At 37.4% G+C, this 132144-nt stretch overlaps 3 protein-coding genes and 1 long non-coding RNA gene across 15 annotated transcripts; 1 reads left to right on the top strand and 3 right to left on the bottom strand.

Annotated features, from left to right (window-relative positions):
• Positions 1 to 19412: 19412 nt before the first annotated feature.
• Positions 19413 to 27267, bottom strand: ATMAP65-6 (Microtubule associated protein (MAP65/ASE1) family protein). Of its 3 annotated transcripts, none has more exons than XM_088984344.1 (11): positions 26395 to 27267; positions 25531 to 25734; positions 22692 to 22958; positions 21667 to 21882; positions 21439 to 21594; positions 21199 to 21358; positions 20972 to 21123; positions 20591 to 20752; positions 20434 to 20508; positions 19993 to 20342; positions 19413 to 19798 (listed from the first exon to the last, which is right to left on the bottom strand). In XM_088984344.1, the coding sequence occupies exons 1-10, from the start codon at positions 26464 to 26466 to the stop codon at positions 20010 to 20012; spliced, it is 1797 nt and encodes a 598-aa protein (XP_088840470.1). In that variant the 5' UTR covers positions 26467 to 27267; the 3' UTR covers positions 19413 to 19798; positions 19993 to 20009. The 3 variants fall into 3 exon arrangements, with proteins under 3 accessions (XP_088840470.1, XP_088840471.1, XP_088840472.1); XM_088984345.1 differs by having other exon boundaries at positions 22692 to 22952; positions 26395 to 27216; XM_088984346.1 differs by lacking the exon at positions 26395 to 27267 and adding an exon at positions 25907 to 26194.
• A 7595-nt stretch (positions 27268 to 34862) lies between these two features.
• Positions 34863 to 46570, bottom strand: CYCJ18 (cyclin J18). Of its 6 annotated transcripts, XM_088982734.1 has the most exons (9): positions 46212 to 46568; positions 46007 to 46083; positions 43517 to 43625; positions 43339 to 43437; positions 43232 to 43249; positions 43095 to 43165; positions 42883 to 43009; positions 42706 to 42766; positions 34863 to 35446 (listed from the first exon to the last, which is right to left on the bottom strand). In XM_088982734.1, the coding sequence occupies exons 1-9, from the start codon at positions 46269 to 46271 to the stop codon at positions 35328 to 35330; spliced, it is 741 nt and encodes a 246-aa protein (XP_088838860.1). In that variant the 5' UTR covers positions 46272 to 46568; the 3' UTR covers positions 34863 to 35327. The 6 variants fall into 6 exon arrangements, 5 of the variants coding, with proteins under 5 accessions (XP_088838860.1, XP_088838859.1, XP_088838863.1 ...); XR_016112434.1 differs by having other exon boundaries at positions 42866 to 43009; positions 43095 to 43249; positions 46212 to 46570; XM_088982733.1 differs by having other exon boundaries at positions 43095 to 43249; positions 46212 to 46569.
• A 3899-nt stretch (positions 46571 to 50469) lies between these two features.
• On the top strand, positions 50470 to 52197 carry LOC148855358 (uncharacterized). 2 transcript variants are annotated; one of them, XR_016094803.1, is made up of 3 exons: positions 50470 to 50715; positions 51654 to 51726; positions 51867 to 52197. It is a non-coding gene; the product is annotated as an uncharacterized LOC148855358 (long non-coding RNA). The 2 variants fall into 2 exon arrangements; XR_016094804.1 differs by having other exon boundaries at positions 50490 to 50715; positions 51889 to 52197.
• A 6818-nt stretch (positions 52198 to 59015) lies between these two features.
• Positions 59016 to 114012, bottom strand: LOC148855357 (putative 3,4-dihydroxy-2-butanone kinase). 4 transcript variants are annotated; one of them, XM_088941360.1, is made up of 21 exons: positions 113655 to 113973; positions 113325 to 113398; positions 113123 to 113186; positions 112898 to 113002; positions 97456 to 97568; positions 97306 to 97353; positions 96995 to 97066; positions 96802 to 96891; positions 89410 to 89583; positions 89110 to 89193; positions 87475 to 87530; positions 86431 to 86561; positions 86269 to 86361; positions 85961 to 86025; positions 80135 to 80278; positions 80000 to 80043; positions 60819 to 60902; positions 60636 to 60709; positions 60455 to 60567; positions 60274 to 60372; positions 59016 to 59536 (listed from the first exon to the last, which is right to left on the bottom strand). In XM_088941360.1, exons 5-21 carry the CDS (start codon positions 97516 to 97518, stop codon positions 59411 to 59413), a joined length of 1560 nt encoding a protein of 519 aa, XP_088797486.1. In that variant the 5' UTR covers positions 97519 to 97568; positions 112898 to 113002; positions 113123 to 113186; positions 113325 to 113398; positions 113655 to 113973; the 3' UTR covers positions 59016 to 59410. The 4 variants fall into 4 exon arrangements, with proteins under 4 accessions (XP_088797486.1, XP_088797487.1, XP_088797485.1 ...); XM_088941361.1 differs by having other exon boundaries at positions 60274 to 60369; positions 113655 to 113930; XM_088941359.1 differs by lacking the exon at positions 112898 to 113002 and having other exon boundaries at positions 60274 to 60369; positions 113655 to 114012.
• Between the last annotated feature and the right edge of the window lie 18132 nt (positions 114013 to 132144).

Genomic DNA, 132144 nt, shown 5'->3' with positions numbered 1-132144 from the left:
ACTTGTTGGGGTTCAACTTCATGCTAAACTGACGCAGGATTTGGAAAACAGAATCTAAGTGTTGTATTAATTCTTGTGAAAACTGAGTCTTGACGACCATGTCGTCTACATAGCACTCTATCTTCGTACAAATCAGGGGCCGAAATGGCTTATTTACAAGTCTTTGGAAAGTCGCCCCGGCATTTTTTAGTCCGAAGGGCATGACTTTGTAGCAATACAGGCCGAACTCGGTTATGAAGCTGGTTTTTTCCTCATCGGATGGGTCCATCCTAACTTGGTTGTAGCCCGAGTAGGCGTCCAGGAAGCTTAGCAACTCGTTTCTCGAGGTCGCGTCCACTAGGCGGTCAATTCTGGGGAGGGGGAAGCAATCTTTCGGGCAATCTCAGTTCAGGTCGGTATAGTCGACGCACATGCCCCACTTGCCGCTTGCCTTTTTTACCAACACCAGGTTGGCCACCCAGCTCGGGTAATGGACTTCCCTTATGAAGTTTGCTGTGAGGAGCTTCTTGACCTCCTCGTCGACCGCTCTCCAGCGTTCTGGGGCTAAGTTGCGTTTCTTCTGTCTAACGGGTCTGACTACAGGGTCAGTATTAAGTTTGTGAGTTATCAGTCCGGGGCTAATGCCGGGCATGTCGGCCGCGGACTAGGCAAAAATATCTAAATTTTGAAGTAAAAAACTCACCAGTTCGGCTCGTAGGGGGTCTTCGATGGGAGCTCCGATGCTTAATGTGCGACCTGGGTCCGTAGCTGAAGTCGGGGTTGCGACAGTTTCCTCCGTGGGCGAAACTCGCTCCTCACCTTGCTCTGCAGGCCACTCCAGTTCGATGTCGTCGGTTGCCTTGGTTTTTCCCTTCAGGGCGGCAACGTAGCACTTGCGGGACTCGAGCTGGTCGCCCCGCGCTACCCCTATACCGAAGTCCGTAGGGAACTTCATGGCCAAATAGTAGGTGGAGACCGCCGCCCGTAGGATATGCGTGATCGGCCGCCCTATAATGGCATTGTATGGGGAGGGGGTCGCGACTACCAGGAAATCATGGTTGAGTCTAACAGCACAAGGCCATGTGCCGACTTCCACAGGGACAATTACTTTTCCGAGGGGCCTGACTTCCTCTCCGCTGAAACCTACTAGGGGAGTGTTCGCGGGCTTCAGCTCGCTCCTCTGTAACTGCAGCTGGTCAAATGCTGATTTGAAGAGGATGTCCACTGAGCTGCCCGAATCTACGAGTACGCGCCTGACCTCAAAGTCGTTGATCCTTAGTTTAATGACAAGCGCGTCATCATGGGGTTGTGGACTCCTCGCGCGTCGTCCTCCGTGAAAAAGATTGGTTCTTCGGTCTTTGGTCTCTTTGGGGGGTTCCGTTCTTCGAGGGCCGCTTCGCGAACTGAAGTCTGGGCTGCTGCCGAGGTACACCCCGCTACCACCGAACCTCCCACTATTACATGGATGGTTCCCCGAACTGGCCTTTCTTTCGGAGGCTGCTTCTGCAACGGTTCGGCAGGTCTATTGCTAGACTCGGGGGCATCCTTTTCGTGCTCCCCTTGCCGACCTGCTTTATTGTTATTGTTGTGATGTACAAAGCTTCTCAAGTATCCGCGACGGATGAGCCCCTCTATCTCGTCCCGGAGGTTATTACACTGTTCGGTGCTATGACCATGGTCTCTATGGAAACTACAATACAAATTCTTATTTCTCTCGTTCGGATTTCCCTTTAGGCGAGGTGGCCACTTAACGTACGGGGCGTCTTTGATCGTCATTAAGATCTCCGTCCGCCTCGTGTTTAATGGTGTGTAATCCGTCCGAACTGTTAGGGGGGCCCGGAACGACTGGTTCGGCTTCGGCTCCCGAGTCAGGTTTTTTCTATTCACCGGGTTGGAGAGCTCGCCTTCTCTCTTTCTTTTTTCGTTCCCGCCTTCGGTTCGTTGGTTGATTACTTCCTCTGTCCTCATGAACTTATCCACGAGTTTGAGGAATTCGGCCACCATGTGCCATTTGAATTCTTTGTGCGTCACCCCTCTTTTGGCCACCGCGAGCTGCACTACGGGGTCCAATCGCGGTATCTGCAAGCATGCTTCGTTGAATCGCTTGATGTAGCCCCGAATAGATTCTCCTTCTCTTTGGACTACTCCGAAGATGCTTTCCTCCGTTCTGGGGCACCGTTGGCTGGTGATGAAGTGTGTGGTGAAGACTTGCACGAACTGGGCCCAACACTTTATCGACCCGGGGGCCAGGTTCCTGTACCAAGTGCGGGCTACCCCCCTGAGGGTGGTGGTAAAGGCCACGCACATGCACAATTCGCTGGCCCTGGCGAGGTGCATTTGCGACTGAAAGGCGTCAACGTGGTCATTGGGGTCGAAGGACCCGTCGTACTTGTCCAGAGGTGGGAGTTTGAAGTCTCTAGGTAAGGGGACCGCCAGGAGTTCCGATGCGAGGGGGGAAGGAACCGAGAGAACCAGGGCAGCCCCTACCTCGTCCGAGCTCGTGTCTTTGCCACTGAATTCCGACAAGGCACAGGTGGCGGTTCGGTGACTTCGCCGGCGCCTTCGCCGTTGAGCGGGCCTTGTACTGGCGCTGCTGGCCTCCGTGTTACCGAGCTCGATGGGCCCGGAAAGCTGGTAGTCCACCGCCAGTGCGCTGAATCGGTTTTCGGTGAGCGGGAGCTCGGGCTTGGAGCGCCAGGGTGCCGACCTTGCGGGTGAGGTTCCCAACCCGCCCGCAGGTTGCGAGGCGGGGATGACACTTTTCTCTCTTCGACTTGGGGACGAGGCCTGGCTGTTAGGGTGGTTCTGGGGCCGGGAGGCCTTCGCCTGGTGGGGGCGTCCATCCTGCGGGGAGGCCTTGACTGGCCTCGGAGCGGGGTGGTGAGGTGGAAGTAGTGGTTGGTTCAGTGGCAGTTGGGGGAACTGCTGTTGATAGTGATACTGGGAGATGTTGTGCAGCACTTGGTGCTGGTGAAGCTGGTGTTGTTGGAACTGTTGCATTTGGGCTTGCATTGCCCGCATGCACTGCATCAGGTCCTCCAACCGGTTTTGGCTAGCTGCCAGGGGGACGACAGTTGGTTCAGTGAAGGTTGTCTCAATGGGGGGAGGAAAGGGGATGCTTGTGGTAGGAGGGTTTACGGGTGCCGCTGCTTGTGGCGCGTTCAAGATGGGGATCCCATCCGCCGAAAGGGGGATGATGAACTGTCCAACACACACTACGGGGACTTGAAGTTTCTCCCCGGTGGCGTTTGTCTCCGTGCCACGTCCGGTGTTGCTGGAGGAGGCCATGAGTGTTGGGTTTTTTGAAGAAAAGGGGTTATCGAAGTTTGGAGGGAGGCTTTTTGAAGCGGATTCCCACAGATGGCGCCAATTGATGGGGCGCGATCCGGCCGGTCTTAGCTGTCCGCTGCCTTGCTTCCGAACGGGGTAGCAGGGAACCTGAAACGGAGGAGATGGAGAAGCTCCGGGGGGAACCCGGTGTAGAGGCTCCGAAGCTCAAGTTAGAATCCTTCAAAAGCAAGGTAATACCAGATAGCGCAAAGTTTGCATACCTCCGTTGTCGGGGGGCAGGTGGCTCTTATAGTCACTTCGTGCACTCGTCCTGGGGCCCTTGTCAGGTCAAGTATGATTACCCTTGTGCTTGTCAATTCGGCCGTCGTCCTTTCTGCTGAGACAGAACCGTCACTGCCTAACCGTCATCTAACTGGAGATGGCGGTGTCAGTGGCGGTGGCAGGTGGCCGTTTAGGGTGCTACCGCCAAACGTCAGATCCCAAGTCAGTCAGGCACGACGCCCTTGGGCACGAACTTCCTTAGTGTCAGGCGTGGTACGACTTGTTTGGTTTCGGTGCCAAGTGATGCGAAGTGCTGGCGAGGCGGTCTTGAGCTCGGAGGTATCTATAGGGCAGGTCAGTTCGGTGAAGTGTATCCCGAGCTGTTACAAAGTGGGTCAGTTCGGCGAATTGTATCCCAAGCTGTTACAAGGTGTTTGGCAAGTATAACCCGAGTTGTTACAAGGTGGGTCAGTTCGGCGGAGTGTATCCCGAGCTGTTACAAGGGTCAGTTCGGCGAAGTGTGTCCCGAGCTGTTACAAGGGTCAGTTCGGCGAAGTGTGTCACCTTTTTCCCGCCTAGGCTTGGCCCCTTTTGTCGAGCTGTTGTTTCTGCCACGTGTCACATAATAGAGAGGTCGGGGCAAATCTTCCTTCATTAGGACCTTACCGTTCGAGTCAGTGTTAAGGAGGGGAAAGATTCTTAATTCATGGGGAGATATTGTATACATCTCGGGAATTAATAAATAAATTCTAAGGTAAAACGGACTATAAAAAGGCCAAAAATGTATGTGTAGAATTGATAATTGAAACTTGACATTTTAGGTAAAAACAACAATTTGTGTATTGATCAACCCAAAAAGTTTCAGAAAAAATATCTTTCTCACAAATTTGTATTTAACAATCCAAAATGTTTCAATTAGGAACAACAATGGTATCAAAATCAACCCTACTTAGAAGAAACCGGTACCATGCATGCACCCATTGTTAAAAGATGCCCATGTTCTAGAAAGTTAACCATGCAATGCATAGGGTTGAATAGAAATTTGGTTAGGTTTGGGCTGGTAAATTTGGGTTTTGACATCAAGTGTGGGTCCAAGCCAAGTTATGCCTAGGGTTAGTACTTTGGTTAACTCTTTTTTTTTTTCTTACAATAAGGGAAAATATAGAGGGACTATACAAGCATGGGAATACGTAGCCCTTCCCCAGTAATCACAAAAAATGAATATATCCAAACATCCAATCAGATTTAATGAAATCAGTGATCTAGTTCCAACAAGCAATACTAGCTCTTAACTTGACCCAAACCATTTAATTTATATTTTATGCCATGTTCTTTTTTCGGAAACATATTTACCTGGGTAAATGTATTAGGTAATTAATGTTTGCAATATTTCTTGGGTAAGTGCATTAATTACTAGAAAACACTTACCTGGATAAATGCATTAATTACCTGGTAATTAATGTTTGTAACATTTTCTCTCCCCATGTAACACTTATCTTGTGGGGGCAATATTGAGATTTCCTATTTTTATCTGTCTACCTTTCACTCAGGAAATCAACTTACCCGAGTCTCTCAAGGGTATCATTTACCCGGGGAAGTGATACTTGGGTAAATCAAACTTACCATGGGTCTCACAAAATTTTGAAATCCAAACACAGGTAAATTGGTCAATGGGATTCCATTGACCAAACTTCCCCTCCTTCATTTCACGGAAAACGAACATGACCTTAAGAGGAAAAAGAAAATGGGGAGAGCAAATGTTACAAACATTAATTATTGAGGGGGAAAGAGAGTTTTAAGAATGATCTTTTGTTTTTTTTTTTTTTTTGTTTTTTTGGGTGAAATAGATAAGAATGATCTTATGAAAGAGTAAATTTTGTATTTTGTTAGAGTAATTAAAGACATAAAAGGGTTTTGTTGTGACTTATGTTTTTTTTTTGATAATTTAATTTAAAAATAGATAACCACATGTGTAAAAAAGGAGAGGAGAATGTCTATGTGAGTTTTATGGTGAGAGAACCCTTACGCTTTGTTTATATAAAATTTATTTTTTCTAATTATATGAATATCTACATGTATAAAATATGCTTATACACATTAATAAAATTTATATATACTTTCAATCAATTAAAATCTTAAATTGGGTCATAAAGTCTAATAAAAGATGTTTACATAAAAATATATACACTAATTCTTTCAAATACAACTAACCGACTAAGCCCAGTCAGGGTTAATTTTATCATAAATAAACATTAATGGAATAATAATGCATGTGAACCACTTTTGTCATTCATGACCATAATCATAACGGTGACTTAAAAGGAAGATATCGAAAATTCAGTTAAGTTTAAGAGACATCTAAATAAAGTGGGGAGAGATTCCGATAAAAATACCATTATAAAAAATTGTCCAATTTTTCAAATGTTTTAAGAAAAGCACCTCCAAACTTTCCTCTAAGATTGACATTTGTTGTGTTTATGGTCCGGTTTGGTTTAGAGAAGAGTTCAGACTAAATCAGTAAATTTAGATTTGAGGATTCTTCAAATCAAACCAAACCATTTTAATATAGAAATCAAACCAGATCAAACCTTTCTATTAATGTTTGGTCTGTTTTTTAATACACTTTAGGCCATTCTGTTAGGCTTAACCCAATTAGAAAGCCCAAATAACATGTATACCTACATAAAGAACAACTATAATTCAAATGTCAAACTGAAATGTTAACATCTTCCACCTATTAGGCTATTACTATCATATAAATTAGATTCACACTTGCTCCAACATAGACAAATCCTGTGCATTAAATTATAAGTTAAAAATTGAATAACAAGAATGCTATTTGTGTGTTTGTGTATATGTGTCTGTATTATCTATACTATTATAAAAAGTACGAATAAGAGTGTGGATTAAACTATTTTATACATACATATGTGTTATCTAAAATCCTGAAGGTAGAAAGTGTAATTTAAAGTACTTTATACCTCATCAAGATATTAATTCCCATTCTCTCTATTCAATCCTATATTTAAGCTATTTTTTCCCCATTAGTAAATTCTACCATTTGTTATTTTGCTTCAAATGAATCCTGTCAATTAGATCTACATCCGATACTTTTAGTAATATAAAATCCATATTTAAAGCCAACCCAAAAATGACAGCACTTTTCTATTGTGGGTAAGTTATTCAATCATCCATGTCAAATGGGTAAGCCCTTGATGTCATAGTTAAATAAAAGAACTTTTAAACTGGAAATAAATATAAAAAATAAAAATTGACAAAAAAACCAGACACATCTTTGATATTTTATATTAATCATATTAAAAGTATGTATGCTAAACAATAATCATTTTTATTGATGTTGAAAATGAAACACATCATTTAAAATCGGTCATAAAATGAAATTATTTTACTATTTGGTGGTAGGTTAACAGCTCAACTTTTTGGGTTAAATGTGTTAATTGTCAACCATTGTGTCAGAATGAAATAATAAAAATTAAATAAAAGATAAAAACACAAAATCTAAAAAATATAGAAACTTACAAATATTTTATATTAATCATATTAAATAAGAATAGTGTGATTAACGAGAATTGCTTTTACTCATGATGGAAATGGAATACAGAATATAAAACTAATACAAAAATTAAAATTTTAATCATATTAAAAGTATGTATGCTAAACAATAATTATTTTTATTGATGTAGAAAATGAAACACAACATTTAAAACTGGTCATAAAGTGAAATTATTTTACTATTTGGTGTTAGGTTAACAGCTAAGCCTGTTGGGTCAAATGTGTCAATTGTCAACCCTTGTGTCAGAATTAAATAATAAAAATTAAATAAAAGATAAAAACACAAAAAATAAAAAATACAGAAATTTACTAATATTTTATATTAATCATATTAAATAAGAAAAGTGTGATTAAAGAGATTTAATTTTACTAATGATGGAAGAATATAAAGCCAACACAAAAATTAATTATTTTCCTTTTTGGTAGGGGTAAACAATTTAATCTTTTGGGATAAATGTACTAAACCTTAATATCACAATTAAATAATAAAAATAGAAAAATAGAAAAATATGAAAAAAATATAATTTTTTGTAGTTTGGGCATATTTCTAATATTTTATTATATATTAAAGATATAAAAAAGAATTATTTTATTGATGGTGGGAATGAAATATAAAATTCAAAATTAACCCAAAAGTAAAGTTGCTCCCATGTTTTGTGGTAGGTCAATAGTTCAACCTTTTAGGTCAAATATGCTGACCCTTAATGCCATAACTAAATAATAAAAATAAAAAACACAAAAAGCTAAGAAAATTAATAAATTTTGTAGATATCATCATTTGAACAAATCTCTAATATCATATATTCATCATTTTAAACAAAAAATAATTTTAATAAAATTTCTTTTTGTTCACAAAATATAAAAAATGTTAAAAATTTTGGAAACATATTATTACTATAATCATCATTATCTACAATTGTCACATTCGAAGCACATGTATACTTACTAGTATATAATAATAATAATAATAATAATAATAATAATAATAATAATAATAATAATAATAATAATAATAATAATAATAATAATAATAATCCGATTTACAGTTTGTTCTAGTTTCTAAAATTTAGAAAACAAGATCAAAGTAGGAAATTATGGTTTGAGGAATTCTTGAACCAAATCAAATCATTTTAAAGACAAGCCAAACCACTACTCCCTGAAAAGGTTTGGCGATCTAGACCTTATAATGAACACCCCTACTCCCTTCTTCCCTAGATCTCTTTGTTCTTCTCCCAACCCAAACCTTCTTCGCCCCTTTTCTCTCTCCTCACCCAAGGGCTACAACTTGGGTCAGGTTAGCACAAACTCTACTTGAGTTGGGATAAATTTGAGGCCTTGACCAACCCAAGCCCAACCTAACATCATAATGTACAAAAGCTATATAAACATTTAATTATATATATTGTCATGCGACATCCACATGTCATTGACTTATATTCAAATACCATTTGTGGCATGGCATGCACACGTATACAACATTTTATTGTATCCAAACACATCATTTACTTTTATTTTGAAAATTTTTCATTGAAACAATTTTTTAAGTAAAAGTATGAAAATAAAAGTATTCCACATATTTTATACTTTGGTAAGTATAAAGTACAAAGTACAACCACCACTTATTCTCATTCAAAATTAAACTTTCCTGGTTAACCAAAAAAAAAAAAAAAAGAAATATTACCTAAAAACTCACCATAAATTTTTTGGAGTTCTCTTAAACAGAGCCCCTTTTCAATGATCTATAATCAAAAAGATAAATGGTTTTTTATTGTAGTTGGAACAAGGGACTCGTTTGAAACCGTGGAATTCATATATGCCAATATGTATTCAAGTATTTGTAGTCATTTTTTTTTTTGTGAATATCATTTTCTTACTATTGACAAAATTGGAACCAAGAGAATTGAGGTGGTGGAGGTCAAATTGAAGAGCTACACCATCCATGGATCGTGAAGGAGATTTGGTGACATTGAAAAGAATGTGTTTATGGATGGGAAGAGAAGTAGAGGATCTATAAAAGGAAAACAAAGTGATGAAGGAGAGCTCAGAGGATATGATGAGAACTAGAGCTCAAGTGAGAAATCGTCAAGAAAGCAATAGTGTTGGAATGAAGAAATCGTCACCATTATCTGATGAGAATTCCAATGAATTTGAGTGGTGGTGGAACAAGTAGAATGGCGAAGGGGGTGATAATGGTTGGAGAGAAATGAAGAAATCTATGGTGCTCCTGAAAACCAGATAACAACCAATAATGTCAGAGGAATTAAAGAGAGCTATCAAGGCTTGCTTCATCATAATTAAGTGTTAGTTGGGTTTGTTTGAACTCTATCAACATTTTCAGTTGCATTGATTTTGACATCTTTTGTTTGAAGTTATCATGATTTTTCCTTTGCTATTCATTCCTATTCTTTTTTCTTAAACCTTGCATATAGTTACATGTAATTACGTTATAAGTTAACTAAAATAACTTATAGTAGTAAGCTATGTTTCACATATGCTTCACATGGTGGCAATTCAGATATTACACAAATAAACCTGCTTACATATTTCTTATAGTTTCTTTTCGATTGATCACTTTTAAGAAGATCAGACTAAGAAAACTCTAATTATGGACACAGCGGGATGGGGTGGCAATGCGTTGTTTCGATTACAACGTACCGCTTAAAGCTGAAGATTTTTTTTTTTTTTTTTTTTTTTTGTCTTTTGAAGGGCTACACAATGGGAGTAGCCCATTCCCCAATTCAGATGCAAGCGGAATTTGATCCCATGTCTCTACTATAACCAACAGAAAACCTTATCAATTTATTAATTGGCACCAATTTATTGATCCGGTTTTTAGCCTATTTACTTCTTATCAGCTATTAAGTGAGACTGATTCCTTGGTCAGCTTTTGGGGAATCTCCATTAATAGCAAATGTTGTAGTTCCACGATCAGGTTTTGGTGCCTCCTCCTGAAGTTTTGAGGCATCTTTGTCTACTTTCTCTTGTGAAAATGAAGGGTTGGTTTGGAGAAAATGGAGGCTTATAACACCTTTGGACGAGAGGTACAAATCAGGTTAGGGTATCTCTATGTTTTTATTATATAATTTCTTCCTCACAATAACTTCTTAAAATTTCTAATCATAAAAACATAGTTTCTGTCACAACTTATAAAGGACCTAGAATTTGTTATAATATTAATATGTTTCTATTTACTTTTGATATATAAGACTTGGATTTACAACAAGTTAAGGATGAGTAGACAATTATTGTATGAACTTATGAATAATTATTAGAAACTCTATTGTTGCTAGAAATTTGCTCAGGCTTTAGCTAGAGCTTGGATCCAAACTAGAGGGCCACTTCTAAACAAATAGACTCTTTTACACCTCACTTAGCCAGTTAATGGGCCACACTATTACAATTTTTGTTTACATAATCAAAGGTAACATTGAACGTAGAGGCAACAACAATGTCCTTGCACGAAAAGACTTGTACCCCCACTAGAATCTTAACTGAAGCTTTTTCAGTGCAATGCACACACTTTTAGGGAGTAAGAAACATGTCATGGTGTAGGTAGGGTAGCACTAGCCACTACCTTTGGCAGAACTTCCTTTCCTGCCTAAGTTAGCAGAAAGCCTTACCATTTAGAAAGAAATTTCCCCACTCTTTCAATTAGGAATTTAAATAGAGTTTTTCTTTTTTCTTTTTAACTTCCAATGCTTGTTGGAAGCCCCAAATAAATAGAAGGAATATCTACCTTTTTCATTTTGAAAAATCTAGTCATCATTCTTTGTAGCTTAGGTTGCAAGTTTGTACTAAAGAAAATCTTAGATTTTGAGAAATTAACCTGTTGACTAGAGGCCTCTTCGTAGAGCTAGAGAATATTCAAAAGGGTCTTTCCCTCTCCAAGATCTACTTTAGAGAACTAGTGATTTTTAGGCCAAATATCTTTTTTCAATTCACTAGCTCTAAGAGTTTGGTAGAAAGAGCTTCTAAGCAAAACAAGAAAAGGCAAGGGGATAGGGGGTCCCTTGTTTCAGTCCCCTTTCAGGGTAGAATTTGTTACTTGGGCAACCATTAATTAGGACTTTGTAAGAAACAGGTGTGACACATTGCATTACCCACTTAACCCACTTGTTACCAAAACCCAATTTTTTCAAAACTATTTCTAAAAAACCTCATTCTACCCTATCATAGGTAGGCTTTACTCATGTCTAACTTTAGGGCCATCCACAAAACCTTACCCTTTGTTTGCCTCAGTTTCTTCTTTCCAAAACAGAGCCAAACCACCATTCATTCCCCTTACATCCCCTCTCCAACAATTCCAATGTTTAAAAAGTTTTAATTTATTTCTACAATTTATGAGGGTATTTTTTTGTTTTCATAAGGAACACACAATCAGTCCCAACCTTACTTTAGGCTATTTGGGGTAAAGAAGGACCGAAAACGATTAACAAAAATTTTCGTTTATCAACAATGAATAATAGTGAAAGGGCTTCGTTTTTTTCGAAAAAGACATATTCAGATGGGAATGTAAGAAACATGATGCGATCTTTTATTACCCATTTTGGCAATAAAGAAATTTTCCCATATCCCCATGAATCGGACAATACTATGCTAGTGCCTCTGCTTGTATTGGTTTTTTTTACCTTGTTCGTTGGATTCATAGGAATTCCTTTCGATCAAGGAGGAATGGATTTTGATATATTATCGAAATGGTTAACTCCGTCGATAAACCTTTTACATCCAAATTTGAACAATTCCGTGGATTGGTATGCATTTGTGACAAATGCGATTTTTTCAGTCAGTATAGCCTATTTCGGACATCTTCAAGGCTTGAATTGTTAGGGATAAACTCAATCACTAACAATTCTAACTTAAGAGCTTCATTTCCCACCTGGGGCTTGTTCCAGGACAAGGACCCTAAACTCATTTATTGATATTTTTTGCAAAGGCAACAACCCTTTAAGCAAAACGGCACATAATGATTAAAAGAATTATTCTTTATAAATTCTTCTATTTCAAAATTTCCTTTTCCCCTTGGGTTTTCTTTATCCTTCAAGTTCTTTTTCAAGGAAGATAGGGAGGACCAAGACTAGCCCTTCCTTTTTAATACTACTTCATCATGTTTTTCTTTTTTTTTTTTCTTTCTTTTAACAAAAAGGATATCTTCTTTTCATTTTTCTCCAAAGCCAAAGTTCTTCCTCAATTTGTGTTGTTAAAGATTCGAGTCTAGCAACAAGCTTAATTAATAAGGTACTTTCAAATAACAAAGAAGAAAGAAAATTATACATAAAAGCATTATGGATTACCTCATCTAATCTGTGTTTTGTTGGACTGTTCAAACACACAACATTTGTCCCTTCAATCTCCATACCAGCCGCACCTTCTATAGTTTCCTCATTCTCTATCAATAGTTCATCAATGTCAAAATCATCATCTCCAACCAAGTTTTCCCCTATTGACTAGGCCTGTTCTGACCCGACCCAATTGACTCCTCCATTCGGATTTAGTCTAGCCTTTTTAACCCTACTATTTTCTTGCTCTAGATAGTCCCTACCCAATTCTTCGAAGTCTGAAATGACCACTCCTTCATTCTTCCTCTTTCTTTGTGTTCTATGAAAATACACATCATCCACTTGGTTTGTCTCTACCATAGGTTCTTTGCCTTTCAAAAGTCTTTTTTTCATACATGACCACTTGGTTTGGATCTTTTTTACCGACTTCCATTCCTCTTCTCTCCTCAACAGCCCTAGTCCACTCCGTTTGATTTTGAAATAAAAAACTCCCAATCTAATTTGACCCCATCATCATGACTTCCATCCTCAAGCTCCCTCCACATGCTACTATCACCTCTTGACCCATGTTGTCGTCTCCCTCTACCTCATCCAGGAAGAGACTTCTAATTCCAACATTAAAACTTGGCACGTCCTAGAAAAGCATCCATCTACATGACTCTACCACTCTTGGAAGAGCTTCCTTCTACATGACTCTACCACTCTTGGAAGAGCTGTCTGCTCAACAACATGTAGAGGAGATCCACTTCCAACTACCCTGTCCTCTACTAGTTCCATGTTTTTATAAGCTTCCTTCCCAGTGGTTAATTCTAGATGTTGTTCTTCTCTCATCCCACTCGATCTTGACTAGGACTGGTTCCCACTCATCTTCTTACCTGGGTCAGGTTCAACCATCTATATATTTATAAATTTGAATTCATCTTTCTTAAGAACTACTCTCAACCCTGGTCCATAATATAGGCACCCTCCTTCTAAATCAAAACTTTGAGCATCCATTAGGTTTGATAGGTCTTCCATCACTTGGGAGTTTGACACCCTCTTGCAGTTCACTTCCTCATGGCTGATAAGGCCACATCAGAAGCAAAACATTGGGATTCTTTCGTATTGAAAGCTATACCACACCTTATCTCCATTCTTGTTCACATCAAAGCTACCAACCGCCAGGGGTTTGCTCACTTTTAGCTTAACCCTGATCTTGAAAAAACGGTCCCACTACAACCCCTCTTCTTCCATTTCATCATCGTCATCCTCCTCTGACTTTTCCTCTTTGATTGCTTCCCCCGCTAGCACCACCATATTTTCCCCCCACTCCTAGAATCTCTTGTCAACTGGAACCTTAGTATTCTTATCATGATGTAGAGCTCATCAAACATCAAACTATCTAAAGGAATCGTGGGTGTCCATTTCTATAACAGTAATGAATACCCATTCACAATCCACGGTTCTTGCTCTAGGAACATTTTTTGGTCTTTATCCTTCTTGAAGACAATCCATGCATAGAGTTTCATTCTCTATCCATTTGACTTCATATTTGGAGTCTAGACAAAAGTTACACACTTGCTGTATCACCCCATGGGCATTCATTTTCTTGTTGGCCAAAACTCTCCCATACAGAGCTTTCTTACACTTGTTTTGTAGAGTTTTCATTGAATGGCCAAAACTCTCCCATTCAATGATTTTCCTCACTCTTCAAAATAGAAAACCTTTTCAGCAACTTGTTTAAGTGAACTCTATGTCCACAAAAAAGGCTATCTAGAACTATCAAGAGCTTCAGAGTGGAACGAAGACTATTGCTCACTAAACCTATATAACAAGATTTAAAGGAATGCAATACTTTCCAAGTTTTGGGGTTTGTAAATAGTCAATGCATATGCTAATTACTTTTGATGCCTATTTGATAATCAGTTTGAACATATGGGTAATACTTGGCACACCTCTTGATTTTTAGATTTTCAAATTTAAACCCTAAAGCCTAAATTACTAAACCCTTAAACCCTAAAGCCTAAATCCCTAAACCCCTAAGCCTTAAATCTGTTATATAAAATGCCTTTGGTAGGATGCATGTCCTCCGATGGGGTAGGAGCCATGTATTTTCCTAGATTTGTAGCTGATGATACTTAGAAAATTTGTATGGCAATCTCTATTCTTTTGTAACAATGATTAAACTTTTAACTTGTTAATACTTCCCTACGCAGGTCATGCTTTTTATAGTCATTAGTCATTTGAGCTTGGTGTTATTGATAAAATTTTGGATTTATGGGAATTTCTTTGATATATTCATGCATGCATGTGTGTTTTCTACTATATTCATATGTTTCATATGCATATCATCTCTCTTGAAAATGCATTTTTTATATAACTAGTGGGGTTCCATTGCATTGCAAGGTAGATAAGAATACAAGTATACATTAAATAGGCAATTTTATTCATCTAGGCAGATTTAAAGTTAGCTAGTTGGGTAAATGAAGCAAATTAATTTAGTATAATTTAATTAGTTAATTTAAATTAGTTGATTAAATATGGTAAATTAGTTAATTAATAATTTAATTCATCTAATTAAATACTTAAATTACATTAATTGCTCAAATTTTAAAACAATTAATTTTACAATTACAATTAATAATTTTAAAGTAATTAATAAAGTCTTAAAAAATACATTTAAGAGAAATTAAGTAACTTAACATATGATATGCACTAAGACATTTTACCAAGTGTATATACTCTTAGAGGGGTTGGGGGAAGGGATGAGAGGGAGTGGTCGAATTCTTGGAGAGAAAAAGAGAGTGAGAGGAGAGATAATGTTTTAAAATATTATTTTGCTTTTGTTCCATTAGATTGAGATGTTAAAGAGGTGTAGATAAAAAGGCCCAACTTGGCCCAAAAATTCTAGGCTTGGTCCCAAGTTTTGTGTTTAAACTTGGTTTGGGCCTGGCCCTACAAATTTTTAGCTCAAGCTTTGGCCCAATATTTTAGTCCATCTCGAGCTCACATTAGGCTCACAAATTTTCAAGTCAGCTTGGGCCTAACCAACCTAAGCCTGACCTAACTCAAAAATTCAAGGCTTGGGCCTAGGTATTTTGTTCAAGCCTGGCCCCGATCTTGAGTGCACATTAGGCCCACAAGTTTCCAGGTTAGGTTTGTTTCCAATATTTCAATCCCAACCCGGGGCTTGCCTAAATGAAATATAATTAGAATACTTAATTAATTGATTAATTGAAAAATATATTAAAAATTTTATTATCTTGTAAATAATATTAAAAGTTCATGGAGAGAATAGTTGAAGCTAAATGAAATTTGAAAATAAAGATAAATGAAAAATGAGAAATAGTGTAATAGTGGGAGTAGAGAGAGAGAGAGGGCTATCACAGGTTGGGTCCAGGTAGAACCAGAACCAACTTGACAATAATTACTAAGGACCCGGAACCGAACCGAACCCAATAAGGTCTATAATTTTAGACCTAGAATTGAACTTATCAGTTTTCAGGACAATAGGGTATGACCCAATTATAATAAACCCATTAAAAGTATTATATATAATCTTAACCAATCCAATCGGTTCAGGCCCATTGGGTCCAACCCGACCCATTGATAGTAAGGGGTTAAGTAAAAAATCAAGGTTATACATAAAAAATATTAATTATTATTTTTTATGGCACTCTTGTAATTACATGAAAACTCAATGTCATATAGGCAATGATTGCTTTCCAATTGCACTCTTATAATTAATAAAAAACTCAAGGTGACAAATAATGAACTCTTATAATTAGATGAAATTCAATGTCATATGCACAACTAAAAAAGAGGCAATTATTGCTTTCAATGGCACTTCTGTAATTACTAAATACTCATGAACATCCACATGCCCTACTGGTGCTAAAACAATAGAATATGTCACACACTCATCCTTTGCATGCTGAGATTCCATTTAAAGCAAAATGGGTGCTTTGATTGTACCTATTTTGCTTTTAGTATATATATGATACTTTGATCATATGGGCGGTTGCCATGACTTTTTCCCCTCTTGCACCGCTGTGTGTAATTTTCCCTCTCAAATTTTTGAATGTAAGTTTCACTCTTACATCATCGTATGTAGGAATGACAACGGGGCAAGTTTGGGGGCCCCCAATTCTGACATTAACCCCCATTCCCATCCCAGATCCCCACTGGGGATAAAATTTGTCCTCTAGACCCGAATCCCTGAAATTTATTTAGATAATAGTATTTTTTTTAAATTAAATTTACTTAAAATAAATATAAATTAGAAATTAGAAATAATGTTTTAAATATATTTTGATATATATGATATAAATAGTATAATAATATATATTTAATACAAATATAATTTAATATATATATATATATAATCATGGTCGGGGCGGGGACCTCAATCCCCATTCCTGACCCCAACCCTGATCAGGGATTCCTATTAATCCCTATCCTAGTCCTCGCTTCGCCAAAACAATCCCCATCCCCAACCCCATTAGGTCGGGGAAGTCGGGCTCCCGTCAGGGATGGGGAAAGTTGACATTCCTAGTTGTATGTAAGCTTTTTTTTTTTTCATTGCCCTTGGTGTCTATTGGAAAAGTTTTTGAGGAGTTTGTGGAAGTGAGAAACTCCCTCTACATTGATGATGCATATGTATGTTCAAAGAGTTTTTTCTTTGATATAGTTTATGATCCAACAACAAATTGGTAGTAGTCTGGGATTATGGGATTTTTAACAAGGACCGGATCTCTTGGACGATGGAAATTTTGTAGGTGGTGTGGAAACTATTTTCATTCATTGCTTGACAACCTTTGTATATGTTTGGCATTGATGCCACAGATGCAGCACCGTTTTCTCAAAAAACGGTGTTGCTGATGTGTGGGTATCTTTTTTTTGTTTGGAATTGTTACTGCTAGGTCGGACATTTCCTGGAGCAACAACAACTTTTTTTGTTTGGTACCAATGCTCCAGGAAACGTTTTCAACACTGGTACCCATTATCCAGTGCCACATCACTGCCACCTCACATCCCTGTTGGCAGCAACGAACTACAGCTCCAGGAAATGCCAAATTCGGTGTTGCTCCAAGCCATGCCTTCCTGATTTTCAAGGCGTGGCTTGGAGCACTGTTTTTTATGGAAAAATGCTTCTAAACAAATGCCCGTTTCTTGGAACACCGTTTTTTCTGACTTGGCGCTGATGTGGTGCCATTTTCTGGAGCAACAACAATGATGCCAAACAGACACTTTCTTTGTGGTTCTACCACTTGCATTCAGTGGCAGTTATATTCCAATTTGGCTATGCAACAAATGTGATCTACATCTACTTGGAGTGAGCAACGATTGGTATTCCGCTTTGGACGGTACGGTAGTTCAAATTTGTATGCATCAATTTGGACCTAAGATTGTGTTTGGTTGCAATGCGAATTTATTTGCACTGATGCAAAACCATGGTAGTGCAAATGATTTTGGTGCAAATTATAATTTATTTTTATTTTAAAATTTACCTTTTTTTTGTTTGATTGCAATAAAAATGAAGTAAAATAAGACTTGAAACAGAATACAGTAAAGCCCAAAATAAAATTAAGCCAAAATTTGCATTCTTTTCATTTGCACTCCCATGCATTTGTACTGGTCCAAATAAAATTGCATTGCAACCAAACACAGCCTAAGGCTCAGTTTGGAAAGAGTACAAATACAAATATATACAAAATACAAGGTTTTGCACTATACAAATTTATATTCGTACTCCTTTGAAACTGAGCCTAAAAATTAGTTTCGTTAGTTTATTTGTGGAACTTGGACCTTCAAGATTATCCAGTCTACCCTTCGAAAACCACTCCAAATAGATGGGAGAACATTGGGTCTCTTTTTTTTATACTTTAACCTTGGCATGGAGAATGGTTCAAAATCTTGATACGTGCAATACACAGAATACAAAGGGGTGATATTCATGATTTGGAATTACTTTCAGGTTTTAAGATTTGAACCAGAGATGGCCTAAAAAGGGCATTAACAAGTGAAAATGGCCTTTCTCCTAAATCTTAATATTTGATATTTCAGTGGATTCAAAAACCCAACCATATCAGATACAAACTGATTGATGCATTGTAATATTTTGAACCTTGGGCCGTAGAATCGTAGATATTGGCAAGCTCCCCCTCAGGATGGAGGAGCTAGACGGCCGGAGAGAAAAATGAGAAACCAAGTTATGCCACGAACTACGAAGCAATAAGTAGCCATTGGCCCATCAGTGATTCAGTGCAAATGTGCAATCAATGCATTTCAAAACAATCGGCATCATGTCTAGCTGCTGCAAATTATGCCGCAATAGTGAATAACAAACAAGACAGTCCAGATTTCTAGAACCAACACAGGCAAGCACCCTAATTAGTTTCCCTATCAGAGTGCAAGAAAACGCCACACAATCTGAATCTCCAAGGAAAAATCACAACGATTTGATCTAGCCCACACAAGCAATGACTAACCTAAACCAAAATGAGTTCAATCTGCTGCGAAACGGTTGCAACACTCCCTTACTTTTTACATGGTTAGAATGAAAAATACCCACAGGTCCAACTCATGAAAAGTAAAGCAAAGAGGCCGATTTAGTACGCTACACAGCCTACAGGAATCACCAGCAGAAACCATCGAGATCCCGTAAACAACACAAAAATGGCTGACGGGCCAGAAAGATAGTCATCACATGTTTTGATGACCATGGATCTTGTACCTCATGAACCAGCTTAAGCTTCATGTGCTTGACATCTCTCAGAGATACTGAAGAGTGAAGAATTCAAGACATGTCAGCTGGATGATTTGCTTATCTCTGACTCATGAGTGAGTAGCATGTAATCCTGCCTACACATGTAATGGCGATTGGGGTGAGACTCCGATGTCAGCCGGAAGGAATCCCATTGATGTTCCTTTTACAGGGTCAATAAGCAGATGATCCAACCAAGATCTTGCAGATGCCCAAGCTCCTACAACTCCAGAGACCCAGCTGCATGGGAGCATATACATGGCAGTTGTATGGAGACCCAGAAGCAATGACGAAATAGTACAAATTCCATTTGGCAGATATCCCCCTCTATGGGAGGTTGTATTACAAATGCCCTACTTCAATGGTCACCTAGAGTCGAATACATATATATATATATACATGTACAAAGTGAAAAACAAACAAAACCCACAGGATACAAATGTTAGTACTATAACAGACTTCAGAGTCAACCAGCAATTCCAAACTACAAGCTATTGTGTTTTGCTCATCAAAGCTGATAACACCCCCACGTTTGGGTCCTTGAATGTCAACTACCGGCAACCTGGCACATCTGACAAATCACAATCAAACTAATGTACAACAATCCTTTTTATTCACAAGGATTCCGCTGCTTCAATCCAGTGCAGAACAACCTGTATAGAGTAGCTCATTCCTGCAAAAGCAAGCAGTACCGAGAATTGAAACTCTACCCAACCAATCAGTTTCTACGATAATGCATATCCGGGTTATATTTACGGTTAAGTTCGATTAAGTGATGATACTAGTTAAAAACCTCACAAACCACGATAGTACAAAAGTACAAGAAACATGCACTAAAGAGGAAAATCACTAGAAGGAAATCCATACCAATTTAGGTTCAAGGTTTAACCATGAGGAGACCCCAGATCAGAACCACAAACCGATGCGTATGACATTGTATCCTCTTTAGATATGGCTACAAAATTCAGTGGTGCAGTTGACAGTCTTCTTGTTTCTTTGAAATATCCATTTTGACGCCCTGAGTAGGACCGAGGTGTAAGCAGCTCAGGAGTTGCACTCCCAAGTGAGAGTCGCCGAGGTGTGGGTGTCATTGATCCATTCCCATTTGCCCGATACCCATTTGGCTTCTTAAAGCTGTTGCTTCTTTTTGGGCTTGGTTTAGAGCCATACATGGCTTCTTTCTCAGTAAGTAGAAGATCTTGCAACTTCTTCTGATCCTGTGAAATGAGAGGGTGGAAAAATTTATCTACTATTTACAAGGAAAGAAGTCTGAAATTTTCCAAGGGTAATTATGGAATCAAGTTATACCCTGTATCGCTTCTTTTCTTCTTCTTTTAGTCGCCTGGTTAATTTATAGTCTTCCAAAATTGATATCAACCGAACCTGCAATTTATTGAAAATCAGCAATTTGCTTGGCAATACCGTTTAACAACTAATACCCAAAACTGTGAGTAGAGCCACTCACCCCATCATAAAGAAATAGCATCTTTTTGCTGTCTTCCCATGCCAATGTTCTATTTATCAAATTTTCAACCATAGCTGGAATCTTGGTTACAGACACTCTAGCTTTTTCTGCACGTTTTAGGTTTATGTGGACACCTCTGCCAGCAGTATAACGGTTCTCATCCTGAAATCCAGCAAAAGCACTTAGAACAGAACCCCAAAGGATTTCCTAAGACAACTCTGACTTCATGAGTAGCATTTGGCTTGCAAAATCCAGAGATGCGTTAGGACTGAGGGTGAGACATATAAGTTACTCAATTTCCAAATATCAGTTCCATGCATTTAAACATTAACATTTTTTAATCAATATTATGATATCATTACAGCTAATTCTCCAGCTTACTTGATTATAATCTTCAAGCCAATTTTCCTCTTCACAGGCAGCTAGCCATCTGTCTATTCTATCCATAATTTCTTTCCGGCTCATAGCCTCATCTTTTGCCTTTGTTATCTGAACTTCAATGTTCGCCAGAAGTTCAGAAGGATCCACAAGACCTGCACAAGTGTATCGTTCAGAACCACACCTTAATAATTAGATTTAACTTGCAGCAAGTGAATTGGATTGCATACCAGAGTCAATCAATGCATTAGCTTTTTCTGCTGCCGTGCTCGTGTCAGGCTCAATATGTGCTTTTCTGCATATTTCCTCCAACTCTGACCTTTTTTTCATGACTAGTTCTTTCATTCTGCTGGCTTTCAGCTTAGTCAGTCTCTCAACCTCTGATGCTGCCTGAAAAGAGATTAAGAAAAGAAAAACTTGAGAGCAGCTCTTTAAATATTTAACATAAAGTGGACCGCAGTAGAACAGACCTTATCAATAATCTCTAGTGAGAGCAAACCCGATTCCGCTATCTCTGGTTCTGGTGATTCAAGGATGAAAGTAACTTTTCTAAACAGATTCCTCTCTTCTTGAGGTGAGTCCATCAAATTCCATAGCTCAAACAGCGATGCCACAATATCTTTCAACTACATTTCAAAACAGACATTTACTTCCTAGCTGAGAGCAAAAGGATGCATAACTACTGAGTTTGGTATTACCTTTTGGATGCGAGATTTTCTTTCTGCTTTTAACTTAAGTATGGCCTTATCTAGACCTTCCAATGTACTGTTGCTGATGTTGGTGGATTGTTCATAACCTGTATCATGCAAGCTTGGATGTACTTCACTCACTGTCTTCTCAAAATCCACTCCAAGCACACCACATAAAGAATGAACCTCATTTACATATTCCAGAACTTTATGAAGGCGGCCAGACTGCAAGAAGAGAAGAATATGGTGAAGGATCAAAAACACAACTTTAACCACAAAACCAGTCAATAGAGAAAAAAAAATAAGCAAGTGTTCCAAAATATTTAAGTTCTTCAAATATAATATGCCATGCAAGAATTCAATGGCATAACATGTTTCAATACTTAAGTGATTGATTGAGAACTAGCACATTTTTTTATTAGAACTTGGAAGATTCAGAGGTAAGAACATTGGTGGTTGTTCTTCATGTATGAAATTGATATGCTAAACAAGCTGGTAAAACAAATCTAATTTTTATACTAATTACACTATTTTTCTTTGGGCTTAACCCATAGTTCAAAGTATTGATACTCTTGATATGTAAAATTCATGTATTGAGACTTCCATTCTAGTATAACTTTTTTTTTCCAATTTTCTTTGGTACAGTAATATGTTGGTGGATATATCACATCACCTACTAACATTTAAAAGGGTTGAAATCACCGAATTCTTAGTATTTAGAGTATCAGTGACCCTGAAAACTGGTACGTATTGTATGATACGCACTGATACATTGTGATACTTTGAACCTTGCTTACCCCTTGCATTTCCTACTATTTTGGGGCAATCTAAGTGCTACCTTTTGTGAGAAAGTAAACTTACATGTATGGAATTATTATAGATTCTTGAGTTGCTTGTGCCTCGTGCTTATCTCTGGTCATTAATACTGAATTTTAATATCATATGAATTTCTATGTCCAATGACATAATGATAGTTGCAATCATTCACTCTTTCACTGGTCTAAATTAGTCATTTCAATGATAAAATTACTGACCTTCTCTTTTTGCAGGTTGTGGAGATGTGTCTGATATTCTGTAAGTTTTCTTAGTGATAAGTCTTGTTCTTCTGCATTTAAGGTTCTGGTAACAACACCATTTAGATGAGTGAAACCTGAAATCTCTCCAGTGATCTTCTCAATCTGTGCTTTTATATCTGCAAATTGTTTCATGCGTTCCTCTTTCTTCATTCTTAGATCTTCTACCAATGGTGTAATTGATGCAAGTTGCTCTTTCAAAGATGATGACTTCTTATCTATCTGTATCTGCAATATTCACAAATTAATGAACTGCCAAGAGATTTTGTAGTTCATGTTATAACACATGGAATGACCTAGACAAGCATTTTGAACATCAGAGTTCAGCTCAATTTGCAAAAGAGATATTTGTGTGGGACATTAAAGAAGATGTAATACGATAGAAACACATCTTTATCTGTGACAATGAAAGTAAAGAAAGGCTTTTCTACATTATAATTAAAAATGAGCAATAAGGACTGAGAAGAGGCCCAAAGAATAGACAGCCAAACCACAAAAGTGTCATTTTTTAACATCGTAGGGCTGTTCCATCCTTTTGAAAGGTTGCTAAGGTGAATGGTCTCAGCAAATCACAAAAGCTTTAATGTCATTACTGATACACTAAAGTACTACACTATTTATGGTTGCAAGATACTTATATGCACAACATACTTCTGTCTAAACTTTTCGGAAAATACTACAACACTTCAGTTGATACCAATGACTTCCAGCTTCCAGCTTCAAGATAATGAAACACTACAAATTTTTCCCCTGATTGATGATGAAACATTACAAACAATTCCCATAAAATTTGTTTATTACTTTTATGAGGTTTTGCGGTTTCAGTAACTACTCTTAACATCAATGTAAAGAGACAGAAACTACCAAAAAATTCTTTGACAAATCAAATGAAATAGTATGAGGTAGAATAGAATATTTGCAGTCGAAGCAGTAGCCAATGACGTCACAGAACAATGGGACGTATTAACCCCTCCCACCAAATTCTTTCAATCAACATTGTAACTCTACTACCATGGTTAAATAACATTAAATTGGAACACCCTGCACCTTGAGTGGCTAGAATCACAAGCCAAAAAAATAAGAGGCATGCAGCACAATGATTCAATACACAGGCAATGATATAACATCTTGGCCATATGCCACCAATTGCACAAAAAAATTAGTTTGACATTACCAAAACTGTCTCAATCTAGTTCTATGCTTTTACTCAATAGTTATAGATTTTGTTATACCTTTTTTCTATCAATAACAAGACCAAAGGAATTCATTAATATAGCACAATAAAGGTGGGAACTTTGGCGAAGCCTAGGCAACAAGGTCTTCTTTTGTGATTGACTTGTGCCTAATTTTGCATGGACGTTGAAAAGGAAAGAGCAACCACAACTTGTCAATGTGTTTTTTTATCAGGAAAGCTGAAAAATAAGGATTTATGAACACATTTTATGTGCATATTGGTAATTATAAATTTTGACTAATAGATGGATAGAATAACATTTACTTGTTTGGGCCCATATATATTTTCTGTTTATTGTGTTTCTAATTGGCATGCAAGGCCCAACTTTCAGCCCACAACGCTTGCTACTAGTGCAAAAGAAAGCCCATGGGCAATGTAAGGGTTGTAACCATTTTTGTACTCTGCAGCTGCAGTTCCCTCCCTCTCTCATTCAGCAGTTAAATGTGTCAACATCATGAGTATGATTGTAAATCTATTAGATTCATATGGAAGCTGAGTCTGACAAGGGATCTGCCAAGTCTGTCATTAGTTGAGTCATGGGCATGTGACAACTTTGGAATCCCTACCTAAACTAAAGTGTCCCTGCAATACTGTATGTGCCTCACTTTGATGTGTCTATATGGTAGGTTTAATAAATTTTAGGTGTAATGCAGCTAAATATACCATATTGTGTAAGGTAAAATGCTGAAAAGAGCATCATATCGGGGAAAAAAACAATTTTGAACTTAAAGAGCCATAAATGGGTTAATCCCCTTTTTTTGTTCTTCTTTTTAAATCTTTTATATTCACTCTTTTTTGATCTTCCTGATTACAGCCACAATAAAGGCTCTGCTCCCTCATTTCTTTCTTTTTCTCTGCAATACACCTGCATATTCTCTTATCTATACCTTTTATTTTTGTCTTTCTTTGATGGATATATGCCTTTTACTTTATTTGCAGAGTATAGGCAGAATATACATCCTCCCATTGCATCATTTAGTGAGGATCGTTCCCATGTTTCTAATAACACTGACATTGATTTGTTACTTCTACTTCTCAAGTCCTGGCAGAGTGTTTTGCTGAGATAAATTCTTTTGGATCCACTAAACATTCTTCTTTTGTAGGAACTCAAAAGTCCTATTGATTAATTTATAAACTTCTAATTGTGGGCATTTTTGGAATACTGCAGTTGCAAATTGAACTTATACTCTAGGAAGATGGGTTTATCATAATTTTGATAATTCTTCATTACAGTTCCTACTAGATGTCACTAGCTATCCTAATATCCTGGAGACTTGGGATGAAAAAACTTCTTCTAGAATAAATATACTGAACGGTAAAAAGAACATTGCAGCACTATTAATCATTAAACCAGAGAGAGTCGATTAACAAAATGCACGTCCAGATGACTCAACAGTAAAAACTAATAAATAGATATTCTGAATAGAAGAAAATTTGGATGGCAAACAAAAGGAAGAAAGAAAGCAACAGTATGGAAACACACAATTAATTCATGAATGCAACATGGTAATAAAACGGAGAAAAGACCATAGAGAATTGGCAGGGTTCATGAAACATGACAAGTACTTGAGAATGAAGATTAAGCTCCCCAAGTGCAGCCATAAGCGTGGCAAGTTCAGCTTCCTTGGCAGCAACAGACTGATGAAGGCGCGCCTTGGTGTTACTTGCCTCGTCAACCTTCCTCCGGTACACTTGTAAGCACTCCCTCTCAATCTCCAACAACATGCGTTCTTTGTCAGCTTCACTCTCACCAATTTCATCCCATATGTGCTGTTCTCAGAGAAGAAGACCGAAATTAGAATAACTGAACCAAACTGTACGTGTGTGCTTGAGAGAGAGACAGAGAGAAAGAAAGAGAGTAAAAGTTACAAAATTAAGTTTCAGATCCGAGAAATGTAATAAAAATCCACTAGATGAAGAAAAGAGGACGACTCAAAAATACCTTTATTTTCTAGTTAATAGATCACCCCTAATTTTCTAACTTCTTCTCCAAACCATTAAAAAACAAGAAAGAAAGAAAGCACAAGGGAACAATACCAAACTGCAATCTCAACTATTTTCCCTTTTTTCCCTCTTCTTAAACAATTCTCAATCATACCCATTTGTCTTCTTTTCCAGTAAATACATAAATTTGCTTCAAAAGTTCGGGAAAAAAAATGAGAGGGAGGCGTGCAGAAAAAAACAGAGGACATCACAGCTTTTGTTTCCTGTGAAAAGCCGATCATGGAAAGCAGGAAAGAGGAACAGATGTCCATCTTAAATCAAATGAATACAGAAGCTCGATTACAAAAATTTTAAGAATCAAAAGGTGGCCAATGAAAATAAAACAATTTTCCAGGAAAAGCGGAGATTGGAAACAAAAAGAAGAAAAATAAGATAATTAATTGCAAAAGGAGAGAGAGAGAGAGAGAGAGAGAGAGAGAGAGAGACCTGAAGTTCTCTGAGTAAAGAACCACAGCTAATGTCTATACGGACACTGGTAGGGCTTCCAAGCACCTGCATTCGTACGAATTCAAGCTCAGCTTCCTCTTTCTTGAGATTCAAGCTTCAAATACCTTTCCACAGGCAAGATAGAAAGCCAGAAAAGAAGCTAGAAAAGGTGAAACCCTATTTTCTCCACCACCACCTCACCCGGAGATATAGAAATAAAGGAAGAGAAGAAAACGGTGTTCAAGGGTGGAAAGTAGAGTATAGAGAAGCAGCAAAAATTGAAGGAGAGAGAAACATGATAGTTTTAAGTCAAAAAGGCCAAGAGAGCAAGCCACATTAATGCCTCGGTCGGTTGAGACACCAACGGCTTCGTCAGATCTGATGCTCTGCATCAACAAAACGCCATTAAAGAACTCATACGACAAGACACCTTCAAAATTCAACAAACAACCAACAAAGTGGAACACTTTAAATATCTCTAGGGTTTTCTGACACCGGAAAACGGAACGGGTAGACCAAATTCTGAGGCAAGCTCCACTACAGAAAACAACCGCCAGTCAAGAGCTTAAACAAAAGCTGAACAGGAAAAGAAAAAGGAAAGAAAGTTAGGGCTTGACGAGGGAGCTAAAATGCGCTCCTGTTTCGGGTAGGAGCGAGTGAAAATGATGAAAACGGAAATGCGCACGTTAGCGGAGATATCTAGGTTTGTTTCGAAATTGCTGCTCGGAAAAGCTATCGAAATTATAAAAAAATCGACGAAGGAAAACAGAGCAAGCTTTCTTGAGAGAGTTTACAGAGAAGAAGAGCTGGAAGAGTAGTAGCAGTAGAAGCGTCACTGTCGGAAGAACATATTATTACGTTGAAGAAGAAAGTGAAAAAAAACAGAAAATAGTTAATAATTTATTTATTTAGTTAATTTTGTTTAATTAGTGATAATTAAATGGACGGTTGAGATCTCTTCATCTGAGTGTTGCTTTTTCTTTGGCAATCCTTATTTGCTACGACAGCATCGCAGCCCCGCGCTGAAACAACTGAATCAAAAGCCTTTAATTCGTTGCCATGCCCCACCTTGAATTAGATGAACTTCTTGTGGGCCACTACAGTACATCTAAGGCTATGATTTTCTATTTTATCTGCCCTACGACAACTTTAAGTAAAAGTGAAAAACGTTTCTATTTGAATAAACGTTTCTATTTGAAAAACGTTTCTATTTGAATAAAATAGAGAAATGCAATAACTACAATCGTTGATAATTAGGCACCACCAAGTTCTACAAATGGTGTCATGTACAAAAATTAAAATTGACTTTTTTTATCATGAACAATAGTAAGAGAGAGAAAATGCTGAAGTGGCACCTAAGTGGCACCTATGTGGCATCGTTTCCTTTTTATAGAATTGAGATCTTCTACCAACAAAACATGTTCCAACCCTCTACCAATCTTATCTAACATTGTATATCTCATTATGATATTTGAAAAATGAGACCTACTATGCATGAGATATGCAGTGTGAGATAATATTGATAGAGCTTTAAGGGTGTTTACATTAAATGTTAAACCGATTAAGCTAATCAAATCGGCCCAACCCAACCCAAGTTGGTCAATTTTGGTTTATATGAAAAATAAACCGATAATTCAGTTTAGTTTTGATTTTCATATATGAAAACCGAAATCAAATCGAATCAATCCTATATTTTTAAGTAATTATTAATTAGTCCCTATCCTATATGTTAAATGTTGATATATTTTATTTGTGTTTTGTTTGAAATTTAAAAAATTGATTATTTATGATAAAAACTAAAAACATAAAACCAATACAAATATAATATAAAGGTACAATATTTAATTCAGTTTTATATAAATTTAAATATATATTAACAAAAAAAATCAAATTTACATAAAAATTTAATCAATTTAAATATATATTTTAATTTTATATAAAAATTAAAAAGAAATAAACTTAAATATAAATATATATTTAGATAAAGATATTTTAATTTAAAATATATATAAAAACTGACTAAATTAATAAACTGACCCTTTATGTTTGGATTGATTTTGGTTAAGGGTCAGTCGATTATAACTTAGTCAATAAATAAATCGACTAGTCAAATCAATTGAAAAAAATTGACTAAACACAATCCAATCCGACCCGTAAACACTCCTATAGAGGGTTGGAACGTGTTTTCTGGGCAGGTGATCCGGACTCTGCCTGTGCTCATACACGCGGTTCGGTGTATTAAACTATCGATGCCAGATATAACGGTTGAATTGGAATCATTTCTTTTGATTTTAGGGATATTTGTAAGAGTTTGAGTTTTTGAATGGGGGGCTGCAACTTTCAACTTGCAAGCTCCAGAATCTGCCACCTGTCTATAACTTGACCCGCCATAGAATAATTTGCCACGTGTCTTATGAGAGGCCATGGATGGGGTGATGAGAGGAAGAAGCATGAGGTGTGATGCAGCTTAGAAGTTGATAAAACCTGTTAAGGAATGAACCAATAGGTGGGAGTGGGGCCCAATTGTTGAAGCCCATGCCCATCACTCTTTCTCCCAATCTCTGTTCACAACTTTGACCCACCACCGAATCACTTGCCACATGTCCGATGTAGGGCCAGGTTCTGGATTTTGGCAATCTCATCCAAACAAAAACAAAACCCGTAAGGAATGAACCAAGAGGTTGAAGTGGGACCCAATTGGTGAAGGTGAAGTGCAAGTCCTCATTCCTTCGAGGCCGGCCGGCCTTCATCAACACTGTATTTGGGTTGAAAATTTAAAATACAAAATTGTGAAACTGTGGAAGTAGTAAATGAAAGGTATTGGGTATTGGAGGGTGGTGGAGTGGGGCCCACAGAAACATTTTGGCCGTTGGCTAGGATGTGACCCTCCACCCGTCCTCTGGTTTCTACCAACCTTTGCTTGCTTCCTCTCCTTTTTTCTTTTTTTTTTTTGTTTTTCTACAAGAAAGGCAAACTAGAAGAGTAGAGTAAAGATCAGTGGAAAAGGGGAAGGAAAGCACAAGTAATTTCTGTTTCTTTGCTTGAAATCAAAAGGGCAGTTGTGCAATGAGTGTGCCCTCATGGTAATGCACATAGATGACCTCCCTCCCCTTTCCAAGTGGGGGCCCGGCCCACCATTCAGTGGCCCACTTCTTTAGGGGGATTGCCTATACAAGAAGGTAACTTAATCATCCCATGTCAAGTGTAAATCATTTTGGAGCTTTGATGGCACATTTAAAGGTAGTTAGGATCACTCTTGATGTAAGTAGTATCTTAGGTGGGTGGAACCAATTACCCATTCAATAGTGTGAGGGTGGATTACCTGAGAATCACATGGTAGGCTTGAATAGAGCAACTGAAGGGTCCTGTTTATGGTAAGGTATCCTCACTTCAGTGTTGGTTTGTTCAAAATACTAGTCATTTATTAAAATTTTAGTGAAATTTTTGTAAATTTTGGTTTCACTTATGTTGAATGTTCAAAGTATAATACGATACGTCTGGTATCAAGTGTATTGTAATGTATTTTTGGGTTTCTGATACACCAGGTGTTTTCAGGAAACCAATATTTTTATTGATTAAACAATATAAAAATGTGTAAAAATGAAAGTTGAAAAAAAAAAACTAAAAAAAGTGTGGGTTAAAAATCCTTGAAACAGCCCTGCCGATACATCTGGGTGTATCAATACTTTAAACCTTGGGTAAAAAGTCTGAAATTTTGATTGTTTTTAACCAATAAAATTAAGGAACATGAATGCAGAAATAATCAATTATAAAATATATTAATAAGATAAAATAAAATTTGAGTTTTCATTGATCTTGGGTCGGAAAGTGACCCTAGTCTCCGAAATTTAAAACCCTAATGTAGCATGAAGAAGCAAATGGAGTTGAGAGTTGAAAATTGAAACCCTTCTTTATCACATTTGCCACATGGTAGCTCAGGGGGCAATTCAAAATGGGTTCATGTGTTTCTTTCTGATGTCATTTGGATATATAGGTTGAAGTTTCATACCATTTCTATTACATGGGTTAAGTAAGGAATTGCGTGGGCTGTTGTTTATAGGGGAAGAGTGCAGCAGAGTGATTATTGTACATTTGTACTTAATGTTTGAAGTTGATAAGGACACAAAAACTAGATACATGTCTAATCCAATGAGTTTCTGCTCTTTCAAACCTGCATTGTCACCCCTCCACATTAGTAAGAAACCCTTCAAAAACAAAGCTTCAGATTTCGTGATCTATGTGTAATTAGGTCCGAAGGGACCAAAGTTGATCAAAACCAACCAATTAACTAAATGAATTCATGTTCTGCTCAGGCTCCTATCTATCAGACTGTTAAATTGATCCAAGGATGATTTCTTGTTTTGGATCAAACACTGGAAGCCTTTCACATACATTGGAATATATGTCCTTTAACCGTCGATCGCACGGCCGCCCGGTGGGTTTGGCCATATTGTTAATTCTTTAAATTAACAAGGAAAATTCAACACCGTAAACTCCAAGGTTCTTTGTGATCCTTCTTACTTCCATGGTTCAAGAACTTACTGTATGTTAGTACAAAGGGGATGAATGTCTGTCTCCTCTCCTGAAACTCAGGCGATTGTGACATTCTTTATTCAGGCTTGTTAAATATATGCAACTGTGTACCAATGCATTTAGGTCAAAAACAGGTGACCACCATAACTGTTTATTTCGTACACATTCCCCTTAACCCCCCCCCCCTTCAATCAATCTATTTCTTTTTTCTTGTTTTTGTTCTAGACTAACACCCAGTTCAAGGTTAAAACAACTTCTGAGACTCCAAGTCTCCAATCTGCAACCCTTGATCTGAGGGTGTCCTTGGTTGTCTCAACCTTGATTAGAATAAGTTTAGTAATTATAAAAGTTGTTTTAACCTTGTGAGCTCAGAAGTAAGAACCAATCAAAAGGTGCTAATTTGACAGACAGAAGATTGGGGTGCTTTTGATTTTGCCCCTGTAAATTGCTTTGGTTGGGGCCAAAAATGTTCCATGGTTGCACATTTACACAGTAAATTGGCCAGAATGATTTTTCCTAAACCAAACATAAAGACCATCATGGGTCTCTAACTTGGAGCACTAATTGGATGGTGGATTAGGTTTCTAGATTTGATTATGTAACAGAGAAAAAAAATAAGCAATAATGCATGGGCAATGATAGAGATTGAATGGTTTAGGATCCTATTTTGCAACTACCATGGTTAGGACTGAGGACTTTGAAGAGAACACACAAGACAAAAAACCCTAGCTGGCAGGGGAGGATCAACCCAGTTGACCCACGTTGTTCTATTGTCAATCATAACAATCATAGAGGAAAGATGATAACAAGATTAAAAAACCAAGATAGTGTTCTTAATGGGCCCGCGATTTTCTTTTTTTCAAAGCACCTAATGCCTTGGATACTATTTTTTTGGACCCATTCATTACAGCCGTCAAAACCAATCAGGGCCCATTAAACCAGTAAATGCCCATTCACCCTTAGTTGGATTTGCCCAAAAAGCTGACTGTCCTTGTTGGTTGGGCCCAGCTTGTAAATTGACTCAAACAACAAGTGTATTTTGTGGTAAGTTGTTGGCTCAACTCGGCTTGATATTTCAGACAAGTCCCATCCGGTTTAGCACCTGGACCGGATTTGATAATTGCATCAATAAGGTTAATTGATCCATTATAAAGTAGCTTTCAAAATTAAGGAGTGGAGACGTGGAAAAGGACCTAATCATCCATAACTTCTCTTGGTAATAAGACGTTTTGCCTACCATATTCCATACAAATCAAACTTAAGCCTAAGTTAGGAATTTGGATAGAATTACAACCTTTCTGGGATAATGTTGTTTTGAGAGCTTCCACCTGTGTGTGTGTGTGTAGGAGTTCATCTAGGGTCTCTTTAATGCTAATTTTGAACTTTTCCTTTTCCTTTTCCTTTCAATTTCCAATTGTTCAATTTGGTATTAAATGTAGGCAAGACAACATATAAATGATCATTTTGTTCTAAGAAAGGCTTATACCAATTGTATGATCAGATATATTCAAGGTTTAAAGTATCAATATGTGTGATATACAATTTTTGCATATCACGTGATTTAAATAGTGATATATTTCATTTAAAAATTAATTAAGTTTCAAGAGTTGAGCCAAGACATCTAAAACTGATATGTAATTGTCACTAGACGTCGATACATTACGATATTTTGAACCTTGGGTATATTTTATAATTTTTCCCTTTTAATTTTCAGAAAACTAAAAGTTCAATTTGGTATAACTATAACATGTGGACAATACATGTAAATGATCATTTTATTCTAAGAAAGGCCACTGACAAAGCTTATACCAACTGTTTGATCAGGTATATACTTTTATCACAGACCAACCCAAGTGGCTGATTTTAAGTTGCTAAAAATGTGAGATGATGATTCAGTAAATAAAGAAGCCTACCTTTTGAACTTGTAGTCGTTCTTGGATCTTTCCTTGCTCAAATTAAGTTGATGGAGACTTGGATTATTTTTCAGGGATTGGGGCCTAAGGGACCATTATCTAGCAATATCCCAAAAGATAAAGGAGAATAAAAAAAGCAAGCAAGGGGGCGCTTAAGCGAATATTGATCAACATCACCAACTAATGAAAAGAAAAGAAAAGCAAATTAACTAGTGGTCCCCACTTAAAACAAAGCAATTAGCACCAATTGGGTTTGGGCTAGTACTATTACTTGCCGACAATTAAATGTAATCCAACCATGTTATGAAAGAAGGAATAAGAATATGAAAAGTTTCAATGACAATGATGGTGGTCTTGGCTAAACTCAGCCTTCAATTAAGAACTTGGTTCTAATGTAAGATTGATGACTCTGAGGGCGAAAAAGACACCACATGCTTGTGAACTAATAAACTAAAATTGAAGCCACAAATTAAGGGATTGAAATCCCAAGCATAATCCAAACTGTTCACCCATTAGTTAGAGCTCCTGTAGGTAAAATTTGAGTTAAATGTTATGTGGTTGGTTGTTATTATTATTATTATTATTAAGAAAATTTATGTGCATAGAAGACCATTGACAGCACTCGTAGAAAGAAACGATCTGTTGTAATTTAACAATGAATATGATATTAAACATTACAGTGAAACAAAAATCATGTAGTCAATGCCATTTGGTTGAGATAAGACTTGAATGATAATGATGATGTCAAAGGAAAATTGACGATTTTCCCTTGGCTTCTTCAACTGACAGATATGGCCTTGATCTAAAGGAACAAGAATATTTATGGTGCCTACCACTTTATCCTGAATAATTTATTTAAACCATGATTATTGTTCCATTTAATATACTTAAAGCTAGAACTAGAAATTTTATTGTGGGCGGTTGGCTCGCTTCCACAAGCGTCACTAGAATAAAAAGCGATTATTTTAAGTTGAAACTTGAGATTCATTTGCATCTAAAATGTATTTAATTTGTATATATATGAAAGTGATCTGGGCAAATACCTTTTTCACAAAGGGTGCAAAACCTAAAGATATATATTTAAAAGATAAAAGAACCTCCTAAGAATTAAAATTTATCATTACAAAAAGGACCTTACTTGCATTTCCACTAGGGATGTGCCCGGTTTATCAAAAATAGGATCTGCCCAAATTAATTCCCTTTATATAAATAATGGGTTGTTGGAAAAAAACTTTTCTAGCTAAAGCGAATCTTTCTATTTTATTTTTTCTCCAAAATGGGAGAGGGGTGGTTGGAGGAAAGTCAAGCTGGGGTAGGCAGATGCCAACATTTAAAAACATTTTTGTATACAAAATTGCAAATCAATATGGATAATACGTACAACCCTAATATCTGCATCAGTGATTTACATGAGCTCTAAAAGAATTGGGTGATAAATAAAAACATATCTGTGAGTATGTACAAACTACAAAGAAGTGATTTTATCTTCTGCAACTCTAATGGCTTCTCTTCACGCATGGAAGAATAAAAAATAATTAAAATAGGGAACGAGATTCTATTCAGTCCCAAGACAGCTAATAACACCTAATGTGATATTAAGATACCCAAATATGAGAGAAAGGTTGCGTTGAAGAGCTCAAAGCCGTTGGTAGGTAAAGTAACAAAGCCAAATAATAACATTTTTAGGGTACATTTGGTTTGCGAGAATAAGGTTTGGAATCGAAATCCCATTTCTATTTTTCGTGAAATGGCATTCTCCCATTTGAAAGAATGGCCATTCCCTCACCTCTCTTAAAAATAAAATTCTATTTCAGCTGATTTCAACTCCAATTCTGATTCCATTTCAGTTATAGGAATAGATCATTCCAATTTCAGTTTTAAGGGACTCCCAATCTGGTTTCAATTCCGATTCCAACTGCAAACCAAATGAACCCTTAGGCCTTTAGTGATTATAGAACCTAAGAAGTGTTGGACTTGTTGTACATATACAGGATCCCCCCCCCCCCCTCTTGAGAGCCCAAATGCCGAAACTTTCAATCAATCATTGTATGAGTTTGTCCAGAGTTCCTCCAACCAAAAACAATGGCAGCTACCTTAAACACCCAAAAGCAGAACATACACACACAAAAAGAGAGAGGAGGGGGGAGGGGACCGAGTAGAAATCCATAGCTTTTTGTCAAGGCATCAAATGGTGTGTGTGGTGGAGCCCAGAAACATGGAGAAACCCAGTAGAAGTCCATGACTTTGTAAAGGCATCAAGTGGCCGTATGGTGGAGTCCACCATCTTAAAGTGTTGGACAGTCCTAAAGTGCATTTATTAAAATGTCTCAGGGTGACTGTAATCACACGCTCTTCATTTCATTATATAGAGGATCTAACCCTACTTCCATCCCTTATAAAGTGGTTCATGCCCAATTCATCAATCATGTCATGTCTCAACTCTCATGTCTCCTCTTGATTTGATCTGATCCCTATTGAACAAAGTTATCATACCTTTTCCTCCAAAACTGATTTCTTCTCCAAGAGATGATCCTTCAATACATGCTCAAGAATGGTTCTAACCAGTTTTTCAATGCTTTCTTCCTTGTACGAAGTCACAAACTTCACTGCAAGAACAAAAACCCCACAAGAATTAATAACACCCCACATCTATTTTGATCTCATAGAATACATATATGACCTTAAACACAAAAGGGCCCACAGATTCGGACATTTGTTATCTCTCATGGAAATGGGACCCCCTATTCAAGCATGCAGATACAATCCACAGAGTCACAGACCATTTCTTTTTTCTTAGAAAGTAAAGGATTCATAGATCAACTCTGTGGTTCATAAGTCTGTCCAATAAATGTGTTTTCTAATGCAAACAAACATGGCCTAAGGTTTGAAGAACAGCTAGTTAGGCAATTTCAACTTTCAAGCTTCATTAATTGAAATGGAAAAAAGAAATGTGTGAGTTGTGTGATCTGCAAACTTTGTTTGGTGATTTAAGGGTTAGAAGATGCAAGAGTCAAGCCTATGGTGGGTGGATCACTTCACTTGGAAGGTGAGATTAGATGTAAGGGATGGTGGGTCAAAATGGAGCCCACCATATCGTCACCATTATCATCATCAACTCATCTTCACCCATCAATGACCCAAATATACATGGATAAGGACAGACAAGCAAAAAAGCTCAAGGCTGGGAGAATCCTTCCCCTTCCCTACTGGACTTTTTCACACGTGTGGGTTGACCGTGTATACAACCACTGCTTTTTGAATCTTGACGACAGAAGTGAAGTGGGGCTTGTATCATGCCCTACAATACGCACAGTGCGCAGGATGTGCAAATGAGGCTGGCCTGGAACATCCAACTGCAAGTCTGTAAGTCCCTTCTAAAGCCTCCCATGTAATCAAAGAAGAAAAAAAAAAGGCGGAACCCATCACACTAAAGACACAGATATATAAGAAAATATAATATAATAAATAAAAAAGAAAAGGTGAGAGATTATGGGTCTTCATGTACCATGTATAGTTGCACATAAAGAGGGACCCACCACCTCCATCTAGTGCACAGAGGATACTTCCAAGTGGGCCCAACCAGCGATCCTGTTGAAATTGGGGAGATATGAGGGCCCACACTCTCTTTGGAGCTTATCGACGGGGACCAGCACAAAAGTGGGTAGAGGAGAAAGATCATAACTGGTCGTCGGGTCACTAGAGATTGTTGATGACTCTTAATTTGATCTGGATTGAGCTTGAATTGTCTCTATTTATTTGTACACGGACCACATTTATCATCCTCTTGGTGGACTAGGACCACCGTAGAATCTGGTGGGTCGCTTGGCCGGTGGGTCAATGGTCAGCAATCACTGCCATTGAAAATGGGGAAATTCTCATCCAAAGAAGGAAAGAAGCTCTACTGCTCTTGCCATTGATGTGGCATATGGTGGTGATTGTGAAGGGTAGAGAACTGACCATTTCCATTTGATTGGACCAACATGTGTGAGACCTGCCTAGGGGCTAGGGTGGCATATGGGCCGGCCCATGTTGCTACTAAGCCCAGCCCAGAGTTGATGGCTTAATCAACTTGGGCCAAGTTCTTTAGAATGATAACGGCCCAACCCAATTGGCCTGAGAACATAGACGCTAAGGCTCAGTTTGGAAAGAGTAGTACAGTGCAAATATATACAAAATATTTGTATTTATACATACAAACTAAGCCTAAAGAAGTGAGGGCCTACACAGCTTGGCATCAAATGGATGCAGGGACAAAGGAATACAGTGGCGGGACTCAGGAGTGAGAAGACAGCAGTTGGCAGTACAAACTAGCACCTTCGGCGAAGCAAACTGGCTCGCTCTGGCAGGGCCCATCCTGGCAAGAAGCACCATGACAGACATCGCCATGTTTGAGGGGAAAAGAAAGAGAGTACTTTCATGGTGATTATCACTTTAGAGGACAAGGAACAATTCTAGGGCTGTGAATGGATTGTATTGAATTGAATCTACAGCCTACAGGATCAAAATTTAATGCGTTGATTTTTGCATTTGGATTGAATCTTATCCATTGGATTCAGATTGGATCCGAATTGACTTCGGATATTGAATATTATTAATATAATGAGATAAAACAACTTTACTATTGCATATAATGAATGAAATGACAATTCAAACTAACAGGAGATCTTCTCTTATCAGTTACTAAGAAGGGCGTATCTCCTTTATTCAAGTGGGACCGTGGCCTGTGGAGGGCTGACAGATACAAATACTAGAGACTAGAGAGAGTTGGAGGCAATGTCATATTGTCATGGGTCATGTGGGGACTGTAGTAAACTCATTCCCTCATTCGTCAGTTTCCACGTTGGGCAAATAGCCACGGAGCCATAAATACTAAAACTCATATTCATAGAGGAAGGTGTGGAATTTGTCAGAATTTGAATGAGCTTTTCTTTGCCATTCTGCAATATATATCTCTCTCTCTATGATGATGCATGAGAACACTCTGATTCTGACCAATAGAGTCGTAGCAAATGGTACATGGTTGTCTTATTATCATCAATTCATCATCATCATCTCAGCCTTTATCTTAATTATATGGGTTGGCTATAGAGATGCTCTAATCATTCTACCCCTTCAACTTATAATAGATAACTTGTTCTGATGGATGCTATAGATGATCTTCTATGTACATGATCAAATCACATCAATCTATTTACTCTTAATTTTATCAACTCTTGTAACTACTCCTAGATTGGTTCATTGGTATGACTTTGGGCTCGTTTGGCATATTTTTCTGTGCGATATTTTGACTGTTTATAAACCGGGAAAATTGATTTTCGGTCTATTTCTGTTTGACTTGCAGAAGATTTAACTGCCAAAACACGAAGCACCGAAAAGACACGAGAAGTTCATTTTGAGCTGATTTCAAGAAGTTTCAAATGAAGCTTTCTGCATCTTTCACGTTTTATTCTCATGTGGAAAGACACGGAAAAATGCATAGAAAGACGTACATCTGCCAAATGTGCTTTGGGCTGCTTAGATCTTCATGCAAAAGCTCAATACATCTTTTGCATGTCAAAACTATCAGAAGATCTTCCCAAAAAAACACGCCAAACGGGCCCTTCATTTCTGACCCTATTGACAGTCTTAGCCCACCAAAATTGCCCATCCTCTAATTTTAAACATTTTCATAAGCTCTTCAATGTCACATGATCTCCAAATCTTTAACTCAAAAAGTTGAGACCAGCCCAATTTACATGATGAATTTTCTGGTTAAAATCATAACAGTAATTCAGGGTCTTGTTATTGGGTTTCATCGGACTACCACCAAGGCACCACAATATGGTTTCTCTAATCAACGTTTAAAGTATCAAATCAGCTGCGCATATAGATCATCTATTGTACTTCACTAGTTACTCTAGTCAAGAAACCACAACTCACACCTCAGCATTGCAGGAGTACCCCAAAACTAATTGGCGCTAAAATGGAGAAGAGGTGGGCATTTGCTACTTGCTTTATCAGAACTTGCTCTATCACTTCCCATCGTTATAGAAATTTATAGGTAACCAAACAATGCATGAGTGCCACCTAGAAAAAGAGCATCTAGTAACCATTATCAAAATTACAATTGCTCTTTGATTTTTTTTGCTTGGATTTTTGGGCAAAGTCACTAGGCTACCTTCCTAGGGATCCAAAAAGTCTTCTGAATTTCAGGAAAATCAAGAATGTCACAGAGAATAGTACAAAGTTACCGTTTTAGTAAACAAAGTTGTTATTTATAACAAGGATTATACTTGGTATAAGGTATAAATAGTAAAATCCCGTAAGTACTATTTATAATATAATCGTGAATTAATGTGTACAGTTGATATAATATATGATAACAAGAATCCCAAGAGAAAACTGAGATCATGAGGAGATCGAACTAACTAGATGGCAGAAATCCCAAAACACCAAAAAAATTAAGCTAAATGAAAGATGAGTAAGAACAGTGAACAAAAACTGTAGCAGATAATAAATATAATCAAGACACTGAAAAAGGATTCAGTTTATAGATTTGAATATATCAACATATTCATGATCTTCCTCAAAGTCTCGTTATTGAGACTATGTTGTCATGGGGGAAAAGGAGATAAAAGAGAAGGGGATAGTAGACACCGTTTTGGTCTAACTAACAACACTATACACTAAATCTCTCTTTGGGAATATTCATCAAAAGTGTGAGTGATAGTATGGAACTTGATGAGGGAAGATTTGGCCCTCCACTGACATCATGACACGTAGCATCTCAAAAATAGTTGGATAATACTCCGGTACCATGTAGGTGATGACTTGCCTTAGCCGAAATGATGGAGACCTACCTTCAAAGACCTACTAGAGACCTATTGGAGACCTGGAGACCTACCACCAGAGACCTACTAGAGACTTGGAGACCTACATCCAAAGGCCTATTGGAGATTTGGAGACTTACCTCCAGAGACCTACTAGAGACCCGGAGACCTACCCCTAGAGACTTACTGGAGACCTAAAAACCTACATCCAAGAGATCTAATGGAGACCTGGAGACCTACCTCTACCGACCTGGCGACCTACCTCTAGAGACCTACTAGAGACCTAGAAACCTACCTTCGCCGACCTAGCGACTTACCTTCGGAGACCTACTAGAGACCTGACGACCTACCTTCGAAGACCTATTGGAGACATGGCAATCTACCTCCGTCAACCTGGTGACCTAACTTCGAGACACATGGCATCCGAGTGACGCCTCGACATTGAGTAATGAAATCACCCCAACAAGTCGGCTAGTAGCACCTCGCCTATGGCTGGACCTAAAGGACCTCTACTTGAGGAGCGACCTCCTTTGGAGATCGGCCGAGCTAAGTAGGGTATAAGTGATGACCTACAAGGCGTGCTCGCCGACCTATTACATAGATTTGTTTTCAAAACCAAACTCACCAAAGTAATAACACTCGATCGTTAGGCCGACCTACCCGTGCCATAGTTATTTGGGTAAGTCGTAACGCCCACGCAGATCACAACCGACATAATAACTCAACTAACTATGCGGAAACAGCTCCGTGAGAAGATGAGACCCATTGTAAGGAGTCTCAAACCTTTAACACCTATATAAGGTGCTTATTTCTACCTATGAAGGTACGCATGAATATACACTCTCAAGCTCTCTCAATTTCTTAGAGAACTCTCAAACACTCTCTGACTTAAGCATTGGAGTGCCCTCCTCGGGTAAAGATAACCTGGGCACTCTAATCTTCCTTCTTGCAGAATATATCAGCTCGGACATCTCTAGCTTGGCCCAGATAGGAAACCACTTGAATCAGCACGACATCAGAACTTTTGTTTGACTAAAATATCTTACTTTCTAAATCTGGTCCCTCTCTAATTATAAGGAGAGAAATGGAATTTGAACAACCACTTTTCTCCTCATTCAAATCCTCTCATTAAGTCTTATGTTTAAGATATGAATTCCCATTAACATTCACTGAATCCTATTCTTGAGTAAAATACCCATATTTTTGAATTTGGTCCCTCTCTAATTGTGAGGGCGCAAAAAGTAATTTGAACTATTACATTTCTCATCATTTAATTACCTCTCATTAAGTCTTATATTTAGGGTATTAACTCCCATTCTTTCACTGAATCCTATATTAATTAGCAATATTAAAGAAGAATAAGCATGACAAGGAATTATTGTTTTTAGTAATAATAGAAATAAACTATAAGTTTAAAACCAACAAAAAAATGAATTACTTTCCAGTTCGGTGATGAGTCAACACAATTCATCCTTTTAGGTCAAATGTGTCAACCCTAGATGCCATAATTAAATACTAATAAAAGTTAAAAAATGAAAACACATAAAAGTATACAAAAATACCAAAAAAATGTAAAAAACATTTGGGCACATCTCTAAAACCATCATATTAAACAAAATAAGGGTGCCAAATAAAAATAATTTTATAGACATGGAAGATAAAAAAAATGTAAAAATTTGAAAACATATTATTTACTTTCATCATCATCATAAAAAATTGTCATGTGCAAAGCATGTGCACACTTACTAGTAATAATAATCCTAATGGATCTGATATTATATCATAGTATCATACAAATCAACTTCAACAATTACAAACTAATGCATTGGGCCTGACCTACATTATGTGCGGATGTAATGTTGGCCTAGGCCAGGGTGGGTTGGATTATAAAGTTGTGCCCAGGCTTGGGCAGATTTGATCATCACTAGATTTACATAAATAATCTAAATTTAGTAACAGAAAGCAGACTATAATTTGATTTGCTAAGAGTATGAATATGATACGTATACTTAATCATGATTCAAAAGTAACAATACATATTGTACCGCATCATATGATTACATAAACCCTATTTACTGACTTAGGACCTTTTAATAGGTTCAAATGTTAACATCCTGTGTAATATATTTATTTGTAAATATATCAAATTGAAAACTCTAGATGCACAATTTTTGCAAATTCAGAATATCAATACTTGAACATGATTTGAATTATTAAACTTAGAGATCATGCATAAGGTTCTTTGATCATTTTGCCTGGTTTTTATAACCATGCAGATGCAGAAACTATGATTTAATTTAACTCAGAGGAATACCGGGATGCATATGATACATTTTTTTGTACTTTTGGCTTCATGAAGCTACTCAACCGGGGGGAGGGGGGTAGCCCATCACCCATACCCATGGCCCGCCCAACCCGGGTGAAGGCAGGAATCAATCCCAAGTCTCCATTACTATCAACCAGAGACCTTACCAACTGATCCAGTTGGCACCTTAGGATGTATACAATACTTCAATTACAATCTCTTGCTTACTACAATAAAAGAGACTCCTCAGGAACATGCCAGGTTTGGGAATTGCAGTTTGGACAGAAAATTAACATATTATTAGTTCATCATTAATGGTTTCATGAGAGGTATGCTACAGCATACCAAATGTAAATCCCACCTTGAAACTATGAGTGAAAAAGGAAAAAAAAAAAAAAGATCAACCAATGAATGAACATGAAACGTTGGCTGAAGTGAAACAGTTATTGGTGTGATATAATCTCTTCTAAAGGAACGGCTGTAGCAGGTGCTTCATAATTTGTGGCTCAAATTTAAAACATTTCTGATTAGTCAGTGCAGGCACAATTAGAACAACAATTCAAATGTATAAACAGACAGCATGAGACCAAGAACAATATCCACTACAGTTTGCTTGCACTAATAAAAATGTAGAAAAGGAAAAAACTATACCGTCTCATACCAACATCACAAATAACATTGCTAATAGAATTCACATGATGAAAAAAACATCATAAAAGGCATCAGCAGAGGTTTTTCATTGGAAACTTACCCCATGGAAGAAGTGGAAACTCCCACTGCTGCTTAGGTACTGTTATAACATATGAGGCCACCTGCAAATAGTTCACTAATCTTACCCAAGAATTTTTTTTGGGTGGAGGGGAATAAGATGCAATAGTTCTGAATTACTGTAAGCAGTATATCCACAATACTATGTTAAGAAGCATGCCAAGATAGATGCTGCAAGAGAACAAGGAGATGCATAAAGTGATGATGTCTCCTCTGTTTCGTAAAGAAGATCCATGATATTCATGCATGTTTCAAAGTTCACTAGTTCCCCAACTCTTGCTAGCTCTCTGAATTCCAAAATGAAAAGACAAAACAGATGGAGTAAGCAAATGCGGACATTAAAGAGAAAGGAACAGGTGTTGTAAAATTCACCTGAACTGAATTAAAAGATCTTCCAGGAATAAAAAAGCAATATTTGAAACACCAATCTCAAAGTCCAACACCTGAAAGGGACTCTGATGAACCTGGATGGTATAAAAGAAAAAGCTCTTTATCTCAACAAGATTTACCTGCATAAAGACCACCTCCTGCAGTAGAAGGTAAACCACATAAATGGCTATAAAAGATGAAATACAGGAAAAATCCTTCCCAGGTAACAATTAAAATATTAACTTACTGATTCCAAGAAATCGCGTATGGTAAAATGTTGTTCCCCAATAATCTCATCTCCCAAAGACTTCAAACTTTTAACAGACAGAGGACAAGATTCATGAATCTATACAAAGTAAAAGTCAGAAGATGCATGACAATAATAACAAGGAAAAGGATGCATATTGTGAAGTTAAGGACTCTGCCTTGCTTGAGATCCATAAAGAAATGAGGGCAAAAAGTTGCATATTGCTCTCCCTGAAAGGTCGCAAAAGCCAATTTCTTTTGCTGTTGTCCCGCATAAACCTAGCTTTCCTAGAACCACAACCTTTACTAATTTAACAAAATTAACACAAGAACATCGTACAATAACAAAATTAAGGAACATGAACAAAAGGAATTTCAAAATTCCATTTAACAAGAAAACAAAAAAGGCATCACCCAAACATATGATTTGCTAAAGAATCTTGTAAGCTTTTCCCAAGTTATTTCTATGGCATCTGTGATCATGTTAAAATCATTTGTATGCCATGCAGATCCTACCAGGTTCAGGATTTCGCTTAGACATGGAGGAGAATTATATCCAACCAGACCAGGCATAAACTAGGTATATACTTCCTCGTGGAAACTGAAACATTCTCTAAAGGAAAAGTTTCTTCCTTTGAATTATTCTGGGGTAATGTACAATCAGCTGTGAGATCTACTACAAGAAAACCTGCCTATAAGAAATGTCCATGTTTGCTATATGGTATCTTATAGATAATCTGAGCCAAGTGACAAGCTTGTTACTGATATCTCCAAGGATTGTTTCCAGAAATACATTATGACCATGATTAAATGGATATGAGATTTCAGGAAGAGGGCAGTAAATATCATATGCCCATGCTGTGGAACAGAAATTGAGATATAATCATGACTTCTATAAGGAAAAGGTTGTTCCTATTGCTGTATTTTTACCAGAAGCTAGCAACCATGTTCCTCCATGATGATTTAGAAAGGAAGCTACTTACTTTACCTGTGTATAGAAAGGATATCTGGCTCTTGTATATCCTAAGCAGTAAGCACCGAAACCTTCTTCATGTCACTGCTGATGAGGAGGAGATACAAATGATTGATGATCTATATAAACCATTTTCCCTTATGGATCTCGGGGCTCCCATAGGAAAACTAAAATTGGTTCACTACCATTCATCTTGAGATAGTGGTAGTTTGAATTTAATTTTTCATGCAGTTTGAGAGTTGTGTTCTATGGGGAAAAGACATGAGGATGTATGAGTTTGACTTTGCGGAGACTGGAAAAGCTCCGTTTAACAACAACCTACGATCTGGTCATATAAGAATACAATGGCACTGCTACATATATTTGATATGAATACTTGTCATATCATCTCTAGGCTGCATAAAAAAAAATCTAGAAACCTTGATGTAGGACTGGAATGGGCCAAGGATGAGTCTAGGTGGGTGATGATAGGTTATGAAGGGTATAGAGATGATTTTAGAATTAAAGGGAAAGGTTAAGATGGATTAGAAAGGTTCTAGGTCAAATTGCTAAGAGTTGTAGATTCTTCATGTGATGTTTGAAAAATAGAAAATTCAAAAACTAAATGCAGAAGTGGTATTTTTATTACAACTTTGTAGGCATATTTAAAGTGATAGATTGTATGGTGTTATTTAATTTGACAGCATGATGACTAGGCTTTCCACCACTATCTTCATCATCATCGTTGACATCATCATCATCGTCAACGTCATCATCATCACCGTCACCATCATTGTCATCATCACCTAAACATTGTCCCAACCATATGGGGTTGGTTACGTTAATCCTATTTTGCCATTCCATCCGGTTCAGTACCATATCTATTGTAAAATTGTGGTCTCTTAAATCAGTTGTTACTATTTCAAGCCTTGATCTTTTTGGCCTGCCCCTAGCTCTTTTGTCCCCTTCAACTTATAATAGATCGCCTTTCTTATGGACTATGTAACATAAGCTTTAACCTCTATAGTTGGTACAATACAAGAGGCAGAAGTTCTTCTCTATTGCCCATTTGCCAGGTGATCTATGATGTCTTGGTTTGTGACTACTCTCCACTTAACTTTGTGAATCCTAGTACTTAATTATGAGAATCTAAAGGCTTACAACTACTGTGCCATAACCATTAATTTTGATAACAGGGGCAAGGTTCTCCATTGCCCATTTGCCAGGTGGGTTATGGGTTCCTTGGTTTTTGACTGCTTTCTTATTTACTTTGTGAGTCCTCGAAGTAAATTCTAAGAATCCAAGGGGAAGATTTAGTTCTATGATAAATGGTATGCAAGTTGAGATATTACAAATTATAACTTTTCTAAAGCTCTACATTCTAATTTTCGATAGCATTTTGGGGGATATTCATCATCTAAACTCAATTACCAAAAACAACACCTATACACTCATAACTTGAATAGCTAAATAATATAAACCTGCTGGATTTTTAAGATGACTAACTAAAAATATGTTTAACGATTCTATAGTAGACTGCATTCAACCAAAGTTGCTAAAAGTTAAAATTGAAATTAATTGACAGAAATCAAACTTAATCCAATCATCCAGACATTCACTACAGACCCAGAAGTCACTAGTTTCTAAAATTATCGAAATGCACAAAGAGCTCTTTACCAATCTCCTCCGACTTATAAAAGGGAAGAAGAAGGATTACTTGTTAAGAGAAGGGTAGAACCGCTCAGCATACAAGGATAACGCCGTGTACTTTACAATTGGACGAACACCAAGTTGCTTTTGTTCGAAAAATTGAAAAGGAAAAAAGAAAATCAGAAACGAACTTGGCATCAGTAACCATTAAAAACGATCACTTCGAATTTTCATTAAGAAAAAGAACAAAAGACTAGATAAGAAGTACTGACAGCAGAGGAGAAGAGCAGGAACTGTATCATTTGTTGGCGCACCATCGAAGAATCCTCCATTACTCGAAACTGAACTCACTCTCTTTCCCTCTCCGTGATTGGCCGGCTGCATATGTTTTCATAAACAAACTGGGATTCGTGTCTGATGATCGATTCTGATCAGGAAAAGACAGAGAAGCAGTAAAGGCATTGCTCGATGAACCGGCATTTACGTGTGTAGTTGGATTCTGAGATTTTTGGCGCGTAGTTCAGACTCTGAATCTCTGATGAGGATGTTATTGATATGTGGAGGTTTATTTGAACCTCGCAAACGAGCCGCTGCTTATAACGGGCTACTTAACCAAATCAATAGTGAACACGGTACACGGACTCGGTCGTGAATATATGATACCTAAACAGCTTTGACAAAATAAAACCGCGTGAATGAATAACACCTGGATGGTTGAATGGTTATTTTTTAGGGAAAATTTTCAGCATTTCACTTACACGTTGAACCGACTAACGGGTGTTAATATATTATCGTTTTAACTTTTATAGAAAAATATAAATATATACAAAATAAATTAACGGGTGTTAATATATTACTATTTTGATATTTAGACATGAAAAAAGGAAATTGTTCAAAAAAACATTTTAAAATATAAAATACATAAAAACATAGAAATTATAAAAAATATAAAAAATTATAGAAATTGCAAAAAAAAAAAATTATAGAAACTATAGAAATTGAAAAACAAAATCCTAAAATAAAAATTGTAGAAAAAACACCAAAAATTATAGAAAAACACAGAAATTGTAAATAAATAACAAAAATACAGGAAAATTTATAGATTGTAGAAGATAGAAAAATGTAAAAAAAAAACAGAAATTATAAAAAATATTGGAAATTATAACAAAACATTAAAAATGCAAAAAAAAACAAGAAAAATGAAAACTGAAAAAGACCATTTTTCCTCTAACTCACTATTCAAGGGTAATTTGGTCATGAAATTTGTTATTTATGCTGACATGGACATCTTTGTTAAGAAACATTAACAGTGCACTAATGGAAGGTGAGTTTTGGAAAATAAAAACTTTCTAACATGGTGAGCTTAAGAGAAATGTTGAAAACTCATGGTGAATTTTAGACTATTTCCCTACTTTTTATAATACTAGCGGGCCCCGTGCAATGCACGGAATGCACTCCTCCCTGTCCCTCACTCGGTAGTCAAAACACTCTACCCCGTGCAATCCCCAAATTTTTTCACCACGAGGCAACCACCTAAAAATAATCTAATTTGTGGATATTTTACAAATAAGATTATGGGAATTTGGGGGTACTTTAGGAATTGGATTATGATAATTTGCGATTATTTTATAAATGGAATTGTGGAATCCTAGGATTACTAATTTACCATCGTGTTTGGGGAATTATATGCAAACCCCATCCCTGATTTGGAGCAAAAAATATTTTCCTCATCCCCACCCTGTCTCTTCCTCTTCCCCATCCCTATTTAAAATTCAAGAAAACTTCCCTCATTCGGGATGGGGCAGGGTAGGGTCCTAGTTTTACAGGGAAAATTGTCATCCCTACAATTCTAATAATTTTCCATAACTAATTAACTAATAGTAAATTAAATAACAATAAATTACAATATTTTATGATAGTTTCCAAAAATTTTGAAATTATTGTTAATTGGAAAAATGTGTAGTAAATTAGTTATTCACAATAACAATAAATTAATGTAAATTATTTACTTTTTAAGCCTAAATTATTTACTATTAACCAAAGTGGTGTAATTATAGTAAATCCATATAATTATGGTAAATTACATTAATTTTAATTAAAAGTAAATCATCTGTTGTTAATTAATATAAAAACAAGTATGGTTGAAGTCAACCAAGTGGTCTAGACCTGCGTGGATAGATTTAATAATTTTCCTAAATTATTTCATAATTATTTATTAAAATAATAATAATAGGTTGTTATTTTAATAAATATGAAACAATTTCTGATAGATTAATTTCCTAATTTATTTTTCTTGAAATTTTTAATAATTATTTAGTTGAATAATAATAATAATGGAGTATTATTTAAATAGTTTTGGAGAAAATTTGTTTCATAGATAAATTTCCTAATTTTTTAATTATTATTTATTTAAAAAGTATGGATTGTTAGTTAAAAAGTTTTCCTCAATTATTTGATAATTGTTAACTATAATTATTGATTTTATAGAAATTATGCTAATTAGTAATATCTTTTATGAATAAATAATTATTGTAAAAGTTTAATGAAATTTTATTAAATTACAATGAAAAGTGTAAATTAAGCTAAACATTAAAAATTTGAACATTTATTAATTAACCAATGGTCATTTTTCACTAATGGTTGGTTAGTTTCGAGTGACCAACTCCCTAATCCAACCAGATTAGTTTGGCTAGCCAAACAATCTCCAATCGAACTGAATTGCCTAGTGAACACTCCTAATTTCAGCTAAATTAATAGTCTAATCTTTAATAGATAACAATAGTTTAATCTCCAATAATTATTGAAAATTTATAGAAAAAATACACAGTTACTGAAAATATATTTATAACAAAAAGCTTCAATACCTCTAATAAAAGGACAATAAATAACTAATAAAAAGCTTCAATACCTCTAAGTTATTTAATCTACTTCCACTATTTCAATAATATTTAATTTTTCATTTACTTATATTTTATATTCTTATTAAAGTTGCTACAAAATTTTGTTATTAAATCTATTTTTTGTTTTTTAAATAATGTTTAAAATATGGTTTAGCATTTAATTTTTATATTGAAAACATTTAAAATTTATTTAGAAATAGTATATAAAACATAAATAATACCTTATCCCACCCCAAATGGGGCAAATTTTCTCGAATCTTAAATAGGGATGGGGAAGAGACAAGGCGAGGATGGGGAAAATATTTTTGCTCCAAATCAATGATGGAGAAGGGATGGGGTTTGCAAATAATTCTCCAAACCTGATGGTAAATTAGTAAAATATTAGTAGATTTAATATTTACTTTCAAAATATCTCTAAGTTTTTCCTCATATTCTTATAATCCTAGGATATATCCCATAACTCCATTTATAAAGTACCCTCAAATTGTCATAATCAAATTCCTAAAGTACCCCAAATTTCCATAATCCTATTTGTAAAATATTCACAAAATAGATTATTTTTAGGTTTTTGCCTCGGGGTGGGAAAAGTATGGGGAGATGGGGAATAGGTGTCTCGCCTCAAACCTACCCCGCCACTAGAGATAGGGTAGAGTGTCTTGACTACGGGGGTGAGGGACAAGGAGGGGTGCCACATCTAGTGCATTGCATGGGGCCCCTCTAGTTATAATTACTTTTGTGCTTTTGATAGCTTTTTAAAGTTATAAGATAATTTTATTATTTAATTTATTTTTTGTTTTTGAAATAATATATAAGATATGAATTAGTTATTAATACTTTGATATTTAAAGTATTTAAAAAATAGTTATTCATAACATTATTTAATTATTTAAATAATACCATTATTTAAAATTTTTAAATATTAAGTATTTATTAAATTTAATAATCCATGAAATTATAATTTATACTATTATTATATAATTTCGTTATTAATTCTGTAAAATATAAAATTATTATTAATTAAAAAGTTATGAAATCTATTATAATTATTATACTACTCTTAATAATTTTTTTTGAAAATTTATTACATAATTTTGTTATTTTAACTATTTAAAATTTAGTTATGTTTATGTTTCATTATTTAAATATTTAAATATTTAAATAATGTTAAAATGTTTAATCTTATTTTATTTAATTTTTCCTTAAAGCTATTATGTAATTTTAAATATATTGTTACATCATTATTTAGCTATTTTTAATATTTTGTTATTTAAATAATTTCTTATTTATGTTTTTAAAATATTATTTAGTTATTAAATTGAATAATGCATAAAATTAAAATTTATATTGTTATTACATAATTTCCTCATGAATTTCATAAAAATATAAAATTATTAATAATATGAATATTATTAAACCTATTATAAATATTTTTTGTGTTTTTAATAAATATTTTAAAGTTATTACATAATTGCATTATAATATTTAAATAATTGTTAAATGTTTTAACTGAAACTTTCTTTAGATAGATATAGATGAAAAGTGGGGGAGAGGATAAATAGGAATTATGGAGAGATATAGATAATTTAGGAAAAAGTGGGGGATAGTTAGTTTAGTTTCTCAATAAAAAAGAGAGGGAAAAGGAGATAAGCCATGTTAAGTGGCAAGGGTAATGGAGCAAGGAGATGACTGTTGAGAGATGTGTGGCTGCAATTCAGGGCGGGTAGAGAGTGGGTAGGAAAAGTGAGTAGGAAATCTGGGCTCTGCCAAGCTCTAGATGGCCAGACGACATTAACAAGAGATTTGCAGGAACAAATCATTCTTCAGTAAAGGGGTGGAGATAATTTTGCAAGAGAAGGGGTTTTTTCTTTACTAATTGGTATTCTTCTTCTTTCAGCACTGTTAATTAATGATTTCTAGACTTCTTTTTCTTCAAATTTCAATCAAGGGTGGAAGTCATTTTCAATAAAATTGTTTCATTTCATCAGCATGTGTTCTTTTTCTTTTTCAAATTTCAATCAAGGGTGAAAGCCATTTTTAATAAATGGTTTGATTTCATCAGGGTTATTCTTCTTCTTTTTCTCACTTGAGGATCCTGATTTTTTATAAGTGAAGCTACAACAAGAGTATTCTACAACATCAAGATGCATTTTGTAGAGAGTTAAGCAACGGACTAGAATGGGTAGATGGAAACCACATCTAAACCACCCATGTGCTTATGTGAATTAGATTCGATAATGACTCCTTAAAAGAGTTAGATTTATAAAATTTCAGGTGCCTTTTTGTTAGTAATGATGATTTTGAGATAAATATTTCTTGGGTTCTATATTGTAAATGTATTTGAAATTTTGAATGCCAAGAAATTTCATGAACAAAAATTTAATTGAATTCTACCCCTTGGCTGAAGAATATAGTCTATTCCTACAAATCATTTGTTAATGGTGTATGCTCATGATTGAAGTTTTTCTGGTAATAATGATTCTCAGAAAAATGTCTCTTATGTTTCGTCAACACTGAATCCAAAAGATTGCAACGATTCCTTCCTTGGTTTTGCTTCTCTACTCTTCTTTGGTCACGGAGAATAGTTATTGCTGAAAAATGACACTTGAGAAAGGTTGGGGACAACATAATATTTAGTGTTTGCAAGTATTGACATTGTATGAAGCTATATAAATATTAGGGTAAAAGACTTAAACATGATCTAAGTTTTCCTAAATTGACTTAAACATACCCTAAGTTAAAAAATATATATATATATTTTTGTTATTTGGTGCCATGCACCATTAATAACGTCTCCCTGATCCCTTTTTCCCACAGTGCTGGTTGCGAGATTTGATTCCGCATCAATATTGGAACAAACTTAACACACCAACGAACCAGCCCTCGGTTGGTAAGTTTTAAAAATACTTAAAGATACCTTGTGACACTTTTACCAATCATTTTCTTTTAAATTTTCAAAATCCAGCTTGAATTTTTCAAACTCATATTGAAGATGGATTTATTGTCTCTCTCTCTCTCTCGTATCAGCAGCTGATGTAGCTTTTGATGGCAGCTATCCTTTCTCAACGTCTCCAACCTCAAGGTATAAGAACTTTGAAAATGTTGCAGAACTTCACAATCTCTCCTGCACTACAATGAATCTTTGACTTCTGTTATACATGATTTTTTTTTTCATGTGCTCGGTTGAGGTAAAACAAATGTTATCTGATAGCTTTTTGGTTTCCATCCATTTTCCAGTTCGATGAAGTATCTTTTTGCTCTTCCTTTATATTTGCAAGTTTTTCTATTTCTTCTGTACCTTCATTCTATCATACGTACTTTGGAAATGGCCTAACTTTCTTCTTCTTCTTCTTCCACCTCACCAAGGTTCTAAATATCTAATTGGTGCTTTTTTTATGTTTTATTTATTTATTTTTCAAAATCGGTTCAGAGGGATTGGTTTAAGTCCCCGCTACCCTCTGAACCATGACATGACTCGATACACTCCTTATAGGGGCATATCGGAAAAGCCCCGAAACCATACATATCGGCCGATACAGACCAATACGTAACGATATTTTGAACCTTGCACATCACTTCTCTTTCTTCTCTTTCCTGCCTACAAGGTAAACACTAGGACTTTAAAATTTTTAAATGAGGTGTTTCATTGGTGGAGGATATGTTTAAGTCCAATGGGATCGACTCACAATGTATATTTAAGTCTATTTGGAAAACTCAAGACGTTTAAATCAATTTATAAAAATTGAGTATATGTTTAAGTCTTTTAACCAAAAACATTATAATTTTACTTTTATGTATTAAAGGTGAAGCAGAGTAAGTGTCACAAATATTATAGTTTTTCTTTTATATCTAATTTATACATTATTTTATTACATTGTAAATTCTTTCTTAATATATAAATTGTTTTTATTAAGGTATTTTACTATATTTTTTTTCACCAATAAATTCTGCTAATTAGATCTAAATTCAATACTTCTAATGATATAAACTCATGTTTTTTAAAACCAACCTAGGGGCAAAATTATTCTTCCATCCAAGTGGTAGGTAAAAAATTCAATCCTTCTAGTAAAATGAGTCAACCCATGATGTTATAGTTAAATAATAATAAATAAATAAATAAAAGTAGATACAAAAATTAAAATATCAGATGCATCTCTAGTATTTTCTATTAACCAATAAAAGAAAAATAAGAATGATAAATAAAAATTGTTTTGTTGATGATGGGAATAAAATGCAAATTTTAAAATTGACCCAAAAATGGAATTATATTCCTATTAGATGATGTGTCAACAGATGGGCCTTTCAAGTAAAATATGTTAAAAATTGATGCCATAATTAAATAAAAACAGAAAAGATAAAAACAGAAATATATAAAAAATACATAAAATTTATAGAAAATATGTAGCAACATCTCTAATATTTTATATTAATCATATTAATACATATAAGTATGATAAACACTAATTTTTTATGTAAAGCATTTGCACATTTTCTAGTAATCAAAAGAGGTAGGTCCTAAGCAAGGGATATTTCCAAAATGTCCAAAGTCCAGCATAACACTATAGTTTAATTAATCCCCATCAGAGTTGAATTCAGACTTCCATTCAAACTGATTAAATTTTATATTATGTAATTATATAAAATGGGTTGGAGTATGTTATGAGAACAACTTGTATCCAATCAATCCATATCACAAAAGCAGTAACTAATAAGGTGGTATTTATCAAAATTCACAAGGGATTTTTGATTGGTCCATTATAGTATCATGTCTTTCCAGCAGCATATTATCATGGATTTCCCGATATCATCCCTTGTGCTTCACTATATTAACTAAAATACCCCTTGTAGTTTGCATATTACTAGGACACCCCTTATAGCTTGCACCCGATTTACTTATTGCTCTTCACCTTTAAGGGAAGTGCACTTTGACAACTTTTAACCTTGACCTATGTTTCACCAAAAGAAAATGAAAACCTAAAATGTCTTTTTTGCCCCCTTTTTGAATGAAGGAGAGTTCAAGCAAAGACCAACCCATTCTCTTGTACAAAGCATGACCATCAGGCTAGGTGGCGGTAAACCTATTCATGGGCCAGGCTCAGGCTTGGCTTTTGCCCAAATTCTAATGGTCCTAACCCAAAGCCTGACCCGTGAATAGGGTCTAGGTGGCAGTCCCTCAAAACTCTTGATTGAAGAGGAAGATGGCTGATACTTGAAACCCTTGATTGAACATAAAGAAGATGATAGCATCTATATATCTATATCTATATCTATCTATACTATCTATAAAAGTGTGAATAGGTGTCATTGGCTTCTGAAATTTTCATTGGACAACAAATGCTCCTTCAGTAAAGTTTGAATCGAAAAACAAATAAAGGCAAAATTGTTATTTTACATCTTCATTTAGTGCTTATTTGATAAAAAGACATAAATTACTTATTTAAACTATTATTTAAAATGTGAATAGTGGTGTGGAACTTTTGTTTGACTAAATTACCCCAATTCTTGAAATTGGTTCATCTCTAATTGTGAAGGTACAAAATATAATTTGAACTATTACATTGCTCCTCATTCAATTCCCTCTCATTAAGTCTTATCTTAGAGTATTAACTCCCATTATTTTATTGAATCCTATATTTAACTTATTATTTTCACAAAATAAAAACAATTAAATTATATAAATTAAATCTACATCCAATACTTTTAATGATATAAAATACATGTTTTTTAAGTTTACTAAAAAATGGAACCATTTTTCCATCATGGTGGTAAGCAATTCAACCATCAAGGTCAAGTGGGTCGATCCATGATGCCATAATTAAATAAAAACATTTAAAATATAAATATATAACATATATAGGAAATTTGGGCACATCTCTAATGTTATATATATATTAATAATATTAAACAAAAATAAGTGTGATAAATAATAATTATTCTTATTGATGTTGGAATGAAATATAAATTTAAAATCAATCCAAAAATATAAATTATCTTTGTGGTGGTGGGTCAACAATTAAACTTTTGAGTCAAATGTGTCAACCCTTGATATCACAATTAAATAAAAATTGAAAAATATAAAGACATACAAAAACATTATTTAATAATAAAAAAATTGTGAATAACTCTTAGGCACCTATCTAATATTTTATATTAATCATATTAAATAAAAATAAATGTGATAAATAATAGTTGTTTTATTGATGTTGGAAATAAAATATAAAATTTAAAACCAACCTAATGAAATTGTTTTCATAGTGGCGGGTCAATAGTTCAACTTTTTGGGTCACAATTAATCAACCATTGATTTCATAATCAAATAATAAGAATTAAGAAGATAAAAATACAAAATATATGAAAAAGATAGATTTTGACACATCTCTAATATTTTATACTAACCATATTAAAAATTAGACATGATATAAATAAAATACAAAATTTAAAACTAACCAAAAGTGAAATACAAAATTTAAAATACAAGATTTGCTTTTAACTTTTTATTGATGATATAAATAAAATACAAAATATAAAACTAACCAAAAGTGAAATTGCTTTCTTGCTTGATGGTAGATCAGTTCAACATTTTCAAGTCAAATGTGTAAACTTATGAAGTTATAATTGAACAATAAAATTTTAAAAAAAATAAAATCACAAAAATATACAAAAAATATATAAATTATGTTGAAAACATCTGGACATATCTCTATATTAATGAACAATAATATGTGTAACAAATAAGAATAATTTTTATAACAAATAAATATAAAAAATGTAGAAAATGAACAATAATAAGTGGATCGGTTCCCCTTCTTCCATTAATTTGGTTAATTTATATTTAATACCAAATCTCTCTCATTAATGTCATTTGTTACTCCTATATTTATGTCTAACTTCTCCTTCATTAATTAGTTAATTAGTCGTATGTTTAAGACAAATTTAAATTCAAATTTGAATTTTAGCGCCTAATTCCAATTCTTTCATTAATTCAATTAATTAATAACCCTCTCTCTCATTAATTTGGTTTCGTTAGTATAAAAAACTACAAATGTTAACAATAGCAAGACTTGAACCTTAGTCACTAAATTTTAACACCCATAACTTCACCACTAAGCCACTCCAATTTGCTTGTTATAATTATATACATTTTTAGTTTTAAGTAAAATTTATCTTTTCTTAGTAGTGATTATTAATAAATGCTGAAATTAATTATTAAAATATATATATATATATACTAATAGATATTAAGATAAGTTATATTGGTTATTTGAAAATTGATGTATATATATATATATATATATATACTCACATTTTTTGTTTTTTTTTTTTTTGCTTTTTTCACATTTTAGTTATTCCATTATTTTTGAATGGTTACTAATTATATCTTGATATGTCACATTTTATATAAACATTAAAATATGTTTTTTACATTTAAATGACTTATTTACAATCATATAAAACTTGTAAGTGTTATTACTAATATATTTTTTACAATTTATTTGAATTTTCTATCTATTTATGTGTATTTTGATTTTTCGTTCGTATCTATGCGTATCTGAAATGTATCCCGATACGTTTCTTAAAATTGTATTTCCGATACTCCTTGCGTTTCCGATACTTTGAACCTTTCTTCTCTCTCTCTCTCTCTCTCTCTCTCTCACACACACACACACACACACCCCTTAATAGTCAATGTTTGTAACATCTCGCCTCTCCATTAAATCCCTCTTTCCTCTTAAATCTCTTTTGGCTCTACCTAATAAAATAAAGGTGCTAATTAGATGGATTGGGCTAGGTTAAGGGCCAACATAAATATGAACCCTAGCTTTGACCCAAACTAATGTCAAAACCCAAATTTGCCCACCAATACACGGGGTGAACCAATTTTCTTAACCCCCAACGTTGGTGGCAATGGGATTTGATTCAGGTCTTTACTACGAGTCTATGATAATTGACAACTAGCCAAAGAATCCATCAACTATAGCTACCATCAAGTTAGTTTGAAGCTCAATAACTGAAAAGGAAAAGAAAATTTATTATTTTTCTACTATTTATTATGTAAAGAACTAGAAACATATAAAAACTTTGGTGAATCACTACCACTTCATTTTTTCCTCACAGTTAAGATGTTATCCTCTATTGTCGATGCAACATCATAACAAAGATTGGGATGGGGTGGTAGATGCACCCCTGATGTTGCCATCAGCCATCAGCCATCATCAAGAGTTTGTTGTGAGACAAATAAAACCAGAACAAGTCAGGTTTGACTTGGTTTCAATCTTGGAGAAAGGGGCAAAAATGTTGAGCATTGAGAAACAATGAAGTGAACAAGCGAAGAATTATGGGAAGAAGTGAGCATACTTGGAGTACCATTTGTTTGGATATGTCAGTGAGCAAATATAGTGAAGTTTGAAACTGCGAATGACGCCCAACCAAGCCCCCTACATTTGGGTGATTGATGATTGTGGAATGAAAGTTCTGGGTTGATTGTGAGTGAACTAACCTCCTAAACAACATCTATAATGGAATCTATAAAGAAACCTAAGAGGAGAAAAAAAAGGAAGTGTCGAAGAAGGAGATGACCAATGATGAGTTGGTTCACCCTTGTTTTGGCTGCAAGAAAGAGAAAGCAGAGAACAAAAAGGTATAAGAAAACAAAGGTAGAGAGAAAAGAGAGAAATACTAGGGAGGAGGGCGACTAACTAGTTTGTTTCTTGTCCAAGGATGGGGGAGAGAGAGATGGGTAGACTTGGGGAATTTTTGGATTGAAAATCTATGGGCCCTTTCCCTTTCAATATTTTAATAGTCAAGTGACCTTTTTCAAATGAACAAAGAAATGGTTGTTGATAGAAAACCAAATGCAAACCAAGGGGATTCTTAATAATACGAATAGGCAAACAACAGGGGTGTTTTTGTTAATATGGTATGGGGTGTCTTACTAAATGGCCCTAATCAAGGTTTTAAATATTGATACCAGCGTATCGGCCTGTATCACTGCTTTATTATGCTTTATTTAATTTTTTCAAAACCGATTCGGAGGGGTCGGTTTAAGTCCCGACTACCCTCTGAAACATGGTCTGACCCAATACACCCCTATAGAGGCATTATCAGGAAGGCCCCGATATGATACATATTGTCCGACACGGGCCCTAATAATTACAATTAAGGGTGAAATTAAACCAAGTCAAGCCAAACTTTTCCATATCTTTGGCTTGATTTGACTAAAATACCACTTAGTTCAAACTTGAGTTCAAGTTCGTTTTAAACTTTATTTTTCGATTCAAGCTCAATTTGATTGAATATTCAATGAACTTGAGTTTAGCTTGACAGTTCAAAAATGAATGTATTTTTATAGTATATAATATGTTCTTATATTATATTATATTATATATATATATATATATAATATTTTGACCCAAACTTTTTATTAGTCAAACTCAAATTTGAATAACTAATCGAACTTACCTTGATATTCAAACTTGATTTGAACTCAATTAGAATCAAATTGAACCAAGCCTAATGAAACTCGACCCGGAACTATTCAATTAGAACTCAATTCCATTGCATCCCTAAATACAATCCAAATTGAAGCCGACCTGATTGCTGCCAATATATATATATATATGGTAGGAGGTTTTTTGTTTTCTTGGCAACGAAAGAACCCGCTGCAGTGGGTATACAACACTTGGTAATCAGCAAAGAGGAAAGGTCTGCACGCCTTGTTCTCACTATTAATTAATAATTGGGTTTACTCTAGATCATCACAATCTTTAGACTCTAGGATATAGCTCAACACTCCTGATCTGCTACCCACCAAGATTCAAAATATCGATATGGGCGTATCAGGCGAATCGATACAGTTTTTTTTTTTTCAGTTTTTATTTATTTTTTTCTGAAACTGGTTCAGAGGGGCCGGTTTAAGTCTCCTCTACCCCCTGAACCGGTCAAACCCCCGATACACCCAATATAAGATCGCATCGAATGGGTCCCAAAACTATACTTATAAGCTGATACGAGACAATACGCCACTCCCTGAATGATGAAAAGGGAGATATTCCCAATGCACACTGTTATGTCCTGTGGGAACAAGTAGTGGGTAACAGAACCGAGCCATGGGCTCGGGACTGGTTCACATATCAGACCCACTGACAGCAAAACGCGTTTGTACCAGCATTATTCAAATCATGATTGGAAAACCATCATTATTCAATTTTATGGCAATAGATAAAACACTCCCGTAAACCTTGTAAGAGTCAATTGTCCCCAGCTTCAAGATTTGGCCTATAACAAATGGAAGCTACTAAACAACGGCCCAAATCACGAGGATGGGTTGATGTGATCGGTTTTTTCTTTTTTTCTTTTTAATAACCAACCTAATAAATTCTTTCTAGGCATTTCATGGTAACGTAATGTAGAAAAGAAGAAACTCGCTCTCTCAGCTTTATGCAGAACTGCATATGCGGAAAGCCTATGAGTAAAAGACGGTCACGTAAAAATTTGTGCAAAATTTCTTTGGTTTACTTGGTGGCAGCAGCAGAGTAGGTAGTATATGGCAGGAAGATATACAGCAGCTACACTGCTCATGAAGCTTGTAACTTCTGCTTGACGGCTAAGGCTGCTGCTCTATACCAGGCCGCGGCAGCCATGGCTCCTGGGTCTGGAACTGATGCAAGAATCTCTACAGGGACATAGGAGGAACGACCAGCCTACAGAAATGCATCATTCAGATTTCCGAACATATACAATTGATCTATACAGACATAAAAGAAATGCACATATATTGTTTTTGAAACAATTTACTCAAAGAATGGAGGGACTAAAACGGCTAGGGAAGAACCAAAATCATTTTAAGTGTCAATAATTTAACAATGGATATGGCATTAAACAGAGTGGAATGGTGAAACAGGATTTCATCTAGTTGGATAAGGCTTGGATAATGATGATGATCATCATATACAAATAACAAAGGTCGAGAGACAACAGAACATGTGGTACAAGCCTAAGAAGAACCTTGTAACACGGTGATAGATAACAAGGAATATTAGTCCTACCACCCCAAGTAGAACCAAAGATGTGGTCTCACCACAACCTTTTGTTAATATTACCAAACCACGTTGATATATAAAGGCAACACTCTTGTGATGGATACATGAAAAGCAACTTGTAAGAGTACAATCGAAGTTCAAAATTTCACGATATGCCTATTTAAACGGGTTTTGGCAGCCACTATTTCTTTTAATAAAAAATATGGTTAAAAATATGCCTAAAAACCAAATTTTGAATAAAAAAACTAAAATATATATATAAAAACATGTTATTTTAAGTACTGATATGCCCCTGCCGATACACAGGGGCGTATCGATATTTTGAACCTTGAGTACAATTAGCATCCTTCTATATATAAGACAACCAAAGAAAGAAAAGGTTCTCAGTGGAGACTGACCTGTGCCTGCATGTGAATGGTAGACTCTGCACCATTTTGTGCTGCTTCCGATGAGAGAACAAAAGCAGTGATAGAATCATCTCCAGCATTTAATCTCTGCTGGCGAAGAAAGATTATTGGTATAAACTATAAACTCAATAATGGATCAGACAGATAAGCAAAGGCAAGAACCACTGGTTACCTCTTGCAGAACTTTTGATGCTGGAATAAGGGCATCCAACAATGTTCGATAACCTGCACTAGCTCCTCCATATTTACTGACAGCAGCAATGGATGCTTCCAGTGCATCAGCCCCTGGAGAAGGAGAGATGTTAAGTATTTCATAATCAGTGACAGTAACTACATCAAAAGCATCTTCTCACATTGTTTGACTGTCATCAATGATGAACTGCTTTCTTTCAACTTCGTATATGCTGCTTTACAGAATATATCATATCTGTACATAGAGCAAATGATGGAGAAATTAAAACCAACTAAAATTGATGAACCTAACATCTAGCAAATAGATATTGAAGCTAAATTATGGGTTAAGGCAAATCGAGTACATGATCCCACTTGTCCCTCCCATTACTTTTCTCATAGAAGATCCAATTTCATTGACTGTTTCTGCAGCATCGTTCAAAGGATAACTGTAAAGTAGAAAAACATGATTGAAATTAATCTTTAGATGGCAATGTCTATACTAGGAACACAGACATCCTAGACTAATGAACACTGCTTTCATATTACATATCTAAAATAGAAAGATCCGTTAGTTGCAACTGCATGCAAAACCAAACAGGTTTGATTGAGGGGTAAAACAAGACCAGGATATTTATGAACCTCAATTTCCCTTTGGGCCAAGAAAGCAAATCCATAACACCCTGTAACATCAAATATTGTCTCCTAACCAAGGCAATATTCATATGATATTCCTCTTCATTTACTCCTTTGGAGATAAAAGTTCAGATATATTTCACTTCCTCATATCAGAGACAAGTTCTGGAGAGAAAAAGAATTTGAAAGGGTGTGTCTAATGTCTTACACGCCCAAGCAAGTTGTTATTATATACTAATGAGATACAAAAGATGAGAAAGGGATATTATGCCCTTCTCAAGTACAAGAAAGATTAAAAGAACAAATAGAACAATGTACAATGATACAATACATAGGATACATGATAAAAAGATACTTCCAAACAAGAGATCAGCCCTTATAATCTCTGCATCCCCCCTCACACTGATGCCGAGGAAGAAGCATCTGTTTGTCAGTTAAAAAGTTGTGGAAAGGACGAATTATAGTAGCCTTTGTAAAGACCAGAGGAGATGTGAGGAAGAGAGATATGGCCTGCTAGGAACTGATCTTGAGTGAAGTGGCAATCAACCTCAATATGCTTTGTATGTTCATGAAACATATGAGTTGAGGTTATCTTAATTGCACTTGCATTATCAGCATGGATGGGAACACAATTAGATGTTGGAATATGTAAATCATGAAGAAGAACCTATATAGTGGTTGGGGAGATTAGCAATTGCTATGGCTGATATGTTAGCCAAGTAAGGGGTAAATAAGAAAGAATTGTTTTGGGCTCAACTGTGATTTCTGTAATTTATTTTACTGTTCTTGACTATCGCCAATTCTAGGGCTGCAGTTAGTTTCAGCCTTGCACTCTCATCCCTGCACTCTAAGTTGTACTTGGAAGGTTATCCTTTTTGGGTAGATTACCGACCTAGAAGGATAAAGTAGGTTCGGCTGATAGCAAATTCTGGGTGTAATTACCCAGTCTCAGTGATACAAAAGGCATTTGTTAATCTTTTCTTGACAAAGAATGGAGTTTAAGAGTCAAGGGGAAAACTATTTAGGGGCTGGTGGCGCTGGTAGCATACCTGAGAACAGTTTTCAGATTACCACTGTAAAATTTAATGGGTCAAACTACCTAGAGTGGGCCCAATCAACCATGATGGCTATTGGGGGTAGAGGAAAGCTAAGTTATTTACTGGGAGATGTCAATGAACCAACCAAGGAGGACCAAATATATACCAAATGGGTTCAGGAGAACTATTTGGTTATGACATGGCTGTGTAAACCACATATCAGCCGAAATTATTTATGGGCAAAAACAGCTAAAGAAATTTGGGGTATCATGAAAAAAACCTACTCCCAACCCCTCAATGTTGCTAGGGCCTATGAGCTAAAATGTAAGGTGAATAACCTTAAGCAGGGAGAGAAGCCAGTCTTGGTTTATTTTTCCACCTTGAAATCCTTGTGGCATGAGATTGATCACTTAGAAACAATTGAGTGGGAAAGCCAAAAGGATGCACAGATCTACAGAAAGCAGGTTGAAACCAATAGGGTATTTGAGTTTCTAGCTGGTCTGAATTCTGAGTATGACATTCTGAGACAACAGCTTCTAACAAGAGACAGTGTGACTCTGTCACAAGCTTACTCTCTAGTGCACAGTGAAGAAAGTAGAAGGAAAGTTATATTATAGCATTCGCCACTTCAATCAGCCTTGGCAACAACTAAACCCAAGTTTGGGGGTGATAAGGAGAGAGATATGAAGAAGAAAGACAAGGACCTAATATGTGAACATTGCAAGAAACCTAAGCATACCAAAGAAACCTGTTGGAAGCTACATCCTCATCTAGTTCTCGCAATACTCAAGAACAAAAAGGTGAATGCTAATACAGTTGTTACTACTGATTGTGCAACCTCATCAGGCACAAGAGTAGCACCACTAGACACTCTAGCTACTGTACGAGTTGCCTTGACTCAGTTGGAAAATGAGGTTGATAATTCAACATCATCATCTCAGCCAGTCACAACATCAGCTCCTCCCACCTCAGCATTTGCTCATTCAGGCACACGGGCCTCAGCTTATCATGCTTCAGCTCCAGGTAACACTGAACATTATTGACTAATAGACTTGGGTGCATCTGATCATATGACTGGTTTGCCTTCACTATTTACTACCTATCACTTATCTTCTGGTAAAGACAAGGTGTTTATTGTTGATGGATCACTTGTTCCCATTTCTGGCAAGAGAGACATCAAGTTGTCTAATGCCATTTCCCTGTCATTTGTTCTGCATGTTCCTAAACTTAGCACCAATCTACTTTCAGTTAGCAGCATTACTAAAAACCAGAATTGCCCAATAACCTTTTTTCCTGATCGATGTGTTTTTTAGGACTTGGAGACAAAGAAGGTGATTGGGATTGGCCGTGAGACAAATGGAATCTATCTGCTTGGAGGAAGTTCATAGTGGGACGATAGTGAAGCTAGAGGTTCTTTTGTTTCTCAGTCCATTGGTCAAGTCATGCTTTGGCATAACTGATTGGGTAATTTATCATGTAGGTCTTTGGAAAGCTTGTTTCCTAGTTTATTTGAATCTATCCAGATGTCCATTTTAAAGTGTGAAAGTTGTGAGCTTGCAAAGCATTGTAGAATAACCTATTCATTAAGTAATACGAGAAGTAGTGTTCTTTTTGACATTGTGCATACCGATGTTTGGGGAACATATCACATCACTGCCATGGGGGGGTACAGATACTTCTTGCTATTTGTTGATGACTACACCCTGTTTTCTTGGGTCTACTTGATGCGTTCTCAAGATGAGGTCCCTACCCTAACCCAGACCTTTCATCAGATGATTTTAACCCAGTTTGGGGTAAAAATCAAAATTTTCAGATCCGATAATGCGAGAGAATACTTTAAAACATCACTAGCCTCTTATTTTCTTGACCATGGGATTATCCATCATAGTACTTGCCCTCATACCCCTCAGCAGAATGGGGTGGCTGAGAGAAAGAATAGGCACATAGTGGAAGTAGCTAGAAGTATCATATTCAACTCCAATGTGCCTATACATTTCTGGGGAGATTCCATTCTCACAGCTGTGTATCTCATCAACCGAATTCCTTCACAGGTTCTTGACATGAAACCCCCATTCACTCTTTTATATCCTAATAAAGAGTTGTTTTCTATCCCTCTTAAAACCTTTGGTTGTACCTGCTTCGTGCAAGCTCTTGGCCCTCACTGGTCCAAATTTGACCCTAAAGCCTCAAAATTAATTTTCCTTGGTTATGCACAAACTCAAAAGGGATACTACTGCTACAAACCTGCTTCAGGAAAGAGATTTGTATCTATGGATGTTACTTTCTTTAAGGATGTACCTTATTACTCTAGGGTTTCTTCTCGGGGGGAGAGTAATACGGTTGGGGTTAACACATTAGAAGTCCCTTTACCTGTTCCATTAAATGAAGAGGGGTGTAATGGGGAGGGTTGTCAAAAATGTCGGGGTTTGAGAGTTTATCACAGACGATGGAGGCAGATTGATTTCGGTCATCAACAGTACAGGCTAGCCCCAATTCCTTCTAAAGATCCAGATCTAGGTACTACATCTCTTCCAACTCCCATTATAGATAAGCCTTCTGCTGTTGAGACTTCTCCATCTTCTGAGCCCTCACTTCCATTGAATGACCTTGACCTTCCCATTGCAGTCCGTAAAGGCAAACACCATTGCACCTCATCCATAGCCCACTGTATCTCACAATTCTTGTCCTATGATCACCTGTCTCCCTATTACAAGTCCTTTATTACATCCATTGTTGATATTCCCATTCCCAGAACAGTACAGGAAGCCCTGACCATTCCTGAGTGGAAAGATGCAATGAAAGTAGAAATGGATGCCCTTTTGAGAAACAATACTTAGGAGATAGTTGATCAACCCAAAGGGAAGAAACCAGTTGGATGTAGATGGGTGTTTACTGTGAAATATAATGTTGATGGTTCCATTGAAAGGTATAAGGCCTAGTTAGTTGCAAAGGGATTTACTCAAACTTATGGTATAGATTACTTGGAGACTTTTGCACCAGTAGCAAAAATGACTACTATCAGAGTGTTATTATCTCTTGCAGCCAGTTACTCTTGGCCCTTGTTCCAAATGAATGTTAAAAATGCCTTCCTCAATGGAAACTTGCAACAAGAAGTGTACATGCAGTTACCTCCTGTTTTTATAGTACAGAGACAGGTAAGAAGGTTTGTCGATTGAATAAAGCTTTGTATGGACTAAAACAGTCCCCTAGAGCTTGGTTTGACAAGCCCTTGAAAAGTTTGGCTATGTGCAGGCTCAATCAGATCACACTTTGTTTATTAAGAAAGTGGATATTTCCTTGACTCTACTTACTGTATATGTGGATGGCATTGTAGTAACATGGAGTGATAACAGCGAAATTGAGTCTCTTAAGAAACTTCTCCATCAAGAATTTGAGTAAGGACCTGGGAGAGCTATGATATTTCTTGCGTATTGAGGTAGCTCGGTCCAAACATGGAATCTTTGTTTCTCAAAGGAAGTATGTCCTTGATTTGTTAGAAGAAACAAGAAAGTTGGGTGTTAAGCCAACTGATACACCTATTGAATAGAATCACAAGATTAGTGCAGAAGGTGGAGAGCCTCTTGAAGATAAAGCTATTTTCCAAAGATTAGTTGGTAAACTACTATATTTTTGTTTTACACGACCAGACATCAGCTATGCAGTCAATGCTATTAATCAGTATATGCACTCTCCCAGAACTACCCACCTACTTGATGTTGAGAGGATATTGGCATATTTAAAGAGGTGTCCAGGCAGAGGTGTACTATTTAAGGATAATAATCACATGAAGATAGAAGTTTACACAAATGTAGATTGGGCCGGTTGTGTTGATAATAGAAGGTCTACCTCTGGATATTGTGCCTTTGTAGGAGGTAACCTTGTTTCTTGGAGGAGTAAGAAACAAAATGTTGTTTCTCGTTCCAGTGCTGAAGCTGAATATCGGTCCATGGCAAATGGTGTGGTTGAAATACTGTGGTTGAAATCACTGTTTGATGAATTGGGTATTACCTATGAGAAACCTCTAATGTTGTACTGTGATAATCAGGCTGCTATTAATATAGCTCATAACCCAGTACAACATGACAGAATCAAGCACATTGAAGTCGATCGACATTTTATTAGGGAAAGAGTTGCATCTCAAGAAGTCTGCCTTCCATATATCAGCTCCAACATGTAGCTTGCTGATCTTCTCACCAAGGCAGTTTCAAAGAAGAAGTTAGAAGCAGATCTATGCAAGTTGGGAATGACAAACATCTATTCCCAACTTGAGGGGGAGTGTAGAAACCACTGATGTGGTCCCCACCTCTTTCTATTGTACTCGTATACAACTACTAGTTATTTAAGTGTCAGCCCACAATTAGTTGTTGCCTTTTATTAGGACTTTAATTGTTGTCTTTTATTAGGATTTTAATTTTGCCAAGTAAGCAATCTTATCCTTACTTCAGAATTCATATAAATAGAAAGAGGGGGCGACAGATTAAGCATCATCTTCTTTTCTGAAATCCTTCTTTCGAAATCTTCTTCTCTTCTTTTCTCTTTCTCCTCTCATTCTCTCCTCTCATCCCCTTAATTTCCTATTGATTATACACCACAGCTTGGGCTGTTAGTAGTCTCATACGACTACAGACTTCTCTACCCCGTAAACCTCTTCGAAAAATTCTGCTTTCATCAAATCACCTTGTTCAATTGGGCCTGAAAATAAAGCAAAAATAGTGCCTCCCTCATCCCTAACAACCCCTCCAATACCTGAGGGACCCAAGTTACACATACTACCACCATCAAAGGTTGGCCTTTTTTTATCAACAAGAAGAAGAATTTTATTAACAAATGAGGAAATAGGTTACAGAATTACAGAAAAGCACAGGTAGACAACCTTTGCCCAACAAAATATTACAATACAACCCAAGAAAGTTGTTGCCTGTAGACCCCCTGTTTAGCTAACGAGTCAGCCATCCCATTGGCAGTCCTAATCCATGTAAAAGAGGCATTGACCTCCTTTGCCAAGCTTCCAATCACCCTTGGAGAGTGTCTACAAAAGACCCCTGTTGGCAATCCAAGAGATCACCAGTTGTGAGTCCCCTTCAACTTCCAGGTTTTTTCAATCTGCTTGCTTAGCAAGTTTTAGACCTTGTAGCAGTGCTAACAACAGCCTTTTGAGAGTTACCTACCCCAAAAGAAAAGGTGATGGAATGGAAGCCCCTAGGTAAAAACAAAATCAAGCTGAATTTTGATGGAAGCTCTATAGGTAACCCGGGTTTGGCAAGCATTGGTGGTGTGCCACTTCATTCCATGCCCTTGCTATATTAGTCATTGAGAAATTTTGGAAGAGCTCAAGTGTTTTTACCTAGTTTTCTACTCTTATTTTTATAATTTCCACAATTTCTTCCTTTGATCTATACCCTCATTAAAGATCCTTGCATTCCTTTCCTCCCAAATGGTCTACGCCACCACCACCCTAACTGATTTCCACATAGTCCGTCTTCTTTTCATTGGCTGCCTTAAGAAATTTAGGATGAAGAGATTCACTAATACTAAGGAGAGGTCCACCTGCAACCAAAGATAGAACAAAAAGATTCCCAACATAGAGCACAAAAGAGCAATAGATCAGTACATGAGGGGAGTGGCCTCAATACAAGCTTGATTGAGAGAATGTAACAAAGTTTGACGTAGGTTGAGACTTATAGTCAGACACTGAATTAAGTTTAAGGAATAGGGAATAGAAAAGAGTTTCACCCAACCAAAGATCTTCCCAAAAGAGAACCCTAGACCCACATCCCACATCAAATCTGATGAGATTAATAAAGGTTGGATATACCTCTTGTATTGCTTTTCAAGGACTCAAGGTTGAAAAAGAAGCTACCTTTGCATACTAGCCATTATTCATCTGCCCATGAATGCTTTCTATGACCTTATACCATTACCACTATTACAGGCCCGTGAATAGGATCTCGTCACGGGTCAGTCCACAGGGAAAACCTCCTGTTTTCCCTTGTTCCTCCCTTTTCTTGAAGAACCTATCTTGCCGCCCTAAAGGTGATTTGTTCAAGAGATTACCAACTCTCCTTTGTTCTCTTTCTTGACTGAAATTTTTGATACCTTTATTGAATAATATCAGCTCCTTAAATAGGAGACTACAAGAGGAAGAATCCTACTTTTAGGAGGACTCCTTGCTAATCTACTACTCTATCCTATTAAACTGATAAGATAAGATAAGACTTCCTTAATCTATCCTACTGAACTGATAAGATAAGATAAGATAAGACTTCCTTAATCTATCCTACTAAACTGATAAGATAAGATAAGATAAGACTCCCTTAATCTATCTTACTGAACTAATAAGATAAGATAAGACTCCCTACTAATCCATACTACGAACTGATAAGATAAGAACACTGAATAGATAAGACTCCTACTAATCCCTACTACTGAAAGCAAATAGGGTAAGAATACTGAATAGATAAGATAGGATGAGAACACTAAATTTCTGCTGCTGAGAACACTAAACTACTGCTCCTGCTGTCGGCGCCCACATCATTACTCCCCTCCTGGACTACGAGCTTGTCCTCAAGCTCGAATTCAGGATGGGTGTCTTGAAACACAATCAAAGGAATCCCGAATAGGTGAAATGATTTTGCCCTCCTGGATCGGGATCCAATGAAGAGGGTTCATCCTTAGACAACTATAGTGAGATACCAAGATTTGACCATGCGTAGCTGCATTCTTTGCCGCGGCCAACTGCAACCTTAAGGTACTTCTGAGATGTCTTGAACTATAGAGTACAAAGATTGTGAAGGCCAAGCTGGTGCCATTGAACCACATCATCTGGATCCTCTTCTATTGCCTGCTTTAGTGTGTACAGAGCTCGCTCTTCCACTTCCGTCAAATCATTATGTCCAGTTCCAAATGTTGCTGCAATTTCATGCTGAGCCTTGTGAACCATGGCAAGTCCTACCCATGCTATCTGAAGCTCAATTGTTGCAGAGTCCCCTTCTCTGAGTATTGAAGCCATTTCATTCACAGCCCATGAAAGTTGTTCAGTGGGATCTTGAGACCTCTCTGCATCCTTGATACGATGAAGCGCAACAGCAAATTGAGTTGACATGCAATTAGGTTCCAGTTTTGCTGCCTTCTCCAGGCACCTTCCAGCACTTCTATGATCACCAGCCAAATAGTATGCATTAGCAAGATTCACCCAGATATGTGCAGCCCTAGGATCTGATCTGACTACAGCTAACAAACACTTTTTTGCAACATTTGCAGCCACAACATGAGGCATACAAGCTCCTTCACCAGCACTTGCCCCAACACCTGCAACAACTTGAAGATATGCAATCCAAAGATTCTGCGACACCTCGACGACACCGGATTCCTGCTTAATCGGGACATTCTGGGTATTGCTAACCTGCGCTAGGGCAACGACCTACTGCTCGCCCGACGATTCTGCCACGTCTGGTCGGTGGTCGGTTGTGGTTGCAGCCCCTTCCGAGTTCCTTTCCTTGTTGGAAAAGTACAACTCCATCAAGCGCCTTAATTCTCAGACGTCGTCCTTGATCTTGCACACCTCCGTGCTTTTTCCACGATCTTGAGCTTCAGATCTTGAACCCTAGTCTTCAACTGCTCAAGGTCACCCATGACGCCTTGCTCTAATACCAAATTGTTACAAGCCCGCGAATAGGATCTCGTCACGGGTCGGTCCACGGGAAAAACTTCATGTTTTCCCTTGTTCCTCCCTTTTCTTGAAGAACCTATCTTGCCGCCCTAAAAGTGATTTGTTCAAGAGATCACCAACTCTCCTTTGTTCTCTTTCTTGACTGAATTTTTTTATACCTTAATTGAATAATATCAGCTCCTTAAATAGGAGATTACAAGAAGTAGAATCCTACTTTTAGGAGGACTCCTTGCTAATCTACTACTCTATCCTATTAAACTGATAAGATAAGATAAGGCTTCCTTAATCTATCCTACTGAACTGATTAGATAAGATAAGGCTTCCTTAATCTATCCTACTGAACTGATAAGATAAGATAAGATAAGACTCCCTTAATCTATCCTACTGAACTGATAAGATAAGACTCCCTACTAATCCATACTATTGAACTGATAAGATAAGAACACTGAATAGATAAGACTCCCACTAATCCCTGCTACTGAAAGCAGACAAGGTAAGAATACTGAATAGATAAGATAGGATGAGAACACTAAATTGCTGCTACTGAGAACACTAAATTACTGCTGCTGCTGCCGGCACCCACATCAGCCACTTTCCTAACTTGTTCCTATGGATCAGGTTCCCTATTCCTAGACCTCCTTTCTCCTTTATTTTGCTAACTTGTTCCCATTTTAGTAGGTGGTCCCTTTTTACATCCCTAGGCTCCCAAAGGAAATCCCTTGTAAATTTCTCTAGCTGGCCTACTATCTTAGTTGGAATTCTGAAGGTGGAAAGGAAATAGATTGGTAGGTTGGCTAAAGTAGCCCTAATCAGGATTATTCTCGCACCTAGGGACAAGTAGTTCCTCTTCCAGAAGGCCAACTTCTTTGTGAACCTCTTCTCCACTGGTTTCGAAAAAATCTCCAATCTTGGGTTCCCTCCCAATGGTAGACCTAAGTACTCTAATGGACAGTGTTTAACCTAACATCCTAGAAAGCTAGAATCTCAGCTAGCACTCTCATGTTTTCTTCTTCCAGATTGATCCTAGCTATACAACTCTTTCCTCAATTTATCTTCAAGTTGGAGGAAAATTCAAAGGAACTGATATGCTCTTAGATTTCTTATATTTTCTTGATTGCCCTCACTCACAGAATAAAATGATGTCATTTGCAAACTGCAAATGTGCGACTGCCAACTCAATTCTTACTCTCCTTCATCCTCTTAAGCAAATTACTCTAGTCAACCTTCAAGACCAACCTACTTAGAACATCAACAATTATGTGAAAAGGAAGGGAGATAGAGGATCCCCTTATCTCTAACCTCTTCTTGCTGGAAAGAAATCTCTAGCTACACCATTAACCAATATAGAATAATGCACTGAGCTTAAACAACTCTTAATTCACATCCTCGACCTACCCCTCAACCAATTTTCTCTATTATTTATAGAAGAAAAGACCAACCCACAAAATCATATGCCTTTTCTAAATCCAATTTGCACTTCTCTTCTCTGCTACACATTCATTTGCCACCAAAATTTGATCAATAATTTATCTCCCTTCCACAAAGGCACATTGAAGTTGTGAGATTACTAGTGGTAAAATCTTCTTTAACCTCCCAACCAAAACTTAAGCTATGATTTAATAGAGGCTTCCCACTAGGCTTATTGGTCTAAAATCCTTTGGTACTTTTGCCTCCTCCTTGGGGATTAGGGAAACAATGGTTGAGTTTATTCCTTGAGATATTACCCTTCGAAATAGAATTCATTAAAGACTTCTAGCAAATCTCCTTCGATAAAATCTGAATACTGTTGATAGAAGGCCAAGGAAAATCCATCCGACCCTGGGGCTTTACAACTTTCCGTCGAGAAGACAACCTCTCTAATTTTTTTAAGGGTAAAGAGACTCTCCAAAGTTGTTGCCAAGGCTTCAGGCAGTCTATCCCACTAAAAGTCCAGGAAGATAGGGCTTCTCTTGCCTAGGCTCAAGAAGACACCCTTGAAGTGATCTACAAAAATCTTACTATTTCCTCTTCCCTAGTTACCTTGTGGCCTTCCACTCCTAGCCTAGCAATTAGGTTCTTCATCATTCTACTATTGGTTAAAGAATGGTAGAATTTTGTATTGCCATCCCCTTCCAAGAGCCATTTACATCTAGATTTTTGTCTCCATGAAGTAATTCTTCCAACCCACACTTTAGCCTCCACCTTTCCTTTTTATCTTCTCTACTAGTGTTTCTAAGAGCTTCTTTCTTGTCCAACTCCTTAATACTTGAAATGATTCTTTCTTTAAGCTCCTCCACTTTACCAAAGAGATCCTTATTCCAAGCTCTTATTTTCTCCTTTAGTCTCTTTAGTCTCCTCAAGCAAGTAACCCCTTTCTTTAAGCCTCGCCCACCTAATTTTTACCACCAATCTTTGACCTTTTTCACAAAGGTGGGATTTTCCAACCACATGTTTTCAAACCTAAATAAAGATGGACCACCAATCAAAGTTCCTTATGTTGGGCAAATAGGTTAGTGATCTGGGGTAACTCTAGTCAAAGCTCGAGATGTTAAATCCTCTCACATAACTTCCCAATCCACTGAAAAGAGAAACCTGCCCAATTTAGAGCAAATCAAGGAATCTTGAAAATCGACCAAGTAAAGTTAGCATGTAACTGTGGGAGCTCTTTTAGTTCAAAAGAATCCACAAACTCATTAAACTTATGCTTCTAGTGATTCTTTGGCTTGTTTGTTTGTCTCTGTCATAAATTGTATTACATTGAGATCACCACCCAAACACTAGGGTCCCTCCCACAAGCCCCTAATTGCACTCAACTCTTCCCAGAATTAAACCCTATATCTATAAGAATTTGGACCATAAACATTTTTCAATGCCAATTCTTCACCACTGGTTAAATTTATAAATTTAGTTGGGACTGAAAATTTCTCTATTAACTCCTCTAGACCCTCCAATTCCTCATTCTTCCAAATAGTGAGAACACCTCCAAAGGCTCCCCAAGATGGAGCAAAGATCCAACTTAAACCGTTTACACCTCAAATGCTCCTAATCCATCTCCTATCAAACTCCTGAAGTTTTGTTTCTTGTAGTAGCACCACATCTGACTTCTCCTTTCTAAGGGTTTCTCTTATCAGTCTTCTCTTCTTCACACTCCCTAAACCTCTCACGTTCCAACTTAAAATCTTCACACTAGCACTAATCTTTGGGTCCAAACTTTGGAACCTTATCTAACAACCTTCCTCTATCATACCCCTCCCCTTGATCTCTTCCCTATCATAGCCCATTTCATTAACTTTTCCACTTCACTTTTATTCCTTTTCCCGCCTTTATCCTTGCCTTTTTCCTTTCTTTGGTACACCTTTACTCCTAAAGGTTTCTCAAGAGTGGCTTTTTAGGCAAGTCCTTAAGTCCCCCTAGGCTTTCTTTGACATCTAATTCACCCTCCTCACTTCTAGTGTAAGAAAACTCTTGCTTGGCTTCCTGTATCAACCATCTCCCTCTCTTTTCCTTGTCGCTCCAAAAATATTAGGCTCTTTGTTCCTAGTACTAGGATCCTCTCTTCCTCCCCTATCTTCCCCTCTCCTTAATTACAGAACACCTTCAAGCTTTGTGGCACAAGGAATTTCAGCAACTGCAGGCTTTTGAAATGAGGCTGGTCCTACAAGCATAGAGGACACACTGACATCAATACTAGAATTAACTTATAAAGGATCAAGAAAGCCATTAACAGAGAAAGGAATCACAAAAGGAAAGAAAATTCCCTATTAAAAACTTTCACAAGCCCCACCCTTAACAAGCTCAAGCTGGTCAGAATCCTACAAGAGCGAGAATTGGACACCTCATGGACCAAGGTCCTGTGCTTCTTTGCTCTACTGCATGTTGCACCTGGAACCCTTGGAGTTACGATCCACCCTTTGTCTCGAAGCAAGGTTGCTCAAATTTTCTCCTTCAGCCATAGGCAAGACCACCTTGCATTCTAGGGAAGCCTCACTAGACCCAAATTCTTCCAACAGGCAAGCCCATCTTTAACGGGGAAGGGCCTAGCCATGCATGTTCTCAAAATTTAATATGGTTTCCACTACAAAGATCATACTATACCAAAGGAAGGAAAAAAGGTAATATGCCACTGGTGGCCTTCCAAGGCGAAGCTAAGTTGCCCAATTCAGTGCTCCAACGTCCCAGCCATTGGCTGAGAGCTCATGTATACTCAAAACCACCCATGTCCATAACTTATCTCTTTCTTAAGGCAATCTCCAAAGCCACTTCCCTAACAAACCTAGGTTTCTTCTTTGTAAATCACCTAAACCTAAACCACCAACATCCTTGCTGCTTTGACCACTTCCCAACTAACTCTATGATCCCTTTTCTCTTCCCCCAGCTCCCACAAAAAGTCACTCAGCAACTATTCAATATTTTTGCACACACTCACCGGGACCTTAAAAACTAAAAAAGTAAAAAGTAATACACTAGCAGATTAGCTAAGGGGAAAGCTAAACTCTCTTAGCTCTCCCAAACTGGATACGGATTACAACAAAGCCCAAAACAACCAATTTCCTCCCACCCCTTGTTTAGCCAAAGTATCAGCAAAAGAGTTAGCAACTCTTTTCACCCATTGAAAACTCACTTCCATTCCTTGTAAAAGCCACAAATTCTTCTTTTCTCATAAAAATAGTCCCAGCATCCAATCTCCTCTTCCTTTTGAAGCCTTATAACTAGTTTTGGATCCCCTTCAATTGACAACTTAATGATATTCAGCTTCTTAGTTTTTTGGATTCCCTCCAAGACAGCCAATATTTCAGCCCCTAACAAGTCACCCACCCTAATTGAACCTGAGTAGAGAGCAATAACTTTCCCTTCATCATTCCTGAAAACATTGCAAATGCCTAAAGGACCCAGATTTCCTTCACTATTTCCATCAAAATCCAACTTGATAAAACTTCTAGAAGGAGGGGACCAAGATCCTTGAATGGAGCAGAATTAGCTATATCCTTCCAATTTCTAAAAAAGTCACCTGCAAGAGTGTTCTCAAAAAGCTTTAGGGATCTCACTACTCACCCAATGGATCACCTAAATAGCGATGACTTCAATTAAGCATTCCTACTATCTATCTAAAAAAAGGTTCTTTGATTCCTTTCTTCTGAAATAGTCCAACAAATAGCCATAAGAGTACACCTCCAAGACCCCTCTTCTTTGGCCAGCTAACAAAAGCAGAAGCGAACAAGCTTTGAACATTTGGCAGAGGGTTCCACCTACACCTAAATAAAGAGAAACCATTCCCAAATTGCCGAAGCAAAGGGGCATGAGATTAATAAGTGATAGCAAGTCTCACCATTGGCCTTATAGAGAAAGCACCAAGGATAAGTGACAAGTATTAATTCTTTCCAGAAGCACTTCCCAGTAAAACGCTCCCACTCTAGGCTCTTTGATTCCTTTCTTCTGAAATAGTCCAACAAATAGCCATAAGGGTACACCTCCAAGACCCCTCTTCTTTGGCCAGCTAACAAAAGCAGAAGCAAACATGCTTTGAACATTTGGCAGAGGGTTCCACCTACACCTAAATAAAGAGAAAAACTATTCCCAAATTGCTGAAGCAAAGGGGGCATGAGATTAAAAAGTGATAGCAAGTCTCACCATTGGCCTTATAGAGAAGCACCAAGGATAAGTGACAAGTATTAATTCTTTCCAGAAGCACTTCCTAGTAAAACGCTCCCACTCTAGGCGGTATAGGATTATTCCACATCTCCTTAATAGGGAAAGACACTCCAAGGATATCATTCGACTGTATTAAAAATGAAAAGAAAGAAGCACAAGTACAGGAACAAAAGGTAGATAAGGTCCAAATCTGACTATCCCTTTTTTAAGGATTCAAGAATACCCCTTCAAGAATTTAGAGCTAAATCGACACACTACTTATTTTAGACTCATGAAGGCCTCTTCCAAAGCCCAAGTCCCAATGAAAACCAACCCTTGAATTGGAGGGAACCAAGAACAATGAAATAGGCTCATCCTTATGGTTAGAATAGCATAAAGAGGGGAATTGAGCCTTAAGGGGAGAATTGCCCAACTAGACATGTTCCCAAAACTTGACAAAATTTCTAGAGGAAGGATTATACTTGATTAATCACAGGAACAAGGGGAGGATGGCATGAATGGATTTCCAAAGAGAAGATCTTGTAGCCCTAGTCAAAAGATCAAAATCCTAGCTATCAACCACAAACCCATGAATGCTAATAATCACCCTAGCCTACAATTTATCTTTGTCAATTGGAAACCTCCACAACCATTTCTCCAACGAGGCAGCGTTCCTTTCCTAACCCAACTAGACATGTTCCCAAAACTTGACAAAATTTCTAGAGGAAGGATTATACTTGATTAATGGCAGGAACAAGGGGAGGATGGCATGAATGGATTTCCAAAGAGAAGCTCTTGTAGCCCTAGTCAAAAGATCAAAATCCTAGCCATCAACCAAAAACCCATGAATGCTAATAATCACCCTAGCCTACAATTTATCTTTGTCAATTGGAAACCTCCACAACCATTTCTCCAACGAGGCAGCGTTCCTTTCCTAAATACTCCGAGACCTAAACCACCAAACTTCTTACTTCTACAAACCACTTCCCAACCGACTCTATGGTCCTTCTTCTCCCCTAGCTCCCAAAGAAAGTCTCTTATCATCTTTTCTATCCTTCTACTAACCCCTTCTGAAATCCTAAATACTAACAAAAAATAAATAGGAAAATTAGCTAATGCAGACCTAATCAAGGTGATCCTCCCCCCCCCCCCCCCAAAGACAAGTAATTGCTCTTCCAAGAGGTCAATCTTTTTATGAATCTTTCAATCAAAGGGTTCCAAAAATTACCTCTCAAATTATCCCCCAAAGTAAGCCCTAAGTAAGACATAGGTCATTGTGAGACCACACAACCCAAAATCTATACACTCTCAGAGATCTCCCTCTCTTCCATATTCAACCCCACAAAGCAAATTTTATCCAGTTTGATTTTCAAGTTGGATGTTTGCTCAAAAGTTTGAATATTCAACCCCACAAAGCAAATCTTATCAGATTTCTACAATCAGCCCTAGAGATTAATCTTCTGACAACATCTGCAATTAGAGTGAATAGAAAGGGGAGAGGGGGTCCCCTTGTATTAGGCCTCTTAGAGCTAGGAAATGATCCACCATAGCTCCATTCACAAAGATTGAGTAGTGAATCCATTTACACCATCTTTTTCCAAACCAAAATCTTTTATACACCTCCATCTAAAAACACCAATCAACCAGATCATAGGCCTTTTCCAAATCCATCTTACAAATAAAGCCTTTTCTTCTTGTCTTTTTCAACTCCTCGACACTTTCATTTACAATTAATATTTGATCAATGATTTGCCTATCATAATCAAATTCCCCTTGAGAACGTGAAATTATGGAAACGACAGTCCTAATTCTCTAAGAGAGCACCTTAGCAATGACTTAAAGGTTGTTAATCAAAAAAATCAGTCTAAACTCTTTTGGGTGTAAGGCATCAACTTTTTTTGGAATTAAAGCAATAAAGTTGAGTTGAGCCCTAGCTTAATGACTCCCCTCTCAAAAAATTCAGTGAAAACCTTCTAAATATCATCGTTCAATATCTCCCAACAATCTTAGTAAAAGGCCATAGTAAAACCATCTGAATAGGGAGCTTTGGATCTATCCGTGGAGAAAACTACTTCCTTGATCTCTTTTAGATCAAAAGTCAAAACTTCTTTCTAACCAAGACTTGGCCTCTTTAGACAAACTAGGCCATTCTAACCCATCAATCCAAATTCTATTACCCAAAGGCTTCCTAAAACTAGGCCATTCTAACCCATCAACAAAAGACCAATCAGATTTTGTTGGGAGAGAGTAACACCATCCACCACTATTTTTGAAACAAAATTTTTCCTTCTCCTCCCATTTGCCATAGCATGAAAAATTTTAGTGTTTTTATCACCCTCATTAATCTAATTATTCCTTGATTTCTATCTCCAACTTATCTCCTCTTTAAGCAATAGATCCTCCAACTGTTTTCTCATAGCCCATCTCTCTTCTTTATCCCTTTCCTCAAGAGAACCTGAGCCCTCTTTTAAATCCAAATCCTCAATTTATTGATTATATCTTGCCTCCAATCCTTGACCTTTTCAATAAAACCATAAGAAAAATATCCACATATTCTCAAATCTAAAGAGAGTTGGACCTCTACCACCCAGACTACTCTTGGATATAGAAATTGGCCAATGATCTAAAGTAACTCTTGGAAGGGCTCTAGATTCTTCCCCAATGTTCCTCCCAATCCACTGTGAATAAGAAATTGTCTAATTTGGAACAAATTGGATTAGCTTGCATATTAGACCAAGTTGTTGTAAGAGAGGCAATTCCTTGAGCTCGAAAACATCAATGAATTGATTAAATCTCCACATAATCGAATTGATTCTTTGCATAGGGTTGTTGGTTTCATCTATAAATCTTATGGCATTGAAACCACCCCTCAAGCACCAAGGCTTGTCCTAGAGACCTTTGATATCTTCCAACTCTTCCCAAAATCCATTCTATTCCCTATATCCATTGGGACCATGACATTAGTCATTACCCACTCAAATCCATCTAATACTTGTTTAAATTTAATTGAAATTGTTTATTTGCCCACAAGTTCTTCAAGACCAATCCAAGGCTTAATATTCTAAATTGTTACCAAACAGCCTAAAGCACCCCGAGATGGAACAATTTCCCAATTGAGACCCCTAGCATTCTAGATGCTCCTAGCCCACTGCCTATCAAATTCGACTAACTTGGATTCTTGAATTAAGGCTATATTTGGCTTCTCTTTCCTAAACACCTCTTTGATAATGGATCTCTTTCTTGCCCTCCCTAACATTCCAACTCACAATCTTCATGTCTTCTTATTCTTTCTTGACCCTTCCTTTCTACTCTTCTTAACTGTTTCCTCTAACTCACCCCTTTATCCCACTAAATTCCTTATCCCCATCCATATCCTTTTTCAACCTTCCCACTTCACTTAACTTCCTTTTCTTGACCTTGCCTTCCTCCTTATTGTTTTCTCAAGAAAACTTTCAAATCATTTGAATTTTGCAATTTGCAGCCAAGCTTTTCCACAAACTCTACCAACAAATCATTCACATCTAAATCATTGGGGCCTTTCCCGATGTTTGTTATAGGCATATCAGGATTGGTCCCAATCAACCTTTCCTCATAATAGCCTTCGGCCTTCCTTTTCTAATTCATTTCTCTTAAGGTCCTCAAGTAAACTTTCAATCAATTCCCATATTCTTCTCCCCCTTTCCTACTCTTCTAGAAACCCACCTTCGCCCCCTATCTTCCTCTACCCTATCAACATCTTATGATTTATTGGTTTCTCAGTGAGAGATAGAATTTGAAGACACAATCAGGAACATGTGTGTGGGCAGTGAGTCTGCAATTGCGGTCTCTCTCTCTCTCTCTCTCTCTCTCTCTCTCTCTCCTGTTGAAATGGGAATTTGCTACTCACAAAAAAAGGTTTAATTTGCATAGTACACCTTTTTTTCCTGACCTTTTCATTTCTTCAACACATTCATCTACAATCAGAATTTGACCAATAATTTGTCTATTTTGCACAAAAGCCCCTTGATTGGGAGGACTTTCCTAATTCTTACAAACAAAACCTTGGCTATTATTTTATAGAAGCTGTTCACCAAACTTATGGGTATAAATCTAATATTTTCATCTACAATGCATTTATATTGTCAATTCATCTTTTTGGTACTTTGAATAAACTTGAATATCATCCGATCAAAAAATATATTTGAATAAAGAACCATTTATATTTCATTAACTTGTGAGTCAATGATGCCTGTAAATTTGAATTTATGCATATAATTTGGGATTTATGGGTTCAATTTTTATGTGGGTTCTTACCTTTTAATTTAATCTCTTGAAAATGTTACCATATGTGGCAGCAGCCTAAGCAGGACTTGAACCCACAAGTTCATTTTAAAATATGACACTGTAACCAACTGAACTAACAGAACATTTTGTAATATCAAGTCTTTTAGCATTATCTCTATATGGTTTTCTTGTTTTCGTAAAATTCTTTTATGAAATAGTAGGGCCTATTGCCATAGTGGTGCAATCTCTGTTAACTACCTAAATAGGTCTAAACAATGTGAATAATATGAAAATGGAACTTATACTGATCAAAAAATATGAAAATGAAACTTACTACTTCTTCATGTCCTCAAGGATGGCTGTTGCACCTCTAAACATCTGTAAAATATGTACATTCAGATACCATGTGTCACATAATTATAACAAGGTAACATGAAGCATAACCTTATGCCTTGTGAAGAGAACTCACAGTTGAACCACAATCGCCATCACCTACTTTGCTATCCCATCCATTCAAATTATCCCTAAGACTGATAACCGCATTTGCAGCTGCTTCAATAGCAGCTTCAAGAATAAAGCCTTGCCGATTCAGCTCTTGTGGTCGACTTAACACCTATTCAACAGCAGGTACGACGGTCACATTCAATGAGATATCAGCAAAACTAAAAATGGATAAAGATGGGAAGAAAAAGGAAAGTGGCAATAACAACACAAAACAAATAGTAAGCATTCACATCTCCAAAACTGGTACTCAAGTTATCATAAATTCTACACAATAACATTCATCACAAGATAAATACTTTTTTTATCAGAATTTGTTAAATAATTAAAAGACAAGTGCAGTTGCTGGAGCAACTTTGATACAACAGAATACACTGTTGCCTAGAATAAAATATATCTGTCGACACCCTGTTTAGCTAATACATCTATCAACCTGTTCACAGTTCTTCTCACCCTGTTTAGCTAATACATATATCACGAGTTCTGACTTGTGAGTCACCCACAATCTCCAAACCCCTAACACCTAGCTGGTTCCACTAGTCTCAAGCCTTGTAAATTTGTAAAAGGGTCAATATTTCAGTCTTAACTGAGCTAGCAATGCCTATTAATCCACAAGATAAATACTTCCAAATCTGAACAAGACACAACAAGCCAAAGAGGATGCTTCCTTAGGCAGGAAATGTTGTTAAGTATAGGAAATTTGTTGCCAGACACTCCCCCTCAGGCAAAAATCCTTCCCAGAATTTGTTCCTCCTATCAGACACAAGACTGAGGCTTTAATTTGTATATACTATTAGACAACGTATGCCCCGGCTCTAATTAGACAAATATATTCTGACTTTTATTAGTGAATAAAATCAGATCACTATTATTTGCATGTGTTTCAGTATGTTTCTGTGTATTACCCCTTAAATTGGACATTTATGAGACTTATGTCAGTTTATAATGTTCTCAGCCTTTGGATAGGCTTGGGGACTTTATCCTGCCAAGGCTAACACTGTTGTACTGCCAAATTGCTGGAGCAACCTGTCTCAACTGTTAGGGTTAGACCTGAGGTACAATTAGTGGGTGTTTGTTGAAACATTGAACAAGGACCAATTTCTAGTTATACCCTAGACCTTTGAGACAAATGGGCAAAATTAGAAAGTTGCATTTAACCCAAACTTATAACGGTACCACACTAAGTGTTGGATTGGGTTGTTTTTGATATACCAAGCAGCGAGATCCTCTAAGGGTTAAATACTTGGATATGTTGAAGCAGTTTGGAATATCATTTGAGTGGGTGATCATTGTGATAGAATTAGCCACTTTGTCAAACAAAAAGAACACCCTAGTTTACACTCTCATAGAAAGTAGAAACCTAAAACTTTTGGTAGTGGATTTCAAAGTGTTTTATATCAATTTCCAAAATGTATTTATATTTATAAATAGTTTATTTTATGAAAAGGGTTTGCAAAAGGTTTTAATCTCAAGATCCATCTGAATAGAGAATGTAACACTGCATTCCACAGTCAAGGAAGAGGTCCTTCCCTGTAAGTAGTGTATGGATATTATGGACTGAGAGGTTAAGAACAAAAGTCTATGGGATGAAACTTGATGGGCTTATTTCTCATACTAATTCATTGGCCTTGGGCTTCATTGGGTGGCTGAAACCAAAGTCCACTTGTGTTGAAGTATTGGGCCTATTCTAAGCCCAATTAGATTAGGTAAGAGGTTCATTAGCTGTATTTAGTTAATTCGGCCCATGTGGTTCTCTACATGAACCAAATGCATACACATTAGTGTGAGAACTTAGTGGGTCCCATCACATTAAAGACTAGTGTGATTAGTCACATGACTATTTTGACTAGACAATAGGATAATTGAACTATATGGGTCGAATTGAGTATGGGCTTGGATCTTTCTTATTTCTAATTTAGAAGGATTTCCAAATTAAAGAACTTATAATCAAGTTAGAAACAAGGTTCAAAATATTGATACAACCCGATACGCTGGTAGGGGGGCTTACTCCCCACCTTTTTTTAGTTTTTTTTTAAACCTGGTTTAGAGGGGTTGGTTTAAGGCTTGTCTCATAGTTGTCAAGGCGACTAGGCGCCCTTGGCTGGGCGCCTCGCCCAAACGCCTTGACTTTTAGCAACTAGGCACCTGCCTAGGTGACAAAAATGACAAGGCAGGTGCCTTTTATAATATCATTTATATTGTTGTAGCTTATTAATGTATGTGTTAATACATTTTATTATATGCTATATATATATATATATATATATATATATATATATATATATATATATATATCAATTATTCTTTGTTTTAATGTTTTACTATTGGAATTTAAAAGATCAAAGGGTTTTGAGAAGAGAAAAAGAAAGAAGGAAAGAAAGAAAGAAAGAAAAGAAAAAAAAGAGGAAAGAAAGAATAGAATAATAAAGTTCTTGTTTTCTATTCCCTCTCTCTAATTAAGAAAGAAAGAAACAGAAACTCTATCCTTGTTTTTTTTTCTATTTTACTTTCCATCTTGAATATTTATCATATAAAGTTAATAACCTTCTTTAGCTGCTAATTAATATGAATTTGCTCTATTAAATACTTATTATAGTAGTATTAATTTTGAAAATAATGAAATTAATATATGTAAAAGATTTTTACCTTTTAGATGTGATGATTTGCCACATTTTTAGAGGAAATTTAATGTTCTTAATAAAGAGAACTATTTTTTCAATTAACATACATGCCGAATGGTATATAAAACTAGGAAACTAGCCAAAAGTCAGTTTTTTATATTATAAAATTTTTATCGCCTAGGCAACTAGGCAACTAGGCGACTAGGCGCCCCATTGTCGCCCGTAATCACCTAGACACCTTGAAAACTATGGCCTGTCTACCCCCTAAACCGGGTTAAGCCCCAAAACACCCCCAATAGGGATGTATTGGAAAGACCCTGATACGATATGTATTGGCCAATACAGCCCAATATGTATCAAAACTTTGAACCTTGGTTAGAAATCAGATTTCGAAACTCCTAGTAAGATTATAACTTTACAACTCCATATAAGATAAAGTATAGGAGAGTCTTGCTAGAGATTATCACATATTCCACTACCTCCAAACCCTAGTTTGACCAAGGCTTAAAGGGGAGAGTTTTCTCTCCTCTCTGACTTTTTCTAGCAAAAACACAATATATTCAAGTCATTAACAACTACACACAAAGGTCATTGGAGTGTACATCAATTCACATCAAGTTACTAGATCAAGTTCTTGGTTTTGAGCTGCACCATCTTCAGTTCCTAGGCTTGATTCGGACCTGAGTTTTGGGATTGAACCACCACTTTGAGAGTTGCAATTTGAGGTATCCATATTAGGTAAGATCCAATTCAATCTGGACATCAAATTTGGTCATCTAAGCCTAGATTGATCCTACGAGAAAATTGTTTCTCCATGAGAATTTCAAATTCTCCATTATTGGGCTAATAAAAGATTTAAAATTTACACCTGTAAACCCAACAAGGTTTGACTTTTTGGGCTCAAATAAGTCCATACAACATATACGTGAATGAGATCAGTACATCCTTCTAAAATTTCTCTTTCCAAAAAACTAGGATTTTGAGAAAGTCTCAATTATGGAAGCCATTCTTCTAGGTAGTGCTTCCAACTACTCATCAATTCTGGGAGATAACTCTATCATTGCTTTTTTCCTTTTCCATTAATCCTCTAACACCACACCAACCATTCTATATTTCTCAATTGATGAGGATAATATATATGGGAAAATTTCTTAAAGTACCCCTAAGTTTTAGGAAATTGACCAACTCTACCCCTACTGTTTACATATTGTCTTAAAGTACCCCTATGTTTTCTGACAATTGACCAAATCCTTCTTTGCTTTTTAGTGTCCATTAATGTTTCATCACAATCTGTTCACATGTGACACCACGTGAAGCATAGAATTTTTTTAAAACCCGGTATTACCCTTTTGTAGTTGATTTTGTCCTCCATTATTCATTAAATTTTCAAAATATATTTTTTAAAACCCAATATTACCCACCCACAGTCCACGATCCACAATGTTTAATTTGGCATGTTTCATGAATGCTCTACATTTTCAAACAATCACCATTACCCATTTTCAATATGTATTAATGAGAATGCTGAAAAAAGAAAGCAAGTTCTAATACAGCTCAGAATGAGACAAAAACAGCTTCTTATCTTTTATTGTTTAAGTGAATAATAAAATTAGAAAGGAACCGGAACAGAAAAATCCATCACTTGTTCAGGTTGAAGGTGTAATCCAAATTGGTGGACCCGTATCTGTGTCAGGATCAAAGGGAAAGCAACTCTCCACCATCCCAATCTCAACGTGATAGATGCCCAAGTGATGGAACTCAAATGATTTCATGTTACGAGTGAAGTAAATGCAATTCTCTTTCAATCCCAAGAACTCAATTGCTGACAGAGATTTGGAGGTATTTCTTCCCAGGAACAACGCTTGGTTCCCCAAACTTTCTTGTCTGTTCCATTGATAACCACCTCCTGATCCTGAATAGAACAGAGATCTTTGAACTCTGGACTCAGAAATTATGCAGAAAATGAAGAAATCAGCCATCTCCATTTCTCTCCTCAACATAATCCGTCTAAAACAAGGTTTTCTTGTAACTTATCAGAGCCTGGTCCAGACCATGTACCATTTTATCAGCGGCTACATGGCTCTGGTACACATCACATCACATCACTCTAGCTATTTTCCTTCAAATGAAATTGTTGTAGGTTTTCAGAAATTTCTGCAATTATCCATCACATGACCATTTCTTGAAATTAAAAACAGGTGGCCAGAACAGAGGATGGTATAAAAGAGCCACAGGCAACATTCTCAGCCTGCTTTGGAGCAGCATTTATCATGTTGCATCCCACCAAGTATGTGGCTATGCTGGCTAAGATGAGCAAACATGGGGCCACTGGATGGCTAGTTAACACTGGCTGGTTAGGTGGAAGCTATGCCAGTCAGTCTCAGTCATATTGCCATCAATTATCCCTATTATCCCTTGGAAATTGGAATGGATTCGGATTTGATTCACCATTTTACCCCTTGCAGCTATGGATTGGGTAACCACATCAAGTTGGCATATGCAAGGAAGATCATTGATGCTATCCACTCCGGTACTCTCCTGAAAGCTAATTACACCAAAACTGAAGTTTACGGCTTTGAGATCCCCACTGAAGTTGAGGGCGTCCCTTCAGAAATCCTGCCATGGTTTGACCCTTCATTCTCAAGTAGATATATGGGTAGAGGCTATACTGATTTAGTTGTTTTCAGTAGCTATCTATAATGGTGGGAGATGAACCACTAATTTTTCACTTGAAACGAAGACATGGGCCACTAATTTTCACCATAAAACTGAAAAGAAACTGAAGAAATGACCATCAAGGGTGTGGGGCAGTAAGCTTGGTACTTGCATTTCTGTTAATGGCAAGTTTATTCAAATGTTTCATTTTGAAATTTTAAAGAATGATGGGTAAAATAGTCTTTTCCATCTTTCCATTAACAGACGCTAACAGAAAGAAGGATTTAGTCAATTGTAAAACTTAGGGGTACTTTAACTCAATTTCTAAACCATAGGGGTACTTTAAGAAATTTGCCCAATATATATTTAGGGGGAAGTTGCATTTTTGTTTTAAGAGCACCTCTCAAGAGCATCAAAATATTCCATGATGTGCAACAGAACGTAAGCAAAAATGAGTTTGCTCAAGAACAAGAAATTGTATTTATTCCCTCAAAAATGAATCTTCCTTCTAGATTTACCTCATCGCTTTTTGTTAAACGAGAAGGTGGAATTGGAACAGGAATTTTAGCAGGTGGACGATCTCCTGCAGATAAGCGCAACTTCTTATAAACTCAATGATGACAAGAACAAATGCAACAGCAATAATAAACTACAGTCAATGCTCTGATTACTCTATTCTATTAATATCAGTTGAGAAAAGGTCTCCCAATTGAAATGATTGTGATGTTATAGATATGCAGGAACTTTAGTTGATACAATCTTGCCTAGGAGAAAATTATAGGCAATAAGGAAAGCCAGGTGGAGTTTCCCATTAGTGAATTCCTACCATCAACACCAACAGGCCAATATGGAGCCTTCGTTGGGGCATCCAAATGCTGCAAAATTTTTTTATCCGCCTTCATGATAGACATTGAAAATCCTACATAGAAAGACATCTGTGAGGATCTAACCTGTTAAAAAGTGAAAATGGTTACTGCTATTAACTAACCTGCCATATCCAAAGAAGTCATGAATGACCCTGTATACACTCTGTCAACAGCCAGCCCATGTTCCAGCTGCAATTTAGGAACTGCCTTTCCTGAAGCAATCATCAGCTCCATTATAGGGGTGCCACCCAACCTTCACCCGAAAAAGGCTAAATGACAGTCTCTTCAAAGATTTTGGAAATGCTAAAACTAAAGATAGACTCAGAGAGGCTGGTTTGGAAAGGTGGCATTTGATGAGAACAGTTCTCAGAATACTACAGGAAACTAAGTCAAAACAGTGCTGCACTGTGGTAATCATAATTTAAATTAACCACATGAGCTTAAACAATAATTCTTTGGATCACTTCAAATACCAACTAGTTTTTTGTAAGGAATGGATTGGCTCTTCACACCAATTACCAACATTGTAAACTACGATCCAAGATGAAACACGGTGTTTTCTTTTCCTCAAAAATGTATGGTGATGGTATGCTTTTAGCAACAGAAATCAAAGGTTTTATTGTGAAATCAGAAAATGAAATCCCATCTTTCCATGGTCTTTGGAAAGGGACAAACTAATACACAAGAATTTGGCACACTTTTCCATAATACATCATACTATTACATTGTAAGGTGATGGTATTATCGTGTTTAAAAGATCTGAACACACATACAACAATGCCCATGTATACCAAGGAGCTGTATAGTGGGATTACAGTTAAGTGTACGACAAAAAGCCATTACATGCATCATCATCTTGTTATAGGACAGAGAATAAAAAACAAGATAAGAGGGCAAAACAACCGAGTTAATTATGCCAAACTTAGTCAGCAATACATCCAAAATAATTTGTATCAGGAAATGCTAAATATCCACAGGAGAGGGAAATAACACCTATATATTGTTTTCTACTTCCTCTTGATCTTACACTATTCTTTATCTTTTAATTTCTCATCACAATTTTCTGACCTTGTCAGCTGAAATGCTAGAAAATTTAATTTACCCAGTTTAGAATCTCAGTCATCAGAATGTTTTTTTATCCCATGTGAAAGAAACATAGAACTCACCCATTAATCATGAGCACGACTCTACTCCCCCGTGTGATGGGAACATACTGAGTTTCCTGCAATGAGTGGAAGATTGGAAAAGGAATACAATAATGACATAATGTTAAACTAAGTGAAGGTAACGGAATAAATATCAAAATGGTAGATAAATTATTTCATTAGACTTATTTATACCACCACAACCCACCCACCCCACAAGAGAAGTAGTTACTCCTACGATCCTAACTTTGCGCATTATATGAGTTGCTTGTAATCAGAATCAAACTAGATATTTAGAGAATTAAAATAAAGAAGTAAAGAAGAGAAAGCGGAGGAGAACAGAGAAGAAACAGAGAACATTTGAGAGACACAAAAAAGTAAGAGGTGTTGGTTTTGGTGTAGGTCATAAAAAGTAAAATTTGATCATATAATGTTAACCTATATCTTTGCCCTTTACTTGTGCTTGTGCATGTGCATAGTACCATGCATGTGCCCTTACACTAGTAATAATAAAGAAAAAAACTGTAACCTGTCTCAGCGGTATGGAATGCAAAACTAAAACCAATTAGCTCTACACTCAAACTCATGATTTATCTACCAAAAAAAGACCCATGATTTAGGAACTGATAACATCAAAAGTTTGCATAGGAGTAAATGAAACCATGCAACTCTATGGACTTGATGAAGTTGTCAAGCCAAAAGTCAGGGTTAATCAGAGGTAATGGGACTATATCATCTAGATAGTGATGCCAAAGAGCATGAAACTCTATTGACATGCTTCATCCCCTACAGAAATCAAAGCTCCCTAGGTGCTACGCTTCCATGAACACTCTCCATGACAAAACCAAAGTGGGCATAAGAAAAATATACAAGCTAGCCATCATTTGTCAAAAGAGGAAAACAACAGGACGTTAAATTTTTCTCGCAGAGGTTTTCTTTAAACAATAACAGTCAAATTGCAGCAGGAAATGCAGGAGCATAAGAATCAGTTATTTAGCAATACACACCAAGGACAAAAAGGCTGCTCACTAGGTAAAGTGAATGGAGGACTTTAAATCTTTCTCTCTAAATGACATCCTGAGAAAGTGGAAGGAAGTGACTGTCAGCTCAAAACAAGGAAAGAATAATGATGGAATGAAGACAACCAGCAGCCAACTGCATAAAACTCAACTTTGATGGTAGATACATAGGCAATCAGGCTATAGCTGGGATGGGAAGGATCTTTTGAGACTCAGAAGGGAAGGTGCTTCATTTATTCAGGACCTGTTACCAATGGCGATGCAGTGACAGAAGAATCATATAGTCTTCTTCAGGGTCTAAAATTTGCTAAGCAGCTTGGGTTTCTTAACTTGGAAGTGGAAGGGGATTCTCAAGTGGTTATCTCATGGACAAGGAATAGTACCCAAATCCCATGGGTTTACAGGCATACAGTCCATGAAGTAGAACCCTTAGCAAGGGGGATGAATGTCACCGTTAGATGGGTAAGAAGAACAGGAAATGGGATGGCAGACACACTGGCTAAACAAGGGACTACAAGACAACAATTTTTTTGGGAAAAAATCTAGTTTCTTCTGGTGGAGAACTACCTTGTTGTAATTCCTTATTTTTTATGCTTAATAAAATTTATCTTTATTGATCAAAAAAATATATACACACCGAGGACAAAATTTGGTTGAGAACATGAGTAACCACCACATCAACAGGTTGAAGATCAGCCACTGCAGCACCAGGCTCTCCATGCTGAAACATGAATTTGAACCAACCAAATTACAAAAAGAAAAAAAGGCAGACAGGAAACAAAACATTAGATCAGCAAAAATAAGCACCACTTCATCTAAAGATGATGTCAAACAAATGCATGGCCAGCTACCATGCCAAACAGAATCTATTGACTAAGAAATCCAGAATGGATATAAGATGCAATCTAAAGACAAGTTGGTTATGTAATTTACTTACAATTCCAAGACCAAGCTCTATCTTTCCTGGACCCAAACGATCTGAAGTAACCTGTCCAGGAAGTGTGCAAACAGACAATGCAACGCCCATTGTTCCAACCATCTCGGATGCTCGTTTTGCTTCTGCTGCAACATCAGCAAGAGAAAGACCACCAGCAGCAGCAGCCCCTGCAACCTGTCATTTGCAAATTAAAAATATAACTATGAAACCTAAAATCACTTCATTTTTCTCCTATACATTTGGGTCAAAAAAAAAAAAAAGAAACATAATTATTAAAAAAGGAAGCAGTAGGTAGAAGATCCAAAGTAGAGGTATGAGAGAAACAACACAAGAAAGGACTCAAATTGGAGTACACGTCAGAGAAAAACTTAGGAAGTTTGAGCAGTCACAAAGATGATAATGCCTTGGTGACAATTTTTTTCTTTTCTTTAGATTAGCAATTATATTTGAGATATGATACGAGTATATGAGATTCTTTTCATGAAAACCAAATTATGTATTAGAGGAAATGTAGTCAGACCATTTTTATTGAAAATCTTTTTGTATCCCCAAATGGAAGAGTGGTCTAATTTGTTTTATACTTCCCTTTCTACGGCCACTGGTTGTACTTGGTTCTTTTGTTCAAATGAAATGATACCTTATCTCTTCTCAAAAAATAAAAAAAGAATGTAGTTAGACAATTTTTATTCTAATATCATTGCCAATGAATATGTGGATAATTGAAAAAAATCTAGAGGAAAGGGTTTGGCATGTAGGAGTTGTCTGAAACCAAGGAGGTTCAGACCTGTTTAGTAATCAGAAAAGAAGAAAACAGAGTGGAAGAGAAGAGAAGAGAAGAGAAAGGAAGAAGAGAGGGGAAAGAAAGAATAGAAGAGAAAAGAGGTTTGGTCTAACTTAGTCAGCCGCTCCAAGTGCTATTTATATTAGGCTTATAATAACAAGTGGTGCAATGACAGGAATACCCCTATCACAAGAAACAACTGAAAGAAACATTCTAATAGCACTATAATCAGAGGAAACATATGAACAAGTGGGACCACAAGCTGGTCAATCATTTTCTCTACATTCCCCCCTCAAGTTAGGAAAATATATTGATCATTCCCAACTTGCTTAAATCTGTCTCAAGCTTGATTCTGTTGACTACCTTGGTGAAGACATCGGCAAGCTGCATATTAGTGGCAACATAAGGCATACTTCTTGAGAGGCAACTTTCTCTCGGATGAAATGTCTATTAACTTCAATGTGTTTGGTTCAATCATGTTGTATTGGGTTGTGAACAATGTTAATGGACACCTGGTTATCACAATACGACATCGAGGGTCTTTCAAACTCAATTCCCAATTCTGTAAGGAGAGATTTCAGCCATAATATTTCAACAACACCATTAGCCATAGACCTGTATTCAGCTTCAGCACTGGAGCGAGCAACAACATTTTGTTTCTTGCTCCTCCAAGAAACTAGATTTCCTCCAACAAAGGCACAATACCCTGAAGTAGATCTCCTATTATCAATACAACCTGCCCAATCTACATCAGTGTATACTTCAATCTTCATATGGCCATTATTTTTAAAAAGCATACCTCGGCCTGCACACCTTTTCAAGTAGGCTAAAATCCTCTCAACAGCAAGGAGGTGTGAGGTCTTGGGAGAGTGCATGTACTGACTAAAAACACTGACAGCATAAGAAATGCAGGGCAAGTCAGACATAGATAGAGAAGTCTTCCAAAGAATCATTGATACACACCTTTATCTTCAAGAGGCTCACCATCCTTTGCATTTATTTTATGATTTTGCTCAATGGGTGTATCTATAGGCTTAGCTCCTAATTTTCTTGTTTCTTCCAAGAGATCAAGAACATACTTCCTCTGGGAAATAAAAATGCCATGCTTGGACCTTGCCACTTCAATCCCAAGGAAATACCTCAACTCACCCAGATCCTTTATTTCAAATTCTTGATTAAGCAATTGCCTAAGAGAATTAATCTCATCGATATCATTTCCTATCACAACATACACAACTAGGAGAGTTAAAGCAAATCCTTTCTTCACAATGAAAATAGTGTGGTCAAATTTGGCTTGAACATAGCCAAATCTTTCCAAAGCAAGTCTGAATCTATCAAACCATGCCCTCGGAGATTGTTTTAGACCATACAAAGCTTTATTCAACTAACAAACTTTCTTACCAATCTCTGCATCATAAAAACCAAGAGGTAACTTCATACGCATCTCCTCCTGCAAGTCACCATTTAAAAATGCATTCTTAACATCCATCTGAAACAATGGTCATGAGAAGTTAGCAGCAAAAGATAGCAAAACCCTGATGGTGTTCATCTTTGCAATTGGTGCAAAGGTTTCCAAGTAATCAATACCACAAGTTTAAGTGTATCCTTTAGCAACCAATCTAGCTTTATATCTTTTCAACTATACCATTGGCATTATACCTCACTGTGAATATCCACCTACACCCAACAAGTTTCTTCTAGGAATAGAAATAGCAGCAATGGAGGCTAAAAAAAACTTATATGATGATGAAAGGTGGTCATAAGAAGGGAAATGGAAGATATAATGGGCAGTAGTTGAGGTACACCAACGCTTCCCCTTGTGTACTACACTTGGGAGGTCAAGGTCATCTGAGGATGGCTAAGGCTCAGTAGTAGAAGTGGGTATGTCGTCAGTTGTAGGAGTGGGTAAGGAGGAGACAATACCTGAACCTAGTGCTGCCATAGTTTTCAAGGCATCAAGGCAAGGCTAGGTGACAGGGGGGCGCCTTGTCGCCTAGGCAGGCGCTTAGGCGATGGATTTTTTTTTCTATAGAAAACATAAATCCTAGGGTAGTTCCCCAGGTACCATAACCATATTTCCTTAATAATTATTTATAATTTTCATAAGAAAAGTATAGAGTTCATGTTAAAGTATAGAAAATCAACATATTCATGAGAAGAAAAAGAGGGAAAAGAAAATTCAAAAAATATAGGGGTTGAACCCTTATTTTTGTTAAAGTCTTTGGGGGTTCAATACAGCATTTAGCAATGTTTATATTGATTAAACCCTAACAAACAAGAAAAATAATAAAAGGAAATTAGTATATAAACACACAAAATGAATATTTTAGTTTAATAGTGCCTATTTTATAATTATAATGTCAAAAAATAAAGAACAATAAAGTATTTTATAATACATAGTACAAAATTGCTTGGCGATTAGGCGAGGCGAGCCATTTATCAAAAAAAAAAGGTGAGGCAAGCCTCAAAGGGTGCCTTGTCGCCTAGGTGTCGCCTTGACAACTATGGGTGCCATAGAAGAGACAGGAACTGGCCTGGACTGATCATTACTGGAACCAACTTGCCGCCACCATCTTCTGTGAAACACCCTTAATTCTTTACACTTTTGACAACTCCCCTCATTACACTCCCCACCATTTGCAGGAATAGGCAAAGAAACATCTTGAGCAAAAATACCCTGCTCACCACTCTCCCCCTGAGGTCGAACTCTAAGGTAATAGGGGACATTTTCAAAGAAAGTGACATCCATAGATACAAATATGGTTCTCGAAACAGGGTCATAACAGCAATACCCCTTTTGATTTTGTGCATACCCCAGGAAGATACATTTGGTAGCCTTAGAGTCAAATTTTGAATGGGTAGGCCCAAAGGTTTGGACAATGAAAGAATCCTATTAATGAGATAAACAATAGTAAGAATGGCATCCCCCCCCCCATAAACGTATAGGAACATTATAATTTAGCATGATGCTTCTTGCAACTTCAAGGATGTGCCTCTTTTTCCTCTTAGCTACCCCATTTTGCTGAGGAGTATGAGGACAAGTGCTCTGATGAATCACTCCATTTTCGAGATAAAAAGACAAAGGTTTTGCAAAATATTATTTGGCATTATCAAATCTAAGATTTTTTATTTTAACCCCAAAATGAGTCAGGATCATTTGACATACAACACAGGTCAAAGTGGGAACCTCATCCCGAGAACGCATGAGGTAAACCCATGAAAACCGAGAGTAGTCATCAACAAACAATAGAAAATATTTGTACCCACCCATAGCAGGAATATGATAGCGCCCCCAAACATCGGTATGCACAATTTCAAAAGGAAAAAACTTTTAGTACTTTGTGAATAAATTGATCTACCATGCTTTGTCAACTCACAACTCTCATGCTTCAAAATGAACACTTGGATTGACTCGAACAAATTAGGAAAAACACTCCTTAAAGACCCAAATGATAAATGACCCAATCGGTTATGCCAAAGCATAATCTAACTCATACATTGTGACACAAAAGACTTCCTAGCTTCTTTATTCTTCCCAAGTAGATGTTCAAGCAAATAGATCCCATTCATCTCATGGCCAGTCCCAATACCTTCCTCATTGCAAAATCCTAGAAAACACAATGATCAGGGAAAAAGGAAAATGAATAGTTCTAGTGTTTAGTGATACTACTGACTGAAAGTAGATTAGTACTTAGTTTAGGAACATGCAGAACCGAGGATAAAGAAATAGCATCAGAGACATTGATGTCTCCCTTGCCTGAAATAGGGACAAGAGAGCCATCAGCAATAGGCACTGTCTCTGCCAGAGGACAAGCAATAAGTGTGAAATAAGGAAGACAAACTAGTCATATGATCAGATGTTCTTGAATCTACAAGGCTAGTGTTACCTGTGGTAGAGGCATGATAGGCAGTGGCCCTTGTACCTGATTGAGTAAAGGCAGAAATGGGAGGAGTTGAATGAGACTGTCCAGAGATGCCAACTTCACTCTCTAACTGAGATAAAGCAGCCCTAATAGCAGCCAACGCATCAAGAGAACTGGATCTAGTATTGGGTGTGGATGAAGTTCCAATGGTTATAGCTACATTTGCATTTCCTTTCTTGTTCCTAAATCTTTCTGGAATTATCTGAGGACGAAGCTTCCAACAAGTGTCCTTAGTATGTTTTGGCTTTTCTTACAGTAGTCATAAAACACATCCATCTTTCCATCATTCTTTACTTCCCTCTCCTTATCACCTCCAATCTTCGGTTTTATGGCTGCTAAAGTTGATTCCATAGATGGAATTTGTAACATAACTTTTCTTTTACTTTTTTCACTATGTATTAAGAGAGTAGGCTTGAGATAAAGAGACACTATCTCTAGTGAGAAGTTGTTGTCTTACAATGTCATAATCAAAGTTTAGTCTAGCCAAGAATTCAAACACTATTTTTCTCAACTAATTTCCTGTATGTGGTAGCATCTTTCTGGCTCTCCCACTCAATAGTCTCAAGATGATCAATCTCATACCACAATGATTTCAAGGTGGAGAAATATACTGACACAAGTTTCTCCCCTTGTTTAAGATTATTCACCTCAATTTTCAGTTCATAAGCTCTATTAAGGGGCTGAGAATAGGTTTCTTTCATATTGTCCCAAAACTCCTTAGTTGTCTTCGCCCAAAGATAGTTTCTACTAATATGAGGCTGCATGGAATTGCATAACCAAGTAACCAAATAATTTTCTTGGACCCATTTAGCAAGGGAAGGGTCCTCCTATTCTGGTTTCTTTGTTTCTCCCATCACATACCCCAGTTTTCCCCTCCCTCCAATGGCCATCACAGCTGACTGGGCCCATTCCAAATAGTTTGTTCCATCAAACTTGACTGTAGTAATTTGAAATGAACTGCTGTCAATAGAATTTCCAGCTCCTACAAGTCCTCCATATGGTTTGTTCTCATTTCCAGCCATTTCCATGCTGTAATGAACAATAGATATTCACCAAATGGAGAGTACAACATTGTCTGACTCCTTTTCCAAACAAAAATATTCCAAGTACTATCCAACAGCAGCACCCAAAATAATAAAAAAAAAAATCAGAGGCCTTTTTACGAACACAAGGTGGGCGGCAGAAGTGACCAATACTGTCAAACAATACAGACCAGAAGTACAATCCGCAAAGAAACCCTAAAACAGTCCAAGAGAACAGCCAAGCCTCCCAGAGGATTCCAAAAATATTTCAGATGTCAGACAATCCAAAAACTAATGAAAAACAACCCAGAAAATACTGGGTGCTACTCTCAATATTTGATTTAAGCCCTAAATCAGAAACTAACCTGCTTTCTCTGATTCTTCTTGGTCACCGGACAGTTCTCCAAGTTTTCTGAACCTTGAGCACCTTCTTGAATCTCCAATGACCTCCAAGAACCAGGCACATCACGCTGAAACTTCCAGTGCTAGAAATGCTCTCATGTAGTCAGATGGACTACACCTACATGAGAGACCTAACCAATCTTAGGCCTACTCTGATACCAAGTTGTCTGAAACCAAGGAGGTTCAGACCTGTTTAGTAATCAGCAAAGAAGAAGAAAACAGAGATGAAGAGGAGAAGAGAAGAGAAAGGAGGAAGAGAGGAGAAAGAAATAATAGAAGAGAAAAGGGGTTCGGTCTGCCTTAATCAACCGCCCCAAGTGCTATTTATATTAGGCTTATAATAATGTGGTACAATGACAGGAATACCCCTGTCACAAGAAACAACTGAAAGAAACATTCTAACAGCACTATAATCAGAGGAAACATATGAACAAGTGGAACCACAAGCTGGTTAATCATTTTCTCTATAGTAAGCTGGATCTAGAAAAAGAATACAACATTGTGAACTGGTCTTTCCTAGTGGAGGTTATAAAAAAAATGTGGTTTAGGGAAAGATGGTGCAAATGGATCTCAGTGTGCTTATAGACTTGTCAATTACTTAGCTTTAGTGAATCGAGTGGTTAGGGATTTCTTTTCAGCTAATAGGAGACACAAGCAAGGTGAACCTTTATCACCCTTCCATCACTCTTGTGGTGTATGCACTTGGTAGACTGATTTCAAGAGTTGATAGATTGCAATTAATCAAAGGGTGGAGAGTTAGCCGAGATAAGCTGGTGCTCACACATCTTCACTGCCATATCCATCATTAAATTATGGGCACTTAAATCATTTCTTACTAATTCCACCCTAGTCCTTTAATCCTTTTCAGAATCAGTCCGCCCGTAGCTTTTCTAGCCCTTTCAAATTATAACAATAACTTCTTCTAATAGGTGCTGTAGATGATCTTGTATGCAGATGATCAAACCAACTCAATCTACTTTATCATTTTATTACCAATTGAAGCAAATCCTAGGTTGTCCCTTTTAGTGTAACAATTCTATCAGGATATGGACCTAACTTTTTTAGTTGCCACCAGACTCAAAATCACATCTATGTTACCCTAACATTGGAAAGCACAAAGTTGGACATGGTATTGAATACATAATTAACACTAAAAATTGAAGTCTGACACAATACAGCACCCTTGCACAGGTATCTGGGTCTCATAGACCTACATTCTAACACACATGCAGACAGATAAAGAGGAGAGAGAGAGAGAGAGCACCTTATGGACAAGAATAGTCCCAGCCAAACCTCTCCGCCCAACTATGCCTCTACGTGGTGGGAGAGCACAATCATCTCCAACAATAATCATCTGCAAGGTGCAAGTCCTTTTTATCTGTTTTGAATTTTGTTTTACTTCATATAAAAACAAGATTCAACAGATGGTTCATAAATAAAATTTACATAAAGTGTACCTCTATTTTATAACCTTCAGATTTCGCTTGTTCAGCAGCCAAGCCAAAATTAAACCGGTCACCAGTATAGTTCTGTCAACCCCAAAATACAAAATAATGAACCAGGAAATCCCAGCTGAATAGGTGAATATAATCCCATATATATCCCCTATTTTTAAAATAAAAATGCACAAAGAACAATTTTTTTTTTTCATGTAGGGTCAAGTAATTGAAACAGAGAATACAAACATTTGAGAAAATCCTAATGGGTTAGAATTCTTATTCAACTAATGAACCACTAATTAATATAATTGATTTAATGATTACAATACCATGACAATCAGAAGACATCCCATAGGACCAGTCACAGCCCGGATACCCTACAATGAGCACTGTTAGTTTATAGACTTTTAATCTAATGTAAAGATCTAAAACAAGCAAGCTAAATGTGCATGCTCCACTCAATAAGCAGGACACCATACAGCTAGTATAGAATCAACAGGAGGAGGGGTGAAAACATCTCCACAAATAGCTGCTGTTAGCATTCCTTCCCCCACAAATCCAGCAGCACAAGGCTCATGCCCACTTCCACCCCCTGAGTCAATAGAGAATATAACCAAGGGTAGCTGAGAAAGGTAAACAATGGAAAAGGAAAAAGGAAATGCCCCAATTATAGAAATACCAGGAGCATAAAAAAATTCATAATCTAATGTTAGATGATAGCCATAAACATGTAGATTACACTGAACCTGAGGTGAACTACAACAAACTGGCTAAATTTAATAAAGTGCATACCACAACAACACATGGCATAGTCAAAATGGAGACATCAATAAGAATAAAAAATCCAGGCACTGAAGTTTGATGTATTCAAAAAACAAAAGAAAAAAACAGAAACAAACAAGAAAATGTCCCAAAGTCATATAACCATCAGAGAGGAAGGTCACATTTTAATGTCATACCCAGAATATCTATCTCAAAAGAGATAGATCTCAGTACCACTGAGAGAGTTCTGTCCCGTGTAGATTTATTCAGCCAAATCCCTAGATTCAGATAGTTGAGGATTGGATCCCAGTTGGAAGACTCTTTCCATTATATGTGTCTGGAATCTGATGGGCATTAGTTATTGTCTTTTTCTCCTTTTAAGCCAGGGGTCCTTATGTGGGTCCAATATATGATGCCCAAATATGGACATTGTTGGACAATTTTGTATGCCCTTAGCTTCAATTAGAATGATATACTTTATGAGTTTATTGTAAATGAATAAAAGTTCATATTTGATTCATGTTCCCTTAGTATGTTTCTGTGTAATACCCTTAAACTGGACACTTAATGAGACTCGTGTTAGTTTAGAATGTTCACAGCCAGTGGGTCGGTCTGGGGAGACCTATCCTAATAAGGCTGACACTGTTATACCACCAAGTCAGTTGGGGTGGCCTGTCTCAGCTGCCAGGGTGAGACCCTAGGCACATATAGTGTAGGATTAATTGAATCTTTGAACTGGAACAGATTTCCAGTATTGCCCTAGACCTTGGAGATTGATGGGCAAAACTAGAAAGTTATACCCGACCCCTAGACTCGATTATGATACTGCACTAGGTGTCAGATTGGGTTGTCTTTGATGTACCAATCAGCGAGATCCTTAGTGGGGGTCACAACCTGGGTATGTTGGGACAGTCTGAGAATTCATCTGAGTGAGTGATCATAGTGATAGAATCAACCCCTTGTCGAACAAAGGTAATGATCGGAGATGCGCTTTCACTGATGGAAACCAAGACTACCGGCAACCAATTTCAATCGTTGAGATTTGTTTTGCAAATTATATTATATATGAGATATAAAAGTATATATATTATGGTTTCCAAAATGTTTGCAAAAGGTTTTAATTCCTGGGATCCATATAAGCAGAGAGTGCAACACTGTTCCTTGCAGCCAAGGGAGAGGTCCTCTCTTGACGGGCAGTGTTTAATCAGGGGGTGCACTGTCCATAACAATGTATTCGGCCAAGCCTTGTAACAAAGGCTGGGCCGAACCCATGTGACTGATGTGTAGATCAATGCTTGGGTCCCACGCCATACAAGAAAGCCCAACTAGGCAACAGTTAGGAAAGTTAAGTGAGCACATAAACTTAATAGGCCTAAAGCCCATTTTGAATTGGACTTGTTTAATGAGTTAAATATGGGCGAATTCTGAGATGGATCAGCAGATAGGATAGGGACTTAACCCTATCCACTTAGAGAGTCTAGATCTAAATGTGATTTGGATCTGGAAACCTCCTAATAAGATTAGGAGAAAGTTGATCCAATCTGCAGATAAGATAAGGGTTTATCCTTATCACCTAAAGAGATGTTTTGATCCAAATAAGATTTGGATCAGCAACTCCTAATTAGATTAGGAGCTGATCCTTTGGGGTTACAATTAAGGAGGGAGGCGGCAGCCTTTAGAGAAGACATACTCACATCCTCTTCAGAGCTGAAAACACAAAAGAAAGATTTATGCGATCCCTGCAAATATCTTTCTTGCCGCCTCCTTCCTGGAGGCGCCAGACATCCAATTCGATCTCCAGTTGTGGGAGAAGTCAAGAATCGATCCTAACACCAGTTCTTTGAGAAAGAATTGATAGGAAGCTGTGCTCACGTGCCATCCTGCTGTTTCTTGTGAATGACAAAATTCTTGGAGAAGAATACTACTAATTCTACTCCATCCTACACTGCGCCATCTTCAGTGGGAGCAGTCTTTGGATCCTTCCTTAGACGCGAACACATTCGTTGGGATATACTTTTTCTCCGTATCATGTATAATCCTCTCCTACTCCTTTTGGTTCAGATCTGGTTCAGTTTATGGTTCAAGATTGATCCTTGAAAATATGATTTTCTAAATAGGGAATGCGATTCCCAGTTGAAAGGGAGAGAAAAATTTTTGAAATTCGCCCGTTTATTCCACAAGATTTGGGCGTCCAACGATGGATTTCTCATCCCTTCAGTGGTATCAGAGCCATGGTTCAAATCTTAAACCAATTCGTTTCAAATCTGAACCTGCGCAAATGGGCAGAAGGCGTTCTACCCAATTTGCGCAGATATGGGTTTTGGGAAATTTGTTCCCAAAATTATGGGCGAATAATCTGAAATTAAATTTTACATAAATCTGATTATTATCTAGAATTGTTCTTTATAATTTTCTTGATTTATGGGTTGTTCGTACAAGAGGAGATCGAAATCTTGATTTGCGGAGGGAACCTGCGTTTTTGCAATTTTTGGATTGCTTTATTACATTTGGTCTGTAAAATATATTTTTTTTTATTTTTAGACTAAATGTATAGGTATTCGATATGATGTAATTATTAATAGAAATTAGGATTTCTATTTATTTTAATTTTGGATCGAAGATGGCGGCAAAAAAGGAGAACTCGCAGAGAAGGAGATTTCGTAGATGGGAGAATTGCAATCTGCGATTTGCAGTTTATGAAACTGCAACCTGTGATCTAACCTCTATTTTGCAGGAAGGAGTGTGCGAACAGCCCTATGAGACTAATTATTTCTTTTCTTTTATCAGTATTTAATTTCATATTATTTTCTTGAATTAAAGATTTAATTAAAGATCAAACCCTAGGCCCATTCGAACCAAGATTGGTTCAAATTGTTTGGACCGAATCTAGGGTTCGATCAAGGCTGAAAGTTGGCCCTAATTTTCCCACTAATGGGCCTGAGGATTGATATTTAATTAAATGGTTAATTCGGCCCAACCTGTAAAGGCCCAGTTTTAAATGGTTAAAACTGCTAAAAGCCCACTCTGCGAATAAAGCTATATGAGCCGAACCCATCAACTCTAATTCAGCCCACATACCTAGATAATATTAATAGTTAATATTATGGATTTAAAATGGGTTTCAAATGGGCTTTACAAATAATTAATTGATTGGATCAATTTATCCCTGCATGTGATGTGTGGATGTGTGATGTGCTGCGTACATGGGCCATAAGTGCTTGGCCCATGCTCATTCGATAGTGGCTCTTGCGCACACCATGGCTGAATGCACATCATTGCCATGGTGTCCCTTTTGGTCATTGGATGACCTCCCTCAGTGGTGGGCCCCACACCTCATGGAGAGGTTACGTGCGGGACCCTAGCCGATTCGGGCCCACCAAAATCTGACTTTATGAAAGTCAGTGGGGGCCACTTGGGTTTGACCTAGATCAAACTAGGGCATAATTGATTGTTCCCTCCAACTAATATGAGTGCATGTGATAGGGAGATTCATATGATGAACTCTCTAAAGGCCTTCCATCATTAGCATGAGGATGGGTCCTTCAGTAATGAGGAAACGCACCAGAAAATGGGCTATCCATTTGTTGTTGGGTTTGTCTGAACGTTTCATAAGATGATAGGAGCGTCAAAGACCGATGTGGGAGGGGCTTCACCAGAAAATGGGAACTCTCTCACGGTACTTTGGCGTTCACGAACATGATGGGTAAGCACTCACTGGACAGAACGGTTTACCTGAAAACGGCTCTGAACCTTGTCTGACAGAGGCCAAAGGGAAAACTCATATGATGAGTGGATATGACCCTTCATAGAAAGGTGGTGGGGCTTTGCAGCTGAAACAGTTGCTCCATGCATCCATTGTGATTTCCCACATTTCCAGAGACAACTCGCAGTCTCCGTCACTGAGAAAGGAGGAAAATCTCAGAGATGAATAAATGGAAATGGAACGTAAATTAAAATCCATATCTATGTAATGAACATGAATCAAATTAGGTTGTGGACTGATGTATGCTCTTTTATCAGAAAATGGCAAACGAACAATTTGCAAAACTACTTGATGATAACAAGGTGAAGGCCCAAACTATGCCGACTGGTACAAGAACCTTATGTTGGTCTTAACCTCTAAAAAGTTGGTTAAGGTAGCCAAGAATCCTGCCCCGGATCGTCTAGGAGATACGGCTTCAGAGGCCCGGAGAAGAGAATACCAAGAATGGGAGGAGAAAAACTCCCTTGCCCGCTGTTATATCATTGCCTCCTTGGACAACCCAATACAGAGGCAGTTTGATCAGATCGAACTTGCCAAGGACGTATTGGACAGTCTCAAGACAATGTACAAAGAGCATAATCATTCTACTCGGCAGAAGGTCTTGAAACAATTCATGACCGCACAGATGTCCAAGGGTCAACAAGTTCACGACCATTGTCTCCGGATGATGGGATATATCAACGAACTGGAGGCTCTTGGATACGGGCTAGATCTGGTAACACAGATCGATGCTATTCTAAACTCTCTGCCTCCATCCTTTAATCCATTCATCATGAATTACAACATGAACAAGCTAAACGTCAGCTTGCAGGAACTCATCATATGTTGCAAAGGGCCGAAGATTTGATTAAAAAGGATGAGCCCATTGCCATGCTTGTTGAAACTGGCAAATCGGGCAAGAAAATGAAGGCAAAGAGAAAGCCCCAGAAGAAGGCTGCCAAACCCAAGAAACAGAGGAAGGACAAGGCATCAGATGCCTGTCATTTTTGCAAGAAGACCGGCCACTGAAAAAGGAACTGTCCTGCCTACCTGGAATCCAAGAAAGGTAATCTTGAAACTTGTGTTATAGAAACCAACTTATTGGTAGCTTTTGCGTCCTGGTGTATTGACTCCGGGGCTTCAACTCATGCGTGTAACTCACTGCAGGGGTTCAAGGTAAGCAGAAAGCTGAGTGAAGGAGAAGTCACACTCTACTTGGGGACTACTACAACTGTTGCAGCCGCGGCCATAGGAACCGTCGAGTTACTTTTTAGAGAATGAACAATTGTACTGAAAGATTGTCTTTATGTACAAAATTTAAGGAGAATTTTGATTTTTGTCTCAAAACTGTGTGCAGATGGTTATTCTGTCTTCTTTAGTAATACGATTACTATTAAAAGAAATAACAGATTCATCGCATACGGGGAACTGGAGAACGGTCTCTATGTTCTACATCCTTCTCTAGAAACTAACATAACCAAAACTACGTCGGCTGAAATCCCCAAGAAGAGAGCCCGTGATACAGTTAATCCCACGTGTCTGTGGCATTACCAACTTGGCCACATCAATGTTGACCGAATCACAAGATTGGTAAATGATGGTCCTTTGGATTTTCTAACCGTAGAAGATCTTCCCACTTGTGAGCCTTGCCTACAAGGCAAGATAACGAAACGGCCATTTAACGGTAAGCCTGAAAGATGTACAGGCACACTTGACCTTATACATACTGATGTATGTGGTCCCCTGAGTGTTAGGACACGGAATCAACTCGTATATTTCATCACCTTCACCGATGATTTTTCACGATATGGTTACGTGTATCTAATGAGACACAAGTCTGAATCTTTTGAAAAGTTCAAAGAGTTCAACCAAGAGGTCGAGAAACAGTTAGGGAGAGAAATTAAAGCCCTTCAATCAGATCGAGGTGGCGAGTATCTCTCAGACAAATTCAGGGACTACTTAAAGGACAATGGGATAGTATCACAATTAGCTCCCCCTGCTACACCACAACTTAACGGTGTTTCAGAGATGAGGAATAGGACCTTATTGGATATGGTCCAGCCACTTCTCATACACTCAGAGTTACCCACATCCTTTTGGGGTTACGCATTAGAGACTGCAATTTACGTGCTGAATCGGGTTACAACCAAATCGGTTCCGAACACTCCATATGAACTTTGGACCGGAAAGAAACCAGGTGTCAAACATTTGAAGATTTGGGGTTGTCCAGCACACGTTAAAAGAACGAGTGCAGACAAGTTGGAATCCAAGACCAGTCATTGCCTATTTATAGGCTACCCAAAAGGCTCTATGGGTTACCTATTCTATGACCCAAGTGAGCAGAAAGTGTTCTGCAGCCGAAATGCACAGTCGCAAGGGATGTCAAAACTACATTCCTGAATGGAGATCTTACTGAAGATATCTACATGCAGCAGTCGCAGGGCTTCATTGCTGCAGGTCAGGAAAACATGGTATGTAAACTTAATAGATCCATTTATAGACTTAAACAAGCTTCTAGAAGTTGGAACATCCGTTTTGACTTTGCTGTCAAATCGTTTGACTTCGAGCAAAATCTGGATGAACCCTGTGTCTACAAGAAGTACAGTGGAAATAAGGTTACCTTCTTGGTTTTGTATGTAGATGACATTCTACTCATTGGGAATGATGTAGGAATGTTAACTAAGGTGAAAATATGGCTTTCACAGCAATTCTCCATGAAAGATCTTGGAGAAGCCTCCTATATGCTAGGTCTTCAACTCTATATAGATAGATCGAAGCGGATAATAGGATTATCCCAATCTACTTATATTGACAAAATAGTCAAAAGATACAGCATGGAAAACTCCAAGAAAGGAAATGTTCCTTTCAGGCATGGAGTCACTCTCTCCAAAAAGATGTATCCCAAGACTTCTGAGGAGATTGATGGCATGAAAGACGTTCCCTATGCCTCTGTCGTAGGGAGCATTGTGTATGTCATGCTGTGCACTCGTCCTGACATTGCTCAGGCAGTGAATGTAGTAAGCAGATTTCAGGTCAACCCAGGGCAGGAGCAGTGGACTGCTATGAAAAACATACTTAAGTACCTTCGAAGGACAAAAGAGTTTTGTCTAGTATTCGACGGTAGCTCGCTACATATCCAAGGGTATACAGATATCGATTTCCAGTTGGATCCAGATGATAGAAAGTCTACATCTGGATATGTTTTTACGATAGGATTGTGTGTTGTTTGCTGGAAAAGTAGCAAACAGGGGTCCACTGCAGACTCCACGACCAAGTCCGAGTACATTGCCGCAAGTGAGGCTGCCAAAGAAGCCGTGTGGATGAAGAAGTTCGTTCACGAGTTGGGAGTAGTTCCTGTTAGACAGTTTTGTATGCCCTTGGCTTCAATCTGATTTGATGTACTTTTGTTATTTAGTGGAAATAAATAAAGTGCATGTTTGATAAATGTTGTTTGGTTTAATTCTATGTAAAACCCTAAAACTGGACATTTATAGAGACTCATGTTAGTTTTAAATGTTCACAGCCGTTGGATAAGTCTGGGGAGATTTATCTTGCCAAGGCTGATACTGGTGTGCCACCAAGTGTTGGGATGGCCTGTCTCAGCCATCAGGGTAAGACCCGAGGCACATGCAGTATGGGATTACTTGAATCCTTGAACCGGACCAGATTTCCAGTATTGCCTTGGACCTTGGAGATAGATGGGCAAAACTGGAAAGTTACACCTGACCCCTAGACTCGATTATGACATTTCACTAGGTGTTGGATCAGGCTGCCTTTGATATGCCAATCAGTGAGATCCTTGGCGGGGATCAAAACCTGGGTATGTTGGGGCAGTTTGAGAATTCATCTGAGTGGGTGATCATAGTGACAGAATCAGCCACTTTGTCGGACAAAGGGTAATGATCGGGAATGCACTCTCTCTGATGGAAACCAAACTGCCGACAGTTGATTTCAATCGTTGGAATTTTGTTTTGCAAAATTAATATATTTATATATATATGTACGGTTTCGAATTGTTTGCAAATGGTTTTAATTCCCGGGATCCATGTGAGAGGAGAGTGCGGCACTGTTCCTTGCAGCCGAGGGAGAGGTCCTCTCTTGTCGGGCAGTGCTTGATCATTAAGGGCTGAGAGGTTAAGTGTAAGACCATTGAGGATAATACCTGATGGGCTAATCTTGCACCTGCCCACAGTCCCTGGGTTTTTATAAGATGGCTTGGCCCAGGGACCACTTAATGTAAGTGTTGGGCCCATAGGGTCCATATGATGGACTCAAGGGGTTCATTGAGTTTTTCAGTGAATTCGGCTGGGCCGAACCCATGTGGCTGGTGTGTAGATCAATGCTTGGGTCCCACGCCATACAAAGAAGCCCAACTGGGCAGCAGATTGGAAAGTAATTAAACACTGAACACTTAATGGGCAAAAAGCCCATTTTGAGGTGGGCTGATATGATCACCCATCCATGGGGCGAATTTGAGATTAAAGTTAGTAAAAGGATTGGGCCTTTAGCCTTATCCACTCTAAGAGACCAAATTCAAATTAGATTTGAATCTGGTAACCTCCTGATAAGATCAGGAGTAAGCTAACTCTATCTGCAGAAAGGATTAAGATTATCCCCTATCCAAATACTGATTTGGATTGGGATAACTCCTAAAAAGGAGGTTTCTTAATCAATAAGAAAGGAGGAGATTTCGAACCACCTTGAAGATATATAGGATATCTCCTGCGAATTGAGATCTGATCTGATTCATACTCTCCAGAAAAACAGAAAAAGCAGTTCAGCCTTTTTCGTTTTGGAGATCTCCTCCTGCCGCCGCCATCTGCCATTGCAAGATTAGATCTCTGCAGAAAAGAAAGTCAAGAAATCTGTTCTTGACATCAGTCTTGCAAGAAAGACTGAGAAGGATTCAGTGTTTAGTACTTCCAGAGGATTCTTGTGAAGGATCCAGTGTGTAGGACGCACCCTGCTGGTTCTGTTCCATTCACAGCTGTGTCATCTTCAGCAGGAACGGATCTTGGAGCATTCTTTGGGCGTGAACACCAACTTTGGGAGATACTGCTTCTCCGGATCAGGTATATTCCTCCCATTTTCTTTTGGTACAGATCTGGTTTAATTATGGTTCAAGTAGGATCCTTGAATATTGTATTCTGAATTTAGGGAATATGATTCCCAGTTGAGAGAAGGTAGGAAATTTTTGAAATTCGCCCACCCCTTCCGCAACCCCTTTATGGCGTCCATTAGATGGATCCTACCCTTCTTTCAGTTCCATCCAGCACATCACCCATCCCGTTGTTGTGTGACAACAATGGAGCCATTGCTCAAGCTAAGGAGCCACGAGCCCACTCGAAGTCGAAGCACATCGAGAGGAAGTACCACGTATTGGGGGAGATTGTTGGTAGAGGGGACGTCCTAATTCAAAAGGTAACGTCAGCGGAAAATGCAACGGACCCATTGACGAAGCCACTATCACAGAAAGTGTTTGAGAAACACGTGGAAAGCATGGGACTCCAGCTTGTACCTGATTAGACCTAAGTGCAAGTGGGAGTTGTTGGACAGTTTTGTATGCCCTTAGCTTCAATCAGAATGATGTACTTTATGAGTTTATTGAAAATGAATAAAAGTGCATATTTGATTCATGTTCCCTTGGTATGTTTCTATTTAATACCCTCAAACTGGACACTTAATGAGACTCGTGTTAGTTTAGAATGTTCACAGCCGGTGGGTCGGTCTGGGGAGACCTACCCTAATAAGGCTGACACTGTTGTGCCACCAAGTCAGTTGGGGTGGCCTGTCTCAACTGCCAGGGTGAGACCCTAGGCACATATAGTGTAGGATTAATTGAATCCTTGAACTGGAACAGATTTCCAGTATTACCCTAGACCTTGGAGATTGATGGGCAAAACTAGAAAGTTAAACCCGACCCCTAGACTCGATTTTGATACTGCATTAGGTGTCGGATTGGGTTGTCTTTGATGTACCAATCAGTGAGATCCTTAGCGGGGGTCAAAACCTGGGTATGTTGGGACAGTCTGAGAATTCATCTGAGTGAGTGATCATAGTGACAGAATCAACCCCTTTGTCGAACAAAGGTAATGATCGGGGATGCGCTCTCACTGATGGAAACCAAGACTGTCGGCAACCAATTTCAATCGTTGAGATTTGTTTTGCAAAGTATATTTTATATGAGATATAAATGTATATATATTATGGTTTCCAAAATGTTTGCAAAATGTTTTAATTCCCGGGATCCATATAAGCAGAGAGTGCAACATTGTTCCTTGCAGCCAAGGGAGAGATCCTCTCTTGTCAGGTAGTGTTTGATCATTATGGGCTGAGAGGTTAAGTGTAAGACCATTGAGGATAATACCTGATGGGCTAATCTTGCATCTGCCCACAGTCCCTGTGTGTTATAAGGTGACTTGGCCCAGGAACTACTTAGGGTAAGTGTTGGGCCCATAGAGCCCATTTGATGGGTTTCAGGGGGTGCACTGTCCATAACAGTGTATTCGGCCAGGCCTTGTAACAAAAGCTGGGCCGAACCCATGTGGTTGATGTGTAGATCAATGCTTGGGTCCCACGCCATACAAGGAAGCCCAATTGGGTAGCAGTTAGAAAGGTTAAGTGAGCACATAACCTTAATGGGCCTAAAGCCCATTTCGAATTGGACTTGTTTAATGAGTTAAATATGGGCGAATTCTGAGATGGATCAACAGATAGGATAGGGACTTAACCCTATCCACTCAGAGAGTCCAGATCTAAATGTGATTTGGATCTGGAAACCTCCTAATATGATTAGGAGAAAGTTGATCCAATCTGCAGATAAGATAAGGGTTTATCCTTATCACCTAATTAGATTAGGAGCTGATCCTTTGGGGTTACAATTAAGAAGGGGGGCGGCAGCCTTTAGGGAAGACATACTCACATCCTCTTCAGAGCTGAAAACACAGAAGAAAGATTTCTGCAATCCCTGCAAATATCTTTCTTGCCGCCTCCTTCCTGGAGGCACCAGACATCCAGTTCGATCTCCAGTTGTGGGAGAAGTCAAGAATCGATCTTGACACCAATTCTTTGAGAAAGAATTGATAGAAAGTTGTGCTCACGTGCCATCCTGCTGTTTCTTGCGAATGACAAAATTCTTGGAGAAAAATACTACTAATTCTACTCCATCCTACACTGCGCCATCTTCAGTGGGAGCAGTCTTTGGATCCTTCCTTGGGCGTGAACACCTTCATTGGGAGATACTTTTTCTTCGTATTAGGTATAATCATCTCCTACTCCTTTTGGTTCAGATCTGGTTCAGTTTATGGTTCAAGATTGATCCTTGAAAATATGATTTTCTAAATAGGGAATGCGATTCCCAGTTGAAAGGGAGAGAAAAGTTTTTGAAATTCACCCCTTTATTCCGCAAGATTTGGGTGTCCATACAATGGATCTCTCATCCCTTCAGATATGTACACAGACATGGAGGAAATGTGGATACAACTCTCCATTTCCTAAAATTCTGGACACGGATATGGGTATGGTATTCTATATAATATGTTTATATGATTATATCACACATTTATATTTAGATTTTGAAGCTAAATGTCATTTCTCAAAACTTATGTCTTGCCAAACTTAGTTAAATTTCTAACATGTGCAGATATTTTTATGGTATAATTTGTTAAAACATGCCACTTTACATATTTTAAAGTGGACTTTGGCACAATGTTTGGGTCACTCCATTGCAACCTAGGTGACCAGGGTTCAAATCTTGGAAACAGCCTTTGTATATCTACAGGTGTAAGGATGCGAACATATGTCCCTCCCCAGACCCCGCATCGGTGGGAGCCTCGTGCATTGGGCTGCCTTAAAAGTATCATGGATATAGAATACATCTAGAAGTATCTATGTAGTATCTGGTATTTTTTTGATAGATCTACGTAGTATCTGGTATCATACCCAACACTTATCAGATACAATACCGGTATGCTAGGCATGTATCAATTTGCTTACACAACCAGGCAAATGGTAGGCTCATAGTTGAAAATTTCAATTTAAGTACCTGGTAATAAGTCATTGTTTGTGGTTAATAGAAAGGCCTTTTGTTGAGGATGGGGTTGATCCTAGGAGTTTGGCATGAAAGGAAATTGGCATGGTTTCCACAACCCACACTGATTCAGGGAAGAGTTGCAACTAAAATCTGGATGATTCTAAACCTGAGCAAGGAAAATTCCTAGAGAAATGGAAGAATTGAAACTTATCCAATTGTATTAGTTCAAGGCAGAATATATAAAATGGATTGACCTATATTTGAAAAGTAACACGGAATTTCCAACTTTTTTGGCTTCATGGAGCTACACCAAGGGGTAGCCCATCCCCCGAACCCATAACACCCCCAACATTGGTGCAAGTGGGATTCAACCCCAAGTCTCCACTACAACCAGCTGGAGACCTTACCAACCAACCAGTTGGCACCTTGCACATGGAATTTCCAACTTGCTAGGGTCAAGATGTACTTAAGTTTCTTGATTCCTTTCTCACCCCCCTCCCCAGTGGTGGCAGTGGATGAATCAGATCCAAACAACCAAAGATTACATGTACCTCTTCCAAGCATGAGCAAACCTTATCCTGGAAAATCCAATTTCAAAAGAATAGAAAATTTCTTTTGATATTTCTATTTTGTTCCCTTCTTGTATGTAATAGTCTAAAGGAGTTCTTCAGCTTAATAAATAACTAAATTCTCTTCTACTGATCAAAAAATTAATAAATAGTCTAAAGGGGAATATTTGCTACACAATATAAAGTAATGTTTTAACTACTTGTACTCTTACATTATCTTCTATCAACAGAATCATTTCCCAACATTTGCTGCAAAGTCGGACTATATTTTTAAAGATGCACTCTATGTGCCAAATTAATTACTCAAGTATCACATCATCTACCATTCAATTGTTTTGTCAATTTTTGTCAAGGGACAGACCTCCCCTTGAGAGGCAAATTCCCTTTTCTTTATGTTGGGTGTGGGTCCAGCCCATATGAGGGGCCCACCCCACTATTTCATGCTCCCAAAAAGGAACCATATTGTGGAAGCCAAAAAGGCACCCACCTTTATTGATTTGGTGTGCTTCCATTTCGTAACCACTGAAGTGAGAAAGAGAGAAGAAAAACAGAGGGAATCAAGGGTTTTTTTTGGGTTGAGTTTTGTGAAGAAGAGAAAAAAGAGCTGGTTTCTATTCTATTCAAGTACAAGTTTGGATGTGTTTTCAAGCCCGTTCTTGATGTGATTAAGTGTTGTTCAAAGAGTCAAGAATCTCACTCCAGTTCAGATTGGCTGTCTCTTCCTTTCTTCTTCTCAGTTTCATATTTACAGCAACTTGGTGAGATCCAAACCTTTGTTTTTTGTTGAATGTGCCTTACATTTGGTGGTGTTAATGCTGTACTTGTGAGCCAAGGATTATTTCATTGATGTTTGTAAACCTCTAGTTGCAACTAGAAATGACTATTGGTACCCATTAATTTCTGAATTAGTGGAAGACTTTTATGGACCATTGGTCCCGTGGTTTTTCCCCAATTTTGGGGTTTTCCACGTAAAAATTCTGGTGTATTTTCTGTTACTTGGCTGCTATTCGTATTTTCTGTTACTTGGCTGAATTGTTTATCTATTGTCATTGTTGTTGACAAACCCATTTTAACACACAAACTTAGGGAAAAGTTTCTTGCTGTCCTGGGATTACTTTTCACACTTATTTCTGCTACTGTAGTGTATCTTCCCCAACACTATACCCATTCTGTTTACAAAAAGGAACTTGTGTCTAAGTTTGCCTCTTCTTCTCTTGGGACTGATGGGATCTTGGTTTTCAAAGGGTCATTATGGATTCAAAAGCCCCCTTTGTTCCAAACTTGCTAAAACTTCTAGAGGGTGTCTTTCTTGATTCCTCCACACTGGATGTTCATATTTGAACTGCTAACCCTTGTTGCTCCTTTTCTTGTGCTTCCTTCTTTCAGGTTTTGTCCTCATCCTTTCCTTTGCCATGCCCTTTTCCAACTCAGGAGTTTTGGAATATGCCTGTGCAACACAAAATCAAGGCTTTTTATTGGGAGGTGTATCATGAGAAAACTAATACTTGTAACAAATTCAGAAGAGAAGACCTAGCCAGTGCCTTTCTCCTCATATTTGTATTCTTTGTTTTGCTAGTTGATAATCTACTTTCCACTTACTAATCAACTATTCATTTGTTTCTTGCATTTGGGAATGGTTTTCTGTTATTTGGTTATAGGTGGACTATCCCATTAGACGTGGCCAAACTATTCACCCCAACAACATTCCATTTCCAAGGTGGGAAGGAAGAATAATGTGAAGATGTATTAGGACAGCAATGAGTGCAAAGATCAGAAAATGTCATAGCTGATGCTTTGGCAAACATGGGGTATAGTTAGGGAAGAAACGTTTTGGGCACGTATGTAAGTTGATAAGCTATTGAGATGGGCAGCAGGGCTGCCCTATATGTTAGGGTTTTGTAATTTGTAAATACATTACTTTTCCATGATTCAGCAGTGAAGAATTTTGTTATCCAACAGGAAAACATGCGTGGCATAGCATCTTTTTTTTTTTTGATAAATAAAACAAACTTATACTTAAAATGTAGCATAGCATCTGTTTCCACATGAGAAAACATTGACACTAACAGTTTACTGATACAAGTGCATTTCATCTATTCAGTTCCATGGTTAAGCATTTAGGATAAAATTCAGCAGGGTTTTCTTTCTAACAAACCTATATCAAATAAATGTATTCTGGGTCCTTTCTAGCCTCCATAAAAAAAAAAGAAAAAAAAATGAATCCTGACATATTTGGAGTGCTTTTTCATGATTTTGGCACGTTTGAAGTGGATCTTTTTTCTTTTTTCTTTATTACCATTTCCATCTTGTTGGAATGCATTCCTGTTGGTTGTTTAAAAAAAGAGAAGCATAAGGTACATTTGCAAATAAGGGAACAGATAAATACGAGGGAATTCTAAGGTGTGTTAACAAATAAAAGTTTCCGCCACACCCATTCTTCATGAGAATGGCAAGGGCAAGAGGGGCCATGCTTCCCCCTTCCGACCTACATGGTCCTTGCCACTAGCCCCACTCATTGTTCATGAGAAAAATAGAGTAAAGCCACTTTCCTATAATATATAGTTAGCCTTTTAATATATCTATATTTAATTTTTTGACAAGTTTGTAAAAAAAATAGAAATAATCTTTCAATTTAAGATAGAATTCAAAATTCGATTTGATTCAACTTTCTCTATGATTTACGATACGGTTATGATTTTCAAAACATTGACCAAACACAGTCAAGAAGTAGGCAGTCTAACTGTTTTTATTTTATGTCAATCACATGCATCTGGTCTGCCAGAACAGAATGGAAAAATAGGATTCATGTAGCTGACCTCATATAGTGAGGATAACGCTTAGATGATGATGACATGCATTCTTTAGTTTACTGATCATCTAGCATGTTTGACAATTTTGTCCGGAAAATATGCTTATCTTGACTGCGATCATAACAATAATTAACATAGTTTACAGAAGCATACATAATTTCCTATTTGTATCTTCTTGTGTCTAAATTTTAGGAAGAAATTGGACAGAAATAATTTGGTAATCTTTCAGACCTGAAATAACTGCAACCTTGTCATGTGTAGAACTTGAAACATCAGCACGTAAGACAACCTTAATCTGCGCTGCCACAACAAGAAAGAGATTAATACTAAATCAGAAAAGTTAATTTGAGAGAGAGAGAGAGAGAGATCAAATGCCTTACGAATATAATTAAGTTCTAAGAATAGATAAATATAGAAAGTAAAATCTTGTCACCTCTGGGAAACCATCTAGATACTGCAAACCGGGATAAGTCTCCACTAGACCCTCAATGTACTCAGTGACCACATCTGCCACAAGAATACGAGTAACAGAGAAAAAACCAACTCCATCAATGCCAAAGCATCACAAATTCTTCAACAACAGAAAAAAATTTCCACAACCACACCAGAAGATACAACATGCACCATCAAGAAATAAAGTCGGTAGAATGCAGTAACCACTCCCAAGTTTCCAACACGCAAATGAACACCAAAAACAAATCAAATAACCAGAAAATCTAGAAACTTCAACAACGTAATTAAATATCAAAGATCAAATGCAGACCATTTGGATCATTAATGAGCTTCTTCGCCTGAAAAGCCATGTAAAATTCGCTTCACAGGGACCTGTTTTGTTATTCAAAGAAGCTCCTGCTGCATTATTGAACAAGCTCCTACACTAAGCAAAAGACGATACGCAGTAAGACGAGAAACCCTAACTCCACCTTGCAAGAAAAACCAGATACAGAGTGAGAGAGAGGGACAGAGGGACAGAGGGACAGAGGGACAGAGGGACAGAGAAACAGAGAGACAGAGTGAAGGCTTTGAAGGTCGTTGGCCCGGAGGTTTGGTGGTCGCTTCTCGCCTTATATAAGTTTACTTGCGGCCTTAGCCCTTAGCCCTTAGCCCTTAGCTTATGACGGAGTAAGATAGTTGCTTGTCCGAACAAGAAAAACGATCAAATCACGAAAATACCCTTACTCTTTGTTGAATTTGACTTCAAAGTCTTGATTCCCTTTTACGGGATTACCCTTGTAGTGATACAAAATAACGAGGCTACCTAGACGCCTAGGACCGGAGTTTTTTGATCGGTAGATGGTTATAACGTCACGTTGTGAATAATCTCATCTACCAGCCCTTTTATTCTCGGTAGTGGCGTGTTGGAGGGTAGAAAACACTTAATGGCAGACAAGACACCTGAAAGCGCTCTTATTTGATATCCAAAAATGCCCTCTTATCTGATAATGCAATCTTGACTTCGTTGTCCCATTATGGGCGGGAAAAAACTGAGCAGACCAGACGGTCGAACCGGTTTGGGTTAGGGATACAAGTCCGGTTTGGGCCCTTGGACTCATCAGAGGCCCAAGCCCTTTCGAATTTTAGGCTGCGTTTTGGGGTTTTCTAAAAGGTGCTTCTATGGCTTATTGTGTTTAGGAAATTAAGGCTATGTTTGGTTTGAAGGAAAAGATAGAGAAAAGAAGGAAAAAATAAGGAATTCAATAATACAAGGTTTGTAAAGCCCACTTCACAAAAGCCGGAAAAAAAGGCTTATAAGCCCATTTGGAGGGGCATCAACTTTGATTAAGCTGCTTGAACTACTAGAATTTCCATGTGGGGCTCTTCTTGCAATGCCATAAGCTGATGTGTGAAAACCCTCCCAAATGGGCACTATAATTTTTACGTTTCTGAAATGGGTTTATAGAATACAAAAAAAAAAAAAGGTTTATAAAGAGAAAATTGGTTTTTTTTTTTTAAATGGATGACTGAAAAAGCGCTTCTCTAACCAGCTTTTTATAAGTGCTTCTTGGAAAGCCCATTTTAGGAGGACCCCCCCCCCCCCAAAAAAAAAAGTGATTTTTAACCTGCACTCTACCTCAGAATTCTGATTTGCAACCCCCTTCTATTCTACTAATAGCCCCCATAAATCACATCCTGCCCTGAATTTGGCATCAATTCATTGACAGGATTGTCCACCCCTAAAAAATCCTTTCTCCACCTAAGCTTGGATTGAACCATAAACCCCCCCCCCCCAAAAAAAAAGGACCCAAGTGATCTTTCTAACAATTTATATGGGTTGAACCATTACTATGACTGGTTAAACCAGTATTATAGATCATAACTATGGATTACAAGATTTGGCAATATGTTTAACTCAATTATAAAACTGTTCTTTATAAGATTCCAAGCCAAAGACTTTAAGTCTTTGGGGTCACGTGGCATGTCATGGATGGAAGAGATTGGGTCGACCCCACCGGTTTGTTCCACGAAAGTGTCTAATAGGCCCATGCGGGCACCGTTTGGCCACCTACATCCAAAGCAATACTTGTTCTCGTTTCTATTCCTCTATATAACATTTTGGTGTACTATGTACTGATGAAGCTTGAAAAAGTACCATGTACTGATGAAGCTTGAAAAAGCAGAGGAAGAGCCAACAGGTGGGATTATTGCAATCATGTTGACTTGGTTATTGTTGTAAAAGATGAAACCCGTTAGGTGACGAGGTGGATAATATATTAAATTGGGGTTTGGCTTAATCTGATCTAGTTAAGTTCATTAGAGAATTAATCTGACTTGGATATGAATCAACTTTGCTTTTTCTTCGGCAGATGGATACAAGTCAATTCAACCAAATAGGGTTTTGAACATTCATGGCTAAATCGAAAATATAATATATGAGGGAAGAAAGAAGTTTCACTAGTAGGGCCAAGTAGAGAATTTGCTTACATAATAAATCATATTAATATTTTAATATGTTCGAGGATGAAAACAGTACAACATTCTTAATATTTTTACTTATTGTCTAACAATTTACAAATCTTCACTTATACATCATTATTAATATTTTAACTTATTAAAATCGCTCAACTTAAAGTATTTAAGACATGGTTTTTAAAATCGACTAGGTGACCAAATCGGTCAGGGGTTTGGTTACTAGTTCTAATGGTGTGATCGTTCGACTCGAATGGTTAGCCCGTTTTAACAAAAAAATAAAAAAAAATTGAAAAATGGTCAAAACCGTTCAAACGGTTAACTGGCCAATTCAGCAATTTGCTGACTAAAATCAACGGTTTTGGGGAAAACGGAACCAGTCAGGTGACCGGTTCCCAGTTTTTCCGATCCAACCGTCTGGTCTGGTCCAGTTTTGAAAACCATGATTTAACATATTAATGACCTTGAAAATGATATATATTGTATAATTTCCATCGATACGTTGTGATATTTTAAACATTATTTTCTATTTGGAAAGAATACAAATACAAATATGTAGAGCGCAAAACCTTTTATTTTATATTATTTTGTATATATTTGTATTTATACTGCAAGGCTCAGTTTGGATGGAATACAAATACATATACATAGAGTGCAAAATCTTACATTTTGTATTATTTTTTATGTATTTGTACTCCTTCCAAACTGAACCTTAATCGAGATCTCCTGGTTAATATAAATCATCCTCACCGAAGGGATCAGCTAGATTGACGTCATGTTCGATCAGTCCACATCAACCATATACTTTGCCTTTGTATTATTGATTTTTGTGTGATAACATGTTCAAAGTTTAAATTTTTAGATGTAAAAACTTGCCAATAAAAGTGGAATAGAACATAATGGTGTTTTGGATTGAATTTTTTCCTAAATAGAGAATGAGAAGAGGATCCTCAAGACTCTTGAGCTCCAAACTAGTTTGTCATGTCACATGTGTAAGAAAAATACAACAAATTGTTCAAATTTGAATATATTCATTTATATGAATTTCATCATTTTTATTTACTATAATTTTTATAACTTAGTGTATAGGCTTCTTGGTTTAATGAATTTATTATTTTTATTAATTCTTATTACAAAATTTCTTATTGTATACGATAGTAGTGACTAGTGAGAAAAAAAAAGCATTTTCCTTCCTTTTTGGTTTATAGAATAAGGCCGCCGTTTGGTTTTTGGGAATAAGGGTTTAGAATCGGAATTGGAATGGGTTATTCCGATTCCAACTGTTTGGTTGGGTGGAATCAGTATCTCATTCTCTGGAATGGCATTCCCCATTTGAGAGAATGGCCATTTTCTGCCCCTCCCTTGGGTTGGGAATGAAATCCCATTTCTGCTCATTCCAATTTTCATTTCCATTCTTGTCCGAATCAAGCATACTATGGGAATGAACCATTTTGATTCTAATTCCGACTGTGAATCAAACGAACCTCAATAATGTTTGGAGAAGTGCGAATACACCCGATGCAGAATTCTGAATTCCAGCCCCCCCTACTACTAGCCCTCTCCCCCTATAAACCACATCCTGCCCATGAATGCATTCCCCCTGTACTTTTGGGGCTATAAAATCCTGATCTGGGATGATTGGTCATTCTCCCATTAATGTTCAATGTCAAGTTCTTATGTGAAATTTTCAATGTTGGTTAATTCTTACCACATGGATTGATTTTGATGGGTCATGTCAGTTCATGCAACAAAAACAAATAAAATTAATAAATAACAAGGAGAGAGAAAGAGAGAAGGTGTTCTTGATCCACAAAACTTGCTTGAGCCATTTAATTAACTGTGTTTTTAATTATTTTCTTTCATAGAAGCAAGGGCTAATTTGCCGACCTGTTTAATGAATTTTATTTTTTCTTAAGGCTATGTTTGGTTTAAAAGAAAAAGAAAGAAAAGATATAGGCTTCCCTTCCTTTTCTTACTTTTTCTTTCAAACCAAACACAGCCTAAAGGTATAGGCTTCCATTATATCTTAGTGGGACCCCTGAATTATTAGTAGATGACTCCTTGTCAAAGTTCCGAAGGATTAAGGAAAATGCTACACGCATTCAACATGTGTAAATTTATGAACATACAAAACAACAAAAGTTTGATGTATGGCCCATTTAATGTATGCTTAAGTAGTAGTAGTGCTTTTCTCCTCTTGATGATATGTTATGAAGCGTGATTTAAGGGCTCATGGCAAACCAGGATTCATGACAAGGGTTAGATGAGACTTGCGTTTATTATAAACATAATGTATGAACAAGCTATATAACCAATCATGAATGAATACATCAGTATTCCGTATACATGGAATCCATCACAACAGATGGCTATATAACCAACAACAAGCGAACAGGCCAATATTCCATAAACATGTATTTGCAGCAGATCTCAATGCACTTAGATGAGGAAGAGGAAGAGGAGGAGGAGGAGGGGGAGGAAGATGAGGCTTTGAGAAAATTTTATCGTTAAATCATAGGGTCTAAACTTTCCACCGACTAAAAAGGGTATTTGTTCTATGTTAACACTAGGAATGCGCAATTACTCCACAATTATAATTATGGAGTCACTTCAACATCCTAACTATGACTTTTGTTAGATAAATCCTATCAATATATTACAAACAGTTATCTCTAAACCTACCTCAATCAATATAACGGGATTCCCCATCTGAAAAATCTATATCAATAGACTACTAAAGGATAAAGACAACGAGCACATGTCAATTTTAATAATAGGGTCATGCCTCACTCTAATAGCAGAAGGGTACATCTCTAGAATGATAAAGATGCATGTCTATCTACTTTTATGATAGAAAAATGGACACCTTTGTCTTTTCATAAGAGATGTACGTACTCACATTTATCAAATTGGAATGTGCTCAATCACCACACTTTTCAATTCATGATCCAATATCATTTGTCTTCTTTTCTATATATATATATATATATATATTATTTATTTAAATCCACTGATAAGATAAACATTATTAATTAGGAATTAGGACATCTTTCCACTTGTTTAGATGGTCATGTTACCATTCTCAAACAGTAACAGAAATGGTTCTTAATAGAAGGTCAAATTACTTAATTGGTTGCAAATTATAAGGGGTATTTTAGTAAAACTCAAGCCATATATAATGTAGGCTGTTGTAAATTTGTGAAATTATAGGGGATGTTTAGTAAACGAGTCTATTTCTGTTTACATATATCCCCTCCATGATAGTTATCTTAAATTGAAGTTTGGATTTGATGGCTATCAATTGTGTAATTTGATACCAATCTATACCACCCATAAAAAAGAGCCAATGCCCCTTTTTTTTTGGAATTTTCATCGGGCATTTTTTACTCCCCTTGTCTAAGCATACAACAGGCATAAAGAGGGTATATATGTCCTTTACTCTCACTTCAGACACTGCCCACTTATAACCGTTTAGAAACTGCACACTTATAATCATTCAAAAAATGCCCATGAATTATAAATAGTTTTGTCTTAGAGATACTGTCATATGTAAATGCACGTACACATTTACTAGTTGATTTTTGAATGCCCAATTTGTTATCAATTCAAGGGAATAGAATTTGGGTGCTTCGCATAAATTAATAGGCTTTGTCCTTCAATTGAAAAATAACAAAATGACTATAATAATCAATCCAACTCCAGCTTTAGCCATCAAAGAGGCTATATCCTCCTTTAATAACTTAGATGTTGTTTGATATTATGGGTGCTTCAAGTAAAAATTAATGCTGCCACCCAAGGTTCAAAATTTCATTACGTATTGGTTGATACGTATTGTATCTTTGAGGTTCTAGCATGGGGAATGGTACCAAATCCTTAGTATCGTTCATTTTCGTTGTGCTAGAAGCGTATCATGCCCGTATCGATAGTGTTTCGGTGAGTATCAACCTATTTTGGTGCTATATCAACCGATACCAATACAGTGCAATTTTACTGTTATAAAAAACAAAATAAAAAGTCATTCAAAAGAGGGCTTTTAATCCCATTTCAGAAGCCCTCTTTCTTCCCCAAACCCTCTAAAAACCTTCATACCATTCCTAGAGATTGAAATCTAGCCAAAATCAACCAAAACATCCACAAATTTGCAAGATCCAACAAGTTTTTCAAGATTGTTAAAAAATGAGTAAAAATAGGCATTTTTTTTTCTTTTTTTTTTTTACAATCTTAGCCAATGCTTTTGTTTCTTTAGTTTGGATACTTAGAAACATCTTTATGTATGTTGATATTGTGCAAAAACTCCCACTTATTTTGCTGCATATAGATCTTTGTGAATATTTGAAGAAATTCTAGAATAGTAAAAAATCTAAAAGAAATGAAAATTTTAGGTTTTTCTTGCGATCTACCTCTAAAAATTGATTATGTTGTAGATCTATGGATGATCTACCATGTCCATAGGTCAATTGAAATTTCTTCTAAATAATTGATTTTTTAATTTTTAGAATAATATATAATATATAGATAATTTCTTCAATTTTATGTGATCTAACCCTATAGGTTGAGTATGTTGTAGAGATAAGGCTGACATCAATATATTGAAAAATCATATGAAAATTTTATTTTGTTTTTTTATTTTTTATTTATATTATAAATATTTATTAATTTCTCTAATTTTTTGTTATGATCTAAATTCTAATGATAGATATTTATAGTAAATATATGGATGATCTATTACATCCATAAACCCATTTAAATTTTCTGTTACATATTTAATTTTTTAAAATTTAGTCTAATTTTTAGAACAAAACATGCAAAATAATTATTTGAATAAAAATAAATAATTATTTAGTTTTTAGAATGAAACGTGAAAAATAATTATTTCACCTATTATGTCCATAAATCCATTCAATTTTTATATTACGTATTTACTTTTTTAATTTTAATTTAATTTTTAGAAGAAAACATGAAAAATAGTTATTTGAATAAAAATAAATAATTATTTAAAAAATACAGAAATGTTTGATTAAATAATTATAAATTTTACATAATTATTTGATTCAATAATTGTTATTTGTTTAATTGGATTAGATAACACTTGGAAAAATGTTTAAAACAATTAAAAATAATTTTTAATAATATTTAAAAATGTTTAAAAAATACAAAATAAAAGGCATTAATATATTTCACATGATAATCTATAATTTTAATGTAAATATAATTGGATATTTGTATTAGTTAATAATTGAAAAAAATATTTATTTTTTTTTAATTTCTTAATAACAATTGAAAACTAGTTTACTAACCTATTAACACTTAAAATTGGACAATTTATATAATAATTGATTTTTTATGTGATTCATGTAAAGTTGTAAACATCATATTGGAATTCAAATGTTGAATTTGTAAATTATAATATATTTAAAATTTGAAGTTGGAACTTAGAAGATTGGAACTGAATTAAGTACATTATTAGATAGTATGTTTTTGCCCTGTTTGTTGATTATAATATGTTTTTTCATTAAACCCATTAAGACATATGCTTTTTATATATAAATATCTCATTAAGTCTTATATTTAGTGACATCGATATTTATTTATGATTTATTAGAGTATTTATAGCATTTCTATGTGTTTCCATGTGTATCTTAATTTTTCATTTGTATCCATGTGTATCCAAGACATATCTCGATATGTCTTTTAAATTTGCCTTTCCGATACCTTAAACTTTATTGCCACCTCAATGGCCTTGTAGGTATTTTGACTCAAACTCTTGAAAATCTATTTATTTGACACCATTTTGAATTGAAACCACAAAAAGTTCTGGATAGAAATCGGTGGGGGTGGTTAGAGAAACCCCAAAATTCCTACTATGGGAAGCAAAATTACAATAGATCATTTGAGGTGACATTAATAAGATTTTGACGTGGATACAAACAACAAATGCATCCCACCAAACAGGCTTCAAGTATAAATGTCGGTTTCCTGTCTCACGCTGAAATGATGTTTCAACCCAAATACTCGGTACAAAATAGAAGCTTTATTCAAGGGAAGGTAATTAGTTATTAGTTTCAATCACTTCAAGCTTTTTTGCAAGTTGAGAATCTCAAAAACCTCCAAGAGAAAGAGCTAAGCTTCATGAGCCCGTCTCAAAGGGGCTCAGCTAGGGGTGTTTATAGTCCAGTTCTGTGTGGTTTAGAGAAGATCTTAGACTAAATCAGTAAATTACAATTTAAAAATTTTATAAATCAAATCAAACCATTTTGACATGAAAACCAAACCATTTTATTACTGTTTGGTGCGATTTCTATTATGGTTTGGGGAATTTTGGACCATTTTTTATTCTATTGGGCTTAATCGAATTAAAAAGCCCAAATAGTATCCCTAAAAATTACAACTTGAAACTTTTATTTTATTATTTTATTATAAAATAGAAGCTTATTATATATTTATAATTTTATACATTCGGTTTAGATATATTATATTATATTATATTATATATTTATATAGCATTTGTTTATATAACTATATTGTATATATAATTTCGATTTATGGTTTATGGTTGGTTTAATTTTATTATTTGAACCAAACAATGAACACCCCTAGGTTCAGCTTTGTTGAGCTGCTTTGATTGAACAACATGGAAGAAGTTACCAAAACTAGCCGGAAATGCAATTTATTATCTCAATTAAAGTTTATCTTGGTTGTCTAGGAGACCATTTGGCAAGTCTTTTTTGAAAGATCTTCTGGAAGCTCTGATAGTCAAAAGATGTAGTGAGCTTTTGCATTGAGATCTTGACATTCTGAAGACGAGTTGAAAAAAATCTAAAAGCTCCATTTGGAGCTTCCCGAAAATCGCCCACAACAGGCTTCACACGTCTTTTTGACACGACATCTTTTAGTGATTATATCTTTTTACAACAAAATGGAAAAAGATGAAAATGTGGGTTGTCAAGCTTCTAAAATGCTGACAGCCTTCACGAAAATGTGCCAAACAAGTCCTAGGTTTTTCATTAAACATAGCTTCTTAAGCTTTTTTGTGTGAGGCTCACCTTGGAAAGTTAGAAGTTGCTGCGTGAAAACCCCCCTAAATGGGCATTATATTACTGAGTTATGACATGCTCGTTAACTTGAAAATGGATAAAATGTACCTTGTATTAGATGTATTATATCAATATTTAAAAGAAAAATATATACTGTCGACATGCCCATAATTAGAAGGACTTTGACCAATAAACCCCTGGATTAGATTTAAAAAATAACCACTCAATTGGTTACCATTTTTATGATATCAGTTGATTAGTTACAAGGTTTTCCAATATTATAGTCGAACCCCTATTTGAAACACAGATTTAACCTTTCGACATGTGATAAAAGTGATAAAACTGGCTGGACAAAAACTATCCCGTTGTTTGACCGGTAGTTGCATTCAACAAATGTGACATTAAAGTTTTTCTACCACCCTAATGGTGCCCTTGTTCAAGTTGGGCTTTAAATCAAATTGACCAAAATGACCATCATGGCTTATCTTAAGGCTGCGTTTGATTTGAAAGAAAAGGTATGAAAAGGGAAAAATAGGAAAATCTATATAGGGAATTTTATTTTTCAAACCAAATATAGCCTTTCCTTCCCAAACTTTTCTTTCAAACCAAACACAACCTACCTTCCTTTCCCAACCTTTTCTTTCAAACCAAACACAACTTTAATATAATATATATGTGCAACCTACTCACTAAAAGATCTGCCTTCATCAAGTAAGAGGAAAATGAGAATATCATGCACGTCACATTGTTAATGTGGCCAACAAATTTAATATGTATATCAAAATTCTTAGCTTAGAATTTTGTTGAAGCATAAATCGAGTTTTGGATCCCAACTTCTAATTCACAGATTTTGATGTGTGCCATAGTGCCATTAATTTCAGTCCAGGTCAGCTACCCGTGAAAACACGGAATAGGATCTGTTTCTCACACGGGGTGCCTCACATGCACATCCACCATGCATTGAAAACATCTCCCGTGAATGTACCATTAATTTACAAGTACAGGAGATGTTCCCATATGCAACTGTAATGTCTTGCCAATAGGTTTAGGTAGCGAATGTACCATTAATTTAGTAACATAAAAAACCAGGTGATTCACCCACAAAGCACATAGTACATATTTCAGTATTAGATTCAAAGGTTGTGTAGATCTGTCCCTCCCCAGACCCCACATTGGCATCAGCTTGGTGCATTGTAAAAGAGAGAGATTTTAATATTTGTTTGGAACGTAACCAACCATATGGAATGTTAAAGTATTTTTCTCTCTTACTGTGTAGTTTGAGACAGGATATAAACTATAACAGGAGCTTGGATTTCCTGCAAACAAAAACTCTGTGCATAGCAACCAATCACATATTAAGAATATTTTCTATATAATGTATGTTAAATTTACAAGGAAACTTGCCATCATTATATACAGAATTCTAAGAAGGGAGTTCGGATCACCTGCCAACAAATTATGTTCCAACACCCACTAAGTACAGGATCTGAAACCGCATATTTTATATATGGAGAGTCCTAATATTTTTTATGGTGGGTCCCAGTCTTAGTGAAATATGTGGTATCATATCATGTTGAAAGGGTGTTGGAACGTGTTGTTGGCAAGAAATCCCAAGAGGTCCTTTACCCCTCCAACCATGTTTATCATTGAAATACCATACTAAAAAAAAAGAAAAAAAAATCAAGCCTTATTTGATTCACACAAATAGGGGTCGGGAATTGAATCGGAATTGGAATGGCCAACCGATACTTATATTCTTGGGCTCTGAATTGGATTGAATCGAATTGGACTAATATCTAATCAAGTTATAGTTACTGCCCAACCTTCTACACATAAGGTAGCTAGACATCAACCCACAGTCCTTAGTCCTCACGTCACGGCCTAGGGTAGCGCTATTTCAACTCATTAGTCATCATGGTTTGTTTTAACCACTAAAAAAATAACTTATGGTGATGATCCACGATCTGAAATTTCCTAGTTGGAAGGTTGCTTGGACATTATTTGCTTGGCGAGTTGGATTAAACTACAAAACAGAGATCAGAGAGACCAGGGTGGATGACCCAGTGAGGTCTTTCCGATGTTTAAGTTAGTGTTCTTGTTGTACTTGCGAGTTAAAAGCTTGAATGTAAATAATCACACATACTTGGGCCCTGAAGCGGTTGATGCCCTTATATAGTTGAGCTGCCGTGGGTCTCACGAAATAGTTCCGGGATCTTTTGGCCTGAGTAGATGAGATTCGTTTTCGCTTCAGACAGGGATTAACGTATTAGTCAATGAAGTCTATTTTACCACCCAATCCAAGTGGGGAGAGGATAAGGCCTGCCATTACACAGCGTGATCCTGGGAGATTCGGAGTCCGCTGAGAATCTTCTAGAGTCGATTACATGCCATTTCGGTTCCTGGGCCCAGAACTGGCTTAGGTGCCGAGGTGGCTTTGTACCAAGGTGACCAAACACCCGAGCTCTGAAAACTAATGACTAGGCTCCTCTTGCTGAGTTGCCATCCTACTGGCAGATCACGTCCACGTGACCTTTACTTACTAGGCTGTGCCAAATTACCCCTCATCAATTGCCCCCCACTTCTCATGCCAGGGGTCATGAATCGGCACGGGAAGTTCATGATGAACCTAGGTGGATTTGGCATGATGTCTAGGTGGTACGGAAGGCAGATCTTTGGTTGGACCTATTCGACCATTTGGCGTGACCAAGAAGTGACCCAGATCGCGTATTAGGTACGTGCGAACATCAAGCCGATTATAAACCCCGCGGACATCAAAATGTGCGCTCAATTGATTTCAACCTCGGGTAGCATGCAACCAGTTTTCCTAGGAGCCGTTGGATCGCGCAGATCACAGCCATTGATCCACGGATATAATGGCTATAAATAAGGGTCGAAAGGACCCTTTTCTTTGCCACAAACTGCAAATCTAAAGTCCTTGAGGTTGCATTCAAGTCTCCCAACACGGTGTCAACTATTCCTGAGTCCAAGGTTGTCTTGCTTTCTTCAGTCTTCTTTGGTGAGTTGTATTCCTTTGCTTTCGATTCCATTGTCTTTTCCATTAGCATGTCTAGTCTTAGCTTAGATAGCCTTTTAGATGGGAGCGGTGAATCCACTAGGGCCGAGGTGGGAACCTTGGCACAGACCATGGAGTCTCACCCTGCTGAGGTGGGAGCTTTGGCACAGGATGTGGACTCCAGCCCATTCAAGGCGGACTCACCTTGGCAAGAGTGAGAAGCCTCTGGCAAATCGACCTCCACCTTACACCGAGGTCGCCTGCCGGATAGCTTTGACCCGTCTACAACAACAACGAACATGTTCTTGTCTTTAGTAGCTCGATACACACTCCCTAATAACTTAGTATACAGTATTCCCTTAGGCCACTTTCCTTGGGATCACGGCCATGACGTGATCGTAGTCTTCAAGGAGCAGCTCGTAGCCGGTCTGCGTCTTCCACACCACCCTTTCATAGTCGAACTCATTAAGTTTTTTGATATCGCCATAGACCAGCTACATCCGAACTCCATCCGCAACATCATAGGTACCATTTCCCTTTTCCACGATTATAACCGACCTCTAGACCTCGACATCTTCTCTTCAATCCTTTCCATCAAGAAGAACTTGGCCTGTGTTCTACCTGAGCACAAGTGAGGTTATTACATGTCTCCTTGCCCCGGGTACAAGTTGTTGCACAAGTTCCCAAACAAAGTCCTGGCCTATAAGAGACGTTACTTCGTGGTTCATAACACTAAGTAGTGGCCGTTCTCGACTCACTGGAGGGCAGTCATCCAGGACCCTGGTGTCAAATTGGACCCAAAGACACGGGAGGAGGTCTGATCTTGGGAAAAGCTTGGCTTGAAGTTTGAAAACTTCGTGATCGAGGAGAAGCTCGTACAAGCTTGTCTAAGTCCTCCTGGTAGGTCGCCAACTGTTGTACTTGTTTTCTTTGTTTTATTTTACTTTGATGTTGCATCTAACTCGGTTCGTCATCTTTTTGCAGCTGCAATGGCTAACATCGCCGCCGACGAGCTCTTCGGGAGCATGTAGAAGGGGAAGAGGAAGAAGAGGGCTTCCAAGAAGGCTCGCCTCCACATCGAGACCACCACCTCCGATGTCACCACCTTCTTTGGTGAGTTCGTCTTCCTATGAGCACCCACCAGTTTCCGAATAGCCTCCTGTTATCAACTTGGTTGAGGAGGACCAAGGCAAGGCTACTCCACCTTGCGTGCCCAAGGAGATCACATCTTCCGAGCCCCAACACGTGTAGGCCACCACTCTGTCGAGTAGCAATACTTTTTTCTCAAAGCATTTTGACTCCGAAGTTCGGCCTCCTCAAAAGAAAGAATGTGGTATTCGCCAAGGAGGTAGCTCGTTGGGCTGACTTACTGGTCGCTCAGCTCGGGGCCAGAGCGGCCACACACTGCATGGTGGTAAGTATTCAATCTTTGAGTTAAATTATACTTAGATTTTTCTCCATACTTAGATTTTGGATTTTCTTTTGGCAGGTGAACTCCTCGATCAATGCCCTTTCCTACTAGTCTGAGGTGAACTTGAAGCGAGTTCTCAAAGCCGAGGAGTCCTCCCGAAGTGCCCATTTTGAGCTCAACTTAGCTCGCAACGAGATCAACCAGCTGAAGAATGATGTGTGAGCCAAGAAGGAGCTGTTGACTCTGTTTATGGCGGAGAAGGAGGAGCTAGCGGCAAAAAAGAAGGAGCTGGAGGAGCGCGGGGTGACTTTGAAGAGAGAAAAGGAGAACCTCGAGGCGCTGGTGAGGGATTGGACTGAAATTCTACTCCAGGTGATGGAGGATGCCAAGGTCAAGGCCGTCGAGGAGTACAAGTCTTCGATGGAATATTGCGAGAAGTTGGTCAAAGTCAAGACAGCGGGCTACCGCAAGGGGTTTAAACTCAACAGATGGTTGACCCGGCGTGAATTTCCCCATCTCAACCTCAGTGCCATCACAACATTCAAGATCACCAAGGAGATGGCCGTCGAAGTTGCTAAGGACCCGGACTCCAAGGAGGAGATTGACGAGGACCTTCTCAATGATGAGACTGCGAGAGAGGGAGTTGATACCACCGAGGACCACATGGAGACAGATCAGCCCGCCAACGCCTCTACTGGGGATGAGGAGCCCCAAACTGACTGATGCCTCTTTTCTTGGACCCCCTTTGTAAATACTTGATGTTCTGAGCCTTCGAGCTCGGCTAAATAGTTGTAATCTTTTTGTTGTTGTTTTTCTTTACTATGTAACTAAACTGCTTTATCAATGGAATACAAGTATTTTTCAAAACTCTTTGTATGCAAAAATTTTTCTAAGTGTAGATTACTCCCAAGCTAGCAACCTCGACTCGAATAGGAATAATCTAATCATTATTGTATGCCAGGGTGAACAGACACTGTAGGGTACATGCCCGACCTATCTGTGCTCGGGCTACTTTTCCTTGCCCATGCCAAAGCGATTGGGTTTTAATGAGTCCATGCCAAAGAGGCAACTAGGTCTTAAGCTGCATATGCCGAAGAGGTGACTAGGACTTCTCTGCCCATGCCAGAGAGGCGGCTGGGTCTTATATCATGTCGAGGTCTCTTGTCAGCTCAGCATCATAGCCCTTAGGCTTCTATGAGTGACTTAAGTTTCTCTCTCTAGTTCGTCGTCCATAGGATCAGCTCGGTGATCTCATGGACTTAGTCACTTTTGTTTGCATTGAGGTTTATAGATAGTATCTCCTTAGGTTGTCAACGTTCCAAGCTCGGGCTATCTGTTTCCCTTCCATGGTTTCGAGGTCATAGGTTCCTTCTCCGAACACCTGTCTCACCCGGTAAGGTCATTTCCAATTCGGACCGAGCTTAGGTACCGTTACCTTACAAAGGACCAGGTCGCTAACTTAGAATAGTCGCTTCCTAACCCAAGCATTATAATACCGAGCTACTTGCTGCTGGTAACCTGCAGTTCAAATGTGGGCTAGATCGCGTACCTCCTCGATGAGGTCCAAGTTAGTTATGAGCTTGTTGTCGTTTGTCTCTTTGTTGTAAGCTTCAAGTTGCAATGTTGGTACTTCAATCTTTGTTGGGATCACAACTTCCGCCCTGTATGTGAGGTTGAAGAGTGTCTCGTTGGTCGCGGTCTTAATGGTAGTCCAAGAGGCCCAAAGGAAATTGGGTATCTTGTGCACCCACAACCCTTTAGCTCGCGCAAGGTGAGCTTTCAGTCTGTGGAGGATAGCCCTGTTCGTCACTTTGACCTGCCCATTTGCATGTGGATGCGCTACTGAAGTGAAGTTTTGTTGAATCCCCATCTCGGTGCACCAGTTTTGGAATCTGATGTCCTCGAATTGCTTCTTGTTATCCAAAATCAAGACTGTGGGTAGTCCGAAGCAACACACGATGCTTTTCCAAAAGAAATTTTACACATTTCGGGCTGTAATGATTACCAACGGTTTGGCTTCCACCCGCTTCGTGAAGTAGTCCACTGCCACAACCAAGAACTTCCTCTGCCCGGTTGCTGGTGGAAAAGGACCAAGGAAATCGATTCCCCATTGTGCGAAGGGCCACGGGCTAATAAGATACTTCAAATCAGCGACAAGTTGATGGAGGATGTTGGCATGCCTTTGCCATTTGTCACATTTTTTGACGAGCTCAAGTGCGTCTGTCTTCATTGTGGGCCAATAGTAGCCTTGCCTCAATGCTTTTTGGGTGAGGGCTCTTCCCCCCAAGTGTCTTCTGCATAATCCTTCATGGATATCGTGAAGTACAAACTCAGCTTCTGAGGGTCGCAAGCAATGTAGGTAGGGGAGCGTGAATGATCTCCTATATAGTCGTCCATCTATAAGGACGTACCGGGCTGATTGATGCTCTACCCTCCGAGCTTCATTGCGTTTTGCAGGTAGGGTCCCGTGGAATAGATAATCAACAAGCGGGTCAATTCAACTTGGTTTCGCTTGCAACACGGGAATGACCTCTCCTACCCCCTGAGAATGCTAGGCCGAGACAGGTCTTCTATGTACATAGTTTGCATGGTGTTGTTGCTGGTACTTGTTAGTCGTGATAAGGCATCGGCCTCAGCGTTCTCGGACCTCAGAATTTGCCTGATGAAACAAGAGCTGAAGCCTGGTAGGATCTCCCCGACTTTGGTTAAGTAGGCCGCTATAGTTGAGTCGCGTGCTTCGTAGTCAACATTGACTTGGTTGACCACCAGTTGGGAATTGCTACGCACAATGAGATGTTTTGTTCCCATTTCTTTCACTAAGTTTAGCCCGACAATTAGTGCTTCATACTCCTCGTTGTTTGATGCCTTGAATCCAAACTGGAGAGTGTACTTCAGCTTCACCTCGTTTGGGCTATACAGTATCAGTCCTGCACTGCTTCCTCATTGGCTGGATGAACCATCTACGTGGAAGATCCAGAGCTCCTCATCCCAGGTCGGTATTTCCTCTAACCGGGACTAGTGCCACACTGGTTGATGCCTCCAACGCATTAGCGGGCTTAGTCAGTTCAAGGCCGGTGTGCTGAACGTGCATTCTGCTACGAAGTCTACCAAGACTTAGGCTTTGATTGTTGGTCGTGGCTTGAACTAGATGTCGTACTTGCTAAGCTCGATGGACCACTTCGTCAATCTCCTCGACACCTCGGGTTTAAGTAGGGTTTGCCTCAGAGGTCTATCAGTAAGGACGATGATGGTATGGGCTTGGAAGTATGAGCGTAATTTTCGAGCTTCTACTACTAGCGCATACACTAGCTTCTTGATGTCGGGATATCTAGTTTCCGTGTCCTACAACACTTTACTTACATAGTAGATGGGTCGTTGAACCCGGTCTACTTCTCTAATTAGTACCGAGCTGACCACCTCATCACTTGCGGAGAGGTACAACTTCAACTCATCTCCTTCCTCAGGTCAGGTTAAAACTGGGGTGGTACTTAGGTACTTTTTCAACTCATCAAACGCAAGCTGACACTCTTCAGTTCATTCGAAAGTTTCATTCTTCTTGATTGCCTTAAAAAAGGGGAGGCACCGATCTGCCGATTTAGACATAAACCGGTTTAGGGTGGCTACCCGGCCAGTCACTTGTTGTACCTCCTTGATTTTCTGGGGTGGTTGCATTTTTAATATAGCCTTAATTTTATCCGAGTTAGCTTCGATGCCACGTTGGTTCACTATGTAGTCGATAAACTTGCCTAACATGACCCTGAAGACACACTTATTTGGATTTAATTTCATATTTTGTTTTCATAAAATTTGAAAAACAACATCTATGTCACTGATTAAAGATCTAGAAAATTGGGTCTTCACGACCATGCCATCAACATAATGTTCCACTTTATTGCTAATCAAAGGTTCAAAAATTTTGTTTACAAGTCACTCCAGTATTTTTCAAACCAAAGTGCATAACTTTATAATAGTACAGCCCGGGTTTGGTTACAAAATAAGTTTTATCTTGGTCGGCTATGTCCATCCTAATTTGGTTGTAGTTGGAGTAAGCATCCATGAAACTCAACAACTCATGCCCTGAGGTCACGTCTACCAGGTGGTCAATTCTGGGCAAGGGGAAGCAATCCTTTGGGCTGGCTCTGTTTAAGTTGGTGTGGTCGATGCACATTTGCCACTTACCATTTTCTTTTTTCACAAGCACTGGGTTGGTGGCCTAGTTCGGGTAATGGACCTCCCTGACAAAGTCTGTGGTGAGGAGCTTCCCGACTTCCTCATTGACTACCCTCCACCGCTCCGGGGCGATGTTGTGTTTTCTTTGTCTAATTGGCCTAACTAAAGGGTCTACATTAAGTTTATGAGTTATCACACTATGGTCAATTCCGGGCATTTCTGCCGTGGACTAGGCGAAAAAATCTAAATTATTAAGTAAGAAACTTACTAGTTGTGTTTGGAGTGGTTCGTGAGGTCGCTCCGATGCTTAAGTTATTATTCTTGTTGTGGTTGCGAGCTTAAAGGTTGAATGCTAGAGAGCTTGAATGTAAATAATCACACGTACCTGGACCCTAGAGGGTTGATGCCCTTATATAGTTAAGATGCCATGGGTCTTACGAAACGGTTCTGGGATCTTTGGTTTGAATAGAAGAGATCCGTTTCCACTTTAGACGGGGAATAATGTATGAGCCAATGAAATCTACCATTACCACCCGATCCGGGCGGGGAGAGGATAAGGCTTGCCATTACGCGGCGTGATCCCAGGAGGCTTGGAATCCGCTGAAAAGCTTCTGGAGTCGATTATGTCACTTCGGTTCCTGGGCCTCGAATTGGCTTAGGTGCCAAGGTGCCTCTATACCGAGGTGACTTTATGCAGAGGTGGATTTGTACTGAGGTG

Source organism: Nelumbo lutea, chromosome 4 (assembly GCF_056320005.1).
Source record: "Nelumbo lutea isolate HS-2025 chromosome 4, American lotus-T2T, whole genome shotgun sequence".
Taxonomy (NCBI): Eukaryota; Viridiplantae; Streptophyta; class Magnoliopsida; order Proteales; family Nelumbonaceae; genus Nelumbo; species Nelumbo lutea.
The sequence above is the reverse complement of the archived record's forward strand: the minus strand, read 5'-3'. Positions and strand labels throughout refer to the sequence as shown.

Coding starts and splice junctions, on each gene's coding strand:
- ATMAP65-6 (XM_088984344.1), bottom strand. CDS start 26,466: ATGCAGGTGCTTGGAAGCCCTACCAGTGTCCGTATAGACATTAGCTGT. Junction 21,883..22,691: donor ACAACCTGCAAAAAGAGAAG/GTCAGTAATTTT, acceptor CTCTTCTTGCAG/TCTGGCCGCCTTCATAAAGT. Junction 20,343..20,433: donor AAGAAAAGAAGCGATACAGG/GTATAACTTGAT, acceptor CTCATTTCACAG/GATCAGAAGAAGTTGCAAGA.
- CYCJ18 (XM_088982733.1), bottom strand. CDS start 46,271: ATGGAGGATTCTTCGATGGTGCGCCAACAAATGATACAGTTCCTGCTC. Junction 43,438..43,516: donor CTTTATGGATCTCAAGCAAG/GCAGAGTCCTTA, acceptor TACTTTGTATAG/ATTCATGAATCTTGTCCTCT. Junction 42,767..42,882: donor CTCTTGCAGCATCTATCTTG/GCATGCTTCTTA, acceptor AACTATTTGCAG/GTGGCCTCATATGTTATAAC.
- LOC148855357 (XM_088941358.1), bottom strand. CDS start 113,694: ATGGCTTTTCAGGCGAAGAAGCTCATTAATGATCCAAATG. Junction 80,279..85,960: donor GTTTAACAAAAAGCGATGAG/GTAAATCTAGAA, acceptor GCTGTTGAATAG/GTGTTAAGTCGACCACAAGA. Junction 60,568..60,635: donor ATTGATGACAGTCAAACAAT/GTGAGAAGATGC, acceptor CTCCTTCTCCAG/GGGCTGATGCACTGGAAGCA.